The sequence below is a fragment of the Rhinichthys klamathensis genome, unplaced genomic scaffold (genome assembly GCF_029890125.1).
Source record: "Rhinichthys klamathensis goyatoka isolate OS25496 unplaced genomic scaffold, OSU_Roscu_1.1 h1tg000210l_1, whole genome shotgun sequence".
NCBI lineage: Eukaryota > Metazoa > Chordata > Actinopteri > Cypriniformes > Leuciscidae > Rhinichthys > Rhinichthys klamathensis.
The window spans coordinates 1,380,159-1,502,054 of record NW_026606735.1 but is presented as its reverse complement, the minus strand read 5'-3'; the positions used below and the strand labels follow the sequence as shown (position 1 = coordinate 1,502,054).

Below are 121,896 nucleotides of genomic sequence, written 5' to 3'. Positions count from 1 at the left end.
CGTCATAGCTGTTTTAAGACGAAACCTAACACGTTCATGTATTCAAATAGTTCTTGCAGAAATACTGACTGTATTTGAGTATTTTTAAGTTTTAGCCGTAGCCTCTAAAGCAGTAGACTGTAGAAATTACTTGTGTCTTTCAGGTTCACAGTATGTTTACTTTTGTTGTGCCCAATGTGCTAGTACCTGAGATCTGTGTGACGGGTTCGGTTACAAATCGCACGTGTTGACCTTTGATGTTGTTGTTACTATATTCATATGTTGTTTGTGAGAACTATCATTCCCTCCCCCTCATTTCTTACCATCATGGCTTGAACTTTCCCCTAGATCCCACACACACACAGTGTCCACTCTGTCAAATGGCAGTGTGCTGGCTGACTGTCTGCTGGGCAGTTGTGAAGAGAAGAGCATTGAGTACTATGTGTACGCATTCCAATACCAGAGAAGGCCCGGACACTGACTGTCTGCTTCAAAGGTTTGAGCTAGATTTTTTCTATTCCTAACAGTTTTCTAAAACGTAAATGCTTTATCTACAACTTTGATTTCTTACTTGGTAGATAATTTATTACTGAATATGTTAATTATTAAATGTAGTCTTTGCATGTGGCAACTTTTTTTTTTTTTTTGTAAAATATTTGCGAATCTGTTTACATTCCTGATTGTTGTGTAGGCATGTAGTGGAGAGTGTTTGAAACGGTTGCTGTGTGAACTTGATCACTTATTTTAATACTATTAGTATATTATTGTAGTAATTAATACTTTTTTAAATTAGCTTTTAGTTTTATATTTTCAGTTTTCATTTTGATTTCAGTTTAGTGTTTCAGTTTAGTGTGGTTAGTGTTTATGTTAGTAATTTTATATGCTTTTGTCATTTTTTATTTACCTTAAGTATTTCTATTTACCTTTATTTTTATTTCAGTTTTAGTTATTTTAGTACTTCAACTTAAATGTATTTTATTCCAGTTAGATGCCAAGGCAACATTATTTTCTTTTTTTCATGTTTATTCATGTTTTTCATATGTGTGTATAATATATAATTTCAATAAAAAAACTATTTAATTAAGCTTATTTAAGCTATATATCTTTAGAAATCCAATACAACCTATGAATGATTAGCCTTAGCTTTTAATATCATGAAAAAAGTGAAGCAGATGCACATTTCGCAGTATTTGGGTTGCATCATACTATTGCACACTGATGCCATCTAGTGTTGTGCACACTTTTAATAACCTAATGGTTGTTTTTTTTAACAGTTAAACACTTACAAAACTCAAGACAAAATTAAAAGGGACCATCATCTCACCCTACAAGTACGGTCAAAATATATTCAACCACTATAATGGGCTATCACCTCTTACTCTTATCGTCCATTTGAATGCATCATCGAAGTCCACGGGTTATGAGAGATGCCATCACAAACACCCACCACAGACTGTTCAAGGGAACAGTCTACTCCAATTGACCCTAAATCAGCAAGCGCCTCAACAGGAAATAAGGAAATTCCTGCGTCAACTACCAGTGATCACACTGACCAGTTAGAAGTCACAGAAGAAGCTGTTTCCAACACTTTAACCATGAAAAGCAGTACTGAATCCAATAGGCCCAGGTTTGGTGCCAGTGTTCAGGCTAAAGAGAGACTGAAGTTTATTCTAGGAGCTTCTGAGGATAATTCCTCTGATGATGAGCCTTTGGTTCTGGGCCAGGCCACCAAACTTCAGCCCGGAAGCACAGAGACACCTAACCCAGTACCCACCATGCCTTCAGAAGTGCCGTCACCCCCGAACCCATCAACCTGTTTGAGGTGAGCATCCTTAGAGATCTTTAATTGTTGTTTAAGTGTATACATGGCCGGTCTGATTAGGTTTCAAGCTGCAGATGTGCTGTTGACATGACATATGGGTTTTGAAGATGTGCAATGAAAGAAAAATCTGGCTTTACAGAAAAGGAAAGGTTTATGAATTCTATTGAAATCAGATCTTGAATTCAGTATGAAATGAATGCAAAAAAACTATTACAAATGTTCCCTTTGGGCCCTCAATATGACTCACAATCTTGGTTTAATAGTTAACTTTTGCTGTCTACCCCTTAGATTTGCTTTTAATATCGGTAGGGGACACTATGCACCACATGAGAGTCCAATGTCAAACAGGACAGAGTAATGGACCAGAAGTACAGCCATATGGTCATTCTCAGCACACTCTGTGATCACGTGACTTTCTCATGCTTGTCACCTGTTAAAGTGACATGCCACACATTTCAGTACTATTAATGGAAGCAATGCTCCCGATGTTGACTTACAAAGTCATTCTCATTGCGTTTCAGTGTAAAAAACATTCTTCCAGATTGTTTCCAGAGTCAAAATACCCTAGACGTATATTTAGGGTTGAGTTGGGTCGAGATGTTTTGATGTTGTCTCCGGCTATTCGTGTGTAACCCGAGGGACGTTGTTCTCCTCTTCAACAAGTCACTTACTTGACATAGGCATAGACAGAACCAATGGATAAAGGCTGATAATATAGAGTGGGACATACGCATTTTGTTTTTCTCACAATGGAAATGAAACTTCCAAGGGCAAAAGGTAAGGTTATTCTTTTGGTGACATTTGTCGAGTATGTTCCGCAATTTGGCTAAATTTATTGCAGTGTGCTGTTGCACAAATGTTTGCACAGATTGTAGGTTATATAGCTTTCAGAAACTTGTTGTTTAACTGAGATTTTGCAAGTAATTTTACTCCTTTGCAGTTAATTTTCTGGAGAGAAACTAAAAACAATGACTATCCATACTAGGTTTATAGCATGTTTTTCTTAAACAAGTGGTGGTGAATGAAGGTCTTCATTAACATGGGGGAGGGTGCATGAGAAGGAAGGAGCAAAAGAGGAAAAGGGAGGGAACATAAAAAGTGTTAGCTGTTGTTTTTCATCTCCTGCGTTATCATCTGATACTTCGCCATGGACGGAGAAGGAGGGCAAACACTCAACTGGTTTCAGTGCCTCAAGAGGTTGGTAACAGACCAAACATGCATTTTGTTCTCCCGTTTCTTAGTGGACAGTATGTTCTTGGCAAGTGTAGCATACTGGAAGAAAAAAGGGGTACGGTTTCTGTTGTTGTTCCTAGTAGTGTAGCGTAACAGTAGCGTGTGAGTTTATCTAAGTGCACAGTAGTGTTAGAATAGAGTTTTGGAATGCAGAACGTAGGTTGCATTTCAGCAAAATCTTGCACAACTCTGTTCAAACTGCATGAAGTGTTAGTACGTAATGTAACCTGATGATGTTAGCATGTCTCTCTGAGTTCATATATAAGCTTTAGGAGCAGAGAACAAATGAAAACTGGAGAGATAACAGCAATGTTTGAAAAGTTCTCCCGTTGCCACATACTGTTCTTCAGATATCAGTAAAAACAAATGCATCTGCTCATCGTTTGTGGGCAGTTTAGACGCTGGATAATTGAAAACAGACAGATTATGCGCAGTATGTACGTAGCATAATTCTCAAGAAAAGGATTTTTGGCGATACTCTACAAAATGAGGCAATTTCAATAGGTTTACTAAGCACATAGTTTTAAATAAATAAGTGTTTTGACTGCTCATGAAGACTGCATAAACCATAAACTATTTAAAATCTAAAAAGATGCTTGGGATGCCCAATATATATGTACCGTATTGATTATCTGCCAATATTAAAGACTGGTACAGTATGTGTCAGTATTGGATGTTTAATTGTGCATGCTCATATCCCTATTTTTACATTTAGATTATCTTTACCGTCATTTAACACTCAAAGTTGATCTTTAAAAACAGTAATAATTTAATAACAAATGCAACTGTAAAAATGTAATAGCAAATGAATATCCAGTTTTCATAATATACATTATATATTGTGTGATGCCTGAATCACTTGTAGAATTTAAAACGATTGATTTTAGGTTTTAGTGTTTTATTTTAATTTATTTTGACAAAATAGTATGGAATTTTTATATTTATAGGCCAACGTGAAAATAATTATCGTTTTTTTTATATTGGTCAGAATGGTAAAATTGGTGCCTCTCTAAATGCTTTATAAGGTAACATGTCTTATCTTGCTTATCTTATCTCTTATAAAGAGTGTCTTTTTTTTACAGTCAGCATAACAGAGTTTTGTTTCCACCGATGACTGCGAAAAAGAAATGGAAGTGTGATCCTGCAGGTGATCAGCAATTATTTGCTTAGTTTAATCAGTCACCTTGGCATGTGGAGAAGATAGTATTGTAAATTGCATGCGTCATTTGTTTGTCGTCTTCAGTCCACTTTTTACAGTAAATTGATTGCATTACATTCGCTTTTGTATAAAAACACAGGCTTTTGACTTGAAGTGTGAAGTTCACTGTAGTTTTACTGTTCAGGGGTCAGTTAAGGGTTAGTCAGTACTGTCTGTACCCTTTATGATAACACATTAAGCTGTGATTGGCTGATTTGCTTGTGTGAGCATTTATATTGTAGCACACTTTGACAGGTGGCGAGTACAGAGGCCAGATCACTAGAGAAAAACTGTTTACATGGGCGGATAAAGTTGACTTCGAGAAGTCCTGCTGATTTGATGGATTCTTACCTCGTATGTTTGTTTTTGTTATGTTTTATCTTTTAATATGGCTTAAATTATATTGGCTTAAATGGTGCTTGTTGATGTTTCTCGCTGAGGCTTGTGTAAAATGTTTCCGTTTCAGCAAGTTCCACTCGTTACATTCACATTCATGTAAACTTTACATTATTAGCTATTAGAGCCATAACCATGTTTCTCTCTGAGATTTGTTGTATATGTTATGATAACTATAATGATATTTTTTGTCTGTAGGCCTAGCATGTCAGGCCCCCATCTGCTGAAAAAGGGCAAAGAACACAGGAAGATGGACGTGCATAGAGATTTCACCGTTGCCTCCCCAGCTGAGTTTGTCACCCGCTTTGGAGGAAACCGCATTATAGACAAGGTCAGAGACATACGTTTGTTTTACATAACTGTAAAAAAAAAAAAAAGGATTTAATTTAATATGTATGCACATGTAATTATCTCTCTCATTAGGTGCTGATTGCTAATAATGGCATTGCTGCGGTTAAATGCATGCGTTCGATTCGACGCTGGTCCTATGAAATGTTCCGTAATGAGAGAACCATTCGCTTTGTGGTGATGGTCACACCTGAAGACTTGAAAGCCAATGCAGGTTAACAGAATATAAAATGGTTCAACCTGATTTTTTTTTTTTAAACAAAAGTTATATTATCTAACTTTTTATTATTTTATTTTATTTTAAAAATCATTAGTACTGGGCATTCATTTTCAATTTGGATTTGAAAGAATTATGTTTAAAGTTAATTGTGTTTATCTCCAGAATACATTAAAATGGCTGATCACTATGTGCCAGTCCCTGGGGGCCCAAATAACAACAACTATGCCAATGTTGAGATGATCGTGGATATTGCCAAAAGGATTCCAGTGCAGGTACGGCCTCACCAATATCAATCTTGGTATCAGATGTGAATTTTCCATTATTACTGATGTTGGTTTTTGTCTTCTTATAAGGCCGTTTGGGCTGGATGGGGCCATGCTTCTGAGAACCCCAAACTTCCAGAGCTCCTCCATAAATCAGGGATATGTTTTCTAGGTATTTTTTCCTCATAATCATCTATAACTTTTGAGCCAGCTTAGCCTTGCTAGTTGAGGACAACGCATGTTGATAGGGTTTTCTTTTTCAGGGCCTTCCAGTAAAGCCATGTGGGCATTAGGAGATAAGGTGGCATCTTCCATCGTAGCTCAGAGTGCAGACATTCCCACACTGCCCTGGAGTGGAACAGGTAAGAGATCCGGTGCACGTCATGACTTGTTGCTAAAGCTCTCATTGTGATGTCTTGATCTCTCCCTCTTTGTCTTTTATCAGGTCTGAGGGTTGGGTGGGTTGAAGAAGAACAGAGACATGGTCGTGTAATCAGTGTTCCTCATGAACTTTATGTGCAGGGTTGTGTTAAAGATGTGGACGAGGGACTAGCGGTGTGTTTTCCCTACAGAATCTGTTCCAGAATTTAGACTTTAACATTCGTGTTGCGGTTTGACTTCCTTTATCCTGATAATTGTGTGTTTTCTTGTGGCTAGAGTGCAGAAAACATTGGCTACCCTGTGGTAATCAAAGCATCAGAGGGAGGCGGAGGGAAAGGTATCCGAAAAGTGGAAAGTTCCGAAGACTTTCCCAGCTTTTTCAGACAGGTACACACTGCTGTATTATTACTTATTACTGCTAATTATTATTTATTTTGATAGGTCTTCATTATTCTGTGTAGTTACAGGTTTGGATTCATTGCATGGTGTCTTGTTGTTTTTACTTCGCTACAGGTGCAGACTGAAGTGCCAGGTTCACCCATTTTCATCATGCAACTAGCCGAGCATGCACGCCACCTGGAGGTGCAGATCCTGGCCGACCAGTATGGTAATGCCATCTCTCTGTTCGGCAGAGACTGTTCCATCCAGCGCCGCCACCAGAAGATCATAGAAGAAGCTCCTGCTACCATTGCCTCCACCACCACTTTTGAGCAAATGGAGCGGGTGAGGCAAAAATCTGCGAAAATGTTGCATTTGGGGTTGTGTGGCTAAAAGACTTAAGGGCTCGTAACTTAGAGGAGTACTTAAAGGTATATCACCCAAAATTTAAAATTCTGTCATCATTTAATCGCCCTTAAGTTGTTCCAAAACTCAAACGAGTTGACGGTAGCCATAATCAAGCCGTTTTGATTTTCTGAGCAATATGATGTCATATTGCTCATGCTCCGCCCACGACCACTGACAGGTGACTGTCCCGTATTAGCATATTTCCCGTATTAGCATATTTATGCCCTCAGCCATTTGTATACTGTCTGCCAAGCCAGCACTTTACTTGTCTTGTCAACACCCCCCATGGGGTGAGGTAATCAGTTGCTCATTATCATTTAAAGAGACATGCACCGAAACGGGTCGCCATGGACAGAACTGTTTTTGAGGAGGTAAAAGGGTGTTGTTTTACACAACCATTAAGGAATTTTAAACAAAGTATGTTACAAACTTTACATGAAGACCCTAAAGAATCATACCAACTTGTGGAAAATGGGCATCCAATGACCCTTTTAAGTTCTATTGTGTAGTCACATAATTTGACATTTTTATTTATACGTACTTACATTTGAACTAAGTTTAATGCAATGCAAAAATATTTACTAGCACACGAGTTGTAACTTTGTGCCCTTTTACGCCCCTGCCCTGATTCTTTAATAAGTGTACTGAAAGTGTTTGCTATGACTAAAATTAATTATTTATCCATATTAAAATAAAAATTTTAAATAAAAAATAAAAGTTTATTACAAAAGTTTATTCAACACATGCCAAAATGCTGACATTACTGTGTCTGATAAAGAAAATGCCAGTGGGAAATACAGAGAACAATAAACACTCAATATACAAACATCAGAACTATTTGTACTAAAATGCTTTAGTATTTTTACATTCTTGTGCACTCCAGTATTAATGACAGGTCATTATATTTTTGTGCATATGATTAATTAATTCTCATCTTTTGGGTTTGGGACCTGTGTTCATATTGACATGCATATTGACATGTATAATTTATTTTCTGCTCTGCATGTCAGTATGCAGTGCGTCTGGCTAAAATGGTGGGCTATGTGAGTGCTGGTACGGTAGAGTATCTGTTTTCCGAGGATGGAAGTTTCCACTTCCTGGAGCTGAATCCACGGCTACAGGTGGAACACCCCTGCACTGAGATGATTGCTGACGTCAACCTTCCTGCTGCACAGCTACAGGTAAAGCAAAGTACAGCTGTCAGGAGGTAACAGAACTCAGACACACTGTGTGTATGATATAGTGACCCCTCCAAAGGTGCTGTTGTTTAATGATGAGATTCTCGTTGAGGATCTCGTAGAGGTTCTCGCTCCAAAGTAGCAGGAACTAAACATATTCCTCTAATATTTTTCAGATTTAGTTTTTGTTAAAATATCTATAATTCTCAAATGCTGATCATAAACTTTTGATACCATCTCTTTGTAGATAGCGATGGGGATCCCTCTTTACAGAATTAAGGATATCCGTGTGCTGTTTGGTGAAGGTCCGTGGGGAGACACACCTATTAACTTTGAATCTCCAGAATGCACCCCCTGTCCACGGGGACATGTCATAGCTGCACGCATCACCAGTGAGAATCCAGACGAAGTGAGCAATTGGTTCATGTTTATGTTAAAAAGCTTGATTCAACAACAGTCTATACACAATAACTTGAATTTGCTCCATATTCTGGACACTATTGTTTAAAAGTTTGGGGTGAAGATTTAAAAATTTTTTTTAATTAATACTTTTATTCAGCAAGGATACATTAAATTGATCATAAGTAACGGTACAAGGATATTTATGATGTATATGAATGCTGTTCTTTCTATTCATAAAATAATCCTCAAAAAAAGTATCACTATTTCCAGTTTTCAACTGTTTTCAACATTGATAATAATAAGAGCAACAAATTAGCATATAAGAATGAAGGATCATGTGACACTGGAGTAATGGCTGCTGAAAATTCACCTTTGTCAAAAATGTAAAATTGTAATAATATTTTACAGTATTACTGTTGTTACTGTATTTTTGATCATATAAATGCTGAGCTTAAGAGCTGTGGTGAGCTTAAAACTTTTGAACAGTATTGTATATATGCATATTCATGAGTATCTTTTCTAAAATTGTCTAATAATGCAAAATTTACTAGACTTCTTGTCTGAATTAATTTATTAGTGTCATTTTAGTTATAGTTAGTTACCCCTGCTTAACTCTTTCCCCGCCAGGCTGCAGCTACAGTAGGTGCACTTGGAATTTTCCAGCTTTCCGTGTTTTCACTGTTATATGCTAGGGGGCGCTGTAACACATCTTCTGAAAGAGTACTCAATCTCCTGATCAAAACACATGCAAAGAAGATGCAGAAACAAGCGATATCATAATCATATGCATATGTAAAATTAAGCAATCATCAACATTAAATAGCATATAAATCCAAACTGCCTAATGTTACTAAATGAAATGTCGACCCAGGATGAGCTATAGGACTGTGAAGCATTAGGGGTGTTGATGGACTCAATCTGTTTTGATCATCTATCTGAATATGATCGCGATGTAGTCTTTGACAAAAACGTGATTTTCTCAGCTTTTTGCTCAAAATGTTGCTTTTTTTATGAAGCTTGCCCACATTCAAGTGTTGATTTAAAAAGAATGCATGAAGCTAGAATAAAAGAGAGGGTCTGTTCTTTCTTTTGACATATTGCATGTTCAGGAATTCATACAACAACATACTCTGGGGGCCATGACATTTTTGTGAAAATGATCAAAAAACGCTGGCGGGGGCTGGCAACTTTTTAAAAATATGCTGGCGGGGAAAGAGTTAACTATCTTCTTAGATGTTTTTAAAACCTTTTAGAGTTTTGAAGCAGTAGTCTTTGAAGGCTACTTTAGCAGTTTATTTCTTGCTATATTTATTTGTCTTCATAAGGGTTTTAAACCAAGTTCAGGCACCGTTCAGGAGCTGAACTTCCGCAGCAGTAAGAACGTGTGGGGCTACTTCAGTGTAGGAGCAACCGGAGGTTTACATGAGTTTGCAGACTCTCAGTTTGGACATTGTTTCTCCTGGGGCGAGAACCGAGAAGAGGCCATCTCGTGAGTCCATTTAGCTCAGCAGTCTTTTCTTTTTTTTGCTCTTTAAAGAAAAAAATTAGACTGAGCTCTCTTTTTATTGTGTATCAATTAAGTTTTTGTTTCTGTGGCCTGCAGGAACATGGTGGTAGCAATGAAGGAGCTCTCAATTAGAGGAGATTTCAGGACCACAGTGGAGTACCTCATTAAACTACTGGAGACGGAGAGTTTCAGGAACAATGACATTGATACTGGCTGGCTGGACCACCTAATTGCAGAAAAAGTACAGGTAGGACCTGCACACCTGGGAGGAGAAATGTCCCAAATCAAGACAAAGTGTCTCTAGGAACTCAGTTCTACTTTCCGCCCATGTAAAATGAACTTTCAAGCCATTTAAGGTAAAGTGACATTTGTTTTATGTTGTTTTATTGAATGTTTCTCTTAGGCGGAGAGGCCAGACACCATTTTAGGTGTGGTATGCGGTGCTCTACATGTTGCTGATGCAAGTTTCAGAAAGAGCATGTCTGACTTCCTGCATTCACTGGAGAGGTATCTTCACTGCTATGCCACTCCAGCATCTAAGGCATTGAAAACTTAAAGATACCACTATACTGTGTTAATTTAGTGTTGTAATTCTTTTCTGGATGTTTTAGGGGCCAGGTGTTGCCTGCTGCTAGTTTGGTCAACACATTCAATGCTGATCTGATTTATGATGGAGTCAAATACTGCCTGAAGGTAACATAAATCAAAAGATGATCAAAGGTATTTCAGTAAGTGTATTTTATGATTAACAGGTGTGAATGTGTGTGCTTGGGTCTGGGGTACAGGTGGCACGCCAGTCACCCACCACATATGTTATCATAATGAATGACTCGGATATTGAAGTTGATGTCCATAGACTCAGTGATGGTGGTCTACTACTTTCCTATGGTGGCAGCAGCTACACAACCTACATGAAGGAGGAGATTGACAGGTTAGAAAAGCAGTGGTTTTGTGCTGTAAAATACAATGTACTTACTTATTTAACCACTGACGTTTATTTGGTCTTTGTCATATGATGTATAGCTATCGCATCACAGTGGGTAACAAAACGTGTGTGTTTGAGAAGGAGCGAGACCCTACGGTACTCAGGTCGCCCTCTGCTGGAAAGCTGTTGCAGTATGTGGTCGATGATGGTTCTCATGTTTTGGCCTCCCAGCCTTATGCTGAAATTGAGGTAAAGATGAGGCAAAGTATTTTACATTTCTAGGTAGCAGTTTCTGCAGAATGCACTTTATCATATTCTGTATATGACATTATATGGGACTGACAGAGATTGATGCAGAGGACAGTTTTAACTGACTTATTAGGCCGGAGACACACTGGCTGCGTGGCGTGAGCGTCTCAGCTGCGTGGCGTGTCCGTTTTTATTTCGGCTCCCATGTTAACAGGTTAGAGCTTGCACACTGCCTGCGTGACACGCGCGTCTCAGGCGTTTGGCGTTTGCAGGCAAAATAATATAGGAAAAGATGTTTATATGTCATTTTGTACACGAATACATATTAATAAATTACATTTTGATGTTTGAAAATCTAGGTTTTGACATAAATTCAGATATAAATGTCTTTTTTTTTTAATCCCATTATTTTTGCCTATATAATTTCATGTCATTTTATTTTTTAAACAGTCGAGTCCTGGTGTCCACTACAGAGGTCATAGCATATGAATAAAATATAGCCTATATATATTTTCATTTGTTTCTAATGATCTTAACAATGTGATTACATGAAAAAAAATGAAAAAATTCTTTGAAAAAAACTTTCTGGGCCTCAGGAGGATATAAAGTTAGGATAGGCTACATTAACATCGTAGTGTGTCTTCTGAGTGACGGTCCAAAATCAGGTAGGCTAAATATAGGCTCTTTAAAGCTACACAAAATTTGTAAATGTTATTGAAATAAACAGACAGCCGCATGTTTCCCTATTTTTCGGATTTTGGAAGATGCGTGATAAAAGTTGAAATTGTTGTCGTAAAGGCAAGAGCAACAGTAATCCAAATGTAGACTGGTCTGTCGGCGCCCTCCCTCTATGTCACATATAGCGAATATGTATTCGTGTACGCCACGCAGCGCCGCGTCAGACACGCTTCTGGTGTGCAAAGACACAGAAAACGCGACGCAGCCGCCACGCAGCTGACACGCAACAGAAACGCCACGCTCACGCCACGCAGCCAGTGTGTCTCCGGCTTTATAATGGTTGTTTGCTTTTGTCTCCTTTTTTCTTTACAGGTTATGAAGATGGTGATGACCCTGCATGTTCAGCATTCAGGTTCCATTAACTTTTCAAAAAGACCAGGAACCGTATTAGAGCCCGGCTGTGTAGTGGCACGAATGGACCTGGATGACCCCAGCTGTATTCATCCGGTGATTTATCTTTAATTGCTTCTCACAAGATGAAGCACGAGATGAAATCCACTTACTGTTTTGTTAGTCTTGGGCAAATGTTGAAAATGTGATAGTTGTTCCATTTGGTTGGTTGTCCCAAAGATCTATTGGGGAGTTTGACAACCACTTAAAAATGTACGAATATGATTGCTTTATAAAAGAAAATATAAAACCAAGTGGCAATTATTGTAAAGAAAATAATAGCTCAAGCACACTTTTCAAGCAAAATACATTACAACAACCGTTAGTGGATCATATTCATACCTAATGTGATGAACTACACTACACCTGAAATCAGGTGAAGTAAAAAAGAAAAATCAGTACTGTGAAAAGATGTAGCATTAATTGTTTGCAGATACCATTGGTTTGATATCTAATGCAGTGACATTCATGCATTTTCAAATATAATTCATTCATGTTTTAGTGCCCAAATACTTTTTGTTGTCGCTGTTTTTGCTTCTTTACTGGTGTCATTTTTAGACAATGCCATCTGCAATGAGAAGTATTCATTTCTGGTTTCCTCCCTCAGGTAAAGCCGAACACAGAGGCATTACCATCCCAGGAGCCTTTACCAATTGTAGGGGAGAGGCTTCATCAGGTCTTCCACAATGTTCTGGAGAACCTGGTGAAGATTATGGATGGATACTGTCTGCCGGAGCCATACTTCAGTCATAAAGTGAGACCACCGATTCAGACTCAAAGCAGCATGAAAACAGTGTGCAGACTAGTCTGTTAACTATATCCATATGTCTTTACAGCTGAAGAAGTGGGTCAACACGCTGATGAAGACACTTCGGGATCCGTCTCTACCTCTTCTTGAACTGCAGGAGATTATGACCAGCGTGGCAGGGCGTATACCAGTTACTGTGGAAAAAGCAATTCGAAAGGTCATGGCACAGTATGCCAGTAACATTACCTCCGTGCTCTGTCAGTTCCCCAGCCAAAGGGTGAGTAATGAAGAAATAAATATGCTTATCTGAAACATAGATTGCACTCATATCTCTGGACAGTATTACATATAGTCAAGTGTAACAGTCTTTATCTTTGGTTGAAACCTTTAAATATATTCTGTGGAACCGTTGTCACTATAATTGGAATTATCATTTAGTGATAAAATGTACTAATTATATTACTTGATATATTTCCTTGGTAAAGATATTGTTATAAATTAAAGTTCTGGGGGCAACTTTCAGGTTTTATTCAGTTTTCAATTAACCCTTTTCCAGATAGCAAATATACTTGACAGTCATGCTGCTACGCTTCAGAGGAAAGCAGACAGAGAGGTTTTCTTCATGAACACTCAAAGCATTGTGCAACTAGTGCAAAGGTGAGAAATGCCCGATGACTCACTAATAGATCCTACCTTTGCTGTTGTCTTAAGATAACCAAAGACTGCTCTGTTAACAAGAAAATGCCAATATGCACCTGTTTTAAAAAAAAAAAAATTAGATACCGTAGTGGAGTTAGAGGCTATATGAAATCAGTTGTGCTGGATCTGTTGAAACGGTACCTTCAGGCGGAGATGCAATTTCAGCAAGGTAAATGTCCAACTTTAACCTTGACAATACTGTCACATCAGATCAAACAGAAAATCATTTTACAAGTTTTACCTTTCTTTTTGAAAATATATCTGGAAAAAAAAAGACAAAGGGTAAATAAAGTGCACAAACAATATGGTAAATTTTAATAAGAAATTTGTAATTCTCTCACTCTCCCCGGCAGCTCACTATGATAAATGTGTCATCAATCTCAGAGAGCAGTATAAGCCTGACATGACTCCAGTATTGGGGTGCATCTTCTCCCATGCTCAGGTCTCCAAGAAGAACATCCTAGTCACCATGCTCATAGTAAGATCCTTTCTGAACTACTTAACAGTGCTGCTTTATTTCATTAAGATGTGTCAGCTGATTCCCCCCAATCATTCTGAAAATAAGAACAGGATGTATTAGTGCCTCATCTGAGGATTAACATAACTCAATTCAGTAGTTAGGTTTAATGGACACATTACTTTTTTTCAGGACCAGCTGTGTGGCCGGGACCCAATGCTTGCGGATGAGCTTATGGTCATTCTTGATGAGCTTACACAACTCAGTAAAATGGAAAACTCTAAAGTGGCACTTCGGGCCAGACAGGTATGTACTGAATCTCAGTGGTCGTGATCTTAATGCTGGCTCTGTTCAAAATAGCATACTACCATACTAATAATACTATTTTCGCAGTATAATACTATTTAAGCAGTATGTACACTACTGTTTAAAAGTTTCAGGGTCAGTAAAGTTTGGGAAAGGAAATTAAAGGGTAACTAAAGCCCTGGTCAGAGCCTGACTCCACCCACTGGCAATATTTGAAAAATGCTGGAAAAGTGGGCAGAGCCCAGCGGAGGGGGGGCGTGCTCCTGAGTCGGGTCTCTCTGTAGGCAAGGGCGTGGTTAGCTGGTGCCTGCTTACATCACAGGGCACCACAACTTCCAATAGGAAAATTCAACTGCAGTAGCCACCGTTCAACCTGAAGAGGGCAGCACTCAGGCATTTTTACACCATATATTGTAGAATTAAAACACTTTATATCCAAATGTCAAAAAAATTACTTGAATCAATGAACAGCATTAATAAAGCCCCAGTCTTACAGATCATTAACTAAAAAAAAGTTGTTTTAGGGTTTAGTTACCCTTTAATAGTTGTATACAGCAAGCTTAAAAGTTTGGGTAATTCGATTGCATTCGATTGATCAAAAGTGACAGTAAAATAATTTATGTTACAAAGAATCCTTAAAAAATCTAATTTCCACAAAAATATCAAACTGCGTATTTACGGGACAGTATGCAGTAAGCAATACACTAGCCATAACAACTCTATATCTTTCTTCAGGTGTTGATCGCGTCTCATTTGCCCTCATATGAACTCAGACATAACCAGGTGGAATCCATCTTTTTATCAGCTATTGATATGTATGGGCATCAGTTCTGTCCAGAGAACCTCAAGGTAAGGCAGCAAAAAGATAAAAGAATTATCTTTTTGATATTCTAACAAATCTAACAAAGGCATAACAATTCAAAAATCCTGCATCTGCAGAAACTCATCCTGTCTGAGACCTCCATCTTCGACGTCTTGCCCAGTTTCTTCTACCACATCAACCGTGTGGTTTGCATGGCTGCCTTAGAGGTCAGTAAAGCTCGTCTTTTTCTCCCCAAATGTCTAGTGGTATGTGGTCAGGACTTTCTATGAACTTTTCTGAAATTTCTCAGGTATACGTACGGAGGGGATATATTGCTTACGAGCTAAACAGCCTTCAACATCATCAGCTGCTGGATGGGACATGTGCAGTAGACTTCCAGTTCATGTTACCATCATCCCACCCAAATAGGTATAGCAGATCACATGTAGATCTATATCACATGTAGATCTATATATACTAAATAGGGCTTACGATTATGTTTATCCCATGACCTCCAAATCAATGGGACTCTTGTGGCCAACTTTTTTCAAATATAGAAGCTTTTGGTATGACCTTCATGAATGGTAGTTCATTGCTGTGGTGCTTAACAGACTACACTGTTTATGTAATAGAGAACAAGATAATTTAACTTGGATATACAATCCACCTTCCTAGCATGGATATTTCTTTAAGATTCCCTGTAACTTTTATTTTATATTTTGACATTGTTTTCTTCCCTCTGAAAGAGAACCTTTCTCCCCAGTGAGCCCGTCCATGCCCAAACCCACGTAATACGCTCTATATTTATTATCTCCCTAATCAAGTAATATTTAACAGAGTGCACAAAAACAAATCCCGTCTTACAATCATAACTTTCCCCCTTTGGGCTAAAGCCTGAAATTGAGCACCATTTTCACATTGGGGTGGTTTAAGATTTATCAACTTGCTTTGAAAGAAAAAAGTACATAAGTGATTATATTGCAATTATTTTACACATTATTGAAGGCTTTGTTTAAAATAGACACTGAATTATTAACTGTTTGAAATATTTTTGTCGACATGAAGTCAAAATTGACCCCGTTTACTTTATTAATACACATTCTTGGTCTAATTGTGAATGATTGGTCAAAAGACAAGTAGTGTAGTATATTAATCAACATATAACAATCATAGGCCTAAATGTAACATTTTGGAAGTAAAATGGGTTGTTAAGACCTTCTCATGTCGTTTTTAAATATTAAGGCATCAAAATGTAAAAAACAGGTTCCAAAAAAATCTGAGATATACTTATGTAAGTCAAAGCAGATTGGTCAATCACACTGAATCACATTAACTGGGTTTTCTGTATACAAATAGTTTATTAATGATTATAGCTATAAGTGTTTTGTCATCGTATGCAAAGTGATTCCCTTACTGTTACTTTGGTTGCTAATCAGTTTTCATCGAGATTTTTTCACTCTAATGATCAATAACGGTTACTAGATCTATTTTGAATTTATAGAAAAATATTTCTACTAAGATTGTTTTTAACATAATCATGATAGAAAGAGATCCAAAGTTAGAAGATGATGATCCCATGCTAACACACCTGCTCTCATTTCAGAGGGAGCAGTCCTACTTTGAACAGGTAGAGTACAGCTCCTCCCTGCAACCAGTTAGCCTTTTGTGTGCATTACCGCATAGTATGTCTGCAGCAATGCATGCTGGATGATGCATCCACAGTATTTAATGACTTGAAGAAATTTGGCCTCAAAGGGACAGTTCTTTTTAATTGTTTTATTTGAATTTAATGGCTCATATAATTTGTCAATTTGTTGGGTAATTCTGCAAGCCTAAATTGGCCTTAAATGTGCTTCCAATCAACACAGTCTGAAAAAATGTGGACTGTGTTTACCAATTAATTCCTGAACCCTTGCCAGTTTAATTTAGATGAGCCACATAATCTAATTTCACTCAAGCTGAGAATATAGAGGAAGATTACTGAGTATTTTGCATTGAAACTTGTGCTTTTTCCTTTCAGCACAAGCAGTGCCTTTAGTTTATGCTTTTGTCCATAATTGGCACCCTTAATTCTACTCACTCTCTCACACACACACACACACACACACCATCTCCTCCCCTCTCAGATTGTCTGTTCCTGTGAATGACTCGGGAGAGTTTCAAGCAATGCGTCGTCAAGGTAGTGAGCTCTTCCTGGATGGGGCGCTGTCGCCTCCATGTCAGAGGATGGGAGCCATGGTTGCCTTCCATAGTTTTGACCACTTCAAAAGGTGCCTTCATATTTTGTGCTTGTAAATAGAGTTGGATTAAATGGTTAACAAAATGGGATATTCCGTCTGATCTGTGATTGTGTTGTAGGTGTTTTGATGAAGTGATCTTTCGCTTTGCGGACCCGCTGTGTGAGAGTTCTCTGTTCTCTGACGGCTGTTCCACCTTTTGTGATGGGGAGAGCTGCAAGGTGAGAGTTAGGAGAAACAAACGAGAAAACTGTCATCATTTACTTACCCTCATGTCGTTCCAAACCTCTATGACTTTCATTCTTTTGGGAAACAATTTTTGGTGAACTATTTATGTGTGTGTATATACTGTTTCAGAACATGAAGGAAAACCCCATACACATCATAAATGTGTCTATCAAACAAGCAGACACTGAAGATGATGATACTTTAGTCACAGCTTTCACTGGCTTTGCTCACTCTAAAGTAAGTATTTTAAAGATTGTTGACCTTTTAGCTGTGTGTGCTGGTCAGTGGCTTGACTCATTGTGTTTATTTCAGAAAGCTCTGCTCTATCAATATGGAATCAGAAGAGTGACATTTTTAGTTGCACAAAAGGTAAATGCTCATGTACAATTGCCATTGCCTAAATATATTGTCGATCAAAAGAGACTGAAATTGTATGCCTTTTTCCCCTTCAGCGGGAGTTTCCAAAGTACTTCACGTTCAGGGCCAGAGATGAAGTAAGTGATGCATCTGTTGATTTGATCATTTAAAATTTTATATTATAGAGTGACAGCTGAAGATTTTCCTCTTTCTCTCTAGTTCCATGAAGACAGAATCTACCGTAACCTGGAGCCTGCTCTGGCCTTCCAGCTTGAGCTGAATCGTATGCGTAACTTTGATCTGACGGCCGTTCCCTGTGCCCATCACAGAATGCAACTGTACTTAGGTGCCGCTCGCGTGGAAGAGGGGGCAGAAGTCACAGATTATCGCTTCTTTATCAGAGCCATCATTCGCCATTCTGACCTCATTACAAAGGTAACCAATATTCCTAAAAGACAGTATGTAATCTTTTGTCCTAAAACCTTTGAGGACTTTTGCAGGCATTTAGTGGAGTCTTGCTCAGAGAAAGGCAAGGTTTGGTTGTATTTACTTTCAATGACTGCATTTAAACCACAGAATGTGAATGTGGTCTAAAGATTTATTATGATTATTTGGCAGACACTTTATCTAAAGCGACTTACAGTACATTTAATTTATACATGTTATCAGTATGTTTATCAGTCTGTACCCTAAGTGTCAAACCCACAACCTTGAAGGTTGCTAGCACCATGGTTTTACTAGTTACACTGCAAGCTACAGACACACTGCTCCAGTCTGGGGAAATAAATTGTATAAGTAGCTTATCTGTTAGTCTAACTTAACGTCATCATAAATGCATGCTTGATTAACCTTTGCTGTCAATCATAAAATAATGTCTGAATTGATCCATATTATACAGAATTATTACACAGACTAAATATATATATATATATATATAGTAATATATAAATATATATATATATATATATATTTATTTAATTATTATTAGTATTATTTTAAATTAAAAAAAAATATGATGCATTTTATTTTTCTGGATTCTTTAATGAAAAAAAAAATCAAAAGTTTGTTACAATGTAATTGTCTGTTGTCTGATCAATTTAATGGGTAAAAGTATTAATTTCTTTAATAAAAATCGTACTGTCCTCAAATCTTTGAACAGTAGTGTATATATTGATGTACTTTGTCTAAAATTGTTTCCAACTTCAAAACTGGCAATAGAAAGTGACAATAGAAGTTAAAATGTTAGTACTACTGCATAGATCGTAAATTTAGAAATCCCAAGTTCTCATTTCATATAATAAGTAATAACAAAAAAGCCAGTGTAGGTTGTTGATTGGTATTTTGAGGGTATTTTCATAAATGGTTTTATTAAAGCTTTTTTGATTTAATTGTTCCCCTCTTTCTGTAGGAAGCCTCATTTGAGTACCTGCAGAATGAGGGAGAGCGGCTGTTGCTGGAGGCGATGGATGAGCTGGAGGTGGCCTTCAGTAACACACCCGCTCGTACTGACTGTAATCACATCTTCCTCAATTTTGTACCCACTGTTAATATGGACCCTTCAAAGGTTAGATTCAAAAACATAGCCACTGCCATTACTCCTGAGCTGTATTACTTAGCTACATTCTGTCTTTTTTTCCTACAGATAGAGGAGTCTGTCCGTTCCATGGTGATGCGGTACGGTAGTCGTCTGTGGAAGTTGCGTGTTCTCCAGGCTGAGCTGAAGATCAACATCCGCCTCACCACCACCGGAGATGTCATTCCCGTCCGCCTCTTCCTCACCAATGAGTCCGGCTACTATCTGGACATCAGCCTATACAAGGAGGTCACTGACCTCTCAACTGGACAGGTGCAACTTACATTCACTCTTGTTCCTAATTAAAGTGGTATTGTTAGGATTAGGATTACTTCAAATTACACATTTGCCATAACACAACATGATATGTTTACACTACCATCCAAATGTTGGGGGTAAGTGAGTTTTTTGTTTTTCAGCAATGATTAAATGGATCAATATTAGAATGATTTTTGAAGGATCATGTGGCACTGAAGACGAGAGTAATGGCTGCTGAAAATTCTGATTTGCTATCACAGGAATAAATTACATTTTAAAATATATTAAAATAGAAAACAGTTATTTTAAATTGTATTAGTATTTCGTAATATTATTGTTTTTGCTGTATTTTTGATCAAAAGAATGCAGAATATAAAGTAAAATATCAAAAATATTAAAGAAATCTTATCAAACTAAAGATTTATGGTAGCACTATTTTCGCTATCATCGATTTCATTGATATCTGACCCAGTTGTTTTTTGAGTGTCACTGCATAAGTACAAGATGTTCTTCCACACGAGGTCGAGTTTAGATGAAAATCAGCTCAGACGCAACAGCAGCTCCTTAATAGATATAATATTTGAACAAAATATTGAGGGATTTCAGTCTTTCCCCATTCAACTAGATAGAAGCTGAATGCATGACTGTAAAGCGAGAAATTACCAAAACTGTTCCTCTGTCATCTGAGTGAAACTTTGAGGTCGAACAATTCTAGAAGATTAGAACACATTACTACAGTTTTCAGTTTTTCACACATTACAATTTCATTATAGTAGATTGTTTTGTAAGTATTTGCTTTGCATATTGCTGTTGTAACAGTACAACAGTGGTTCTCAACCTTATTGACTAAAATAAAATGAAGTTATGTTAATACATGAAATATTTTTTATTTGTTTTTCTGTTTTTTTTTAATGCATTTAAAAAAAAAAAAAAATCATTTTAAGTCATCTTGAGGCTCCCTGGTTAAAAACCACTGCAGTACAATAACAGAAGGGTCTGTGTACCTAGTGGTCACAAGTTCGAAAAGAGGGTTTTGAGGTCAAGCAAGATGCCTAAGCTGTCTTCTTATTACTATTGATATTATTTCATGAACAAAAAATAAATACATTTTTACAGTTCTTACCTGTATTCATGTTCTGCAGATAATGTTCCAGTCGTACGGAGACAAACAAGGTCCACTGCACGGCATGCTAATCAACACCCCATATGTCACAAAAGATTTGCTGCAGGCTAAACGCTTCCAGGCTCAGACCCTTGGCACCACGTATGTCTATGACTTCCCTGAGATGTTCAGACAGGTGCGGTGATTCAGTTAAGATGAAACCAGTTCTCACTGTGATTGTTTATGGGATGTGTTAGCTCATTCTTTCTTTTTTTTGGTCAGGCTTTGTTTAAACTTTGGGGACCAGGAGACAGCTACCCTAAAGATGTGTTGATGTGTAATGAACTGGTCCTGGATTCTCAGGGGAGACTTGTGCAGATGAACAGACTACCAGGAGATAATGAGGTGCATCAATGAATTCTTACCATATTCCTTAGAGTCCCCCTGTAGTCAATAATTGCATCCCTTAAAACTCATCTTTGATTACCAAAGCTTGATTTTCACCACAGAATTTTCTATTAGACAATTCTCAAGCAGAAAGTGAAGCTAGTTTGATTTGTGATGTAGCCTGGAATCATAAATCACACTGTGTTCATTCACTTAACTAGAGGAGAACCGGCACCCCCCAACTGACCCTTGTTTCTCCTAAGGTTTTTTTTTTTCTCCACTTCTGTCACCTGATGGAATTTTGGTTCCTTGATTCCAACTTTATCATTTCTCTATGCCATTATCGTTATAGTAGTGGTGTGGACCCTGCTATTCTTTAAAATTGACAATGATTTTAGAACTATATCTGTATCTTTATAGTTATCGTCCTTGGTGTGAACGGGCCTTTACACAGTAATAATTCTCTATGGACTATTGAGGAATACTGTTCCTCAGTCATACCTAGGGAACATACTTCCATTTCCATAATTTGGCTTGTAAAGACAAAATTGTAAATTAATTCATTAAAATCAAGATCTAAGTAAATGGATCAGTCATTTGTTTGTCTTCCTTTCTAGGTTGGCATGGTGGCTTTCCGGATGAAGATGAAGACTCCAGAGTATCCAGAGGGCCGAGATATCATTGTGATCTGTAATGATATTACCTATATGATTGGCTCTTTTGGGCCCCAGGAGGATCAGCTCTTTTTACTGGCATCTGAGCTAGCCAGAGCAGAGGGGATTCCACGCATCTACATCTCAGCCAACAGTGGAGCTCGTATCGGCCTGGCAGAGGAGATCCGACACATGTTTCAGGTTGCTTGGATCGATCCTGATGACCCTTATAAGGTGACCGAAAGTGTCTAAAGAGTTACGATGTAAAATCAAACCACTGCACCTCTCAATGACGCTTTCATTTTACAAATCTTGTTTGATGTATTTCTGCTTTGTTTTTCAAGCTTTTGTTCAAGACCATTCTTCTCTTTTGCCTCTGCAGGGTTTTAAGTACCTGTATCTGACTCCTCAGGACTACACCCGCATCAGTTCCTCTAATTCTGTCCACTGTCACCATGTAGAGGAGGGAGGCGAGTCCAGGTAAGCTTACTGGTTTTAGCATGCACAGAAAGACCTATACCCAAAAACCTCTCTTTGGCTCTTATGTGTTCAAATAATGTCTTAGGTACATCATCACAGACATCATAGGCAAGGAAGAGGGTCTTGGAGTGGAGAATCTGAGGGGTTCAGGCACCATAGCTGGAGAAACGTCCCAGGCTTATAAGGAAGTCATCACCATCAGCATGGTGAGACCTTACATCTTCCCATAATATCATCAGACATTTTACAATATACCAGAAATCAAGCACCAATGTTTATTATGTATGCAATATACGATTTTGTATCAATGGTTTGGTCATCTATGACCATTTAAGAGTATTCATTGTTCCTCTAGGTCACATGCCGTGCCATAGGAATTGGTGCGTATCTGGTACGTCTAGGACAAAGAGTAATTCAAGTGGAAAACTCCCATATCATCCTGACTGGGGCTGGGGCACTAAACAAGGTGCGGAATTTCACATCTGCAGTCACACCTTACACTGTAGTGTCATATTTTTGTGGGCTATGTTTCCTTTATTCTTGAGGATTGATGAAGCCACTTCAGTGCTTTTTAATTCTTGAAATTCTTTCATTCTGAATGCATTTCTTTGTAGGTCTTGGGTCGTGAGGTCTACACCTCCAATAACCAGCTGGGAGGGGTTCAGATCATGCACAACAATGGAGTGACGCACACCACCGTGCCAGATGACTTTGAAGGGGTGCTCACTATACTACAGTGGCTATCTTACATGCCAAAGGTAGGCTGCTCTTAAACATGCCCAGTTCGAAATAAGAAAAATATAAATTATAATTCACAATTATAAGCAAATGAAGGTTAGTTGACATTTTTTTCATAACAGTCAGGCATCCCCCACGTTCTTGTTACTGTCATTTTTAAAGTTAGTTAGTTTGTGATTATTATTCTAAATAATAATTCTCAGATTCAGAAAATGTTGAATGTCATTGTGACAGTTTTTTTAATCTACCATGATATACACTACCCCTCAAACGTCAAATACTTTTATTCAGCAAGGATACATTCAATTGATCAAAAGTGACAGTAAAGGCATTTAGAATATTTGCCGTCACAAGAATAGATTACAATCTTAAAATATATTAAAATAGAAAACAGTTTTCTTTATTGTAAAAATATTGCACAATACTATTTTTTTTACTGCGTTTTTGATCATATTTAATCTTCATGGTCTTTTAATGGTACAAATGTTGCAGTGTTACAAAAATGGCTTTTTGTGAATTTTTATGCCAATAAATTAAGCATATATAATATATACACTACCGTTCAAAAGTTTGGGGTCAGTGAGAATTTTATTTTTATTTTTTGGAGGAAAGAAATCAATACTTTTATTTATCAAGAACAGTAAAGACATTTATAATGTTACAAAAGATTCTATTTCAAACACATTCTGTTCTTTTGAACTTCCTATTCATCAAAGAATCCAAAAAAAAAAAACTGTACAACTGACAGAACAACAACTGTTTCATCATTGATAATAATAATAAATGTTTCTTGAGCATCAAATCCTCATATTATACTGATTTGTGAAGGATCATTTGACACTGAAGACACTGACACTGGTGATGCTGAAAATTCAGCTTTGATCACAGGAATAAATTACACTTTACTATATATTCACACAGAAAACAGCTGATTTACACTGGAATAATATTTAATACTATAACTGATTTTTGTTGTATTTTTAATCAAATAAGCGCAGCCATGGTTAGCAGAAGAGAATTCTTTTAAAAGTATTTAAAATCGTACCGACCCCAAACTTTTGAACGGTAGTGTATATATATGTATATATATGACCCAGTCATGATCTTGACGGGCTATAAGTAGTTTGGGTTTGATTAGTCCAAATGACAAAATGGCAGAGAGTATATTTTGTATTGACTGTGTTTTGTATAGTTTTTGTATTGACTGTGACATGTTTTTGTTGGATGTATTAACAACAAGCCCTATGGTGTTTGCTGTTATAATTTAGAGCAATCAGAGTCCGGTCCCTATAATGCATCCCACTGATCCAGTGGAGAGAGAGATCGATTTTGTTCCCACAAAAGCTCCCTATGACCCTCGTTGGTTGCTTTGTGGACGACCCCATCCCAGTAAGAATCAAATTATTCACATGATCTTTTACATACATTTCAACACATACTCTGGACCTGTCTGCATGGGAGCTCATGTTGATACTTTAAACTCAGCCTTTCTTTCTTTGAATTCATGTTGATAGCTGTGAAGGGAGCATGGCAGAGTGGATTCTTTGACCATGGTACGTTTATGGAGGTGATGGCTACCTGGGCACAGACAGTGGTGGTTGGCCGAGCCAGGTAGGAACCAGAACATTAGATGAAGATGTCAAACAAACAAACATTTGATTTAACTGGGGGAATATTTTGAGCTGAGTGAGACTGTGAATGTCATACAGGCTTGGTGGGATTCCTCTTGGGGTCATTGCTGTGGAGACCCGCACAGTTGAGGTTGCCATTCCAGCAGATCCAGCCAACTTAGACTCAGAGGCCAAGGTAAGTCCTGGCTGATGGTTTAGGGCCCTGACTGTGACTCCCCTCTGGGATTTTTGATAAGCACTCTTTTTGTTTGCTGTTGGTATGTTCAATTTATTGTTTTCAGTATTGACATAAAGTGTCTTTTCTGTCCCAGATCATTCAGCAGGCCGGTCAAGTGTGGTTCCCAGATTCTGCGTATAAAACTGCACAGGCTATTGAGGATTTCAACAGGGAGAAACTTCCACTTATGGTGTTTGCCAACTGGAGAGGCTTCTCTGGAGGCATGAAAGGTATATAGCGTGGCTGGTTTTCATATTTGAGTTTGCATTTTAATTTACATGACTGTTCAAAAGTTTGAAGTCAGTAAGATTTTTTTATTTGTTTTTGAAAGAAATAATACTGCAAGGATGGCTTAATTAGATTTTTATATTGTTAAAAAAAAAATCAATTTCAGATAAATGCTGCTCTTTTTCAAATTTATATTCATCAAAGAATCCTGAAAATAAATGTATCACTGTTTTCAACATTGATAATATTAAGTGTTTCTTGAGCACCAAATCAGCATATTAGAATGATTTCTGAAGAATCGTATGAATTGTAATAATATTTCACAATATACTTTTTTTTCTTTTTTTTTTAGTCAAATGTGTCTTTCAAAAAAACTTTTGAACAGTATTTTAAGGTGTTTTCTTTGAACTTGATTGCTCTGTATGTCAGATATGTATGACCAGGTGCTCAAGTTTGGTTCTTACATCGTGGATGCCCTGCGAGAGTTCAGCCAGCCTGTACTGGTCTACATCCCTCCTCATGCTGAGCTGAGAGGAGGATCATGGGTCGTTATCGACCCCACTATAAACCTTCAACACATGGAGCTCTATGCAGATCGAGAGAGCAGGTGAGCATGTCGATACAGCTTCCCTTCACCACTCTAAATCTTCTCTAATTCGATCTTTGATCCCTGTCTTCTTTCCAGAGGGGGTGTTCTGGAGGCCGAGGGCACTGTGGAGATAAAGTTCAGAAAGAAAGAGCTGCTAAAGACCATGCAAAGGACTGATGCTGTGTATTCTCTCCTGACTGAGCAGCTAGGTACAGCCATTAATCACACTTAAACACAAATGTTCTCAATGGCTCAGGGAATATCTACTTCCTGTGACACACGGTTTACTGTTGTGCTCCACGTAGGCAAGCCGGAGTTATCAAGCCAGGAGCGTAAAGACTTGGAGGCCAAACTGAAGTCAAGAGAGGAGTTCCTTCTTCCCATCTACCACCAGGTGGCAGTGCAGTTTGTGGACCTTCATGACACTCCTGGAAGGATGCAGGAAAAGGGTGTCATCACGGTATAAACATAACAAAAATAAAAATGAGGCACTTAAGGCTCCATATGTCACTGTACACCCTTTTATGAAGATATTTTTTTCCCCCATAGCTGTGGATTATATCAGAGACACATGCAAGAAATATACTAGTGGCCTTTCTGCTTTTTCACAATAACCAAACTGTTTCAGGACATCCTGGACTGGAAAAGCGCTAGGTCTTTCTTTTACTGGCGTCTGCGGCGACTGCTGTTGGAAGAGGTGGTGAAGGGGGAGATCATGCAGGCCAACCAGGACCTGAGCAATGGACACATACAGTCCATGTTGCGCCGCTGGTTTGTGGAGACAGAGGGGGCTGTAAAAGTAAGGAAACTTAATGTATGATAGAAAAACAAAATGGAAGGTTTTTTTTCTCTCTCTCTTCAAGTCAAGTAAAAACTCAGTAACAACAGCAAATTTAGAACTTAGAAGATCTGAGAGAAGTGTATAGCAGTTATTGTTAAATAAAACTATTTTAAAAATCTGTCGATTTATTTTGGTAATTCAAATAGTGAATTAAAAAAAATATAAATATTAGATCTTGATCTTAAAAAAATTAATGAAAAAATAGTAATGTTGCCTTGAAATAAAATAAGTTGAAGTTAAAATACTAAGATTACTAAAACTGAAGTTACATAAAAATATATTTAAAAAACTGCTGAAAATTATAGAGCAACATAACAATTACAAAAAAAAAAAAACCCAAAATATAAAAATAAATAATAATTGTAATATTAATAAATACTATAATACTAAAATACCACTGGTATTTTAATACCACTGGAGAGGCTTGAAAGGTATATAGCGTGGCTGGTTTTCATATTTGAGTTTGCATTTTAATTTACATGGCCGTTCAAAAGTTTGAAGTCAGTAAGATTTTTTTATTTGTTTTTGAAAGAAATAATACTGCAAGGATGGCTTAATTAGATTTTTATATTGTTACAAAAAAAATCAATTTCAGATAAATGCTGCTCTTTTTCAAATTTATATTCATCAAAGAATCCTGAAAATAAATGTATCACTGTTTTCAACAGTGATACAATATAGTCAAGATTTGCTAACTCCCTAAAATGCATTTTCATTACCTGAACTACTAAAATTCGCTAAAAAACTTGTCCATGAAAAAAGTGATGTATTTCATGCGAGGTAATAGTTTGATAATGGGATCTTCTAGGCATATCTATGGGACAATAACAAAGTGGTGGTGGAGTGGCTGGAAAACCACCTTTCTCAGCAGGATGGAACACGTTCTACCATCAGAGAGAACATCAAATACTTAAAGAGGGACTACGCTCTCAAACACATCCGCAGGTAACTTTCTCCCACTTCGATAGACATTAAATTGCATTTTTTTTTATCTCATAGATTTATTAGCGTAAATTACCGTTCAAAAGTATAAGTCGGGAGCATAAGAGAATTTGAAAGAAGATGAACATTTTTTTCTCATGGATTTTTCCTGCACTATTTGTTTAGCTTAGTTCAAGCCAACCCAGAGGTGACTATGGACTGCATCATCCACATGGCGCAGAACATCACTCCCTCACAGCGAGCCAAAGTCTGCCACCTGCTGGCCACTGTGGACAACTCCACCACCAGCTGATCACATAGATGCCATTTCAATTCATCTACACATAGAGAGGACATGTCTTTTTAGAGTCTGTAGTATAATTGAATTATAATGCTTAAGAACTTTTCTGGATCAACAGATTGGTCAGTAGCCTTAAACGCACAATTTCAAATGTCCAGCAATCTCACAGTCCACTTACTCAGTTACTGTTTGTGTGTGACTCACAGTGATCACTTTAGGAGAAACATTTCTCACATGGACAGCAGAGAATTACCTTAAACTCACTCTCAGTATATAGTATTTACATATTCACGTTTGTGCCTTTGTGTCAATTTTCTTTGGATATAATCGTCGACATATAAATGTGCAATAAGCGGAAAGGACTAAATATTAGATTGTTTTAGGGAATCGACAATGCTTTGAGCGCACAATCACTCTGTATGGCACTTCCTCAGGAATATATTTAACAATTATTAAGCAGAACAAACTTATTAAATCTCTATTTTTAGAGTAAAGTAACAGTATTATACGTAAATACAATCACTATGTAAATACCTGGGTTATTCTTCATATTCATAATAACTTTTATTTCTGATAAGATACAGTTGGTATGAACAAACATGACAGTACAATACTGTAATGCTTAGCGAATTGTTAATGTACATTCAAATTGTTAGAAATGTCATCAAACTTCGATTCATATTGAATGTACATTAATCTTCTAAGTGTATGTGATAACATTAATGAAAGTTATTATAAAGCATTATCAATATCAGTGCCATTTATGTTTTAATGGCTTGAATTTTGGTTGTAGTTTAGTTTATTTCACTTGACTGCAGGTAATTCTTCTTTTCATATGTATGAAGTCATATGTGCTGGTTATATAAATGAATAAATATGTGTAACTACTTGTGCTGTACGGTGCTCAACTGATAATTCTGATTAAAGAAGTCGTCTTGATCAGATTTGTTGCCTTGATCTCATGTACAAGTCAGATCAAGACTAGAGCCTAAACTCTAATCTAAGTGCCTGACTGTCTCTGTTGACTGTATCAGGATGTTTTTAAATGAAATTCATAATTATGCATTAAATAATATGTTTTCATCTTGGTGTTGTGGTCATTTTTTCAACTAACATTTATTTTAATCTTATAAATATACATGGGTTGAGTCTTTTTGTTCAGTTGTGTACATACTGTATATTATTCACTTTGTTTTTGCCGAATTATTCTAGCCAGCCACACTGTATTCGCAGGGTGGCATTCAATTTATGTAATATATTAGTTAAATTAAAAGCCAATTTGCAGTATAGTTGATGCATATTGTATTCGCTTGTCACGTATGTGCAGCTGAAATCTGTCAGGTGCTAAGAACATTTTATCCAAGTTAAATGAATACATCTTTCAATCTGAATGTGAAATTTTATTGCTTGCATTCGAAATATTTAGATATGTACAATAAAAAATGATTCATGTCACCATTTCAGCTCTTTTCATAAATATAAATAAACAAACATTAAAAGAGCAGATACAGTGTCTATCACAGTACAACAAAGACACACAACTACAGTTACAAGGCTAACAATTAAATGGACAAAATGAGAAGAAAACAAGTTTCTTTTATGGTACAGAAAAAAGCTTGGCAACAAACCCACAATCATAATTCCCATTATTTTTTTCTTTGTTCCTTTAGTGTTGTGATAACTCGCAATTTGCATTAGGTTTATAATGAGAGCAGCACTGTAGTTAACTCTAAATTCTCTAAAAACATAATTGCTGATTTGGTCCTTTAAAATCCAATGTGATCAATATAGTCAATGCAAATGTCACCAGTGAACACTGTTACATCACCATCAATGCTATAGGATTAAAAAAGATTTATAGATCCTGCGGAGTAAAGCTCAGCTTGCTTAATTTCTTGTGGGTGCGATTAAAGCAAAACAATAGGCTTTGTTCCTCCTTGTGTGTTCATGTACTGGTTAGAAAGGGCATCTATGGCTGAGTATGAAGAGTAGAGGCCTGTCACCTGCAGGTCTGGGTAAGGCAGTCCTCCTGCATTGGACACAGGCGTGACATTGCCAGTGTCCAGGTCACAGTCAGACAGCCGAAGTGGGGAGTTACTGAGAGTACCTAATGCCTCCAGGTTAAAGCTGTCATCCTTCATCTCCTCCCACAGGTTTCCTGTAATTAGAAAGAAAGTCTGTTAGATATCAGATTAAAGTGGGAAACATCCTACGACTTTCAATACACTAATTAGTTGATCATTTTCTAGTTAACGTTTACCTTGCCACGTGAAGTCCATAATACTTGGGTCCAGTGCGTCCACCTCTGAATTCATGTCAGTGTGAATTGTGTAGAAGTCGCTGTGTTGCTTGGCATGATGCTGGTGGTGGGAGCTGTTTGTCAGGTCAGGGACGGTGTGGAGTGGGGGTGTCTGAGCAGGAGCAGGGGAGGCCGGAGCCAAGCGAGACTGATTCTGGAGGTGCAGTTGAAGGTGCTGGTGCATGGGGAGACACTGTAGAGACAGAGTGACCACTGGCTGGGGCTGCATCTGACCTGCTATCGGAAGGGTCTGTCCTGGTGGGCAGCTGGGCAAGCGAGTCATGCCAGTGTCAACAGACTTCTGTCTGCAACTCTCCGGTCTGTCTGTAATGAGTTTATCTAATTCATCTGGTAAAAGAAAAAGTAACAAAACAGGACAATGTTAATGACCGATTGTAGTTTAACATTTACCTTTATGCTCTAGTTTCTGTACTTGTCTAACTTAACCATGAATCTCTGCACAATGGTAGCAAAAATATTGTCGCTTCAAATAAAAAGCTTTTGATAAATAAAGACGGCAGACCTGAATTTATAAAGTTTTGCTCCGACTTACAGTCTAGAGGAGTCAACGCAAGTCGGCAGATTTTGGGCAGTCAGAGTTGACAAATTCACTGAAAATAGTGTAGTGTATGATGGGCTTAGACTTTTTTTAATTACATCCAGTCAGAGAATATCAAATATGTTTAATATTTTGAGTAGATTTTAAAACATTCTTTTCACTTTTTGTGCATCTCGTAACGAGGTGCATGCTTCTGTGTGAGTTTGTTGTGTTTGGAGAGACTTGAATGTCTGGTAGCATGCGATGCGATAGTCCTTTAGTTTGATGATGCCCAGTTTTTCTCTGTAACATATACAAAGTCAGCAAGCGATGATGCCTTGTGTTCTCAAATCTGTTCCGATTTTAAAAGCTGTGTAGTGTATTCCAGGCTTAAATGTAATAAAATTCACTGCCATGACTCAAGAGTGTTGTGGGTGGTTGTCAGAGCATTGCTATGCAGTTGCTAAGTAGTTTCTAGTAGTTCTTAGTGCATTTCTATGTTTTCAAGGGTGTTGTAGGTTATTGTAAACTGTCCAAGACAAAAGAGCCCACACTGACAAACAAAAGTGTCTAGTAGTAGAAAATATTATAAAGATGACCATTATATTAACAGCAGTCAGTACAAGATGAAATTGCCTAGCACTGATAATAGTCAAAAGATTCCAGACCTGGGTTGGCCATGCTGCGACGGATGGCTGGGAGATCTTTACGTTTCCATTTCTGCATCTCTTCCTCCATCTTGTCGATCTTTGCAGGATTGAGTGCCCAAAGACAGCCTTTTCTGGAGGAACCACTCATCTTGTTCTCCACCTTCTCAAAGCACTTGTTCAAGGACAGGTTGTGGCGTACAGAGTTCTTCCATCCATCAGGTGCTGTCTGTGAAACATAGTTATCAACAATGTACTGTAAGTAACATTTATTTGATTCCATGGCGTGTTGACCCAGTCCATCTATTTTCAAGTGTGCTTTTACATAAATTCCTCACCTTGAAATAGGGAAAGTGCTCTTTCATAAAGCTGTAGATCTCACTAACAGGAAGGCTGCCTGTTTTGCTGTTCTTCAAAGCCATGGCAATCAGACAGCTGAAAATAGATCATATCAAATGTAGTCAACTTGAAATAAATTAAATCTGGTTCCCTTCCCAGAGAATTATAATGTTTTTCAGAGGTTTTCGCAGTGAACTTTAAGTCACCTGTAAGAATAGATGGGTTTAGGGAAAGTCTTGGGCTGCAGGTCCTGGTTGTGAGCAGTAATACGGGGCTGAGGAAACAGACTCTGGCTGTTGTAGTTGCCATAAAGTCCACCGGGAGAACACTAAGGAATATAACAGAAATTTTTATATTATATGATATTAAATATTACTGTTTTGAGCAGTCTTTACAAATCATACAAAATACTGAACCAACCTGTTGGTTTGCCTGAGTGAAAGTGAGCACTTGCTGAGGGGCGGTCTGGTACACTGATGTGGCACAAGGAAACCCAGGGGAAAACTGGGGCATCTACAAAAACAACAGAATAAACATAGGGTTATTTTAGCTCAATTGCAAACTGTTGTTCAGTTCTGAATGATCTTGGTTGTACATGTAGTCTGAATTAGTCTGAAATGCTGACTCTGAATCCTCACTCACGCTGCTGATGGCCAGAGGGCTGTGCTGCATTTCACTCTGTAGATGAATCGCAGATCCTGCTCCTCCTGCTACCGTCATGCTATTCAGCTGAGCTGTAAGTTTCAGCAAAGTGTGAGTATTCAAATGTTTTTTTTTAAATTTGGATCTGGTTTATAAATGGAGATTCAATCCACAACTATTAAGGCACAGCTTTCTAAAAATCTGTTATATATATATGTATATACAGTATATATATGAAGACCTCCGATGCAAAAGCCTCTAAAAGCCACCTCTGTCAAAAATGAGATAATAATATTGAGTGAATGCTCTACGTCTACGCACATAGTATACGCTCATCAAATTCTTTCACTTCGAACTCACTAAATTCCAGTCTCAGCCCATTCAGAAATGCCGGTACTTGGGTAGAAACCTATACTGTACATAAGTCAAGAGCCTGATAAAAATGATAATATTAAACAAAAACTTTAGACGGACTTAGAGGCTTTTGCATCTGAAGTCTTCATATATATTGTATAAAAAAACTGGGTCAAAGAAACTGAGTCTAAATGTTTGGTAGACAACTGAGAAAGAATAAAGAAATAAAATCGACAACAAACAATACATGAATATGTGAATAATTAACAGCATTTAATGAAATCATTGGTAAAGGTCCTATGCTAAGATAACCAATCGGATGTTACAGATTTGGTAAGTGAATTCAGGTTGTTGTTTTTTTACTGAAATTTTTACCACCGTTCACGCTAATTGTATACACAGTGTATAAATCTCCTGACCTGTCTGCCGCTCCAGCAGGCTGTTCTGAGCAGAGCTGGCGAAGTCGGGCCGCCCACCCCCTATCTGCTGAAGCCGGGGAACATCCACAGAGGTGAGCCAGGACAGGGACTGAAGATCACCAGGCAGCTCGTCCTTCAGCTGCGAAGGGTCAGTAGTCAGGAGTCTGCAAGAACATAGTATGTACTCAGTACTGAAACACAAATATGAATAAGACAAGACAATAACTGTCGCACAAACATGCACTTAAACTATTGAATTGAATTTAGTTTTAAATTCGTCCAATGGTCATTGCTCATATTAAATTGTATTATTTTTGGCCTACATAAACTACCTCTATTCTTTTCTTGTTTTTCAGTTTTTCTTCTAAATAGATACAAAATGAGCAAGTCTTCTTGTAAATCTGTTGTTTGGGAATAGAAATAAAAATACTTTCATCCACTGATCTAATCCAGTGCAGGGAGGGTTATTTATTCAGCCATTTCTACATTTGCTCTAAGCATCAAGAGAGCAGAGAAAGCCTCTTGAATTCTCTCCAGACTTCCCTACAAACTCCCTATTCAGCCCAATAATTGGGGTCGCTATGACAACCCTCACTTTTCAGTTATTTTGTGTGTCTGGCCACTTCAGTGCCCCCCTCTCCATTAAACCAACCTCTAACCGTAGTCAGGTGACCAGTGCCTTCTTCACTGTCATTGGCTGAATCATATGTAAACAACGCATGAGATCATTTGAAACATGGGTATGTGGCACACGTTGCCTGTAACAGTTGGTCTACCCCCATTGAAAAATGATCACCTATTGTGTCCCAAACGACAAATCTGCACAGTGGCACGTGGCTCTATTGTTCCCCCCCTCCCAGACCCTTCCTTGATTGTCTTTACCGTTTTTTTTTTAACCAACCCCTTGCATTAATCTACTGGAATGACAGGCCTCACACAACAGAGAAAAATAGGATGCCATCTGTTTTCCTGTCCCTTTCCACCCAACCCCTGTCCTCTTCTGCCCCATCCCCCCCGCCTGGAGGCATCAGACAGTTCCTAAGGGGGGTAGCCGGGAGGGGGTAGTTGAAGGAGTTGGAGGTCAAGCCACACTGCACACACAGTCTGCCACCTGAATAAATTACAGCATTGAAGGAAGAAGTTGGGGACGTGGCCTTGAGCACCCTGGTTGCTCCAGTTTAGAGCTTCTGAATAATTATCCTTTATACACACACAGAGAGACACACTCGCAAATATGAAACCTTAGACACGAAAATGTCAACACTACACTGCCATGCGCTTTGAAATGCCTTCCTAATGCCTGTCCCCATACAAAGACATGAAAAAGACACCTTGCAAAGGGAATGGGACAGTTTAACACCTGGCTTTATGAGACCTGCATCTTTCTGATGAGTTTGAATCGGTCTTTTTCTGTTGAGTGCTATCATTTAATGGCCTTCCGTTTAATAGCTTAATTTGTTTCAATTATTGGTTTCCTCAGTATTAGTTTTGTAAGTCAATATTAACCTACAACATTTCAAAAGTGTTATTTGGCATTGAAACTTTTGTTTTTACAAATAAACTGTGAAATGTTACCCTAAAGTACTTTTAGTTGAATACAATAATTGTTAAACTCCCTCATGTTGTGTATTTTTGAATATATTTTATATTATATCTATATTTTAAAACTGTTGACATAATATTATATAAATATTGTAATATTTCATATTAAGTGATTAAAATCCTTCACACAAAGCATGATCTAACGGATCTAAAACAGATTTTGACCTGACTATAGCCGACAATTGAATGTTGCCAAGAGCATCCACTTGTTGTATTGCCAGACAATGGCTGCGCTGTAACTTCAGAAACATTTCATTTGAGGAAACGTCATCTTACACAGCAGGTCTGAGATTGACTTATATTTTTCTATTGATGCACAGATATAATAAAAGAAAAATAATAACAATAATGGTATTCATAGTACTGATTTAAAAACTGTACTTCGGTAATTGGGAGGGGTGGGGGCTTTATTTTGGAAAGAATTCATAACATGCCACATAAACTCAAATTTAGGATCGTCAAGAAAATAGGGCCTACATCCTTGTACTTATTAGCATTTCTGAAGTGCAATTGTAAACCCAGCTGTGTATTGTACAGTTTACGGTCATTAGGGTGCATTTATACAAATGGAAGAAAAAATGATTTTATTTGCTCATTGATGCAAACCATTACGTGTCCCAGAGAAAGGGGGAGGCGGGCACACACAGTCACGGTTTATCACAGCTCAAGTCGCCCTCGTTTACATTCTAATTGGGAGCCACTTCTCCTTGGTGACCCGTGGGGGCCCCCTCCAAGAGCCCCAATCCCTCCGTGTGCCGACAGCGGGCGTGTAAACAGAGCTGATGCTTTCTGACAGATCCATTCAGAGCAAAGATGATGTATTCTCTCGCTCCTTTCTTTTTTCACAAACCCCAATTCCCTGCCTCTCAAATCACACCTTTATTTTACAGAATAGGGAAGGTGGAGATTGTATTAAGATTATCAGCGCTCTTCTTCTTCCCGAAATTATCTTTTTATTCTCTAATCTGTTCAAGGTTCAAAAGCAATGAGTCCAGCCATCAAAGGAAATCACCCCCTACCTGTAGTCTTGTGCGGAGGTGAGGTGACTTTGTCCAGGGTTTTCATGAATTCCCGACATCCTGCTTGTAATTCCACTTTCAATCATCTTCTGGCAGATAAAATGCAAGTAAATGAATGAAATTAATGAATGCAAAGCAGATAATAAAAGTTATTTTACAAATGTGCATTTGGTACAAAGAAAACACAAATACAGATAGTACAAATATGTGACATTTCAAAATCTGAGGTAAGTTAAATGTAAAAAAACAAAAAAACAAAACTCTGACTCGAGTTTATAACATGGCCACATAAGAACACAGCGAATATTAATAAAATATGCGATGCCCACAAAAAACTTTGTTTATTGACACTATAGCTGAGCAAGAAAAGATTACATTTTAAAAATTAATAAAAGAAAATATACTATTTTACTTCAAATGAATTTAAATTTGATATTTTACAATTCAGTGTTTGTTTTGTTGACTACACAGGGGTCATCAGATTCAGACGTCATCAGTCATCGTGAGGCTAGTAAGTTAACTTACCTGTCAGTCTGCTCGCGCGTCTCAATAGCCTAATTTATTTAATCTAATCAGTGTTGTATTCAACAGAAAACGCTAAATATTTCTTAGAAATAACCGAGAAACGTTTTTCAAAACACCGGGTAATAATTAAAGTTAATTAACATCAATGTTCAGGCTGTAACGTTATAATATGTCTGTCCGTAACAGGTGCGCAGCCTCTTGACTTATTTAAAATTAACTAATAAAAACACGAAATAAACGGCATCTTACCTGTTTCTGCTGAAATTGTTCTGTGGTATAGAAAATCTTGGGTAACGAGACGGAGGAAAGCTCTACTGTTGGTCGGGGCACTTGTTGTCCCGCAAGAAAAAAACCGTTTTTTAAATTTCCCTCGTCCGTGCGGTTCGCTCTTGACGGTCATGCGCACTGTGTGCACACGCAGCGCGAGCCGTGACGAAGGGAGGGGGTCTCGTGCTCTGACTGACAGCTGTTGCCTTGCCTCCACAATCACGCAGATTATCTGTCAGAGCATCTCACCTACTGGTTTCCAGTGTTTTTAATTTAATCAATACTTTTCTTCTTCAGAGACACTTGTTTTTCCTCCGTGTTTTCTTTGTGCAGTAGTCCACAGGCGCGTCTTTTCAAGTCCGGTACAACTTCTCTTACACAAAAATAGAAACATAAAGTTGAGAGTTTAGACAAAATCCTCTGTTTCTATTGGAGGCATCGTTTTATAGACTATAGAGTCCTTTAAACTCAGAGAAAACGAATATAAACTCCTATAATCCAGAGACCTCTAACAAATTCAGCAGTGATTTCCATGTTCCCCTGTAGCCATAGGCAACGTAAAATAACACAAATAACAGTTCCTGATATTATTGTTCACCTATCTAGCCTATATAGGACCCTTTTTTTTCTTTTAAAAACCTAAATAAAGACACATCCTCTCCGTGCGGTTCTGTGAGATGTTCTGTCCTAATAAGAGCTTTAGTTGGGTCTACTGCTCGTGATTTAACCGCCTTTAAAGCCGCGTCGTTTGGTTACACTGCGGCGGGAAAAACGCACAGAGTGGCGCGCGCTGGACATGACAGATATCACACAGATATGACAGGCTCGCCTCCTGGTAGAAAATGTAACAGCATGCAGTGAGTTAATAGCTCTCATGTGAAATAAATATGAAAGACAGCAAATAATGATATTGAAGGAACATGGAAGTGTTTAAAAACCGTTTACAGTATTTTATTTGTAACCAAAGGCTGAGTAAAACAAATTAACTCCATGCACATAGGCCTATCTAATTATCATGGTGCTGCTTATAATTACAGGTATTATTGTATTTAATAAGATTGCCGTTTAATATGCTATTTGTATTAGTGGAGAAAGGAATCCAGAATAAACTCAAGGCAACAACCAGGAAAAAAAATCCACAGCTCTTCCTATTTGTCTTTAAACAAAACTTGAGGAAACTTTTTGAATTTTGAAATATAGGTTTCAATTCCTGTGGGAAGTGATCCGGCCGGTGTCGTTAATTGACTTGAACCACATGGGACACTACAGATGGTAAATCGCGAAGTCACAATGGTTACAATCAATGCGCACTTGCAACGGACAAAAAGACGCTCCCAGAGAAGAGCGCGGGGTCCTAAAGCCCGTGTGTGTCTCTCAGACTCAGCAACTACACTGCATGTAGGCTAATATTTACAAAGTTTGTAATGTTAATGGAATGTTATAGCATAGCCTATATAATAACCTATCAATTTTAATCATTTTAGATTAAACAAGACGTCCAGAAGCATCACATTTGATTTTAATCTATTGTAATTAAAATAATTATTTTTGTAAGTTATGTAGGCTACATTTTTTAGTTTTATTTTTCATCCTATGTTAATTAATATTTATTACATTATTTTAGTGTCATGTGTGTATGGTGGTGTTTTATAGGCCTGTTTGTTTGCGTGACACTGCACCTTTTAGCTATAGATTAGCAGAGGTGTAACGAGGCCTACCTGAAAAAGGGATGAACAGATTGAATTTAGGCTTTTAATCACGTATAAACATTCATCAACTCACACATTATGGTAAACGTAAGCTCAAGCATTTTCACTTGATGTGCGAGAACCAATGAGGTTCATTCTCGTGTGTTACGGAGCACGTCTGAGCTTCTGCAAGAACCAATGAGGTTTATTCTAATGTTATGCAGCGTTTGAGCTTCCACAAGAGGTTTGAACCTGCTTGTTTGTCAAGCAGGTTCGGTTGAGCTTCTGTTTATGTTCGCTGATCAATGTTTACATTATATGTGAATAAAAGCCTAAATGAAATCTGTTCAACGTATAAAGTGATCGTGTCTCTTCAGAAAATTTGGACTAAACTGCTCAATTCATATGGATTCGTTTTATGATCTCTTTATGAACTTTTTGAAGCATCAAAGTGGTAGTTGCGTAAATGTCAACGGAGGGACATAAAGCTCTAAGATTTCATCAAACAGATCTTCATTTGTGTTCTGAAGACAAATGAAAGTCTTATAATATAAATAGTAATGACATGAGGGTGAGTAATTAATGACAGAAAATACGTTTTTTGGATGAACTTCAACTAACCCTTAAAAGTACAGATACTAGTGTAAATTACTCGATTACAAGTTACAAGTCACCAATTTACTTGAGTAAAAGTCTTAGGGTAGAGTACTGATTTTAACAGTATACCTAAGTATTTTACTCGTCCTGAATAGGGCGAGTAAAGTGAATAAGTAAACTATCCTTCAAAAAGATATCTTCATTTAATGGATAAATATGGTGTTAACCACCATTGAAGCCTAAAAATGTCAAAGCCTATAGTGCAGTGGACGTGCTGATTTCAGCCTCATCAGTGGCTGCAGCCATATCCTCATCTCATATATGAAACACACGTGATTCAGCAACTACCTGCTAATGCATTCAAATACTGTAGGTGAGTAAAGGCAAAACACACAAGATATAGTACCTTCAATGCTGTAGATGGCGATAGTGTTTCTTTTGTAGCAGAAATAAACTGCTGCAGAAAAAGTTATGTGTGTAATTGCATTACTCATTACAAATGTATTGGAGTAAAGAGAACATAGGCTATTATTCAATCGTATAGTCAAGCAAAGACTAAAAGTTGCCAATATCTTAAAGTACAAAGCAGCAAAAAAGATAGGCCTATAAGTACAGTAACTAAATCTATTTACTCAAATACTGTACAGTATACTCTATATTAGTATTACTTCAGATTGTGGAAATGTAACTTGTGGTGAACTTTGATTCGTCTAGTGGCTTCTCTGTACCAACATGGTAGTTGTCAGTATGTTAAAGGTAAAACAGATTTTAGATGCTCCCTTTTCATATTGTTAACTAAAACTGTCAGCCTGCATTTAACTGAAGCTTACCAGCAGTTTTAGGAGTGTCTTTTGACAAACAGGTTCATACATTTGCCATAAAGAAGTCACAACACTGTTTCACACTTAACTAACTTCAAGTTGTTTTGATTTTAACCCAATCACTTGTAGAGTGAGGTCATTCTTCTCCTGTTCAAACCTCCATTGGTTCTTTCTGTTTCCCAGACTAATGAGAGACCATGAGTTACCCTTTGGACGGCTGTCTCCCAGACTGAACCCAGGATGACACTGGACCACAGCAGAGGAAGAGCCTAAAGCATTGTCTAAAGAAGATCTGTCTCTGAAGGGTCAGTGGGTTCATTAGGAAACCTTAAAGAATCTTTAGTACAGTGTGCATTGAGAAATGATTAGCAACAACACTGTTGGCTCTGCTGAGATGTGTATGAAGAAAGCATCTGAAACATGTTAGCAACAGGTTTTGAGCTGGGCTGGGCATTTTCGCACTCTCGTGTCATTTCAAACGTGTGAGACTGTTTATTTTTCTGTGAAACACAAAAATGGGGTAAAAACAATATTAATATACTGATATTTATATGGCTTAAAATGCACATAATATATCAATTGCAGCTCATCTTCCAATAATGTCTTGTTAAGATTACTATATTTAAAAGCGTAGTTTTATGATCAAAACTAGTTTTTAATTGCGCTGGGGCAAAACATAAATTATAATGCAATGCGATGAAAGGATGATTGAGAAACATTCCTCAAAAGCCTGATGTATCATATTTGATACTCACATTTTAACATGATTTTTCTGAAAATGATGTGGATAATCAACTATACCAAAGTTGCTTTGGTCCAGTAGTTCATTTAAAAATATAAATAATAATATTATTTATACCTGTTATCTCTACAGTTATAAATCAGTAAAGACTTTACAGCAAAATACACATGTACCATGATCTGAGGGTGGGTGGACATTTTTATAATTATACTAAAAGGCCTTTTACTTGCTAAAAAAGTATAAACTGTCGATCATAATTTAGAGGCCTTAAACATTTGGGAATCAAATACTATACAGTAGTCTTTATTAAACTACCTGAATAAGGGGAGGTGGGGAAAGAACTTACAACACTGCAGGTAACCAAATTCTGTGCGATGATTTATCTTGAAACAAGATTCAATATGTTTGTTAAACATCATCACAATTTACACCGTGATTACTAATACATCACTGAATGCAATAGTGTGCCTTGCCATACATAGAAAACATTTGTAACTCTCAAATTAATTGAATGGGCCCCCTTGTGTTAGTGGTCACCTCCTATTCTTCTGTTTCTGTTCTGACCTTCAAAGTTCCAGTTCAAACACCACGTCTTGGGGGTCGCCAATCAGGTCACCTCTTGACACTCTTGACCTTTGGCCATATTAGCAGGTCATGGCTGATCTAAACTCTGACAGGGAGAGTAAATGAAAGCTTTCTTCTCTCTGCTATTCATTAAACACCTTTAAAAACGACTTGTCGTCCCAATTGGCTTATGTCAAAACGGTTGTCTTTTGGTTGATTTGTTTGAAGATGCCTCGGGCGACCTGTAAAAGTGTAGGAACACTCACAATGGCACGTGGAGAGTATCTATAATTGAAAAGCCACTTCAGATACTTCTATGGTAAGTCTAGAAGCTTTTATTGAATATTCATTAATTAAAATTAAACCAATAAGAATATGATGATTACTGTTAGAACGCTAATCTTTTCTAGTTATTGTCATTTCTAGCTCGTACTGCTCACCAAGTAGCGAACAGCAAAAAAAAAAAAAAAAACTGATGAAACACAGCTAATACTGAGAAAAGAGAACATGAAAACGAGAGAGTGAGGTGGGACTTTCGGTGGGAACGCGGCAAAGCCGGTGTTATAATACACCCTTATTCTCCGCTTGGAATCTCTAATGGGAAAATCAAGTGCTGTGACTCCTGTATAATAGGATTTGCCGGGTCTCGTGCTGCATCAGGGCCCAGTGGGCAGCACAAAGCCTGTTAAGGCTGGACAAGCATTACTAGAAAGGGGGGTGTGGAGCAGAACGGGCCTGTTGTGTAAGGGGGCGAAGGTAGCCTTGACAACAGATGTTGTGAATGGGACAACTGTGAATATGACTGTGGATAGAAGGGTGTGTGTAGTCTTACCTTTACAGTGCAATGGCCTTGCTGTTTGCAATACATGCAGAACTATAAGGCCATTTGATGAAAGCAAACAATTATTTTGAACAGAGTTTAAAGGAATATTCCAGGTTCATAACAAGTTAAAGGTGCACCTTGTGCGGAACACAAAAGAAGATATTTTGAAACATGTTGGTCATCAAACAGTTTTGGTGACCACTGACTTTCATTTTATGAACAAAAAAACATTTCTTAATATATCTTCTTTTAATGTTCCACAGAAGAAAGTCTTAAAAAAACTGCAGAAATCTTGGTTACAGTGAGGTGCTTACATTCATTAGTTAATACTCACTTTTTAAATTTTAGCCACAAGCCATAAACAATATGGGCCGTATTTTAACGATCTAAGCTCATGGTCTAAAGCGCACGGCGCAAGTGCACTTAGAATCCACTTTTGCTAGTTTGACGACGGGAAAAATGGTCGGCGTGCCCAGCGCATGCTCTAAAAGAGTTGTCCCTATTCTCTTAATGAGTAATGGATGTGATTTGGGCGTAACGTGCAAAAAAAAACAATCAGAGTCTCATTTCCTATTCCCTTTAAAAGCCAGTTGCGCCCGCGCCATGGCAGATTCGCTATTTACATGACAGAATTTGCAAGCGGAAAGACTGAACGCGTCTCCAGAGAGGAAACGGATCTGCTCGTGCGTGAGGTTAAAGTGCGCAAGCAGACCATCTACGAGACAAGCCGGATTCCACCATATCTTTATGTACACAATAATAATCTTTTACATTGTAATCCTTTTATTTTTAATATTTGGCATGTTTGTGTGCTGCTGCGCGTCACAGTAGAGTACACGTGCATTGTGGACCCCCCTATAGGTGCATATTACTAATGAGCCCTTTAAATAACAAAAAAAATACTGCGCCATTGACTTTAGACCAGGTTTTTGTTGGTCAATGGTGCAGTCTATTTCAGTTGCCTCAAAATAGCAACGCGCCAACAATGCTCCTGAACACACCTCGTTTTCAGACCAGCACAGCCATGGGCGCACAAATGGGCCCAAATGCATTTTCTATTTAAACAACGTGGGGCAGGACGTGAAAATGATAACTGCGTCGGGCTTAAACTAGCAAAAAACACATGCGCAGGGTGTATGATAGGGCCCTATGTGTTAAAATGATTTTACAGAACAAAAAAAATACTGACCATTTCTGTGTAAAGTTATATCCAATTTCACAATTTTGTCACCACGACAAAGCAATGCCATAAACCATAAAACAAATGTAAAAACAATGATTTAAAAAGCTTTAAAAATCAAATAATGATCAAGTTTTGACAGAAGAATTATTGTAACACCATTAGTGTAGAGACACGGGCTGTGTCAAAAATCGCATACTATCTTGAGTAGGTACTTCTTTTGAATAAGTAATTACTTCACAAGCGCTAAAAAAGGATGCTCTGTTTGAATGTGTGTAGAATGTAATCTGGATGTACTACATTCGCCATTTTGTTATTTTCATGTGACCTACCAGCGTCAGTTACGTCGCTTCACTGCCATTCACAAATTGTCTCCTGTGGCCTCATGGGATAGTAAAGTGCCCAATCGCACACACACTGCAGAATCTCGCCGGAAGAAGTAGGTCATCCAGGTACTTTTTGCCTACTCTTTTATGAAGACTGTCAATTCGGACATACTTCTTTTGTCAAATAACCTACTGTTTTTCACCTACTATAGCATATAGTAGGGAAGTATTTCGGATGCAGCCACGGTGTTACACGTTTTTATAAAAAAAACACATTTCTGCTGTTAAATTCTCAAAAAAATAGCCCTATTCCCTTCCGTTGTTAGTGCAACACTGTTACTTCGATTTATTTTTTTATTTTTTACATGAGGGATGAGTTGTAATGACTGAGCTTAACTTGTATTGAACCCTGAACATTCGTTTAGTCAGGGTTAAGTTGATATAAATAAAGTTCAAGTGCACTTCAAAGGAAACGGTCTTCACTTGTCACCTTGTTGAAAATTATCAAGAGTGACACTGAATATCACATGCATGTCAAGCTTGATACAGTATATCTCTCACACTTGAGATTCAAGGCAAGTGCTATAGGAAATTCAATCTTTTCTACTGGATTATTTGGGTCATTAGTGGAGCGAAAAGAGACACCAGTCAGTCGTCTCAAGCATGAGTCAGATAACAAGGCAAAGGGAAAATGAAGTTGGGCTTAGTAATAGTCGCTGTCTAAAACCTCATAAAATCTAGTCCATCCAAGAACAACATGAAGTAATTGTTCGTTGGCTCTGTTAAATTACAGGACAAGCTGTGATTGAATGACTAACATATGCTGGTTGAGTCTTGAGCCAGCTGGCTTCAAGTGGCCAAGAGCATGGAGGAGTGCTGTCAGCCCAAATGACAACTTTATTGTGTGTCTCTTTCAAACTCACAGATTGAATGTACAGTGGTTAATTAACCATTAATTTATTTCCCTAATCAAAGATCAGAAACAGGAGCCGCTCTGTTGTAATGTTTGGTTTTACCGTAGCAGCGGTAGAGGACTGGGGGAAGGGTTGGACTTCTCCCTATACCGGCTTTTAGGAACTGCTATGGACAGAGATCTTTCTTTAATTTGCTCACTAGAGCCTGGAATGAGACTCCACAGCACATCAGATCTATAACATCAATAAGACTATTTAAACAAACTTGTGCTCGCCATCTGATGGACAGGTATATCTGTGACCACTGAGATGTCTTTATGGCCTCCTGCTGATGCTTGTTTACTGTCGTGGTTTGTGTGCTTGTTGTGTGTTTGTTATTGTATGGTCTTGGAGTTCTGTTGTGTTTGAGGTATTCATGTTCTGCAGAACAGGAACCTGCTGAAAATCAGTTTTATGCTGAGTCAGGCCCGATTGCTCTTAATCTTTTCCTGTTTAAATAAAGAAAGAAAGAAAGAAAGGGTTGATATCCACGTTTAGCCGGATCGTGTTTCTGTATCTTTGTGTTACACCCAGTGCAGTGGTAGACACCTAGGTAAGCACTGAATAAGATCTCTGGTTCTCTGAACCCCCTCCTGACTGGTCCATGAATCATTAAATACCCAGGCCTTGCAACCAGAAGATGGGTCATTACTGTGAAGAGCACAGCAATAATAGAGGGACATCCTCTCCGCGTTTGAGCCACCTTAGTTTTCAGAGAAGTTTCACTGAAGATTCATTTCTAGATTCACAGTGGAATTTTGGGGTGTTCCATGGCATGAGTTTGGGATGGAAGGATTTGCTTGGCTCTAGCACGAGGTGAAAGGATTGTTTAGGACAAAGTTGGTCTGGATGCGACTAGTTCCCATATTTTGATCGGTGGCTGAACCAATCAGCTTACAAGATGCAGGTAGGATCTGTTTGCATACATCTAGAGATATTTGCTCAGCATGTTTTCACTGTTATTATCTGTACATCAGCCAGCAAAGAAAGCATAGAAATAAAAGCAACGATGAAAAGAAAATATCAAAAGAAAGATCAAAAGAAAGCAATGCATTTCAGCATTCAAAGTGTCCATTAACATGCTCTCATACTCTCTTCAGTTTCTACTTCCTGTTTGCTTTTATTTTGTACACAGTTGACAATGAAAGCATTAGTGTATCCAATATGTCACCCATTGATTGATGATCACAAGCTGTAAATCTGTCAAAACTTCAGGGTTTTTTTACTCTTAGAAAGAGAGATGTAACTAGACCTCACTGCTCACTTTAGGAGAGTGCTACGATTGCCCATTATGTCTAGTCTTTCCTTTTCTTGGCCAGGCCTGCTGAGGAGTAGGATGTCTTAACCATATCTTTCTCTCTCTTCCTCTCTCCTTCCCTCTCTCTTTGATTTGGTTGAGGTCATCTCAACTCAGCCGCGACTGACATTTTAGACCAGGCTGAAGGACCATCTCTTAATTATAAGGCAATAGCTTTTATACCAAAAAGCACCCAATGTGACAAATGGATGACCAGTCTTGTGATTTAAATACTTTGTGTCTTCATAACTATTTTATTTTCTTTAAAAGGGAAAAACTAAAGCTTCTAACTAAAGAAAATAACTTGATCTCTTGGCTTTGGCTCTTGGATTTCGTACAGGCTAATGAATAAAATATGTTTGATCTTAATAGTTTTGACTAAAGTGTAATTGTTTGTTGCTTACGGTAATTAATTGTTTGGGAATTATCTATTGTAGAAACATGCCCATTATTATTATGTGATGTGAATATCTGGACATACTTGACTGTATGTTTCATATGATCTGAAAGCTTACACTAAAATGTTTGAAAGTATTTTCATTATTCAGAAAAACAATTTATATATATAATAATAAGGAAAGAGTGGGTGTGTCCAAACTTTTGACTGTATATGTGAACCATACAGGTTCATATGAGAGTAACTGCTTTCAGTTGTGTCTCTCATTTGAGAAGAGGAACAGTCTTTTCCTGTGCTGATGTCCATGAGTCTTATCACACTGAAAGTGTCACACTATAAACATTAGCATCCCCTCTGTCCATTGTTCCTCATGTGACATTGAGTTCAGCTTGTTCCCATGTGGGGACAGAAACTAGAGAGGGGGAGTCTCCACAATAATGCTGAGATTGAGATTGGTTCTGACATCTCAAATAGGGGATCTTCAATGATATTGTTCACCTGCCCCTTTGGCTTAAAGCAGGGGGAGAGGGGGAGGGGCATGTTTTGGGGTTGTCGGTGAGGACATGAAATGGTGGGGAGCGTGAAGTGATGTGAGGTGGTGGGTGGTGATTCACCACTTAGGGGTGCATGCGGTGGGATGAAAATTTTATTGGCGGACAGGTGGACGAAAATCTCCCATCTGAGAATTACGTCCCCCTCCCAAACACACACACAGTACCCTTGATTACGGTGTTCGTATAACTGTGGCGTTCAGAACAAGCCTCCATTGTGTGCCCCGAGGGCATGCTAAATGAGTGTCTCAGAGAGCAGCGGGACACAGACCGTTACAGCACAATTTAGTCTGTCCTGTTGTCTCAAGAAGGCCTCATTTCAGAAGCTCTCAGATCAGACAAATATAAGCAACCCCCTCCCTCCCTTCCTCTGTCCCTCCTTCCCTCCATATCTCCCTCTTTCTCTCTCCCTCTTCTGCTCCTTTGCCCTCTCCCCCTCTACATCCAACCAGCCCGCACCAGCCCAAATAGGCCAAATCTCATCTATTGTCCTGGGACTGCCCAGTGTGAAATTCAGTGTGACATTAAATGTTTTCTAATGAATAAATTTTGAAAGGATATGCAGAGAGAATATGTGTAATGGAATGTAGACTGCATTTTAAAAGCTTCTTTATTGTCCATCGTCTTTGGAATTTACAGGACAAAAAAACTGGCCCCTTTCAGAGCTAATGAGGTTTATGGGGGTGAAAAGGGGGCGGAGGAGATTTTGGGGGCTTCTAGTCGTTAGATTAGACTTGGTTTTTTTTTCCCCTTTTCAGTTTCTTCTTCTAATTTGCTATATGAAAGTAATATCCAGGGTTCTAAAAAAATGGGAAGAGGACAAATCTGAAGAAAAGTAAGGACCACTGGAAATCCTAAAATATCTTGCTTCTAAAAATGCACAATTTTTATGTATGCCTTAAAAGTTTCTTTCTTATATTGAGAAATACACTTCTCTATTTGACAGACACTGAATTGAGGAAGTAACTAGTAATTTCTGATCATTAGGGTTGATTTTTTTTTTGCGGACAAATTACTCCATTTTTGACCAAACCTCTTCCTGAGTTCCTTAAAAGCATAAATAAGTCAAATATTTATATGTATATGTATTAATAGATGATTTTGGACAATGTAGTCAATTAATTTACATTTATTCTGTTCATTTGGTCACACTTTCAGATTTCCAATGGAAACTAGATATTGCCATTGATCAAACCTACTTTATTGTTGATATTGGCATTGGCTTTGATTATACCCATATCTCAGGGAATATTTCAGTGGCGTGAAAACATGCACTCTTGGCTTTCATAAGTATCTCTCAGAGCCAAGTTGGAAGATATGGCTGCCTGAAGTACTGAATGCTGATGCAGTCTGTGGAAAAAATCCAATCACAACATGCTATTTAAACAGGGTTTCTTGTAGCTAAAGCAAAGCTGTCATATAGGGACAGGAACATGGTCTACTCATTGCAGATGATATCTCTACAAAAGCCTGTACAATAGAGAACAGCATTATAAAGTACTTAGTTAAACATCAGCAGGGGATTATGCGGTTGGTTGATCGTGACTTAATCAGAGACCTTAGACCCCGATTCTTGGTCTCAGTCTCAACATGACAGCAAGTCTATTAATGAAAGGGTGAAGAGTCGCTAGACTCTGCAGCTGAAGAAATGCATTATAATAGCCAATTTCATTTTAGTCCTGCCATTTCTTTATCCATAACCAATATTTTACAGGAAAGGAGTCACTGATTATTTGACTGAAATTGATCTTTAGGCCTGTTTTGCTGCTTTAAATACTAAGCTTCTGAACCTTACGGATCTAGAATGACACAATCCTATAGACTTGGTCAGTGTAAACAAATTGCATTGGGTCATGGTCAGTGTTGTGCTTGTCTGATTGGCAGAAAGGAAAGGTTAAACTGGGTCAGTTGGACTTGGAGGGAGCCCTGATTGCCAGAGACCGAGTTGGCATCCAGGACTTTGTGCTTCTTGACGCCCACAACAGTGAAACAGCCTTCCTGGACAATCTGAAAAAACGTTTCACAGAGGATTTGATATACGTGAGTGAAAAAAACATTGGTTAATTAGCGTTTTTAGTAATTGTGATTGTATCTTTTATAAATCAAAAGACATCTCCATGCTCACAGACTTACATAGGTACTCTGCTGATATCTGTAAACCCATACAAAGAGTTGGACATCTATACCAAGAAACAAATGGACCTCTACATGGGAGTGAACTTTTTTGAGCTTCCCCCTCATATGTAAGTGTTTAGCTTTATTGCCAAACCAGTCAATAAAACATTTTAAAATAAAATAGACAATTTTGTAAATCTTTTGTCCTTTTCAGTTATGCATTAGCGGATAATGCCTACCACACCATGCTATCAGAAGCCAACAACCACTTTATTTTGATATCTGGGGAGAGCGGAGCAGGCAAAACTGAGGCCTCCAAGAAGATATTGCAGTATTATGCAGTCAGCTGCCCTAGTTCCACCTTACTCGACACTGTGAGAGACCGCATGCTTATGTCCAACCCTGTACTAGAGGTCAGTCCAACAACAATATTCATAATAGGCCTGGCATTCACGATGTATGCCATGCATTCATCAAATCTGTTTTTAGGCCTTTGGAAATGCAAAGACAATGAAAAATGACAACTCCAGCCGTTTTGGGAAGTATATGGACATCCAGTTTGATAGCCAGGTATAGATACCTTCTAACTTCATCCTATTAATAATATTGCATGTTAAAGGAGGTTCACACTTGATTTTAATATGTAGGGAGATGCTGTTGGTGGCCACATACTCAGCTACCTGCTGGAAAAGTCTAGAGTGGTTCACCAAAACCATGGTGAGAGAAACTTTCATATCTTTTACCAGCTGGTGGAGGGAGGAGAGGAAGACCTACTGAGGCATCTGGGCTTAGAGAAGGACACTAAACGTTATAGTTATTTAGTGCAGGTATGGTTTCTCATTTTAAATCTGGTGTGCAACATAACTACAAAATGGTTTCTAAGTAGAATCAGACTCTCCAGTGTTTTTATAAATACATTTGTTGTCTTAATAGGGAGAATGTTCCAATGTGAGCTCTATTAATGACAAGAACGACTGGAAAACTGTCAAAAATGCATTATCGGTCATTGACTTTGATGCTAATGACATTGAGGTAAGGAGAGGTGCATTTTTTAAAATGCAATATTTTTTGTCGATTTAAATGATCTGGTGGGCAACTATGATGGACGCTGCCTTTGATAATAAGCAGATACTTTTTCTTTAATATACTAGCACCTCTTTGGAATCATAGCTAGTGTGCTCCATCTGGGGAATGTGCACTTTGATGGAGACACCAAAGGCTATGCTATTCTAAACTCTAATGCAGCTCTGCGCTGGGTATCCAAGGTCAGTTTTTGGTAACTCTTTATTCTGATAGTCCACTTTAGACATTCTACAAACTATAACTTTGCAACTACATGTCAACTACCAGTCATTAGACTATTAGTAGACTATCTGCTTATACTTTATTTTGATGGTCCTCCAACATACATTCTACTGACTATAAATAACTTTGCAAGAACCTATTTAACTTATTCTACTAACCCTGACACTAACCTAACAGTAGTAATACTCTAAAGAGAGTTAGTTGACATGTGCTTGCATATTATTGAGTTAATTGACATGTAGTTATGTAGCAAAGTTAGTAGAATGTCTAAAGTGGACTATATCGAAATAAACTGGGACCCAGTTTTTATTATATATTGCCCTTAATTGTGTTAAACATTGACAAACTCTAAGTTCACATCTGTGTAACATTCCTTTTTTTGTTTTTATGTTCAGCTGTTAGGGGTCCATGTTCAGATACTTCATGAAGCTCTTACATTCAGAAAGATTGAAGCCAAATCAGATGAGGTAAAATAAGGACAATTGTGAAATGTACTAATGAAATGTACTGTCTTTAACCAAAATCCTTGTCGAATCTTGTCTTTCTGATCTCCAGGTTTTGAGTCCGTTCACTGTTGATCACGCTATCTATGCCAGAGATGCCCTGGCCAAAGCCATCTATGGCCGTGCCTTCACATGGCTGGTCAACCGGATCAATGAGTCTCTGGAGAATAAAGTAAGAGGACAACAGTAAAAAAGTCCATATAATTACCCTTTGAAGCCAATTTAGTTATACTGTAAATCTACTGGTAGAATTTAGCTGAAATCCACTGGATGTGGTTTGCTCAGTTTTAAAAAACACTTCTAAAAAAAACTAAATTCTAACGGTCAGCTTTAAAGAAACTATCAAATAAACCTAAACAACCTGCGTCATTCTTTTCAAAATTAAAAATGAAAGAATTTTCACTTTCATGAACTAAAAACTGTGAGTATTTGATTAGTAAACTATCAATATACATATAAGTTCACTTGTAGTTGCAGTACAAACGAAAAACTTAGTTGTAAACTCGTGTATTCAAAGTTTACTACTGTTACACTTAAAATACAAAAAATTGGGCCAATTTAGTCCAAAAGTAGTATTGAAGCAGTACACTTACAAGTATAATTCTAAAACTGTATATAGAGATATTACAGTTTTTCTCAGTCGCTTTGGTGCATTTCTCACATCACTATTTACATTTGCACAACAGTTAGTTCAACCTCCATAACATTTAGTCATTTGTGCACATCATAGTAGCAGTTCCCTTTTGTTGTCACTTCGAGTTACGTCGAATGATGACGAAATGGGGTTCGCTTAGAAGCCTCTCATCTTCGAAAGAAATAAAATGAGCCAATGGCAAGGAAATGTCATGGGTCTGTGGAATTTGCATGGCGTAACTCCGCCCCACCGCGTGGGTATAAAAGGAAGGACGCCGCAATATGTAGATATGTTTTCGCTTCGGAGCCAAGAAGTTCTCTTCACTCCTGCAGCCTATTCTCTGACTATCTTCGAGAATCTTCTAGACGAGCAGCTTCCAGTCGGTGTTGGTGTGATGGCGAGTTCCAAAGTGTTTCACATTCCTGCCTGCTGAACTGAACAGCGTGTGTGTTTCTCCCTGGGCGCTTCAGCACTGCTGCAAGCTTTTCTCTCACAAAAAGAGCGTGCCGCGGCACGTCTTTCTAAAGACGATCTGTCCGTGTATTTCTGAGTGCGGTATTCTGATAGATTCAGCTGATGGGCTCAAGCACTGTTTTGACGTGTTTGGGCTTCGATCACGCTCAGACAGCATTCGTGGATACGTCACGTCGTTCTCCCAGCAGGAACATGACCATCGCAATGTAACGGTCGAGACTCGTTGAGCTCAATAGAGCGAGAGTACCCTCATTCACACCCCTATCTATTTTCTCCATGCGAGATAATACTTCGGCTGGTGGCCAGGGTGACCTAAGACGGCTGGTTCTGGAACTAAACCGACGAAATATCCTCGGTCCACACCCCGTCTTTCACATTGCAACCCGCGCGGTTCCGAATGAGTTCGCTGACCAGAGCCGCGTCAGAGGACACCGGCGGGCCCGGCATCTCATTCGGTTCCCCGGCTGATGAAATCATGTATATTGCCACATCACAATGGTGAGCTGGAGTCCTCTGGAGATGAGGGCTTGTCTGTGCTGCCATCCTCGGGTGTGCTATCATAACGAGTCTGATCCAGAGTTGACAGCTATGCTTTCCCGGGCCGCCGCGAGTATCGGGCTTGTGTGGAACCATCCACCATGTCCCGAGCACTTAAGGCTGATGATTGGTTTTTGGGGGAGGTGAACCCAAATTCTTTCTACCCAGATGTGCATGAAGAGGTCATGAGATCGTGGGAGTCTCCTTTGACTTTTCGCGACAGCTCAGCGGCCTTTTCCACCTTCTCTGCCCTTGCAGAGGCCCCGGCCAAGGGTACACTGGGGTTCCCCCCGTGGAGTGTTCTGTGGCAACACATCTGTGTCCCCACAGCGCCTCCACCTGGCGTGGCGACAAGTACCCCTCCAATGCCTGTAGGTTTTTTGTCTACTCCGGTGGCAAAGACCTATAAAGCTGCCGCCTCACTGCATGTTATTGCCATCCTTCAGGGTGCTCAATGACATGCACGAGGGTAGGGCTGATTCAGGGCTCATCCAAGAGCTGCCTGCCGTCACCGACCTCGCTCTACGAGCGACGAAGGTGACCACACGCTCCCTGGGTAAGGTGATGTCCACATGCGTGGTCAGACATCTCTGGCTTAACCTGGTTGATATGCGCGAGGCTGAGCGAACCCACTTCCTCAACTCCCCCATATCCCAGGCTGGCCTCTTTGGCGGCGCGGTCGAGGACTCTGCCCAACAGTTCTCGGCCGCCCAGAAGCAGACTGAGGCTACCAAACATGTTCTGACCCCGCAGCCAGCTGCTGCCACCCAGCCGCCGGCTCAGACGCCTCAGTCCGCTTGCCGCCGAACGCACCCTCCTGCGACTTCCGCCCCCTCCCGCCGGCCCCAGCAGCACCGGGCCAAGCCGTGGAGGTGGTCTCAGGAAGGCGCCCCTGCCCGTACCAGTCCTGCAGCCTGCTGAACACCAGGCGATGCGGCGCTCCCATTAGGGGCAGCTCAGACGTGGGTTACAGTTCTTTCAGGAAGTGGTTGCAGGGCCACTCCTTCCCCCGGTGGAGGGCCGGGGGAAAACCTCTTCTCCAAAGAACTGACATCCCATCTCTGAGCCCCCAGAGGGCGCGGATGGCAGTGCATGCCGCTTACGAGTCTCGCCACTCTTGGCCCCTCTGTCGCCAGACCCCTGACAGACCAGGCCCCTGTGGAACGCTGGTCCTTCCCTGGCCTTCCTCTGTCAGGATGCGGCATATGACGGTGCCCCCACATCGGGACGCACCACCTCCCACGTCTGGGCCGATCATTCTGCCTCGCTGCCCCATCATGGGTACGTCTGTGATTCACATGACCCCGCTGGTTCAGCTTTGGAGCTTCCAATCTGTCCCACTGACTCACGAGAATCATCAGGCTCGACTTTGCGATTCAGTTCGCACGGCCTCCTCCCCGCTCCGGGGAATCCGCTATACAGTGGTGGGTGGCAATGCCCCTGTAATGCGTACGGAGGTCGTCACCCTACTGGCGAAGGGTACGATCGAGACCCCCTCTTCAGCCCCGACCTCATTGTACCCAAGAAAACCGGTAGGTTTGACCAATCCTGGACCTGCGCGTTTTGAACCGTTCCCTTCTAAAAAGGCTTCCGTTCAAGATGCTCACGGCCAAACGCATTTTCGAATGTGTGCGTCCACAGGATTGGTTTGCAGCAATCAACCTGAAGGACGCCTACTTCCATGTCTCCTTTCTTCCTCGACTTCACGAAGGTTGTTGAGGCAGCCCTTGTGCCGTTCGGCAAACACGGGGTTCGCATCCTGAACTATCTCGACGACTGGCTGTTCCTAGCTCACTCTTGAGACCAGATTTGTGAACACAGGGACCTAGTGCTCCGCCAAATAGCTCGTCTGGGCCTTCGGGTCAACTGGGAAAAGAGCAAACGCTGCCCCGTGGAGAGGATCTCTTTTCTCGGTATGGAAATCGACTCGGTCGCCATGTGCGCACAGCTTACGAGCAAGAGCGTGCGTGCAGTCACTGCTGACTTGCCATAGATAGTTCGAGGGCAAGAGTGCGGTTCCACTGAAGTTATTTCAGAGGCTCCTGGGGCATATGGCATCCGCAGCCACAGCAACGCCGGTCGGATTGCTTCATATGAGACCGCTTCAGCTCTGGCATGGCAACAAGGCACGCTCCGAGTACCAGTAACTCCGACCTGCTGTCAGACCTTCACCCCGTGGACGAACCTCAGCTTTCTACGGGCCGGAGTGCCCTTAGAACGAGTTTCCAGGCATGTTGTTGTCTCAGCAGATGCCTTCTCCACGGGCTGGGGTGCCATGTGCAATGGACATGCTGCCGCGGGCTCCTGGACAGGACCCCAGCGCCTTTTTTGCATGTCGATTGCCTCGAGTTGCTGGCAGTACGTCTCGCTCTCCACCGCTTCCATGCGTTGCTCAAGAACCAGCACGTACTAGTCCGACAATACCGCGACAGTAGCGTACATCTACTGACAAGGTGGTCTACGCTCCCACCGCATGTCGAAACTCGCCCGCCACCTCCTCTTATGGAGTCAGAAACATCTGAGGTCGCTTCGAGCCATTATATTCCGGGAACCCTGAATTGTGCAGCCGTCGAGCTTTCACGTCTCAGCCTCTTCCTGGAGAATGGTTACTCTATCCCCAGTCGGTTCAGCTGATTTGGGATCAGTTTGGGGACGCACAGGTAGACCTGTTTGCCTCCCACGACTCGTCCCATTGCAGACCTGTTTTACTCCCTGACCGAGGGCACGCTCTACACAGACTCAGTGGCACACAGCTAGCCGCGGGGCCTCCGCAAGTATGCGTTTCCCCCAGTGAGCCTTCTTGCACAGACCCTGTGAAAGATCAGGGAAGACGAGGAGCAGGTCATGTTGGTTGCGCCTCTTTGGCCCAGCCGGACCTGGTTCTCCGAACTTGTACTCCTCGCGACAGCACCTCCCTGGCCAATCCCTCTGAGGAAGGACCCTTTCTCAGAGACGGGGCACCCTGTGGCACCCTCGTCCCGAACTTGGAACCTCCACGTGTGGCTCCTGGACAGGACAAGGCAGGTTTGAGTACCCTACCACCAGCGGTGGTGGCTACCATCACTTCCGCTAGAGCATCGTCCATGTGACATGCCTACGCGTTGGAGTGGAACCTCTTCCTCTACTGGTGCTCTTCTCACCGAGAAGACCCCAGAAAATGCCCGATCAGTGTCGTGCTTTCCTTCCTGCAAAATGGGTTGGAGCGAAGGCTGTCTCCCTCCATCCTGAAAGTCTATATTGCCGCTATCACCGCATATCACGACGCAGTTGAGGTTAAGTCCGTGGGAAAGCACGACTTGATCATCAGGTTCCTGAGAGGAGCGAGGAGACTGAATCGTCCTCGCCCTCCTCTCGTTCCCTCTTGGGACCTCTCAGTGGTTCTAACTGCCCGGCAGAGTGCTCCCTTGAGCCTCTGCAATCAGTGGAGCTTAAGTTCCTTTCAGTTAAGACAGTGCTCCTGGTTGCATTGGTCTCCATTAAGAGGTTAGGGGACCTGCACGCATTTTCCGTTGACGAAGCGTGCCTGGAATTCGGGCCGGCCTATTCTCACGTGATTCTGAGACCCCGGCCTGGATATGTGCCCAAGGTTCCCACCACTCCCTTTCGAGATCAGGTGGTGAACCTGCAAGCGCTGCCCCTGGAGGAGGCAGACCCAGCCTTGGCACTGCTCTGTCCAGTACGCACCCTCCATGCTTACGGTGGGAAGCTGAAGGGAAAGACTCTCTCCAAGCAGAGGCTGTCTCACTGGATAGTGGACGCCATTGCTTTGGCATACCAGCAGCAAGGTCGACTGTGCCCCCTTGGTGCGAAAGGCCACTCCACCCGGAGTGTGGCTTCCTCTTGGGCTCTAGCGCATGGCGCCTCGCTAACAGACATCTGCAGAGCTGCAGGCTGGGCGACACCCAACACTTTCGCCAGATTCTACAATCTCCAAGTGGAGCCAGTGTCCTTCCGTGTACTCGCTTCAACCAGCCGGTACTAAGACCCGCTCAGGTGTCTTCGCTTGCTCGCCAATCCACTCCACGGACTGGATACTTGCAATATTCTCCTCAGGTGAGCCTCACAAGCCCTGAGTTCCTCCAGCGCTGTTGACGTCAACGCCAGAGTTATGCCAGCTTTCGCGATTGGCTAGGTGCCGCTAGCCCTCTGGGTGACCCCCACATGTGTATTTCCACTGTAAGCCTCTCTGAGCATGTGTCTTTCCCTTGGCAAGCCACTCTGCCACTCCTGGGGTTGAAATATTCCACCCTACGGGCTGGACACCCCAGTGTTCTCCGTATGCACCCCCCTCCGGGTCATATGTGTATTCTGTAAGTCCCCCCCCCCCCCCCTTCGGGCAGGCACTGATTGCATATTTCCCTTGAGATATGCTTCCCAGTGTACCTTGGTATTCCTGTGTTAAGTAGGAGTCCTTCGTCTGTGCTAGTCTCACGACAGGGAGCTCAGACTTACGCAAGGCACTGGAAGACAGCCAAGGTGGCGTGATTGGACTGGGAACCCCATTTCGTCGTCATTCGACGTCTAACCCTCGTTCCCTGAGTAGGGAGTGGAGACATTACGTCTCCCTGCCACTTCCGCTGTACCACTGAAACAGCCGAGTTCAGTCTTGGATTCTCAGCGAAGAAAAATATCTGCATATTGCGGCGTCCTTCCTTTTATACCCACGCGGTGGGGCGGAGTTACGCCATGCAAATTCCACAGACCCATGGCATTTCCTTGCCATTGGCTCGTTTTATTTCTTTCGAAGATGAGAGGCTTCTAAGCGAGCCCCATTCGTCGTCATTCGACGTAACGTCTACTCAGGGATCGAGGGTTACATCAGTAACCGAGACGTTTCTCATTCCTTCCAACAAATTGCAAATGCTTTTTGACGTGCATCAATTGCTTTCATACAACTCTCTACTGTTTTATAACATTATCATTTGCTTATGTCATGTCAGTCAAAATTAACTATACTTGTGAATGCTGAATAGTCAATCCATATAAAACTAATAGTCCTCATTTCATCGCTTGAGTCATCACATACAAAAATGTTGAACTAGTTGTCAAAATCTGTCAAGCAAATTTGACATTTTTCAAAAATCTTTTTTTATCTTTTTTTTTTAAATCTTTTTTTATCCTAAATTGAACAATTTCTCTCAGGTGAACCTCAGCTTTCACTGATGAGAAGGGATGTGCATGAATGATTTACAGTACTATGCATGTTGTCTGTTCAGTTCCAATATGTCCTGCAATATTGTTTACACTGTTGTGCACAGCTCTACCCAAAGGGAATTTATGTTGTAAATAAGGGTGTATTTTTTCTTTTGCACAATGCTGTGAACAAATTAGAATGGCAAAGAGCATATGCAGTAAAAAATGTGAAACATACATATTCAGTGTCTTGTACTCAGTTACCTCACTAAATACAGTAATGTGTAACTTTACTGTAGTTTTCAAATGGCTGTGCAAATAGTATAGTGCTGTCTTGACCATTTTCTGGTTGTGTCACCAAGATCTGACTTTTTTGCATTGGAAAGCATTTACAGAGTAAACTGTCATAATGAAAACATGACAAAGCCATTTGACTATCTTGTTCATAAACAATGGTGTCAGGACTTTTCATCTTGATGACACTGACACTTTCATTGACAATTGCTTTTGAGGAATGAGCTATCAATTTTGAGCAAGTGGCATGCTTTTGGAGGTTATCAACTAGGTTTTGCAGTTTGTACTAATTGTTTTGAGAACTCCATTAATTGTTGTGCAAATGTAAATAGTGATGTGAGAAATGCACCAAAGCGACTGAGAAAAACTGTAGTATGGTTACACAAAGTATACTTAAAATGTACCTGAAATTTACTTAAGTATACTTAATCAAATGAACTTGAAGCATACTTGTTTTTCCGTATGGGTTGCCTTTTTTTAGGATTCTAACAGGAAGACAGTCATTGGATTGTTAGACATCTATGGATTTGAGGTATTCACTGTTAACAGGTATGTGTTTGGAATTAGATAGATAGATAGATAGATAGATAGATAGATAGATAGATAGATAGATAGACGGATGGATGGATGGATGGATGGATGGATGGATGGATGGATGGATGGATGGATGGATGGATGGATGGATGGATGGATGGATGGATAGATAGATAGATAGATAGATAGATAGATAGATAGATAGATAGATAGATAGATAGATAGATAGATAGATAGATAGATAGATAGAATTAAAAATAAAATATTTTGTGTGCATGATGTTATGGATTTTTGTTCATTTTATGTCTATGCTTAGTTTTGAGCAGTTTTGCATAAACTACTGCAATGAGAAGTTACAGCAGCTCTTCATTCAATTGACGCTGAAGTCTGAACAGGAGGAATATGAAGCAGAAGGAATAGGGGTGAGTTAGAGCACATCATTCATTCATCATTCAAACACCACTTATAGAATAATAATAAGGGTCATTTTCTTTCACCGTGTTTTAGTGGGAGCCGGTGCAGTTCTTCAACAATAAAATTATCTGTGACCTGGTGGAGGAGAAGCACAGAGGAATCATCTCTGTGCTGGTATAAAATAATGAGAACACTGAAGAGGCATAAATAGATATAATTCACTTCTTGAAATGAAGCATTACTGTTTGTTGCAAACTGAAGCATTTGCTTGGGAGAACTTGTGTCTTTTTGTATTTCAGGATGATGAGTGTGTGAGGCCAGGTGATGCCTCGGATCTCACTTTTCTTGAGAAACTTGAAGAGAAAATGGGCAATCATCCTCACTTTGTTACGTGAGTTTGTTAAATAAATCAGTATTATATGTGACACTAAACAAGTGTTCCTCTGCTATGTATCTTTTAATTAATTCAGTACTGCTAGAAACTATCAGCAGTGTGATTCTTCACTACAAGCCTCTGATGTTGAAGAATCAGCCAAGTCTTGTTATATTTGAAACTGAAGCATTCACCCCCTGGTTTGGCTACATTGTCTCTCTTAAGCCTTGTATTGACTGACACCCTGATGAACAGCAGTCTGGGAGATAGAGAGATTACGATGTTGTGTTACTCGCTTTGTATCAAGGTCAAATACAAATTAAGTTCTAGAATTACTAACTGAGTGCCAAGAACCTCCAGAAAAAAAAGAAAGAAAGAAAAGAAAGTTATTGTACTTCACTAGACCATAGCACTAGCAATGTCAATGTTGTATGATTCCCAGGAAACACACATCCAAATAACCTGCAATAAAAGTTAAAAATAACTTAAAGATAATCATAAATGTATTTCTAAGCAGACCAAGAGCGAATGGATCTTCAAAAGGGGGTTTGTGACCCTAAGGTGTCTGCACATTTTAATTGAACAATTACAATCAAAATATTGAAAAATATAAAACATTGATGATATTTAATTAAATATATATTTTTTTTACAAATAATGTAAATATTAAAGATATGTGGTAAAAATATATAACGGTTAACTTCAAACTAAGCAAATGTTCAGCTATATGTCCCTCTAATAAAGCAAATGAAATAAAAAAAGAGAACATTTGTACATTTCTATTATCAGTAAAAATAATAAAATCAATATACAAATACAAATTATTATTTTAATGCATGTGCAATTTAAGCATCATAAATAGTTCCCGCCTGAAAAATATGAAGACTTCTGCTCTTAATTTAAGTATTTTTAGTGATTTGATTTGATTTTGGTCTTATGAGAGAAATTTCCTTTGCTATTCTGTGAACTGAAGGCATAAACTGGCTGATAAGAAGACCCGTAAGTCTCTGGAGAGAGGAGATTTTCGTCTTCTTCATTATGCAGGAGAGGTGACATACTGCGTTGTGGGTAAGAGAAGAAAAACACCTTTTTTTGGCTTTCACAACCTGTTGTTTTTATGATCCATTCTTTTTGTCTCATTTCAACAGGGTTCATTGACAAAAACAATGATCTTTTGTACAAGAACATCAAAGATGTAAGTGCACAGGGTGTACAATAAAGGATAACGTTCGTGAGGGTGGATGAAAGGAAAATGGCTCAAAAAGCCGCATAATTGTTTGCTTTCTATTACTTTTGGTCCTACAAGAGTTAATGGCAGCAATCGTGTGTGCACATGTGTATTTCTTATGTGTCTGCATTTGTGTATGTGTAACCAACAGGTGATGCGCCTGTCAAAGAACCCAATAATACAGCAGTGCTTTCCAGCCACTGAGGGAGACAGCAGGAGAAGACCTGAGACAGTGAGTCCACTCACTGTGTTAAAAATATACATATTTTTTAAGATGATATGAAATTGTACAAATTAAATTTGGGGTATACCACAGTAAGCTTTGAAATATCCAGATGTCTTGTTTGCCAAAATGAGCTATAGTAAAGCATTATAATTTGAGCACTGTATTTGCAATGCTCTTGACTTTCCATTGCTATTATATATGAAACCAAATGTAATTTCAAGATTTTACATTATCATTTGATTGGACTTGAATTCGACACAAACCCTGGAATAAAAGCACAAAAGAAAAGTTTTTATTTATAGTTGTTTTTAAAATAGTTATTTCCAAAATAATAAGAATTACACATGCAACATAGTAAGTTTGCAATCAATCAATCAATCAATCAATCAATCAATCAATCAATCAATCAATCAATCAATCAATCAATCAATCAATCAATCAATCAATCAATCAATCAATCAATCAATCAATCAACCAATCAAACAAACCCAGATCACAGACACTATATTGCAAATTTTGTATGTGATCCAGGAATTATTTCCATACTGAAAATACACACAAGCCTTTAAGGCCCGTTCACACCAAGGACGATAACTATAACGATATAGATAAAGTTTTAAAAATCGTTCTAAATTTAAAAGAATTGCCGATTTCATACCACAACTATAACTATGGTGGCACAGAGAAACGATATAGTAAAAAAAAATGTCCAACTCATGAACAATAAAAACATTGACATCCAATCAAAATCCATCCTGGTTTGAGACCTCGAGCATTTAAAGCGGCAGACGACAGAACTGCAGTGCACACTTATTAGAATAAACAGAATGATATTGTCTGCTGGTGTAGATGATAATATAGATATTGTTATCTTTGTAATTATCGTTCTTGTTGTGAATGGGCCTTTAGCATTTCTATAAATTGCTGCATGAATAGTGTTGCCTATGCTATTTTAAACCAAGAAAACTGAAAAAAAAAAAGAATAAAAAAAAAAAAATGCTGCTGTGACAGCTCATATGATTTGGAACTAAATGTGACATCTCATTTAATCTGTTTTGTGGTATGAAATCTGTAGGTGGCCACTCAGTTTAAGAACAGTCTTCTGCAGCTGACGGAGATTCTGACAGCCAAGGATGCGTGGTACGTGCGCTGCCTCAAGTCCAATGACAATAAACAGCCAGGTGAGAAACTTGTGCAAAAATGTTTAAGACAAAGTTACCAGTATTATTATAACAAGAAAAAGCACACGTTTGTTTACTTTTTGTGTGTCAAATGCATTTTTGTTGTATCACAGGCAAGTTTGATGAAGTTCTGGTCAGACACCAGGTGAAATATCTGGGGTTAATGGAGCACCTGAGGGTCAGACGAGCTGGATTTGCATATCGCCGTAGATATGAGGTTTTTCTACAGAGGTATACTGGCAGCATCCAATGCGCTCACACACTCAGATATGACAGCCGTTAGCTTTTCAACATTAGTGGAATTGAAATACTTAACATATGCAATGTTCCTAAGGTATAAAGCACTTTGTCCTGCCACTTGGCCCCACTGGCGAGGTTTACCTGCAGATGGGGTCGAAACCCTGGTGCAACATCTAGGCTACCAGCCTGATGAGTATAAAATGGGGAGGTGAGCTGTTCAGACTTCCAACTTTACAATTTAAAACTAAACATTTCGCATCTGTTTTCGACCATGCAAACCTGAACTACACTTTGGGTGCGTCTCAATCAGCTCTCTAGTTCAGTAGTCAGGGCACTGATCAGGGAGTCGGCCATTTTAAGGGCTGTCTCAATTGCAAAATCCTACCAGTGCACTGAAACATTCAATCCCTAAAAAGTCCCACAATGCACTTTTGAAAACCAGGGACCATCGATGCTCACTTTGTTCCCTTGACTAAAGTTCTGGAGCGCGAAACATAAATCGCGTAAGCCAACTCACTATGCAAAGTTTTTAAAAAAAATACAAATTATTTAATTATATTTCAGCATCGCTAGACAGGTAATTAACATATTCTAGCTAACATAATTTATTTACAGCTGAAATGTTGCACGCATATGTAACAAGCGAAGTATTTATCATAATGTACTTTAAATAACATTAAAAAGAAATGTCCGAAAGATATCCGTTCTGCTGTTCATAAATACCAGTAGTGATGTTGTACAGTGAGGACATTGTCATGTCTGCGGAAATAGAGTCAACAGAGTCCCAGAATTGAGTAGTGAGCCAGGGTCCTTACCAGTGCCCGAATTTGTGTACGCGATATTCTTATTCATGACCTGGAAAGCTAGGGAGCTGATTGAGACACATTTTCAATATCACCCTCCTTCTACAGAACAAAGATATTTATACGATATGCCAGGACACTTTTTGCCATAGAAGATGCCTTTGAAATCTGCAAAAATGAACTGGGTAAGCAACAGAGAACTCAAGAGAAACATTTTCATTTAAATACACAGTATATATATATATATATATATATATATTATAAACATTTTAATGTTGCTTTTACAGCTACAAGAATACAGGCCAAATACAAAGGCTACAGAGCAAAAGGAGAGTTTCGAAAACAGAAAGAGGCTGGTAAGTAACAGTATTTATTGATTTAATACAGCTTTTCTATAATTACTATTATTTGAAGTATATTACAGAATCTTATGACAGTCCATTGCAATATGAAGTCTACTAAAAAAAATGCTGGGTTGTTTTAACCCAAATTTGGGTCAAATATGGACAAACCCAAATGTTGGGTTAAAAATGTAATTTACAATTTTACCCGAACTTCAACTTTCACTTTCAACTGTAAATGTTTTAATTACATTTTTAACCCAACATTTGGGTTTGTCCATATTTGACCCAAATTTGGGTTGAAAAAACCCAGCATTTTTTAGAGTGCATGCATACATGCGCTATTTGCATTTTTATTATGTGATTCATCTTTTAGTTTTTTTTTGCCATCATTTAGCTACAAAAATTGAGTCATGTTGGAGAGGAGCGCAGGCACGCAAAGAGAAAGATCGCAGAGCCTGGGCTGTGAAAGTCATTAAAAAGTTAGTAATATAAGTTTCTAATATTAATACACCTTATTTACCAGGTGTATAACCTTTCACTTAAGGGATGAGATGGCATTCCCGTTATGACATGATGTTTCCATGCAGGTTTATTAAGGGCTATATGACAAGACGTGAAGCAAAAACAACTGACAACTCTGAATACCTGGCCTTCGTCCGACAGAGCTACCTGAATAGACTCAAAGGCAACTTACCAAAAACCGTCCTGGACAAGACCACATGGCTGACACCTCCCCCAGTCATGACAGAGGTATTCACAAATTCTCTGTTACTAAGATCTGAGGAACCCAACAGTGGCTCCAAAAAGTGTTTGAACACTTAAAGACAAGGCAAGTTTATGTATATAGCACTAATAGCACATTTCATACACTATAAACATACAAATAAAAATACAACAACAAAAAACAATAAAAGGGGATAAATTAAAACAAAATAAGGTATACATTAAAAGGAAGATAAGAGGTATACTTAAAAGCATATAAGAAGACTGAGATAAAAAGTGCAGATCAGTACAATATAGAAACTGCTCAATCAGGGAATGAACAGATATTGTAAAATGTATATTTCATTGCCTTAAAAGTGCCATCAAAATAATTGCCACTTGATTTGATATGTTATGTAATCTTCATTTGTAAGTGCTTAAGGCAAAAACGTTGTTTTTTAATGCACTGGTCAATTTTGAGATTTTGGGGGCTATTTGACTTTTATTCCTTTCTATATTCTGAAGGCTTTTACAGAGGGGTTTTGCTCATTTAACGTTTCCCATATCAAAATGTCTTTTGTTATAACCTTTGACTAAAGTGAAACATGAACTTGAACCTGGATTTATCCAATGTTCTGTTCTTGAAATGTATGCAAATCCATGCATATTTAATTACATAACACCTAATTTGCATATTTACACACAATTTCTGAAAACTTCCAAAGCAAAATGATGTTTGAAATTCTTTATGTAATCAATCAACTGGGGGAGAATAGTGATATCTATTACATTTGTGTAGCCTGTCTTGCTGTCCAAATGCTTTTGGGGCCACTGTATGCATACTTTCATGAGCAGGATTTTCTATTTCAATTTGGAAAAGTCTCTGACGCTGTTGTTTGTAGACCTCAGAGATTCTGCGACAGCTGCACACACGAATGATGGTGAGGAAGTATGTGCGGGGAATTACGCCACAGAAAAAAGCACAGGTCACTATCACTGTTGTCATAGGCTTTTGTGTCTTTTAAAGTACACTTTCAGCCAGTTTATTAACTGGTTAATGATGACGACGAAGACTGAATGCTATATCTTTTCACAGCTGCAACAAAAAGTAGTAACCAGTGCCATGTTTAAGGGAAAGAAGGATAGCTATCCTCCAAGCATCGCTGTTCCTTTTATGGACTCTAGAATCAGTCAGTACAGTTTATTCTACATAAAAAAAAACACTAACAGTTTTGCACAGATCTTTTTGCATATCTTACACATTTTGTTCCATGTACCAGATGAACAGGAAATCAATATGAGGGTTCTTCAGACTATACGACATGAACGCATCAAGGTAAATCAGAATCTTTTTGTCATTCATGCAGAATAGAATAAGAACCTGTTCTCCATTCACCACCTAAACACAACACCTCTCTCTGCAGTACAGCGTTCCTGTGGTCAAGTATGACAGGAATGGATTTAAGCCCAGACAAAGGCAACTTATTCTCACTCAGGTAGCTGTATACCTGGTAGAAGAGGCTAAGATCAAACAGAAAGTGGACTATGTTTCTCTAAAAGGTAGGTTCAGATGGGAACATGACATGCGTAGTAGTAACTCAGTGAAATAAAACAACATTACAGAACTTTTAAAGTGGTCTCCTTTTAATTATTTCCGTGTAGCATTCCTCAAGCTTCTTACCCGGGCAGTCTCTTCGCAGGTACAACTTTGTACCTTATCTACCCCTAAAGGGTGCATCATGTTAGTACCGACATTACTAAGGGACAATAATGTACTTCTAAGGTACCAGTATACATCCTTTAGAGGTAAATAAGATATAAAGTGTACCCTTTATGGGCATATTGTACCCCTAATGGTATATTTTTGCATTGATTTTGTTGTTGTTGACAGAGACAATGTATATTTTGTGTATTTAGAAAGTTACATTAGCCTACTGTTTAAAGATTTGAGTCAGTATGATTTTTTTTACGTTTTTGAAAGAACTCTCTTAGGCTTATAAAGGCTGCATTTATTTGATCAAAAATACAGTAAAACAGTAATATTGTGAAAGATTATTACTAGGGGTTCACAATATATCGGGCACCATATCGGTATCATTTTTAATGTTATAGTTATTGGCCCGATAATAAAATTTGGACGATATATTAAAGCCGATAAATAACGGATTATTTCCTTTAGCCGGGACACTTCAGATGTGCACTGTTCGTCATGATGGTTTTGAATTGTTTGAAATATGATTGAAATCACTTCAAAAAGGTGCAGCGCAAGTCTGTCATATAGGCTACATAAAATTATAATGAGAACATATCCGTTCATGGCTTTTTTTTTTTTAGCAAGCTCGCAAAAAAAAAAATGGATTTAGATTTATCGGTCAATATATCGGTCATCGGCTTTCAAATACAAAGGGTTATCGGTATCGGCCAAAATTTTCATATAGATGATTCCCTAATTATTTTTATTTAAAATAACTGTTTTGTATTATATATTATATATATAAACAATACTTTGTATTATACATTTATTTGCAAAGTTGGTGAGAATAGAGTCCAGAGTGAATTTCTTGTGCACACAGGTGCTTCAGTCAGTAATCTGGGTGACTCCGTTATGATCCTTCATGTTGCTTTTAATGATCCAAAACAGAAGGTGAGCAAACCAGGCTTCACAGGATGTATGTAAACTCTAAATTGTTTCACGGTAGAACGTTACAGAAGTTCATGCTTAATTTGCATGTACTAATGTAGTTTCTTTTCTCCAAGGGGGACCTGGTACTTCAGTGTGACCACCTGTTTGAAGCTTTGACCAAACTGGCTATGATTGCAAACAAGCAGAATAACATCAAGGTTGTTCAGGGAAGGTAAAAACATTAACATCACCTTTTTTCCAACCTGCAATCTTCATTTGGGAACAATGTGTTAACATCTGATCTTCTCGCAGCATAAAGTTTGAGATCCAGGCAGGAAAGGAGAGCGGTGTGGACTTCAGCACTGGCCAAGATCCTATGATTTATAAAGGCAAAAATGGTCATCTGATGGTGGTAAGTTTTTTTCTTCTGTATTTCTGCTTAATTTTACATGATTGTTCATGTGTTTAGACTCTTTCATTATCAAAGGTGGCTCCACGGATCAAGTCTCGATGATCTGAAGGAGGTCACCAAGTCTCTGTATATTTCATGAGGGAAATCCTAATGGAAGAAGATATCTTTCTCCACCTCCCAAAATGTGATACACACACACACACACAACAGACCACTAAGAGAGCAGTATATGCAGATTCAAAGCAGCATTGATCACTGGAAGTACAAATGGAAAATGACAGCTGTAGGAAAAAGCAAGCCATTTGTGTCCAAGTTGTTTAGATTTCAGTTCTTGCGATGACATTTCTTGTAAATTAAATTTTATTTTATTTGGTCATTTTCATGCTTTGTTGTTGAGCCATGTTTATAATATTGTTTTATACCAATACATACAAATCACAGAAATAAAAGATGAACAGGAAAAAAAAGCAGTTTGGTCTACAAAATTTGTAGAAATCTTTATTTCTGATAACGTGTATAAATAATTTGTATGTAAAACTTTTTTTTTTCATGTGCACGTCTGTACAAACTTCTCTACAGTATTACAGATTTCATAGTTTGCTTTTTTTAAATACACATTTGATAAAACTAATGAGCACAAACAATCTGTGATGCTACACGCTGCAGCGAAAGAGCTCCTCTACTTCCTGAAGCTTCTTTGACATGGCCGAGTCTCTGATTACACTCTCATACTTGGTGTCCATTACTCAATTACAGATATACATCCGAACGCTTCTGACTACATCTCAGTTTCTTGTATGCGATTACTTACAAAACCCAAACGCGTAATTAACTTGATGGAATTTAATACAGTGCAGCAGAAAAGTATTTAAAAGCATAATCTGAGTTCACTCTAGTAGTTTACTGATTGTAGCTCAAAGGGCATAGAAAACTTGCTGACTTCTGGGTTTGATCATCTAAAAGTGCCTCATGTACACGAGTTAAAGAACCATAACACTACACTGCCCTCTATTGACCAAACTCATATAGACCTCTCAAAAATCCAGCACAGATAATCCGCTGAGATTAAGCACAAGTGACAGTTTGCACAAATATTTTTGCACAAGCATAATAATTTTTTTTTTTTACAGATTAAGAATTTTTATGCCACTCTCCTCTGAGTGTAATATAGGGGAGCTCTGGTCTGGATTGAAAATCCATAATATCTCAGTAAGACACTATCAGCACTGTCAAATGCTTGCTCCAACACTTCCATTCAAAGCGCCAAAGCAAACAAAAACAATTATTTGGGGATAAACTAAACTCAAAAAACAAAAATCCAACATCTATGACAACACGCAAAACAAAAACACTCAAAAGCACAGTATTAATCTATAAGGCACCAGGAACCCTACAGTCTTCAATCAAACAGAAAAAAACAAACAATAAATGACAAAAATGGACAAGAATACTATGGCTAACAACTCAATTCTGATAATATTCATTAGCTGCAAATCTACAAATTAAATGACAGTTTAGCTGATCAACTTGATATATTCATTGTAACTTGCTTTATAAATAGCAAATAGGGCAAAACGTTAAAGGAATGTCATGAATGCAGTAAAACTACCCTTCTGTTCACACTAACACCATCCCATAACTTTTTAGTAAGGTCCTCAAATGCACAACTGCCGTTTGAGGAGGTGTCAATGCTGCACTGCCCTATATGCCAAATTTATATAACATTATCAATGCTAACTAGTATTCCTTTGTCTCTCTAAGAAAGCAGACTCAGTATAAACTTAACTGACGTGTCCGTGTGCAAATACAGGAGCGTATCTGAAGCGCTGGTAGTTGTTAAGGCACTGAAATGTGGTGAAACTGCAGGGTCACTGGTGGTGGTGAGTGCGGTCATCGGGACGCTTGATATGGATCCTCCGCACTCTTTCAATGCGCTCCCTCTCTTCGTCCTCGTCGATGTGGTGGGAACGACCTGCAGCGCCCCCTGTGGCCTCCAGCAGTGCATTGTCTGGTCCTCGGCCATCTTGAGACTCATACAGCAAGATGTTGAGGGTCTCTTCATAGATGCGAGCCTCTGGAAACTCAACCTGTGATCGAGGGAAGCATTAAAAAATGTGAGGGACATAAACCTACAATATTTTAGATGCCAGTTCTGTTTCTGATTTTAAATAAAAACAGGTTTCTGCAGGTAAAACCTATTAAAGAAACCAAGTTAAGAAAATTTACTGAATAAATTAAAGGGAACAATACGTCACTATGTTATATAAATGTCTAGGAAGCACACAATGAGTAGTATTAGCAACACTTCTAAGTTTAAAAATACAACTTCTAACAGATCTCCATTACTTTTTAAATTAATTTTACAAAAAAATAGCTAAAGGCTTGAATACCTCTACTCCCAACCACTAGAATATGGAAATTACTTACTGTATCACACTGCAAAAAAGTAATGTTCTTCCTCAGTATTTTTATCTTGTTTTCCAGAACAAATGTCTAAAGATTCTTAAATGAAGATACATTTATTTAAGAAGCAAATAAATTAAGTGTTAATGATTAAAATGAGCAAATAGCTGCCAATGGGTTCAGAAAAATCTAAAGTTTTCATACTCCACTGACAGATATCTGTATTAGAAAACAAGACAAAAATACTAAGGAAGCTATACATTTTTGCAGTGCATGCAGCATTTAATGCCATGACATCATTCATTTAAGAATTTCTGCTCTAATTTAAGCCCTTAATTTGTGGAAGGGCAAATTGAGACTTTTTACAACCCGCAAATTTTTTTTTTTTTTTTATGTGGAAGACTGATCACTCTTTACCTTTGTCTGCTTCTTCTCAGTAGCGTAGACTATTGAGGTGCAGCACACCTCTGCAATCTTCCTGCCCTGGCCGTAAAAAGACCAGCAACAAATCTCATCACCAATCACATCCTTGATGAAGAGCACTCGGCCGTTGAACCTCAGAGACAGCTTGTCAAACAGCTCGATGTTCTTCAACATGTTGTCATCAGAGTTGCTACAAAGAGAAAGGGCAAATCGATCAGGTGAAAGCTCAACAGTATGTGTCCCAGCAACCTAAACCTTGTAAGAAATTCAGCTAATTTTACCTTGTATATGAATATTTATTGTTACTCCTGTTGTACAGCAGTTTGACTGTAGGCTGCAAACACACAGAAAGACAAGTCAAGGTTCTGTTGTGGGCATAAGCAAATACAATTTCTTTAAGATCGACATTGTGAAGCATTTGTACCTTATTAGCAGTGGCAATAAGCCTCTGTTCTTCCTTAGATGATGTCACCAGTGGAACTTTACAGAATGGTTCATACGCATCTTTGTTCTGAAAATGTTTTTAAATCCAAAATGTTATTAATATGTTATGGAATTATGGAATATGTTAGTTCACCCAAAAATAAAAATTCTGTCATCATTTACTCATGTCATTTCAAACCCATTAAACTTTCATTCATATTCAAAACAAAAATTAAGATATTTTTAATGAAACCTGAAAGATGTGTTTTGGTCAATTACACCAAAAATTTGTCACTTCAAAAAAAAAATTAGTGGTTTAATCTGTCTTTTTAAGAGACGTGATCGATTTATATGATACACAGATATAATTTAGGCTTTTATTCACATATAAACATCGACACACAGAGCACACCAAATATAGTAAATGGCCGCTAAAACGTGCTTGCTTGATATGCAAGAAACCAATGAAGTTCGTTCTCGCATGTCACGCAAGCATGTTTGAGCTTTTATTTATTTTAATAAAAATATATATTTATTTTATTCAAGGCTGCAATTATTTAATCAAAAAATAGAATAAAAACAAAAATATTGTGAAATATTCATTTCAAATGTAATATTATTAAGTTAAAATGTTAATTTAAAATAACTTTTCTATTTGAATATATATTTAAATGTAATTTATTTTTGTGATGGCAAAGATGAATTTTTTAGAAACCATTACTTCAGTGTCACATAATCCTTCAGAATGTTTTTAATATGCTGATTTGGTGCTCAAGAAACATTTCTTATTATTATCATCAATGTAGAAAATGTAGATTTTGCTGCTTAATATTTTTGTGGAAACCGTGATAGACTACCACTCAAAAGTTTGAGGCAAGTATGATTTAAAAAAAAAAAAAATAATAATAATAATAATACTTTTATTAAGCAAGGATACATAAATGAATCAAAAGATACAGTAAAAGATTTCTATGTCAAATAAATGCTGTTCTTTTGAACTTTCTATTCATCAAAGAAGCCAAAAAAAAAAGAAGATTATGCAGCAAGAACTGTTTTCGGCATTAATGATATTATTATGTGGGTAAAACAGAAATCAGTTTTTTAAAATTGTAATAATATTTCACAAAGTTATTTTACTGTATTTTTGAATAGAAAAAAAAAAATGCATTTGAAAAAAATGCAGCCTTGCTGAGCATAAGATACTTTTTTTTAATGAAAGTTAAAAATCGTAACTGTTCCAAAATTTTTGCCTGTTGGTGTATATGTGAATAAATGGAGGAACACAAATCTCTCAGGTTTCTCTTGCCTTAATGCAGTCTCTCTATAGCATGTATACTCTACCTGTAATGCTGCCTGACACTCATCAACCAGACCCTGCACCAGGTAATACTTTGCCTCTGCCAGTAACTCCTCCGTCTCCCTCCGGCTCTCAGGTAACGGGACAACTCCATCCCTGAGGTAGTTCAGGATGGTCCCAAAGTGCTTCCCACACCTGTCAATCAGAATCCAGCCTGGAGAAAGATCAGAGGTTAAAAAAAGTGAGACCTGGACGCTGCAGAACCCCACATTTGCATCCATATGCTTCATCATTCTACTTGAATACTTCTTCAGGCAGCTATAACAGTACAGCTACCTTCACTATCTGTGAGGACCTCCATACGGCCACTGAACATGGCCTTCAGCATGGTGTCCTGCTTGGTCAGGGTCTGCATGGTGGTATAGTACAGCGCTCCCCCAACATTCAGCTTTACGTATTTGGAACTGGGACTAGACCCCTTGAAGGAGGTGGTCCGTGTTGTAGCTGCCGGCACAGCCGAGCTCACCACACTTTCTCCTGACATCTCTTCCTGAAAATCAGACAGGGATGGGAATGAATGGTGATGAAGGACACACAAACTAATATTCAGTTTCTTTCAGGGGATTAATGACATAGGAATCTAATGCAAACCCACACACACACACACCACTATCATTCTTTAGAGTGTTTATGAAATGTGTATGAACACAGTGACAATGTGACATTTCTTTAGAAGATGAATTAAACCGTCAAATATATATATATATATATATATATATATAAAATGTATGGACGTTTTCAACGTGGGGCAGTGCATATCACCTCAAATATTCCATTAACCTTAAATGTAACGCATGGACAAATTGATTAATTGTAAAACATTAAAGCATGTTAACTTCTCTATCATGGTTCATCGCACAACGGGACAGGATTTAATGACGTCACACCCAAACCTGCTGGGATTTTTCACTTAAACCAAGTAGATTTGAGTCATGTCAATTCCTGTATATATTTGTTTGTGTATAAACATGATTCGTAACTGAATGCGAAGAAAATAAATTGTTTCATTTAAAGTTACTCATAGAAAACAGATAGCTACAGGAGCTAAAGAGCTAAACTAGCACACTAGCTTGTTATCTCCATTTCTTTAAAGAAAACACGAAGTTACTGGTAAAAAGCTAATAACTACACGCAAAAACAAAAAGTTATTAAAATATAATCTAAAAGTACCGGATAAATTAGATGAAATATCAGACAAACATCATTACTTACCATAGAAATCCCCCCCGAATCTTTCGGGCCGCTTGGAACGGGTCAGGAATTAGATCACTTCCGGTTGCAGCCCAGACTCGTTCACGAGGCTGCAGGTCACGCGCTTACAGGCATTCGGGGGCTCGGGGCAAATAAACGATCGCCCTTTTCCTACAGTAGATGGGAAGTAACCATAGACATAATATATGGAACTGGAAGTAACTCCACCTGTCCAGTGTCCTGTGATTGTACCTACACTTATTTGTGAGTGTTGGGGTTTGAATATCTAACAAAACAGATTCATACAAATAACTGTCTCTTATACAAAAAATAAAACAAAAAACTAAAACAAAGAACATTTAAAGCAACAGATTTGATAAAGTTCACTTCACAGTAAAGAGCACATTTTAGATGCCATAGTACTACATTGTTTTTGGACATGTAGCTTAAGGCTGAAAAAGAAAAAAATATTTATTTCTGAAGGATCATGTGACAAAGACTGAATTAATGATGCTGAAAATTCAACTTTGCATCACAGAAATAAATTATATTTTAAAGTATATTAAATTAGAAACTATTTAGAAACTAGAAACTAGTTATTTTAAATTGTATTAATATTTCCCAATGTTACTGTTTTTTCTGTATTTTTGATCAAATAAATGCAGGCTTGATGAGCATGAGACTTTAAAAATAGTAATGTTTCCAAACTTTTGACAATCTTGTATATATATATATATATATATATATATATGTGTGTGTGTGTGTGTGTGTGTGTGTGTATGTATGTAGCCTATGTATGTATGTATGTAGATATGTATTTATATATATCCTATTTTTTTACAGTCTATGATATATATACACACACATGCGATTTTTTACAATAACTGATACAATTATCTTGTTTATGGAATGTGATACTGGTTGGAGATGGACAATATAATTCAAATTCTTATTTTATTTGGGAAATATCGTATACACAAAGCAAAATACAAGACAACTGTACCAAATGTACCAAACTGTTTTCCAGAGACTTTTTTTCCACCAATTTTTTAAAATCTTTAATCTCGATGAAGAACAACAATAAAGTTGTTCATCTCTGTTATTGAAAGTGACGTATTAAATTTTTAATATAAAAAAGATTCGATTTTTCTGTTTCGGTTTATATGGATTTATCTTTTATGACTGTCTGCCTCTGCTGTTATTTCAATATAAACAAACTAACTAACAAAACAATACATCAACATTTTTCAGCACGCAGTTTCACAAAGGGTTCCGCCAAATGTTTCACAAAGCGTTAGTACAAAAATAGCCTACTGTTCTAATCCTCAGATTACTCGTTAAAACGTTTAAAATAGTAAATAGTAATATCGCTTTAATAACGAATCGATATCAATGCACTACGACAAATAACAAGTATGATCCATATTTATTGCGAAAGTGGATTGTCATGACAAAAATGTTCATCCGGAAGTATTACGATGTTACACCGTTAATGGATTAGAGCTGCGGTGTCTGGGTCGCTCTTTTGTTTACATCACTTTTCCATTTATTCTCAAACGCTCAGGTAAATGAAACCTCTGTGCATAATTTAAAGACTTTCTTTACATTTTGTTTGAAACACGTTTATCAAGTGACAACATTTCCCAAGCGTTGCCAGCTCGCTGAATGTTGCAACTGTGTTGCTAGCTGGATAGCTAATTTAGTGTGAATGTTATTGTCTCTGTGGGTTCGTTACATTCACTTGAACTCCGTTGTCTTTTTTGTTTAATCTTCTACTAATTTAAACCTTTAGTGCTAATATTGTTTCCGTTGAGTGCTTATCCTGTCGTGTAAGCAAACTGTCACCACTGTTTCGAGTAAATGATAAGGACTCACTCTCCTCATTTTTGGTCTGATAATTCTGTCAGATACTCTTTGATTTTACTTTTTGCTTTGTGATCTGTTGATGTGTCTAGTAAAATCTCCCATATGTTTATATATAACATATCATCTCCGGAGTAATTTTATTAATCAAAATCATGTTATTTTAATACCTCAACTCATGACTTACAACTCAATAGATCTTTTGTACTTTAAACTACTATTCATTTTCTTAAATAAAAGTTATCAAAGCGAATTACTCTTCTGTTCTGTAGAGTCCAATGGATATGCAGAACAACACGCATGGATATGTGATAGTATTCATGTGACCAGTGGAAGCAGAAGCATTACTAGTCACTGCATTAGGGCAAGGTAATTGTATGTGTGTGTTTATGTAAGATAGAGGTCTTACATTTTTTTAAATTGTAAATTAAACATAGTTTTCTTTATTAATTGATCATGCTTTGAGTATAAATGAATCTAATAATTATACACTTCTGTACTTGCATACATAGCCTCTGACTTTGTTTTTGCTCTCAGCTGTGATGTAGATTTTTGTTCCTGGCCATGACATTTTTAAATTTAACCCACAGTTAAGAGTGAGAACATGTTCACCGCTACCCAAACGTCCAAAACCCAGTTCCTGGATAAAGCCAGGATAGCACGGGAGGAACGGAAAGGTTATAAGGAGAAAGAGAGAGCTGCTACACAAATCCAGGCTCTGGTCAGAAGATTCCTCTGCCGTTGCAGGTTGCAAAGGGAAATCAGGTTAGGGCTGACATGAACCGTTCTTTACAATAGTCAAACATTCTAGACAGTCATATGTCTTTGCTGACTTTGTTGGCCTAAGATAAAAAAGTAAAAAATGAGGAGTTAAACCTCACAGAGGAAAATCAAAGGGGAAGAATTCAGTAGGCCTATTAATACTTTCTCTTATGCTTATAAGTAAGTCGTTTAAATGCTAATGTCTTGAATAATGTAAATACTATTTAAAAAAATAGCTTGTTTTGTTTGAGACAGTGTTATTTGGGATTGTTAATATCCTATTATAGTTTTTATTAATTTCATTAATATTTTTATTTAATATTTATTTTTTGTTTAATTTTGTGTTTTTATCATATTTATATTTTTTTCTTTTTTAATCTTTCTAAATATTTTTTATTTATTTTTATTTCAGTTTTACACAGTTGCTGTTTGAGAATTTATACATATTATTTACATTACTTTCTGTTTCAGGAAAGAGGTTGATGATTTCATTGCAGTCAGTGATGCAGGTTCAACAAAAAGAAATGCATTATCCATCTTCAAAATTGCAAGAAAATTGTTATTTATATTGAGCAAGGATGACAAGTTGGTAAGCATCACATAATGTAACTTTTTTAAATTAATTTAGATTAAGTTTTGTTAAGATTTGTTTATTTAGGTGAACAATATATATATGTATTTTATTTATTTATTTACACATTGTGTGAATATAATTAGTGATGGCATTGTGTTTTCCTCTAAAACAGAGATTTGAGAAGTTGTGTAGAATCATACTAAGTAGCATGGATGTTGAGAATGAACCTAAAGTAAGTCTTTAACCAAGCAATGCATAAAACATTTTTTTTATCCTAAAGTAAATTATTTCCACATTTCTGCATTGTGGTGACAAGCTATTGTTTTTCTAGGTATGGTATGTATCTCTGGCCCTTTCAAAAGATCTCACCATCCCCTGGCTAAAACAGATCAAAGATGTTCTTTGGGTCTCCTGTGAATTTCTGAAAAAACTGAAGGTAATATATTAGTGCTTTATGATCAGTGCTTTATCTTTTTGAATCATTAAGTCATTAAGTACTTTCAACAGTCAATTCTGAGTCTGTCAGTTATCTGTGCTTCTTGATGAATGCTTATTTCCTGTTTTCCGTTTCTCTCTGCAGCCTGACATACTGCAAGATAATAAATTGGTGACGCTGTACCTGACAATGCTGATAACATTCACTGACACATCAACGTGGAAAATCATCAGAGGAAAGGGTCAGTGTCACATAATCAGAGCTCGTGAGATGATTTGGAGGCTAAAATACGTAAAACCCTACTAGAATGTCCTGTCTTTTTTTTAGGGGAGGCCCTCAAGCCTGCTTTAAACAGGATTTGTGAGAACATCATGGGACATCTCAATCAGAAGGGCTTCTACTCTGTTCTTCAGGTACTGCTCATCCAAACAGCCAATCAGAATCTTGTCACAGGCTGTCAGTAGTTTATTTCAATGAAATTGAATGTGTGGTTTGCACTATTAACTAAGGCTGTAAATTTGTTAATTTAGTGCAGTTTATGTCTTTGGATTATCTTCATCTGGAAACGTTTCCCAGCAAATAACGATATAGACTTGTATTCAAAGATTTAGGGTCGCTAAATCTGTATTTTCTTCATCAGCCATTACTCTATTCCTCAGTGTTACATAATCCTCCAGAAATCATTCTAATATGCTGATTTTGTCTGTAAGAAACATTTCTTATTATCAATGTTGAAATCAGTTGTGCTGCTTAATATTTTTGTGGAAACGGTGTGTTTAAGATAAGGAAGAAAGAGGCGGCAACCAGCGAACGTTCAAACACACTTTAATAAATAAACACAAAACGAAAGTAAAAGCGGCAGCTCCTCACAGACGACTGCTGCACACACACATAAAAAAACATAACATAAATGTCCAGGTCCTTCACTGTCGTCGCTCCTCCGTGAGAAACTCGAGACCGGTGCGGTTCATTATCAATCATGTCACCGGCCTCGCCCCGTTCTCACGGCCCTCGGCCTCATCCTGCTTGCCACACGGTTATACATTTTTTCCAGGATTCTTTAATGCATAGAAAGTAAAAAAAAAAACGGCTTTTATTTCAAATAGAAATATTTTATTAAAATTTAAAGGTTTTTACTGTCATTTTTAATCAATTTAATGCATTCTTGCTGACTGAAAGTATTAATTTCATTACTGACCCCAAAATTTGAACAGGAGTGTATATGCAATTAATTCAAACAATTATTCATCAAATCAAATCAGGTTATCTGATTCAAATCTTTTAACTGATTGAAGCTCTAGGTTGAACCTAGAGTTTGAGCTTCAAACATTTTTCAACATAATAAGCATCTTTGCTGTTTGCAGATTCTACTTACAAATGGATTGGCAAGATCCAGACCTTCCCTTTCCAAAGGAACCCTCACGGCCATTTTTACGCTGTCACTCAGGTCGGTTGCCATGAGAACTGGGTTGGCTCTCCGAGACATCTCTCGGTCTGATTGCATCAGTAGCTCTATTTCTGTGAAGTTGCCCATAATGTGATGAGCTTTTTGTCCTGGTGTATTTTAGGCCAGTTGTCGCTGCACATTTCTCAGACAACCTGCTGAGGTCTTTCCTCCTCCACATCATGTCTGTTCCAGCGTTCATCTCGCACCTCAACACTCTCACTCCTGATGTAAGAAACCCATACGGAAGGATAATAAAACCTCATTTGCACACACATCTTAAAGATCTCAAAATAAAAATTGTGAGAATATGATTTCACCTGTCTGAATTTGTGCTCCTTGCAGTGTATGGTCACCATCCAGACCCATGACCTCTTTCGCAAGTTTGTCTTGTTTTTAAGCCGAGAAGAGCAGTGTTTGGATATCTGTGTGTGTCTGGAGGGAAGCCACACTCTGTGCTTACTGGGTAAGCATGTGTGCTTTATAAACACACTTTTTGGAGCGTGTATTAGATTTGGAGAACAAAAGTGGGCTGGTGAATGGAGAGCTGAAAATGTTTTGTTTTGTTTCCAGGTAACCTCATTCAGCTGGGATACTTTAATGTAAAAGTTTTAGAGCAGGAAGCGGGTCACTTTGTCAAGGATCTGACAGATATGTTGTCATACTGTCAGAGATATGTGTCTCAGAAGAAATCCAATCTCACACACTGGCACCCAGTGTTGGGCTGGTTCTCCCAGACTGTTGACTATGGGTATGTCATTGTTTTATTGACAAAATAAAGCACATAGTTTCTGGATTTCTCTGTTGTGCTATCCTATTAAGCAGTCTTTCATTTTCTCTCTCTTGTTTTTTTCTCTCTCCAGGCTTAATGAGTCTATGCCGTTGGTAACAAAGCAGTTACAGTGTTTGTGGGGAGTTCCAGTGATCTGCACACTCTTCTGTGACGTTCTCAGCAAAAAGCTAGAAACTCAAGATCCCACCCCACCACCCTCTCTTCAGCCAAGCTCATTACAGAATAACTTACCCGTCAAAAGTGAGCAACATAATTTTAAACTAAAAGTTTTTTTTTTTTTTTTTTTTAACCAGACCCATAGAACAGAAGTGATTTAGTAGATGATTACACATGGACTATTGGACTACACATAGAGTTTCTAATGATTATCATTAAAGTACACTCAAGGATGTTGACTAAGTATCAGAAGACTACTTATGCAAAATTTTCTGCCATATTTCTGACCACTTTTTTTGTACTAACCCTAAAGACGTTCTCATCCACTGGGGTCAGCACACTTCCAAGGGGGTCACAAGATGGCCTGCTAAAATGATTTAAGATTTGACAAAAAAGGAGGTTTAAAATCAGCTAAAACAACTTAAAAATCCAAGTGTAACCTGAAATCCTATTTCTTATTTTTAGTCATTCCCTTAAAAACTTAATTTCCTTAAAACATTTCAAGAACCAGGGTTCTCATGATCTTAGACAACCTGGATATACTGTATGAGGTTATTTTAAATGGACAAATTTATATAAATTGTCAAGCTCTATAATATGTTTGATGGGTACAAAAACGGCTTTGTGATTTAAAAAAAAAAAAGGAATAAAAATAATTACAAACTAAAAAAGTACTGTAAATTAACTGGTAATAAAAAATGTAAAGCATGAAGAACATTCAGTTATTTTGATTATGGAAATTAATTTAATTATTTAATCGATTTATTTTGATATATTGCCACTCCTAGTTTTTGCAAATAAAAAGTTGAGCATCATAGTAGAAGTATTGGAAATATCTTAGGGGGCCTTCACATATTGTCTTTGAAAATAGGGGGTCTTGGAGGTATAGGTTGGCCTAAAGGAAGCCACACTGTCTCTTAATCTGTTTTAAATGCTGTTTAAACAAAGGATAAAAAGTACACAGTGTGATGCTAGTGTCATCAAGTCTGTATTCATCCTGTTTTCACTTGGTAAACTCTCTGCACGGTTAGATCTGTTCAAGAGAGCGTTCCAAAAGTCTGCGTCTGTGCGGAACATCCTGAAACCGGTCGGGGGGAAGCGTGTGGATTCAGCTGAGGTCCAGAAGGTGTGCAGTATTTGTGTGTTGTATCAGACGGCCCTCACCACGCTCACACAAATCCGCCTGCAGATTCTCACAGGTATGTGCTTTTCAAACCATTTAGGAAGTCATTTCTGTTTACACACCTATGAATGTACATTCACTCACGCAAACACTTCAGTAATGTTTTATCTCATAGTGAAGTATTGTATTTTGTCAGAGCCAGAGGTTAATGCACATGTTACAGCTCACCTTGTTTCCAGATCCTGGAAAAACAGTTTATGCTTTTATCAGACACTTTTGCAGAATAATAGTTGTCTCTAGGGTAGGGTAGGTCCAAGACCACTGTAGTATTGGCCAGTGAAACAAAAAATTCTTGGTCCTTTCAATATTTTATATCATAATAAATGAGGTTAATATTCTTGTTAATCTTTATTCTATGGATTCTAATTAAACTGTTTCCAGGACTGACGTACCTGGATGAACTGCTGCCTAAGCTGTGGGCATTTATCTGTGAGCTTGGCCCTCAGGGGGGGCTACGACTCTTCATGGAGTGTCTCAATAATGACACAGAAGAGTCCAAACAGCTCCTGGCCATGCTGATGCTCTTCTGTGATTGTTCTAGACATCTCATCACGTAAGAGTTGTATAGTTCATTGGTGACGGTGCTTCTATTTTGCATTAATTCAATTGATTTAAAAATGTATTCATTTACAATTATTTTTACTACAAAAATAATATATATATATATACTACTACTATGGCCGTTCATGTCGAGTACGACAAACTGCTTCCCGTTTTGAGCGTCTCTCTTCCAGAAATGACTTGTAGGCCTCCTGAGAGTCCCTGCGGCCGTTGTTAATTGCTGTGCGCCATTTGGTTCTGTCATTTGCAATTGCCTCCCAGTTGTCCAGGTTGATGGAGAAAGCCTGAAGATCCCTCTTAATGACGTCTTTAAAACGTAGATGGGGGCGACCATGTTTGCGGGGGGCATTTGCCAGCTCGCCATAAAGAAAGATTTTTGGAAGGCGAGTGTCATTCATTCGATATATATGCCCAGTCCAACGGAGGTGGCGTTCACGAAGGATGGTGTACAGGTCACTGGAACCAGTTCTCTCAAGTATGACAGAGTTTGGCACATGATCCTTCCAGCATACACCCAGTATGGAACGAAGGCAGCGAAAATGGAAGGCGTTGAGGCGATGTTCGTGCCTCCTGTATGTTGTCCATGTCTCACTTGCATATAGTAAGGTGCTCAATACACATGCATGGTACACACGGACTTTGAGGAGCATTGAGAGGTTCTTGTTGTGCCAGACACGCTTGCTCAATTTTCCAAACATTGATGATGCCTTCCCAATGCGCATGTCAAGCTCTGCGTCAAGGTTATTGTTGTTTGATACGGTGGAACCCAGGTAGGTGAATTTGTCTACCACAGATAGACATGTGTTGTTAATGTATACTGTAGGGTTTAGGGTTGCAGGTTGGGCAAGAATAACTGTCTTTTTAAGACTAATCTGCAAACCAAACTCTAGACATGCAGCAGCAAAAGATGAGCAGAGTAGTTGTAGATCTGCCTCTGAGTGGGCAACAAAGGCAGCATCATCAGCATAAAGCAGCTCACGTACCAGAATATGGCGCACTTTAGTCTTCGCCCGCAGTCTGGCCAGATTGAACAGTTTTCCTGAGCTGCGGGTATGTAGAAGGATACCCGAGTCATCAGGGAAGGCACGGCGTAGTAGGGCAGAGAAGAATATTCCGAAGAGGGTAGGAGCAAGGACACATCCCTGCTTTACCCCACACCTTATCTGGAACTCGTCAGAGCGAGTGCCTTCAGACTGTACAGTTGCCTTCATGCCCTCATGAAACTCAGTGATCACCTTCAGTAACTTTGGAGGGCAGCCAAGTCTTTGTAAAATGAGGAAAAGTCCAGATCGACTAACGTAGTCAAAGGCCTTGGTCAAGTCTACAAACACCAAGAACAGAGGTTTATGCTGTTCTATACACTTTTCCTGTAGATGACGGACACAGAAAACCATGTCTGCTATGGAGCGGCCAGCACGAAACCCACACTGGGTTTCAGGGAGGATACGGTCAGCAAGGATTTGTAGACGTGGTAGAATAGTGCGAGCAAATATCTTGCCAGCAAGACTGAGCAGAGATATTCCTCTGAAGTTGTTACAGTCTGTACGGCCCCCCTTGTTTTTATAGATAGTGATGATGTTGGCATCTCTAAGGACATCTGGGAGATATCCACTGTTCCAGCACATCACAACCAGATGATGTAGGACAGAGGCAAGGACATCACCGCCTGCCTTATAAGCCTCAGGGGGGAGGCCATCAGCTCCAGGAGACTTGTTATTTTTCAGTGCCTTAATTGCAGATTTGACTTCCTCAATGGTAATGTCTGCATCCAGATCAGACATAGGGGGGAGCTCAGGAATAGCAGCAGTTATTGCCAGTGTGTTGGCTGTGACAGGCTGAGCATAGAGAAGGCTGTAGTGCTCTGCCCATCTCGCCAATTGAGATTCCATATCGGTCAGAAGTTCGCCTGATAGGGAACGGAGTGGAGAGGATTTTTTAGGGACTGGGCCCAAGGATTCTTTCAGACCTTCAAAGACACCTCAGATGTTTCCAGTGGACGCACTTAACTCAATACGGTCACACAGTGTGCTCCAGTAAGCCTGCATGGCTGTGCGAGTGACCCGTTGGACATTGCGGCATGCCTGCTTCAATGCTGCCCTATTTGAGCGAGTGTTATGCTGCAAATAGGACAGTCTGGCTGAACGCTTAGAGTCAATTGCAGGTAGGAGCAGGCTGGCATGGGTTTTGAACCAGTCAGGCTGTGATCTGGATCGCTTTCCAAAGATGGAAAATGCAGCCTTTGTGGTAACAGAGTGGAAGTGCTGCCAGGCAGCCGTGATATCCGCATGAGGAGGTGAAGAGTCAAAGCTGGAAGCAAGTAGTTCCTGGAACGCATGCTGCGACGCAGGAGCATAGGTTGCAGAAATATCCAGACGAGGAGTAGGCTTGGGCCTTGCGTAATGAAACTTGCTTGGGACCATCCTTAATTTACAACGTAGAAGGGCATGATCAGTGTCACAATCTGCTGAGTGCAGTGATCGGCAGTGTGTTACTTCTTTCAAGTGCTCACGCTTCACCAGTACATGGTCAAGTTGGTGCCAGCGCTTAGAACGTGGATGACGCCAGGTGACTTTAGAGGAACTTGAGCCCTGAAAGAATGAAGAGGGGACACAGAGTTTGTGGGTGCTGCAAAGTTCCAGTAAGCGCTGACCGTTGTCATTCATGTTGCCATATCCATGGCTTCCCAGAATATCAGGCCATGCACTAGAGTTAGCACCCACTCTGGCATTAAAGTCACCAAGGATAATCAAACGTTCGGTTGAGGAGGTCTTCTGAATAATGGAGCTCAGTTGATTGTAGAATGATTCCTTTACATCTAGTTCGGAAGTCAGCGTAGGGGCGTAAGTGGCTACGATTGTAACTGGGCCACAGTTTGTGTGCAGGCGCAGTGAGGAGAGACGTGAGGAGATGGGCACAGGTTTTTCCACTGAGGACAGTAGCTTGTTTTGGATTGCAAAGCCAACCCCGTGCATTGGTCTGTCACCATCTGGGTATCCGTTCCAGAATAATGTGTAGTTTTTTTCCTGGACAGAGCCAACACCGGTCAGCCAAGTTTCACTCAGGGCAGCGATGGAGATGTTAAGTCGGAGTAGTTCTGCATCAATCAGGGCTGATTTACGAGGTGAGACGCAGTCCATGTCAGAACTAACGCCAAGAGATCGCACATTCCAGCATGCGATGGAGGTATATGCGACACTTGCAGGATGACGACCAGGTCGCGCCTGCCGTACACGCGAACCTTGCCGAGCAACGACAGCACTCTTAAGGACAGAGTGCTCCCGAGTTGCCAGTCGTGGAGGCTGAATATTAGACGTCATAATAGAGAGATGAGATGCTCATAGTAGAGAGCGCCCGGGCAAAAAATTTAAGTGAAAGGATGCTCGCCCAGGTCAACCTTCCACCTCTGGACTCAATGCTACAAATTCCAACGGAACACAGATGTGTGACTATATATATATATACACGTGTATATATATGTATGTATGTATATATGTATGTATACATTCCAACGGAACACAGATGTGTGTATATATATATATACACGTGTATATATATGTATGTATGTATATATGTATGTATACATTCCAACGGAACACAGATGTGTGTATATATATATATATACACGTGTATATATATGTATGTGTTTGCATGTTGTTCTTTGATTTATATTACAGAATCCTGGATGACATAGAGGTGTATGAGGAGCAGATTTCTTTTAAAATGGAAGAGCTTGTCACCATCTCCTCGTTCCTCAACACATTTGTGTTCAAGATGATCTGGGATGGTATTTTAGGTGAGCAGGTATTATTTAGCCCATATGTTTTTTTGCAACTAGTGACTTTGTTTATGCATTTTTTGTCCAATCTTTTTCTCCAGTCATTTCTTGCGGTTTAGATAAACTACAGTTTTTTTTTAGCCATCTCCATATTGAGCCAGCGATAATGTGCTTTCTGTGTGTGGTGACTATGGTAATTAATTTGTTTCAGAGAATACCAAAGGGGAGAAGCTGGACCTATTCCACAGTGTTCACGGCTGGCTGATGGTTCTGTATGAGCGGGATTGTCGCAGGAGATTCACGCCTGAAGATCACTGGCTCCGCAAGTGTGTCACTCTTACATATCACTGAGCCAAATTACTCTCTGGTTTTACTTTAGAGTTGGGATTAGGGTCCATTCAAAAACAAATTACTCAGATTATTATTCTCATATAAGGGAAAGATAAATGCACCGGCTGACAAAATAGGTCTTATTTGTTTTCTTTTTTTTCTCCATGTTTAATACAGAGACCTGAAGCCTAGCCTGTTGTTCCAGGAGCTGGAGAAAGGCAAAAAAAGGGCACAGCTGCTACTTCAGTACATTCCTCATGTCATCCCACACAAAAATGTGAGAATCAAACAGGGAAATTATTATTGCTCACGAGGTGCCACATGAATGCTTCAGTTGATTGGATCATACAAAGATTCAATTTTAGATTGACCAAATAAAAAATGGTCTTCATTTTATTTTTAAACACAAAATGTGAAATTTACACATGTGTTTTTGTCGCAGAGGGTGCTGCTGTTCCGGAACATTGTGACAAAAGAGAAAGAGAGTCTTGGATTGGTGGAAACAAGCTCCGCCTCTCCACATGTGACTCATATAACCATTCGACGCTCACGCATGTTGGAGGTAATGAATGCTTTGTCATTCATTTGATTGATAAAAACATACACAATGATTATTATGCCTATTAGCTTTCCTGTAGCTCAAACAGTAGAGCATGACACCAAGGTCATGGGTTTGTTTCCCAGTGAACGGATGAACTTATAAAATGTATACCTTGAATGCAATGTGAGTCGCTTTGGATGAAAGTGTCTGCCAAATGTAAAAAGTTGAATGTAGGATAATAATGATATTAATAGTAATATTTTTTTTCTTTACCTTATTCTTCATAGGATGGTTATGATCAGCTGCGGCGTCTACCTGTCAATTCCATTAAGGGGGTGATCCGCGTGAAGTTTGTGAATGATTTAGGAGTGGATGAGGCTGGAATTGACCAGGATGGTGTGTTTAAGGAGTTTTTAGAAGAGATCATCAAGAAGGTTTTCAACCCAGCGCTCAATCTATTTAAGGTACACACTGCTCTCTTTTAGCTCAAATGGCTGGGATCAGTTCACCCAAACAATCCTCAATAGACCTTCCTTACTTCACCAATAAACCTAATTTTTCATTTTTTTTTCTCTGTTTCAGACCACCAGTGGGAATGAGAGATTATACCCCTCCCCAACCTCCAGCATCCATGAGAACCACCTTCAGCTGTATGAATTTGTTGGAAAGATGCTGGGAAAGGCCATGTATGAAGGCATCGTGGTGGATGTGCCTTTTGCCTCTTTTTTCCTCAGTCAGGTTCTAGGTCACCATCACAGCACCTTCTATAGCTCCATAGACGAGCTGCCCTCCCTCGACTCAGAGTTCTACAAAAACCTCACCTCTATCAAGGTCAGTGTCATTGTGACTATTATAGCATTTGTACAGTTTGGAAAATGCTTGATTTGAACCATTATGTTTTCAAGGTTTGAAATGTGCTTGGATTTTGAATATAGTCCTTGAAAATGCTTGATGTCCAGACAGTGTGATTTAAAAGAAAAGAAAAACCTTAAATATCAAATAGTGGATCCCTTGCGCATCATGAGTCTCATTGATTTAATGTTGTGCAAGCACGTGGAAGTGCATGTGATAGGTGTTCAAAAATCACATTGACACAATCACTTTAATGTTACCCAAATCTACTATGGTGAACAGCTGCAGATAAACAACAGGGTCACTAAATCCTACAAGGCAGCAGTAGCGGCTACCAAAATCTGTTACCCTTAAAAACCGCTAATCTACCTTTAATAATATTGTATCTATTATATAACTACTTACTAATGAAAATAATGTGAAGATTTCAAGGTGAAACTGATACATTTCACACTTTCAGCCCGACTTATTCAGATTACAATTTGTTTCATATTTGTTTTGCTCTTGGTGTAAAAGGAGCACTTGATGGAGATTCGTTTAGCTTTTTCGCATCGCCTTTGGTGTGAAAGGGCCTTTTGTAACATTTAATATTCTTAAAATTTTACAATACATTGTTAATTTGATACATATTTCTTCTGTAACTTCATAAATGAATGTATTAAAAGTTTTTTACATTTTCATTAAAAAAATTAAAGTACATTTATATCACTATTCTTTTGTGTTTGACTTTAAATTAGAGAACACTAGCCTTTTCTTACTGTAAGTGTAATAATATCCATGACTGTTTATTGATTTGATTTTCAGCGTTACGATGGGGACGTCAGTGATCTGGGCCTGACTTTATCCTACGATGAAGAGGTTATGGGGCAGGTAAGCAACTTTTGTGTTTCCTCAACCTACTTTGTTGGTTCTTGTGACACTATTGGCTTTCCTTGTTCTCTATAATACCCATTCCTTTCTTTGTCTCGTCACAGTTAGTCTGTCATGAGCTAATTCCTGGTGGAAAGACTATGTCTGTCACTAATGAAAACAAGTGAGTCAATTTTGTGTCTTCAGTCAAGTGTACATAAAATTTCTGTGGCAGAGCTGCCTCCTATTCACATTCAATACAATAAGGAGAAATGACCCGATGAAAAAACAAATTAGTATTGGAAGCAGAGCGGTTCAAAAAGCAAATAGGGATTTGCTACCACAGACAAATACTGAATTTTTCTGCAAGCTTAAAATAGGACAGAATTATTCTTTATTTTCAAGGATAGCCCCTTGAGATGAACCATCTCATTTTCGAGGGGGTCCTTAAAAGAATGAGGGGAGTAAAATAATGGTTTCCAGTTCATGTTTTGTCATGAACCCTCCTTTCGACCCTGCAGGATCAGCTACATCCACCTGATGGCCCACTTCCGCATGCACACCCAGATCAAGGAGCAGACGGCAGCATTCATCAGGGGCTTCCGTAGCATCATCAACCCAGAGTGGCTGCACATGTTCTCCACCCCTGAGGTCCAGAGGCTCATCTCTGGAGACAACGCTGAGATAGACCTGGATGATCTCAAGTAAACCTGCAGTTCTTAACTCTGGCCTTGAAGGGTTTTGCTTATCAGTTTGAAGATTTGTAATACAAACTATGAATTAAATCCAAATTGCTCTCTATAATCAACAAGGCTGGAAGCATCTAATGCATAAATGCCTTCAGTGCACAGGCAATGAAATTAGGCTGAAATTGGGCTGTCACAATATCAGATTTTCACCACACAATTATTGTGGGCAAAATCATTTTGTCTTTTTTTTTTTTTATTCAAGTGCAAGAAGGCATGGAAGAGAGCTTGATTCAGTATTCATACACTGTCTGAGAAGTGGATTTCTGGGTGAAAGTAACAAATAGAGTTCCCTTTTGCGTCTTTTTGAGCTTGAATATTTATATTGGCAAGGCTTAATCCTTAGCAACACTGGCCCGTCAACTGTCCCGAGGATTATTCACGTTTGTTCACGTTCAGGTTCTCACAATTTACCATTATTAGAATTCATAAAAATATTACCGGCCAACTGGCGATTTAAATTGTTTCATATAATCGCCAGCACCGATTTTTACTCGCATTTGGCGCTTGGCGAGTGTTCATTTTAGGACCTGTTATATCCATTGTGCAGAACAATCAGTGCAGAAGTTGCAAAGATGTCCACATGCTGTGAAGAACAGTCATTAAAAGGTTATTCATAGCGATGCATGTCATTTTCTCTGTCTCCCAGGAAGCACACTGTGTACTATGGAGGTTTCCATAGCAGCCACAGAGTCATTCTTTGGCTGTGGGACATTCTCTCCAGTGACTTCTCCCCTGAGGAGAGAGCCATGTTCCTGAAGGTAATACTTATCAAATCTTAAAGGAGTTATTTCAATGTTTATTGCCGCCTGCGCCTACTAAGTGGCTGTTTCATCACAGTTTGTTACCAGCTGCTCAAGACCTCCTCTGCTCGGTTTTGCCTACCTCAAACCCCCTTTCTCAATCCGCTGTGTGGAAGTATCTGACGATCAGGTTAGATCACTTCATCATCTTAATCCATACACTGTTCTGCAAAGATTTTGTTGTTTCATCTTTCTTTTTTGTTTGATTGTGCATGCAGGACACAGGTGACACTTTAGGAAGTGTTCTCCGTGGATTTTTCACCATCCGTAAGAAGGAGCCAGGCGGTCGCCTCCCTACATCCTCCACTTGTTTCAACCTACTCAAGCTGCCCAACTACAGCAAGAAGAGCATCCTCAGAGACAAACTCCGCTACGCAATCAGCATGAACACTGGCTTTGAGCTTTCATAACCCATGCTGGTTTATTCTACATGTACAAACACAAACATCTACAAACATGAACATCAGCAAGACTGGCGGTGGCACACAGAGGTTGAAGTAGGAGACGTTACAAAATTACAATCTTGCTTTATTGGCATTGTGGCCTTCAATTAAGGCTCTTGACCTTGAGTTCCTCAATTTTTCCATCAATGGCTACTCTGTCTTGTTCACCAAATGGAAAGTGAATAAAGAAATGAACTAACTTCATAAAATAGTAGAACTGAGCTAAACGTATCAAGTCAAACTTAGAGACTCTTTGAGGAGCTCAACCATAGAAGTATATTAGTGTGTACAAACATTACCTTCAGAAAAGTTTTTGAACCACTTGAAGATCCATATTTAGTGTTACGTTCTTCTTTTTTTAGCATTTGAAGCCAAAAGAGCTCCAAACGCCTTATACAATCAGTTTAAAACCAGCTCAATTTAATGTCTTCAAGTCAGGATTCTTCTGACTCTTTCTTCAGTGAAACCTGTCAATCGGAGACCGAGAAACTGAACTCAGTGTCTGCATGCAAAGTAACTCCAAAACTAAATCTGGTTTTGTCTTTATTGGCTTATAAGCACTGTGGCCATTTGTTGATGAACACTCCTAAACCTCCTTTTAAAGTTACAGCAGATACAATGATGGATGTAAAGATCTACAGAAAACAGTTCAGCTTTGTCTCTCAGGTCTCCGTGTCTCACTCCCCCAGGAAGGGAACAGGAAAGCAATACTAACGCAATGCAAGCCATGCAACTCAAGACACAAAGGAGGCTTTTGCCTGTTTGTACGGCAAATGCTTTCAAACCCACAGCGCACTACACTTCTGCTGGACTTGAGGACAGAGCGTTGAGAGGAAACCCAGCCCTGTTGATTGACTTCAGTGAGACCGAGCCAGCAGTATGTCAGATAAGAGATGTCCCTGCAGAGATGCACCTTTTCCTTTCCTGCTTTCTCATGATATACACTACAGGGCCCTGACCCAGAATGCATCATGGTGACATTTCGTTTCGCTCATTATATTATACTCATTATTCTGCTCATGCTTTTCATCTCTAACACTGTCTTAATGTCAAACTAATACAGGCAAGAATGAAACCACTAAAAGGAATTTTACTCCAGCTTGGAAGTAACCAATCATCACATGACAAATTGCTCTCCCTGTCATCTACTAACTCTCTGGCCATCTTTGCGGTGTATACTGGAATTAAGCCATACGGTGAAGACGACTAGCTATCAAACCAGCTCTTGTAGGGAGGTTTTTTTTTCTTTCTTAAAGGGAGAGTGTTACAGTGACTTCCCTGAAAGGTCAATGGGCTCAATGGAATATCACGAATTGTTATTCCAAGTGGACAAAAAAAAAATCTCCCTTTGCATGATTTCACTGGACGATTCAAACGATTCCATGTCTGTGTCAAACAGGTCAGAGTCTGCTGTTGACATTGTTGTGTTGTTTCTTTTCTTTTTCTTTTTCTTTGTCATAAAGAAGGTTAGGGTCTATCTGTTAAGAACCCCCCCCCCCCCCCCCCCCCACACACACACACACACACAAAATCTAAAGGACAAACATTCAGAAAATATGTTTTGCAAAAAGAAAGTGAAGCCTATTTTTTAGGTACATCAAGATTTAAATTGACCATCAAGAAAACAAATTTACATCCATTAAATATATATTATTAAAACAAATTATTTAAGTATATTATTTATATTAAATTGAAATTACAGTTTTAAGCATACATCATGGTAGTATTTGTTGTACTACATTAAATACATTTTTATTAAGTCATTGTATCCAGATAATATTTTGGGATATAGTGCTTGTATTTAGTGAGGCTTTATTTTGTTAATGCAAAATATATTTTTTTATTTGGTTTTCTTTTGATTTTGGTGTGAATTATGACCTGGACATTTCTTCATGTGATTTGCCCTTGGTTTCAGGTCTCTAAAAAGCTGTAAACGGCTGTAGTTATTCCAGAATATATATGCAAACCCCTCTTCCCTTGTATGCAGTATATGCAAAATGATACAGTTAACCTACCATTATCTGTCTGCCCCCCTCTCCCAGCTCTTCGTAAATCAAGGCATGAAAGTATCTTCTGATGTATAGAGACATTTGTAGTTGTGAAAAATGGCTTTAAGCTCATGTAACTTCCTTTTGTATGCATTTACTGTTAATGTTAAGTTATAAATGTATTGTCCTAATGCACAAGGGCTTAGGTTGTGTCCCATAGCAAAGTTTGGTATTTAACTTAACTGACATTAACATGCTATTCCCTTTGAAAGATGTTCAAGTTGGTGTTGTGGATGAGGAATGTGTTTGGCATAATGCTGTAAATGCAAAAATATTCAGATTAATGAAGAGTTTTTATGGACTGTGCTATGTATGGTGAAATGGCTCACCTGAATTTCATGATGTCACAGAATCTTGCTCTCTCTCTCTCTCTCTCTCTCTAAGATAGGGATGCAACAACCTTTAAAGTGTCTAATCTCTTTTCATTTGCCTGATGAAGAAGTGTCTTTTGAATTTGGTTGCACTACATGAACTGCAGGTTGTTATATACACAGTATATTACAAAAGCAATGGCATTGTAAAGTTATCCATGTGTACAGTAAAATTTCCTCTGTAAAATGTAGACTTATTTGTCGATCAACCATGTAAACATTTGGATATCCAAATCTTAAAACTTTACTAAACAACAAAAAATGTCTTCTGTCATTTTGTATTAGATTATCTGGTGAGATGCTTGACTGGAATACACTATATGACTTTTTCACAGATTTTTGTCCTGATTTACAGTCAAAGCCAGTTGCCAAAAGTCAGAGACAGTCTGCAGATTTTTGGACTATTGAAGTTTGCAGATCTAACAGAAAATAGCACTGAGTATGATTGCCACAGGTTTTTTTTTTTGGCTTCAGACTATGATTCCATCCATTCTGAGGATATCAAACATGTTTGATATTTTGAGCCGATTTTAGAACACATTGTTTCCATTTGTCATGCATCTTCTAGCAACAAGGTGATTGTTTCTACATAAGTTTGTGTTTGGACAATGTAAAAGTCTGGTAGTGTGTGATCCTCAGTCGTTTAGTGTATGATATGCCCAGTTGTTTTTTATAACCCTTTACAACCTTTAATCTAAAAGTCATGTAGTGTGTTCCTGGCTTAAGAACATCGTCATATTGCAGCTATAAGATCTCATCCAGATCAGAGTTGGTGTTTTGGTCTTCAACTTGAAACCTCTCAAAATTGTATAAATATGCTGTTGGTCTGGATCTTATTTCTCAGAGGTCTGAGTCTCAGCTTAGGTAAAGACTACAGTCAGTTTCCAACGTACTAAATGTGGAGATTTCCTTGGGAGAATTTGATGGCTTTGTAAAGCCACTTGGTGATGGTGAAAGTACCTCAATAAATCCAGCCTTTTTTATTTCTGGTTCTTCAACCATTGTGATCTGGATCTTGAGGAGTCAGCTCTTTGTCCGTGTCTTGGAGGGTCTTTTCTTGACTCTTAACTCTGCTCCATATGAAATAAGTAAAGGAAACGTATGATGTATGCTCTATGTTGTAACAACAGAGCATGATACTGCATAATGCAATGTATGAAACTGAGTCCTTGAAGTAAACGTGACAGTCACATGCTTGCAGTGAGTGTTGAAGGTAAATCTGTTTATATAACACCCCCAGTTCTAAGCTCTTTTGCATTAACTTGGTGCCTTTCAGATAGTTTTCTCTCAGTCTGTGTGTTGAGCACTGCCAGAGCCTGAAGTTCTTGGTGCACTGCTGGATGTGATGTGCTGATATTTGAGCTGTTTTTAAAACTGAAGAACCATGAGCTCCCCACCAAGTCCTTCTCCGACCAGGTGGTTCAAAGCCCTGCGGAGGTTAGTATGACCACAAAAAATGTTTTTTTTTTGTTTTTTTTTTAATTGATTCGGTTAAAATAAAAGGAATGCTGGCGTCATAGCTTTTTAAACATATTGATTAGCTTGTTCAGGTGTGTTTGATAGGGTTGGAACTGAACTCTGCAGGACAGTGACTCTTTAAGACCCAAGTTGCCCATTCCTGATTTAGATGATAGTGTAATTCCAGTTGTATTCCAGGACAAGGATAGAAGACGTGTGTCTGAAGAGTGGAGCAGCAGCATGTGCAGAGGTCCTGAAGAGAGCCAGAGCAGCTTTCAGGGCCGGACGAACAGCCCAGGACAGCTTCAGACTGGCCCAGCTAGAGGCTTTGGTGCGCATGTTGATGGATCACGAGTGTGACTTTGTAGATGCTCTTGGAAGGGATGTGCATAAGGTAATAAGAGTTAAATAAGTCTGATGAGCTAATTATTAAATGTTTTATATGACTATAGTTTTTGTATTGTAGCCTGGTTCAACTAGTGTGGTGGAGATAGTAGTAACCACAGGTAAAACCATGATGGATCCTCATTACTTTGGTTTTTTTGAAACTACTACTAATACAAGTCGTGCTCACTAAAGCTTTTCAATTTTATTTTTTCAGGATTCTTAAAGTTCAAAAGAACAGCATTTATTTGAAATAGAACTTTTTTTGTAACAACGTAAATGTCATTACTGTCACTTTTGATCAATTTAATCCATATATATATATATATATATCCTGTGCTAAGGCAAATTTTGGTGGAATAAAACGTTCTTTGTGATCTTTCTCATATAGCCTCGCTTTGAAACGGTGATGTCCGAGCTGATGATAGTCAAAAGTGAGGCTCTTCACACCATCAGCAACTTGAAAAAATGGATGGAGGTGCAACGTATAGAACGCAACTGGGTATAAACTGAGAAAAGTGACTGAAGCAGCAGAGAAATAGTTGTTTTTTGTTATGGCTCATGTTTTTGCATGGATTGTGTACAAAGCAGACACTTGCCAAAGAAACGTGTTCATTCCCTGAGACACAAAGCCTCACATTGTGTTTTCTCTCAGCTTGCCAAAGTAGCTTATGACGAAGACCATAGCCGGTGTTCTCTGTCACAAGATTAGCAAGCTATTAGTATTTGCCTTTACAAACATGCCAAGCAGTCAAATGATGATGACTGTAAAACCTGGTGATGCTTTTTTATGCTGTATGATGTCAACCATTTCACTCCTCTGAACCAAAAACGGTCATGGACGCAACAAGGTGACACTGCAAAATGCACTCTTAAAAATTAAATTTCCAAAAATGTTACTCGATCCTTTCATTGATCAGTTCTTAAAAGAATTTTTTTTAAATCTTTGTTCATTTTTTTCACCCTAACTGAACCCTAAATTCAAATTGTTTGATAGAAATGTTGTTTCAAGGTCAACAAGGATGTTGATCCAGATTTGTTTGCCTTGTGGTAAAATGGCACAATTTCTTTTATAGTGTTTTAAAGTGAATTTAATACTATTATTTCTACAAGACTTTAGTTTTTTTTATGATATTATAGCAGTGTTTCTCAAACAGGGGGCTTCAAGGGTTAAAAAAGTTTAAAAACAAGTAGCTTTATCATAATTACAGCATAACATACCGGAAGAATATTACAGCATATGACGACATTTAGATATTGCATTGGACAATATTGTGAAAGCCCAAAAGTTTGAGAACCATTGTATTAATGTTTTTCTGAAGACTACAGATATATATTTTTTGCATTTTCTACTTAGAGGTCAAATCTGTCTGTTTTATTCCTAGGCGACAGCATTTGATGAATGCCTGGTGGTAACTGAGCCGCTGGGTGTGGTATTGATCATTGGGAACTGGACCAGTCCTCTCCAGCTCTGTCTGGTACCTTTAGTAGGTGCCATTGCAGCTGGTAAGTTTTGTTAGTGCGGTCAAATCGATTAATCGCGATTAATCGCATAACCTAAAAGTTTTTGTTTATGTAATATTCGTATATGTGATTTTGAATAATATGAATGAATAATATGTCAACCAATCAGGTTGATTGGCAACATTTACAGACTTTCAGTTGTTTGCAATGAACAAATTAAACAAAAGTAATTGAAATAGCTCAACACAACAAATGTTTCAAGTGATTTTCCCAAATTCAACTGAAAATGCAACTTTTCATGACTTCCGCAGTCTCAAAATTATTCAACTGCCTGAATAGAATCCCTCACAACAGCACAAATCTACAAAACAGGTGCTGTCTCAAGCACAAGCATTAGTTGCACTAGGTGTGCTTGAGCTAGAACACATGAAATATCTGAACTGGTTAGGTTTACTTTGTCGAGTGTCACGTTTGACTGCATGAAATATGGCTAAGTCAAAAGAATGGTCCAAAAAGTTAAGAGAAAATTTCATCGCTTTTCACAAACAAGGAACAGGATACAAAAAGATAGTGAAGGCACTAAATGTTCCTTGAGACACAGTTGGAAGCATAGTTCGCAAGTTCAAAGTTAAAGGAACAGTTGTTACACTACCTGGACGGGGCAGAAAAAGGAAGCTATCAATGGCTGAAGCCAGATTTCTGAGAAGGCAGGTTCAGAAAAACCCTGGAACTTTTCGGCCCTATGGATCAGCGGTATGTCTGGAAGAAGAAGAATGAAGCATATGCTGAAAAGAGCCTCTGTCTTCAGTTCAGCGTGGCGGGGCTCGGTGATGCTCTGCGGCTGCTTTGCATCTTCTGGCACTGGAAACCTGCAGCGTGTGGAAGGAAAGATGGATTCATTGAAGTATCAGGAAAACCTATGAGAAAATCCTATGTGGGCGTCATTGGACCTTCCAACAGGACGATGATCCCAAGCATACCTCAAATTCCACCAAGGCTTGGTTTCAGAAGAAGTCCTGGAAGATTCTACAGAGGCCATCACAGTCACCTGACTTGAACCCCATAGAAAATCTCTGGTGGTGTTTGAAGGCGGTGGTTGCAGCAGCAAACCTAAGAAAATTATTGAACGCATAAACGCATCGTTAGTACTAAGTAGAACACCCATTTGCTGTTATGACCTGCTGCAAACAAGATGTATAACCAGACACCAGCTTTTGGCAGTGTTTCTGAGGAATCTTAGTCCAGTCCTCATGAGCAATGGCCTCCAGTTCAATAATTTTCTTAGGTTTGCTGCTGCAACCACCGCCTTCAAACACCACCAGAGATTTTCTATGGGGTTCAAGTCAGGTGACTGTGATGGCCACTGTAGAATCTTCCAGGACTTCTTCTGAAACCAAGCCTTGGTGGAATTTGAGGTATGCTTGGGATCATCGTAGTGCCATGAAGGGGTTGAACAATTTTGAGACTGCAGAAGTCATTGAAAGTTGAATTTGGGGAAACCACTTGAAACATTTGTTGTGTTGAGCTATTTCAATTACTTTTGTGTGATTTGTTCATTGCAAACAGCTGAAAGTCAATTTGCCAATAAACCTGTTTGCAATAGGGGGTTGAATAATTTCGATTATAACTGCATGTCACACACATTAATCGATTTGACAGCACTTATTTATTTTATATATATATATATATATATATATATATATATTCATAAGTTATTTATTTATTTTAATTTTGTTTAAGGTAACTGTGTGATTATAAGCCCGTCAGAAACCTGCACTCATACTGCTGAGCTTCTGCACAGACTCATACCAGCTTACCTTGACAATGTGAGTAAAACAGCATTATTACTTTGAATCCGTCAGCACAGCAGATTATTAGTTCCTGGTTCTTTCTAATTGTTTCATGTGGTTCATTTTTCAGGAATGCTTTCACTCTGTTGTTGCAGCAGCACACGAAATTCCAGAAATGATAGACCTTAAATTTGATAATGTATTCTTCTCCGGTAAGGCCTAGTTGATCCCAGAGTATTTGAAGATGCTATGATGTCACATGGGCTATCAGATAATAGTAACAGTGAGGACTCTACTAAAGTCTGCTTTTAGGACACATTTTCAGCATCAAGTTTATACGGTAGTGTATGTATACAGTATAAAATATGTGCATGCATTTTATGTATATCTGTTAAAATATTAAGCAAATTTTAGGATCACAGTATTATTAATGTCCTCAAAACAGACTAAAAGCCACAAAACATTAACTGTGATGATCTTTAAAGCCTTTAACAGTCTTTAATTTCATACCTCAAACACTTCTCAGGGCTCAAAGTGTTGCAGCTTTATGGATTTATGTATTTGTGAGATTTCCGTGTACTACTAACAGCTTTAATTCTGTTTTCTTTCAGGCGATAAAGAAAATGGGATTAAAGTAGCTCAAGCTGCTGCTCGGACACTGGCTCGTGTGACTCTGGTACTGAGTGGTAAAAACCCTTGTTATGTTGACAGTCAATGTGACATCAACACTGCGGCTCGTCGCATTACCTGGGCACGATTCCATAATGCTGGCCAAAGTGCTGTGGCACCCGACTACATCCTGTGCCATGTAGATGCCAAAGATAACCTCCTACAGGCCCTCCGATGCGCACTCCTGCAGTTTTACGGGACCGACCCACGCGAGTCCAGGAGCTTCGGTAGGATGGTGAATGAGGAGATCTTCAACAAGGCCAAAGACCAGCTGTGGCGATCTGGAAAGGTGTTTATAGGAGGTCAGGTGAATGATATGGAGAGGTACATTGGTGAGTGGAAGCAGTGTGGCATTGCCAGATATTTTTTTATTATTAAAATGTTAATTAAATCCTGTGTTTTAATGGTAATGAGTTATATATGTGTTTTTCTTTAACTACAGGCACTTGTATGTCCCAGGGTTTGTTGATAGATTTTAGACTCTCTTTTTTTGTTATATAAAGGTCACATTAAAATGTTTTTTTTTTGTCAAATTATGCCTTTATTTATTTATTTATTTATTTATTTATTTCAAAGTCGATGTAGATGTTTACCTAGAAGATAACAATGTCAGTAAGAGCATGCTTGCGATTAAATATAAGACTTAATATATACTGTGTGAAGAAAACAAGTTAGATTTCAAATATTGCATTTTATTTTTGCGTAATTTCCAATTTAGCTGTACTTAATTATGCAAAAAACCCTCCATACATAACCAAATTTAGAAAAAAATTCTATTGCCTAAAAGGCATTGAAATGATTGTATTTTCTGATATTTCAAACTGAAGCACCAACTGTTCTTACGGAGGTCGTGGAGTCTGATCCAATCATGCAGCAGGATGTTTTTGGACCCATCCTTCCCATACTGACGGTCCAGGATGCAGATGAGGCTGTGGCTTTCATTAATTCCAGAGAGAAACCACTATGTGTGTATGCTTACTCCAGTAACAACAAGGTAAATTCTTCCCCTGCTATAAGCTGTGGGCATAGCTACATTTAAAATGATGTATCACTCATAAACGCATGCATTTACTCTTATTCTAAGGTGATTTCCAAGATAATGAATGAAACATCCAGTGGTAGTTTCTGTTTGAATGACAGCGTCTTACAGAGTGTGATGGTGGGAATGCCATTCGGAGGAGTTGGTGAGGCACTCTTGTTTTGTTATTATCATCTCATTACAGCATGTAAAGAAATCAGGCAGTGCAAACACTATTTGCTTAAGAGTTTAATCATCAAAAGAGTTTAATCCAGTGGATTTCATTGACAGGTGCCAGTGGAATGGGATCCTATCATGGTCGCTACAGTTTTGATGCATTCTCTCATAAGAAGTCCTGCCTTCTGCGAAGCACCCGGATTGAGTGCATGACATACTTGCGTTATCCACCTTATGAAGACCGCAACCTGTCCTTGGTCAGCCTGGCCAGCTCTCTGAATCTGAGGAGTCAGGGTTGGTGCACTATTCTGTGAGAGCCACTGCTGCACAAATCAAATGTCTTTTCACCCTCACTGTGCACGGGAAAGTCTCTTTAATCCTTTGATGTAAAACCATGATACATAAACCAAACGTATGTATTAAATCATGGGAATTTTCTTTGATTCTGTACTGTAGAACTTTTCTGTACAACTATACAGAATGTTCCAACTCTACATTATCTGCAGGGACAGTCCTCTTGGAGTAAACAGCACATTTATGTTTCCATTTATTAATTTAGCAGATACTTTTCAGATACACATTCAAGGGAGAAAACCACACTAGCGCTTGTAATGGAAATGTGAAATTACAAACATGCACTACCGTTCAAAAGTTTGGGGTCAGTAATATATATATATATATATATTTTTAAAGAAATTAAGTTTTATTAATCAAGGATGCATTAAATTGATCAAAAGTGGAAGTAGTCATTTACAATGTTAGAAATGATTTCTTTCTCAAATAAATGCTGTTATTTTGAACATTCTATTCATCGAAATGTATTACAGTTTCCAAAAAAATATTAAGCAACTCAACGGTTTTTAACATTGATGTTAATAAGAAATTATTCTTGAGCATCAAATCAGCATATTAGAATGATTTCTGAAGGGTCTTGTGACACTGAAGACTGAAGTAATGATGCTGAAAATTTATAATTACCTTCACATGAATAAATTAAATTTAAAAATATATTAAAATAAAATTGTAATAGTTCACAATATTGCTGTTTTACTGTATTGTTAATCAAACAAAGGCATTCTTGGTGAGCTTAAGAGACTCTCCTTTCAAAAACATTATAAAAATCTTACTGACCTTAAACTTTTGAAAGCTACTGTATATGTGTGAAAAATTTAGTAAAAGGTAAATGTGTTTATATCATAAAATCAACATTTTCAGGGTACAAAAGGTAATATTAAAACAATTTTACCTCAGTAGTTTAAGTAATCCATACAGTATATATATATATATATATATATATATATATATATATATATATATAAAATGACCATTTTAATTTTACATGAAGGTGAACTATGGGATCATGACTATAGTACAAACTACATCAGAACATGATTGTTTATTGTTGATATATGAGTTTATTGTTAGGCTTCTAAAAAACTTTATACAGTAAACTCTGGGACAAAATGCCAGATCAATGTTTTTGGAGACAAGAGGAACATGGTTGAAATTTTAGATCATGAGACATTGAGATTTTTTTCTTCCTCCCCTATTCAGGTCTTTTGTAGATTGTTTCTGCATTGCCCTCTTTCATTGCAGCATATCTAGCCACCGTGAACAAGTAGTCACTCAATCTGCGGAAGCAAAAGGGTCTTCACTGATATGACTTAAATCACAATAAAATGAATAGATTCTAATAGAATAAGTTCATACCTGTTCAGATATCTGGCAACTTCAGGATCTGTCTCACCCGAACGGACAACAGGGGCAACACTGTAATACATAACATTTGATACGGTAAGGTAACACAAGTGGAACTGAGAATATTGTTTGTGTGCACGGTTATGTCAGACTGACCAGCGTTCAGCCCGTCGACACACTCCTCTGGCCACATGTAAAGCTGCGCTGCTTTTCCCTCCTGACTGCAAATCAAGTATGAGATTAAATGGCTTTCCTTCAGTTACTATCACCTTACTTACAATATTAATTGTCATCAACATGTCATTAAAGTCGGCATGAAACAGAGGCTGCGATAGTCTTTTCTTCCCTATTGTGACGTATATCTGAGTGAAACGACTTCTTGAACACTTGATTTTGTCCATCGGGAATTGATTGGATCATTATAGTTTGCTACTGCTGTGATCTCTTGTGATTGACAGGTTGTCCTGGCCTCACATCAGTAAACATGTCATCAGAGAAGAGAAGAGATGTTGTTGCATGAGGGATGGGAAGTCATTTTGATTATAGATTAGGAGGGCTCTTGAATTACATACAAATATAAGTTGTCAATTTTGATTTCATGGTGACTTTAACAACCCAAATCATAAAACAATTGCAATTTCCCATCTAGGGTCTAATTGCCATTCAACTCAAGATTATGAAGGATACATATTTCTGGAACATACATACAGGAAGTATGAAGTTGGTGAGTGGAGGCAGCTCCTCTGTCAACGAATCAATCCACCTCTCCAGCTCAATCACAGCTTGAGAGCTGAACTTCGTCTTCTCTGTTTGGAACAGGAACATCAGAATGAGGCTCATATTTTACTGCTAATCTATGCAGTTAAATATTTGAATGCATTTGTATATTGAAAACGAAAAAGAGCTTACGGATGTGACTGTCTCTAGCTGATGACCGTGGAGTGGCAATATTTGACCCTACGTCCTGTAGTACACACTGGATCTGTACAGACAAGAGAAGTATGTGGACACTTATGGCACGCAAAAATATAAACCATGAGCCATTTATTTGAAAACATTTCAAATCTGAGGTCAACTGACTGAAATCAACTTGATGCCAGGTGCAAAAATGACTCAGAGAAGAAGTAGAATTAATTCTGTAGAAAGGCCTACCAAAATCTATTTGCAGATGGCTTTTTGTATATAAAGCAATACAACTCATGCATTTAAAGAATGGCTTAAGTGTCCAAATAATTTCAGATCCACTGTAGATTAAATCATTCATTGCTTCTCATCAAACATCAGAGAGAAACATACCTTGTCCAGCTGATCTGTGAATGAATGGCCACTGTCAATGCAAAATTCTCTTGCTAACCTGAAAAGGGGAATCAGACGTTTTATTGCTTTATTGAAAGCATTTTAAAGTCATTTGACCCACACATTATGCTACATTACCCAATAGCTGATGATAATTCATCTGTTGTTCCCAAAGCATCAAATATATGATCCTCCTTTGGTCTCCTCTCACCTGTGAAGGTACTGGAAAAACCTAATGAGGTGAGACATTGAAAACAAGACAATGTTGTTTACACAAACCTAACACTTTCAGTTTGACATGCAACTCTATTACCCAGTAACATAACTTCCAATTTTTTTTGTAAATATATACTGTTGATCATTTCAAAATCCCAATATATAGGCTGCTAGCACAAATAAGCATATATATAGTATAAAATTAAATAACCTTTATCTCCAGTTTTTGTGTATATCTTGGGATTTTTTCTGTTTTCTTCAGATGTGCTGGCATACCTTGGAAAAGTAAAAAAAAACTTTAGTAACATTCAAAGTATCTAAGCTGATGCACTTGTAGTTCATTGGCTACATTAGCCTGAAACACATGGGATATGGGCTTCAAAGCTACAAGAGTCCTTTTACCTTTTTTTATCCCCACACACAGCCTGCATCTGCTTTATGCTTATACATGTCCCTAAACGAAGAGCACGGTGAAGACCCGTGGACCTGATCACGATAGATAACATCGTAAACGCTAAAACATTTCCAAACGCGCTTCTGTGTTTACTGTTGACGTTTTGACAGCTTCCGCTGCCCGTAGACGGGCGTTCTATCACGCAACCTATGACACGAGGTGCTGCGAATTGCGATTGGTGTTTTGAGAGTTGGTGACTATGAGAGCTTCATCCTGATAGGCGGGTTTAGAGTCAGCGATGTGAGAGCTCAATCCTGATTGGGTCAGAAGGTTCACGTGTATGGCAATGGACAAGCCGAAGCGATGTGTTACTGTGTATGAAGCGATGCGTTACTGTGTATGAAGCGATGCGTTACTGTGTGTGACGCTTTACTTAAGGATTTCTCGATTATTTATATTAGCTAAACTGTTATTTTTATCTGCTACAAGAATAGTGCGCTGAATTAAGCTCGGTGGATGACCACAAATATGAGATTTTAGCAAGGCATTATTGCTTTGGTCAGCATATACTGACACATTTTCTGGGACATATCTTGCAAATTCAGAAGTTTGACCAAGCTCTAATATTCAGGATGCAAACAAGAGAGTTCTTGGTTTCAGCACCAGGGAAAGTGATTCTCCACGGTGAGCATTCTGTCGTGCACGGAAAGGTGGGTGTTTAAATCATCAGAGACCCCAACATTGACGTCTTTTAATTGATGAGTTTGCACTTTTCCTTCATTAAAGTGTTTTTTAGAAAAATCATAGTTTTGAAGGATATTTCGTTTAGAAAAAAAAAGAAAAGAAAAAAAGCTGATGTGTTTAAGGGCCTGCAAATCATTTTTACTAGTCTCTTGGTGATTTGTTGTGTTTGGGTTCCATTTGTGTGAATAATTTTAAAATGTTTATGTGTTTGTTAATATGTAATTTTTATGTACATACAATGTTGGTATTACAGATCAAATGCTAACTTAAAGTTTGACATTTTCCTTTAACACAAAGTGCTAAGGTGTCAGTTGGCTGTAACTGTGATTTTTTTAGCAAGCTGTAACGTTTAATGTTATGTAGAGAGTATCAGCTACTGCCATGTTTTTATTTTATTTTTTACCAATATTTATTTAGAAGGTATTATTGAATTGCTTATTATGTAATAACAACTGTTTCAGTGTTGATTTTAGGGTTAATAATGTTCATAGTCAAAGTAGATGAGATGATTGAGATCATTCAGTTTAATTATGTCCAATGTACTTTTGGAAAACTGAAATTAAAGGGATAGTTCACATAAAAATGTACAAAAATTTGTCATCACTTACTCACCTTCAAGTTGTTCCAAACATGTATGAGTTTCTTTCTTCTGTTGAACACAAAAGAAGATATTTTGAAGAATGTTGAGAACCAGACAGTTGACGGTAGCCATTGACTTCCATAGTATTTTTTTTCCTACTATGGAAGTCAATGGCTACCATCAACTGTCTGGTTACCAAAATTCTTTTATGTTTTTATATGTTATATAAATTTATTTATGTTTAACAGAAGAAAGAAACTCATACAGGTTTGGAACAACATGAGGGTGAGTCAGTGACGACAAAATTTTCCCTTTAAAGTCCCTCTTCTGTTCTTTATTGATCTTAAACAGGTTGCTTTGGCTGTGAGTTTGAATTTGCGCACATACCTGCGGCTGCAGTCCACAACATCCGGTGAAGTGCGCATTAACCTCCCCAACATTGATACTTTTTTGGCCTGGGAAATAACAGCACTGCAGCCTCTTCTGGCTGGGTGTAAAGGTGAGAGAAGATAGATATTTGTTTTTTAAAATAAAAGAATAGTTCACCCAAAAATGAAAACTCTGTCATTATTTACCCCTGTATATTCATTGAAGTTGTAATAATGCAGTGTCGGAAAGCAATCATCTCTGGCCTGTGTTTCTTTGACTGTTCATTGTATCAGCAGAGCAGGGTGACCTGAAGGAACTTGACGCAGATCTTTTGAAGAGACTACGTGAATTCACAGGCATTTTAGATGATTCCACAGACACAAGAAGCATGGCAGTGTTGGCTTTCCTCTACATGTACCTGACTGTTTTTGCAGAGTAAGAACACCGTTCAACTCTCTGCATCATTTATTAAAGTGATCTATTTTTCAGATATTACCTTTCATGTAACGTGTAATATAGCTGTTTGTGGATGTAAAGGTCTACAAAGTTTCAAAGATCAAAGTGCACGACAAATGTAGTTACTGTCTCTCGAAAGAAAGAACAGATTCTGAACTGCCTATATATAGGTTTGTAAAAAATTTGCATGAACCTTGTGTGTTTGCGCACACATGGCATATAAATCTGATTCTGATTCTAATACTCAACTATGGTCTTCATTGGCTGCCTGCGAACAATATCAACTTTAACCCGCCTTCAAACACTGTAGTTGTAGCTGAGGCCTGGAAGAGTTTGGTTCGTGTTATCGACATGATGAGAAAACACTCTTCTCTGCTGCGAAAGCACATCCAGAATGGTAAAACCGACGCCATCGCTGCTGTGTGTACAAGTGCTAAGGAAGCCTCCAAAACTGAAATTCAGTTATGGTAATGGTCATTTCGTTTCTGACACGCACTGTAAGCGGTAGACCAATCACAACAGACTAGGCCATCTGACCAATCAGAGCAGAGTAAGCTCAGAGAGACTGAATCCTTGATCAAACCATTTCAGACACTGAAAAAACAGATGAAGCTATATTTGTATATTATGATGAAATTAAAGTGTTTTTTGACCTTGGATGCATGTAAACCTATTGTGGGAGACCTCCAAAACAAAATTAGGAAACTTTAAAATAGCAAAATAGGGGCACTTTAAATCTGCATGTATTTGAAAGCTTCATATGGACATGGTTAAATTGGGCTTTTGATATTTGCTGCTGTTTTTTTTCAGAGCTCTGGCCAGTATCACAGTGTCTGTGTGGTCAGAGTTGCCCACAGGAGCTGGTTTAGGCTCCAGTGCCGCCTATAATGTTTGTCTGTCTGCCGCTCTGCTGTCTGCCAGAGGCACCATATCGTCTCCTCTTACGCCACAGCAGGAGTCAGCCAGGTAACACTTCATTACAATGCATTATGGGGCTTTTATATGTAGATAATGTAGGTAAGGATTGTTTTATTTACTTTTTTACAGGGAGAGTCCCCCTTAAACAACATGCAACCTTTTGGTTACCAGACCAGATTGTTAGTGATAAGGCTACACCACTCTTTGAATAGGTACATCTGATCATCTAAAATTAAAAGATGAATTAAGCAACCGAGGAGCAGAGATATTAACTTAGAATTCCAAAGACATTGTCCTTCCTCTGTCCTCTCAAAACCATCCAGGTTTTTGAAAATGTGTGGTTTGAAATACAGGATAAAAGTATAAAAAGGGGTCAAATTTAGAATGGCTCTTCTGGTCATGCTCATTCACATTTAGCTGCCATTATTCCTGTCCTCTTCCTATTTTTAATATTAATTTTTAATATATTTTTTAAAATGCAATTTATTCTTGTGATGGCAAAGCTGAATTTTCAGCAGCCATTAGTTGTGAAAATGTTCTGTTTGTGTTGTAGATGGTGTAAAGATGAGATGGAGCTGATTAACAGGTGGGCGTTCATGGGCGAGAAGATCATCCATGGTAACCCTTCAGGGGTGGATAATGCTGTGGGGACATGGGGTATGACTGCCGTCTTATACATTCATGATGCTTCTTCATTTGATGTATTTTTTTTTTGTAATACATCACTTTATGCTTTCTATAACAGGTGGCTTTTTAAGATACCATGCTGGGAATATAACTCCACTAAGCTGGTAAAATTTGATACTGCAAAAACTATTTTCACAATATATTTTTTTAAGTTACTGTTCCAATTTATCAGTAAAGTACACTGCCAGCCAAAAAAAAAAAAAGTCGCTGTTTGGATTTAAATAGGCAAATACTTAAGAGTCTATGACTGGATCATTATTGCAGTTATTATTGTGATTCTAGCATGTTATATGTTTGGCAACAATTTGTTAACCCTGATTGATGAAGCGTGTAGTTTTCATTCCTTAAATAACCATGTAGGAAGATGCATCATGGCCATATTCCAGGATGACAATGTCAAAATTCATTAGGATCAAATTGTGACATGGTTGGGAGGGAGCGTGAAGAATCATTTTCACATATGAATTGGCGAATTAATTCATGCGAATTCGTTGAAAGTCTTTGGGATGTGCTGGAGGAGGCTTTACAGAGTGCTGGACTCTGTCAATATACAAGATCTTGACCAAAAATGTATGCACCACTTGATGGAAATAAATGTTGTGGTGATGTTTCCATCAAGAGGTGCATCATTTTTTGGTCAAGATCTTGTATTGACAATGAAATATTCGAGCACTCTGTAAAGTCTCCTTCAGCATATCACAAAAACTTTTGTATGTATACATATAGAAGTATTAGCCTATTCAACTCCAAACAGCGACTTTTTTTGTCTAGGCAGTGTATATAAAAAGTTATTTCAGTGAAATTACAAAACCAATATAATTTTCTAAGTGTGTTATTGGGTTCATTTTATCCCCAGGGTCCCCATTCTGAGGATCCTTCTCACTAACACCAAAGTACCACGTAGCACCAAAGTGCTTGTTTCTGGAGTGAAGGACAAAATTAACAAGGTAGTAAATGGCTCCCCACCCTCTTCCATATTTTTATTCCTGTGCCCTTCAATTAGCATAATGGCTGGTGTTGTGTGAGGGAGGAACACTCCAGGGGCCCAGTGCTGAGTGCCTTTTAGAAGAGCTCCAAATGAAGCACTCTGCCAACGCTCCTGTGCTCTGTTACCCTGACAACGGCAGCAGGTAGCCTCACTGCTGGCACATCCCGATTGGCCAAGTGGAATTCCGGTATTATTGGGGTGGAAAAGAGTAAAGAGTCAGGACAGACTTGAAAGGGGTCATATTCTACACTTTTGTGGCATTATTAGTCAAAGGAATAAGCTGTGAACAAGCGCAATTTAGTTTTACTCAGCCATTTCCACCCTCTTTTAGAATTTGTTTTAAAGGTATGGTTGACCCAAAAATGATTCATCTTGACCCACCCTCATGTTATTCCAAACCGCATGACTTACTTTCTTCTGCAGAACACGCAAGGAGATAGTTTATAGAATATCTGGTTGTTGGGCCAAGATGGCAGCATGAGAGGTGAAGGCTTTTGCTAATGCTCCTGCCTTACTTAATATGGAATTCCTCATTCGATCAGTTGAATATCTGATTTATTGAATTGAGCACAATGGCAGTACATCATGCTTCAACTTCACACTTAGTAGAGCACCTAAGAGCAGATGCCATTGATTTTTTTGTGTGTGCGCCAGCCAGTACTTCACACTCCAGCCTACTAGGTAGCAAACACTATTATTCATCTTCGTCTGCCAATTTAATGGCAGCTGGCAAAAGTGCATGATATTTTTAACCCCAAACCAGTTAAGTGCAAACCCTAACCTGCAGCCGATTTCATTGGTAAACTAATCGCGAATTCATCAGTTATCAGAGAATGTCAACGACATAGTACAGTCAAACCAAAAATTATTCAGACACCAGATATAATTTTTTATATATTTTTTTACTAGTGGGTGCAAGACGCAAGTTCATTTATGTAAGTGAGGATAGCAAAATAAAGTAACATGTGACATATTATACCAAAAAATTCTTTATACCCAAAAATTCTTCATCACCAGTAAAATTTATAAACATTTTGGGACCAAACACTATTCAGACACTTTGACCTGACCGTGTTTTGCTTGTATTTTTTGCTTTAGTTGCTAATGCGACCTTTTTACACCACCGACTGAACAAAATTAAGCATTGCTTGGTAGTTGGTTGACCTAAATTAGTATTATCTAATTTTGTACTTTAATTTAACAGCTAACAGTTATTCAACCTAATTCATTTGTGAGACAGTCTAACAGAAGGATGGCCAAAACCAGTGAAATATCAACTGATTTGATAACTCTGAGTTCTTGTCATATTTTATTACCATTTTCTAAACTATAGCGAATAAACTGTGATAATGTGAGAAATGTTGAAGGTGTCTAATTTTTTTTTTTTTTTGACTGTAGTACATTGGACTGTTATTTCCAAATGGCAAGAGTTTGATTTGCAGTTGTATGGTGATATTCTGTTATCACCATACAATTATAATGATCTTTTACTGTGACAAGCTTAAGCTGATTTTTCTTGATGAATAATGTTGTTCCCTCAGTTGTGTTTGTACAGCACTTATCTGTCCTTTTGGTCCTCTGCACTGTTGTCTTGCAGTTTTCCTCCGTAATGAAGCCAGTTCTGGAGTCCGTCAGCGCCGTGTCCTGCACCTGTGAACAGACTCTCACAGAGATGGCCACACACGGACCTTCAGCTGAGCACTACAACATACTGGAGGTACAATCACACAGCTTTTTATTCATAAACAAGATGTATATTATTATTTGTGCCAGACACTTTTTTTCAGTTTTTGCCACATTTTTTCTGTCTGAGACAAATTTGGGAAATCGTAAAGATTTCTTTCATGGAATCAGCAGTTACTTTTGCTATTTAATACAGTTAAAACTTTTGGGATTGGTAATTAAAAAAAAAAAAAATTTATGATTTGGTACTCAAAAACATTTCACATTATTAGTGCTGAAATCAATTGTGGTGTGTAATATTTTTTGTGGAAAACCGGATTTTATTTAGGATTCTTTGATGAATAGAAAGGTCAAAAGAACAGCATTTATTTGAAATATATATATTTTTTTTGTAGCAATTTGAATGTCTTTGTCACTTTTGTTCAATTTAATGCATCCTTGCTAAATAAACGTATTTCTTTATTTAAAAAACTTTTGAATGGTGCAGTATTTTAGATTTATTTTTGGGGTTTGTTATTTTCCAGGCAAAACATTACTAACATTAAAAAAATTAGTTGCTTGGGTTTGTGTGTCATCATTCAATTTTTGCATGTAAAAGAGAAAGAGTAGGTCCGAATAGACATGGGCTGGTGACTTAAAATTCCCAGTCAGCGGTATCAATTGTGACCAAATATTAGCTGAGACATATATCATATAGTCTGACATAAATGAAAGTGGATCTCTGCCCTTTTTTTAACCCAAGATGTCTCTAGGGTCATATATCAATATCTATCACATTTGCAACAAACAGAAAATGTTGTGTAGTGAACAACCAGTATAACGTTATACAAGAGCTGTTGTTGGACACATGGCCCAGGAGTTTGCGCATTACACATTGATTTGTGTTGGGCAGAAGAGCGATGCAAGTTTGAATCATCCTGTTTCTCTGTTTTCTGCCCAGAATTTCTTGTCCTCCCTCAAATTTCCTTTAAATAAAAAGTGGCAAAAGATCGATATTTCTATTCGAAGAAAGCCCTGATGGCTGAATGGATGGGTTTTATTGATCCTTTTTAGACTTTTCTCTGTGTGTCATTTGTCATCAGGAGCTGATTGATATAAACCAGCACCATCTGAATGTGATGGGTGTGGGTCACTCATCTTTGGACACACTGTGTAGGGTCACTCTGGCCAGGGGGCTGCACAGCAAACTGACGGGGGCAGGAGGAGGAGGCTGTGGAATCACTCTCCTACGACCAGGTACCAATATACACACCAGAATACCAGAACAAAGATTTTGGTTCTTGATCATTCAAAAATCAATGCCTTTATGCTAGAATGTTCTAAGTGGTTGCTAGGGCTCAGTGTTGGGGAAAGTTACTTTTAAAAGTAATGCATTACAATATTGCGTTACTCCCTAAAAAGGTAACTAATTGTGTTACTTACAATAATTAGGTAACTAATTAGTGTTACTCAAACAAACCTTTCAGCTGTGCTGCCATTCTGGATTGCAGAAGAATATAATGCAGGAGAAGAAAGTTCAACACTCTTACTTAAAGGGATAGTTCACTTTGAAGTACATTTTTTATATGTTTTAGCTTACCTCAAGGGCATCCAAGATGTAGGTGTCTTTGTTTCCGCAGAAGTTTCAATTTTGATATTTTTAGGTCAAACCGTTCTTGTCTGTCAGTCATATAATGCAGGTCTATGGTCACCACCTCAAAGAGCATGCACAGAGAAGTCCAAATTAAACAGGATTTAATGACTCGTAAATGTAAGTACACATTGATGGCCTAAGACACGAAACGAGCGGTTTGTGTGAGAAAACGAACAGTATTTATATCGTTTTTACCTCTTGTAACGCACAGACCGAAGCGCCCGCGCCCTCAGATCACTTGGACGTGGCTGTGTTTACAAGAGGTCAAAACGATATAAATACTGTTCGTTTTCTCACACAAACCGCTCGTTTCTTGTCTTAGGCCATCAATGTGTACTTACATTTACGAGTCATTAAATCATGTTTAATTTGGACTTCTCTGTCCATGCTCTTTGAGGTGGTGACCATAGACCTGCATTATATGACTGACAGACAAGAACGGTTTGACCTAAAAATATCAAAATTGAAACTACTGCGGAAACAATGACACCTACATCTTGGATGCCCTTGAGGTAAGCTAAAACATATCAAAAATTAATTTCAAAGTGAACTATCTCTTTAAAGACCCCCTGAAATCAATTTTATTTTTTAGCTTTTAGTATGAATATGTTAGCCTTAAGGTTATGGACAAGCTGGTGTGTTCCAAAAAAATGAACAAATTCGCATTTAGGAGATATAAGCATTCAAAACTTACAGTGTCTCACTTCCGCTAAAATGGATCACGGATTTTTATGACATCACCGCGGACTTCAGCTTCTCGTCACATTTTCTGTCCAATCAAATGCTCTCTTGAATCTAAAGCGTCCCGCCCCGTAACGTTACTTAGCTCAAACTGATATGGTCTGACTCCAAAGACGGTTGGTTCATTTTCGTCCTCGTCATCGGTAGACGATTCTGCTAAGTCTGTTGGTGCAGGAGAAGTGGCGGAGAAAAATCCTTTACTATTGAATCCAACGTTTAATTAGCGCTCAGATTTGCTTCCATGTGCTGTCAAGTACGACTTGCAATCTGTGAGGTAAACTAAACTATTGGCTATTTGAAAAAGGGGGAGGAGCCATTCAATATGTCCAGCCTTAGCTTCCTCATTCAGTGGAAATTACGTCAACGCATCATACAAAGCTGCTCGTTCCAAGGCACTGCATGGTTTGTAGGGAAATTACAAACCTGCGCACACATATTCAAACGAATATAACTATAGAATCAATTTTTAATGCGCATGTGAACGCCATCAGGTCACAGGTTCGCGTTTAAAGTCTGTTTAGAGAGAACGCCGTCGTCTTAGTGGCCCCTAATGTAATAACAAATGATAATTTTGCTGGAAGTGAATCAATCAAAACCAACTTTAGCCGGAAATAACATTATTCAAAAATCGCTATAAAGCCAAAACAATCTCTGTTACCGTAAATTGTATGTTTATCTCTGTAAAGCTGCTTTGAAACAATCTCCATTGTTAAAAGCGCTATATAAATGAAGATGACTTGACTTGACTTGACTTCAGTGGGCCTTTTAAATAAAATAAAAAAAATTAGCCAAAAACGTGATCTTTGTGTAACTAATTCGTTTTTTTTTTTTAGCTTGTTTGTATGGTTGGACCATCAAAAGTCAGCAGCAAAGACATTGGTTAATAAAGTGAGTGGTTAATAAAGTGAGATTAAATACATAAAGTATATTTGTGTTAACTAACATATTTAGATATTGCAGGTTTTGTGTAATATTCTTAGTTTGCATTTCATTGTTTTTATTCATGTTGAGGAATACTGAATCTGTTTTTGTTCAAGTGAGATGAGTAAATGCCTGCTCACATTTAGACTAGAACTACAATAACCATCATGTTTACACAGCGCACACACCGCCTCTGCACTTACAGTACTTCTGATTTCTGAAGAGAAGAGAGGTGTCAGTCGATAAATGGAAAACAAAGTAATTTGAAAAGTGACTCAGATATTTTGCTGTAAATTGAAGAGTAATGCGTTACTTTACTAGTTACTCGCGTTACTTGTAATTCGCTACCCCCAATATTGCTAGGGCTTTGTAATGCATTTGTGTAGACAATTAGACAATCTTCTGTCAATTCTGACACCTGATTTATTATAATTGTACCAATCATTATTGTTTTCGTATGAAATGTCTTCATGGAACCCTATGGAGTATATTTTTTATATGCTTCCTGTGGTTAATCAGTCTGATTGCTGCGTATTGTTTGAAAAGTCTCCATGAGGGTGGCACCCTGCAGACTGCGTGACTGTTTAATGCGATTTGTGAGGTAAATCTTGCTTGTCACTCTTGTCTGACAAAGCTAACAACTTGACGCAGAAGCTGTCAGAATGGGCCACACTCTTTGTTTATGCCTGAAGCCACTAACGCATTGAATTTTAATCAGGATCTTAGAACCCTCAAAAACAGCCTCCAATAAAGAGGAGACACAATGCAGGAAGAAGCCGGGCAACATTTATGCTGTGATGTTGTTAGCCTAGCAGCTCGAGTATGTGACATTGTCATTTCTAGGCATGCCTTGTTAAGGCTGAATTGAGACTTCTGAGGTAAAGTCCTTTTCTGTATTTGATTTGCAGACAGGATTGGTCTTTCTCAGCTGTTTTGTGTCTTGTTGCTCCTTTTAATCAGGTTGTTTGCCATCTCAGCGTTATTTAAAGGTCCCCATAATGCTTTTCGGGTATTACCTTTCATGTAGTGTGTTATATAGCTGTTCATTGTCTCCCAAAAGAAACAACCGATTCTGAACTGCCTTGAAACAGGTTGTCAGTAATTCCATTGTTACTTCCTGCACAAACCTACGTAGGTTTGGAACAAGTGATAAATGTGTATCCAATCCTCCCTCTATAATATAATATAATATAATATAATATAATATAATATAATATAATATAATATAATATAATATAATATAATTGTACACACTGTACACAAAGGTTACATTTATTTGATCAAATACAATTAAAAACAAAATACATAAATTACAATTTAAAATAACTGTTTTCTTTTTTAATATATTTAAATGTAATTTAAGCTGAATTTTCAGCATTATTATTCCAATCTTCAGTGTCACATGATCCTTTAGAAATCATTCTAATAGGATGATTTGGTGCTCAAGAAACATTTTTTTTTTTAAATTATTATTATCAATGCTGAAAACAGTTGTAATTGAGTAATTTGTCTAGGTCTTTGTGTTAATGGGTATGTTTTCATCCTTTTTGTTTGCAGAGACAGATGCATCAGTGATTCAGAGCACCTTTGAGGAGTTAAAGTCTTGTGGCTTTGACTGCTGGGAGACCAGTATTGGAGCTCCTGGGGTACAGCAGCACTCATCTGCTGCGCTCAGTCAGGACATACTGAAGATCCTCAACAGCTACTGAGACTCAAAGCAAACAATGTACTTTATGCTTCGTTGTTATCATTAGCACGGATGCTTGTTGCTGCTGTTACTCTGGATCTTGGTTCGACAAATGTAGTTCATAATCATTCTTGGAAAATTATATAAAACATAAGCTAATCATCTGTTGTATTGAAACTTATTTGACATATATTTGTATTACATTCAGGTTTTTTTTTCTCCACACATCAATGCCACTAGATGGCAGCAGAATGTAACACATATTTAATACTGTCAATTTTAGACAGTGTGTGAATGCAAATAATAGATATTTTAAATACATATGAATGAAATGAATTTAAAATAATATTTTCATTAAAAGCTATGTTGCACAAGATTATTATTTCCTGTCCTGTCTGTGTATTCCTAGCAAATGTAGGACGATTGTCTCATTTGCCAACATGTTTCTCAACACGGATCACATTCCCGACCAGAACTAGCACAGCTTGGAGCATTTTGGATTGAGTACAGCCGTTGTATTACTGTCACTAAACCCAAAGTAATTACCTTTCAGTTCTTTGCTCTTTGTCAGAATATTTTGCACCGTAACGGGTTTGAAGCCAAGTAGTGGATGCAAGGATGCATTTGGCTGTCGACCAGACGCAGGCAGACCAAGCTGATCTGTGAAGCGCAGTGATGAAATAAACGCTTTGCACTTTGAGCGGAACACATTTCCCCACAGTCCCAGGAGAGGGGTGTAATTTTAGTGGTGTTTTGTAAGGAACAGATAAAGAGTGGTATCTTCAGCACGCAAGACCTGAAGCTAGAGAAAAGGAAATGGATTTGCACTGAGATTAATGTGTTCCTGTAAACCGAAGGCCGGCAGAAGGACAGAGCCTCTTATGCTTGAACAAGTCAATTTGAGAAGACCTAGGGAGGCCAGAGACGACTTTGAAAGTTGAGTTCTGCCAGTTTTGTAAATGTGAAGCCGTCAGCAAGCTTAATCCAGGTGAGTTTCGGAAGTGATGGGACAACGTGCAGCCTAAGACAAGGCCGGTTGCAAAAACAGCTTAGGCTGGTTTTACAAGTTATTCATCTGATTTTTTTTTCTTCAAGAGTCGGACTGGTCATAACTTTTCAGTCAGTTACATAAAAAAGTAGATTGGTCTAATTTGATTACGAAAAGTAAGGCGCCCTAACGAATTGACGAGACAGTCTTAGCGGCTATGTTTATGCAACAGGTTTTCCTGGCAAGAGTTATTTTTGTCTAAATTCTGTTTTTGTCCATATAATGCACATCAGTGGAGATCAAAAACAACATTGGACCCCATTGTTCAACATTTTTGGTTGAACTATCCCTTTAAGAGCTCGAACAGTGACTTTTAATGACAACATACACACATTTGCCTGTTGAAAAGTGTTATTATTTTGATGTGTTTTGCTTATAGGCTACTCTATTCATTTCTTAAAAAAATAAAATAAAATTTACTGACCCCAAAACTTTTGAATGGTAGTTTATTCAGCAAGGATGCATTAAATTGATCATTAAGTGACAGTAAAGACATTTATAATGTTACAAAAATTATATTTTTAACAAATCCAGTTTTTGAAAACGTTCTATTCATCAAAGAATCCTGAAAAAAATCTGTATCTCAAAAACATTACACAGCACAACCGTTTTCAACATTGATAAGAATTGACCTGAGCTTCAAATCAGCATATTAAAATGATTTCTGAAGGATCCTGCAACACTGAAGTTTTGTTTTGCCGCCACAAGAATAAATAAAATTTTAAAATCTATCAATCTATCAGTATAGAACAGTTATTTTAAATTGTAACAATACTATTACTGTTATAATATTATTGTGTTTCCTGTATTCGTGAGCAAATGAATCCAGCCTTGGTGAGACAATCTTAACAACCCTAAACTTTTCAGGCGAAGTGCACTTTTTTTTACTTGCATAAATCAGATTTACACCTCTGGAGTACATTGATGTTTAAGAATGTGACTCAACGGAAAAACCGCAGTGCTCCGAGGAAGTGACCTCAGACCCCAGAAGTGAGCCGTTGTCCTCTTGTCAATCATGGCGTGTGGCATTTACCCAAAAACTGGCCACCAACCTATTCATACACACTCTGAATATTGCTTTATCTGATGCCATCAGCTTTAAAGGGTAAAAATGAGTCTCATCATCTTCCTTTCCCATTTTCTCCCTGCTGCCACATCCACTTTAGCCCGATCCAATTTGGATCTCATCCTCAGACAGATTGAGGAATCGCTTTTCAATCTTTGATCTGCTGTAATGAAAAGAGAGAGGGTACTGCCTGTGAATGCAGTAACCGGATTAGCGGAGGGAGGAGAAGGCGACATCGGCCGTTTCGAGGGGGAACAGATGAATGAGTAAAGCTGGCTTTAACCAGAAGAGGGGGGCCCAGGACCGGCCCACGCCACCCAAATCCCCCTGACCTGCTGCTAGTCATGTGCCTCGTGTTTGTGCTGACAAACAATTTCACAAAATTGGATCCCCCAAATCGTTATCGACTTTTCCTCTTCCCTTCCCTCCTGCTCTCGGACATGAGAGCCCTTGATAGGGCCGGCTATGAGTTAAACACTATTGGCAGTTTTGAAGTCTGTCCAACAAACAACTGGCTGAGGATGTTGGATAGAAAAGGTCAGTTTGTGGAGAAAAAAAAATAAAATCTGGAATAATTGATTTTTTTTTTCTTTCTTTCGCTCTCCCTGTTGTTTTTATTCATTTCTTTAAATGTCAGAAGGCTTTTGTGTGGCATAGGCAGACAGGTTGTATGAATGAATGAATGGGAACTGGCTGGCTGAGGCTGCCTTTCGTGAACCCTGACCCTCTGTGTGGCGTCCTCTCTGCGCATTCTCTCTTGTGTCAAATCCGTGTCTTCGGCCCCCGCCGTAACCCCAGCTTGAATTTAATTACCACTGAGCTCTTCAATTTAAATTGCATTGATGAAGAGCAATGAGGAGGAGGAGGGGTGAGCCGTACCTCTCTGTCTCTTCTCCCTGCGAGGCACAGATGGTATTTTTTATCAATGTCAGCGGCAGCTTCTTTCTGCACTGATGAATAGATTGTAAGGATGGCCTGACATTATTTCAGATAACAGAGGCGGCTAAGAAAAGGGGTCAAGGATGGAGAGGAACGACAGAGCCATTGAAATATAATAAAACCAAGTATTCAGGACTCAACCCAGACCCGCTTTATTCTGTTTGTCTCTTGCATGTTGCGCTGCATAAAGAAATGTCAGCTGAAATGATTTCCCTTTCATGTGTTCGTTTAACCAAAGTTCAAGAGTGACGGGAGTAAATGTGAAGACATGATGTGTTTTTATTCCTCTTTTCTCTGGGCATGTGAGCACTGTGCGCCGCGGTGGTGTTTGACTCGGGCTCTGCAGGGATGGGACACTGTGTGTGATGGATATGAAGTTTGTCTGTGTGACGCTCTTGTAAACAGATCATAGCAGAAGAGCACGCTGGCAGAATGTCCTTTTTGTCAGAGTCGCACGGATAAAAATCAGCGTCTGACCAACTCTGTGAGTGTCGGTACTTTTTAATCTTCTCCACAGGCTGTGCCTTTGATACCATTTTTACTGGGAAAGTAACATTTATCACCCTTCTTTCCTTTACTGTCCTTTCCTCCACTGTTATCTATCCTGTCGTTGTCATCTTGCCTTTTCTTTTTTTTCCTGTGCTGTCATTTACATCCTTGCTTCGCACTTCCTTTTCCTGATTTATGTCTTTCCCTTTCCTGTTATCTGTCCTTTTCCTCTTTCCTTTTTATCCTTCTAATATTTTTGCCTTCCCTTTTCGTGTTCCTTTTTCCTGTCGTGTTATTTTCTCCTTTCCTTTTCTGGTTTTGCCATGACTTTTTCCTCTCCCTTTTCCTGTCCTGTTATTTTACTCTTTCCTTTTCCTTTATCTGACCTTTTCCTCTTTACTTTCCCTTTCCTCTCCTCCTGTTTCCTGTCATGTTGTTTCCCCTTTCCTTTTCATGTTTTATCATTTTCTTTTTTCTCACTCATATCCTTTCCCTCTCATTTCCTCTCTTTCTCTTTCTACTCTGATTCTTTCCTTTTTATTTCCATTGTCTTGTCCTTTTCATCTTTTCTTGTTCTGTCATTTTCTTTTTCTATTTCCTATTCCCCTTTTCATGTTTTGTAACTTCCCTTTCCTCCTCCTTTTCTTTCTATTATATTTCTATTATCCTTCCCATTTCCTTTTTTCTGTCCTTTTCATCTTTCCTTTTTCCTGTTCTGTAATTCCCCTTCCTTACCATTTCCTCTTGCCTGCCATTTTTCTCATTCCTTTCCTTTTCCTCTCTAGTTCATTAGACTTATTGATTTTTAACCCTAGCAACTTTAACAAAATCGAGACTCTAGTGATATTTCACGGGTAAAGCATGGTTCAATTCCAATTCGTGAGAAGGCTTTCGTCTTGCCCACCTGTGACCTCTCACCTTCTTCAAGAGCTTGTGGCTCTGTGGCTGAGCTGGGCTCTTTTCTCGGCTCGTCTTGAGAAGATGCTGCAAGGGTCAGGGTCAAGGTGGTGTAAAATGAGAGTATGTATGGGAGTTTGTGTGTCTTTCAGAGTGGAGAAAGGCATTCCCCTTCTGCCTGGCCCTGGTGAGAAGTGAGAGCAGAGGTCAGCTGACCCCATTAAGGCTGTCGGCTGCAGAAGAATCTGGCACAGACCTGCACATGTCGAAAGGCTGAAGCATTTGTGTGCGTAGGAGAGAGAAAAGAAGTCCTTGTGTGAGCACTTGAATAGATGGGATGAATCCGTGAGAACTGAAGACTGCAACGTCTTATAGACACTTCAGGTTGATGAATTCGCTTAAGGTCTTGTCTTGATTAATGATCACTTTTGATCCAATATCATTGTTATTCACGGTCTCAGTGAAAGCATATCAGGTCAGTGATAAATGATTCTGTGTAGTATGTTAATAGCTCTTGAAGTTCTTATTTCACAAAAAATAATGTACCATGTTATTAAATCATAATAATTCCATGGTATTCCTTGTAGTACCATGGAAATACCATAGCATATCATATAGTATGAAACAGTAATCAAACAGCCTCATATTAATTATAGACTGGAGAACCTTTTTACAACCCTTTAACAAATTTAGATTTTTCATTAAAAAGTCTATGAAGTTATGATGTGTCATCATAACCTATTACATGTACCATTAAATGGTACTTTGAGAATACCATGATACTACCCATATATCAGAGTACCATGATATTTCCATCTGACTCTCCCACACCATGGTCCTTTTTTTTTCTAAGGATTTATAGCAGAGAAATATCATAACATTCTTTATTATGCCAGTGTTACTGTATATATACCATATTGATTTTACAATATTAAATATCTGAACTGTACTAAGTGTAGTGTTTAGGTGCTCAAGTCTACAGATCTAATTGCAGAGTAATGCTTTTGTTGTGCTGTAGGTTTTGAAGAGCTTCATTGATTTTTGTAGCAGTGCTCATCTCTGCTTGGCTAACGCTCAGAGCATGAAGCCTGTCAGACTCTCCTCAGAAAATCTCTCAGAGCAAATCTAAGCAGTTCAGAGTGGAGGGTGTCGGGGAAGGGCACCTTTACCTGCTCTAAACACACACACACACACACACACACCCGCACCTGTTGTGTTTTCATGTTTTATGGGGACTTTCCATAGACATAATGATTTTTATACTGTACAAATATTATGTCCCCTTACACTAACCCTACCACCCAAACCTACCCATCACAGAAAATGTCTGCGTTATCTGTTTTTTTCATGGGGACCACAAAATGTCCCCACAGGGACAAGGATTTTGGATATTGCCATCTTTGGGGGAGCATTTGTCCCCATAATGTAGGGTTTACTAGGACACACACACACACACACACACACACACACGTTTACTTTGCTATCTAAATAGGGACATTCCATAGACATAATGGTTTTTATACTGTACAAACTGTATATTCTATCCCCTTACCCTACACCTAAACCTACCCATCACACAAAACATTCTGCATTTTTACATTAAAAAACAAACAAACCTTTAAATACTTTATTTTTATACCAGATTTAGAAATGAGGACGTCCCTAAAAGGAGGTTTTGGGAGATTTTGTCAAACTTGTCGCCAAAATATAGTTAAGTAGGCACACACACACACACACACACACACACACACACACACACACACACACACACACACACACACACACACACACACACACACACACACACACACACACACACACACACACACACACACACACACACACACACACACACACACACACACACACACACACACACACACACACACACACACACACACACACACACACACACACACACACACACACACACACACACACAGACAGACAGACAGACAGACAGAGTAAAGAACGTTCACAAAACATGAAGCTCTGTTCCAAAAACTAGTGAGCTGTCCTGCACAACAGCATACTAGGTGGAATGAAACTTTATATCTGACTGATCTGGACACTTTACAAAGGCATCAATACAAGAACTCAGTTTCTGGAAATAAATTTACCGTTCATTTTCTCCGTAGGGGGAATTGATTTTTAACAATAGCTTATAAACCTTTAAGGCAGAGCTATTGTAAGCCACAAGGTTTTCGTTGAAGCCGTGTGAAAACATTTCCTCTGATTCTGCAAAGAAATATGTACCAGTCAGACAATCGAAACAAGCAAATTGCGCCAAAAGAACTCTTGCACCGCCCACTACCATGAATCATTGAATTCTTGTGTATATAGTTAGTATACATATGTGTATATATACCCAGTCAACATCTTTAAATCCATAGTATTGTATTTCTGTCATTTTTAACTCAACTATGTCACTTTCAATACTTCTAAACGGGTCTTTTTTCAGGCCTTCCCGCTTGGGTCTCTTAAGAAGTGGAAAGCTTTTCAACGTGGCTCCTAAAGCTCATGCCTGATCATAACCCTTTTTTTTTTTAAGTGATATTCCTCTGACCTTTTCTCATTTGTAATGTCTCTCTCAGCCATCTCTCTTTCTACAGTCTTTTTTCAAATCCCCCCTTTTTTGCTCACTCTCTCTCCACCCCCATCATGACTGTGTATACACCCCTTTCTGCTGATTGGCGTGTTATGATACTCAGTCCGGTCCACTTTCAACAGTGTTTCACAGAAATCTTTCACAATGCACCTTAAAGTACACAGTCTTGTTCTTTTGTCAGATTTTCAACTACCTTTTTGCATCAAATCAAAGTTTGTAATGTTGTGATTTCATGCCTTGTAACTCTTTTACGAAGGCATTTTAAAAATCCGTATATGGGAAACATGAATGGGAAAAACACTTTCGGAACCAGGAAAAGGTGGACGGGCACTGTTGCATTCTATAGCGCTCCTCACAATTGATTGCTATACTGTAGAGTTTGTTGCAATGCCAGGGCTGCTGTGATACTATGTGAATAAAAATACATAGCACACTCAAATATTTCATAAAGTAATACATTTTTACTGACACCAAACTATTTTTTAAAAATAATTTTATTTGTTAAATTTTTTATTTAATCCGAGTATTGAATGAAAGTTTATTTATAATGAACATTACTCAGGTCTTATCCGGAATTATGGGGTGGCTTTCTTTATACATCGACACATGCATTAATTCCTTAAAGGTGCAGTGTGTGATTTTTAGCGACATCTAGCGGTTCGGTTGCGAGTTTGCACTAGGGGCTCAGCCCACTGCTCACCCCTCCCTTTCGAAGAAGCTACGGTGGCTAAAACGGGACAAACATCGTCGTCTGAGACAGCAGAGAATAGCCAGAGTAAACCAAGTTTCTGTACCACAGTCCATTATAACCCACATCATGGATAAAGTTTACAAAGCCATAGTCAGGTGAGGATGAAGGGTCTTAATACATAATATTTTAATAGTAATCAGCTGATTGTCTCACGAACGTAACCAGCACATTTCTCCCCACATAACAAACCCATAATACAGCGAGGGAGAAGAACCACATGAAACTATGCAACTATATATTTTTTCTAACAGGGTAGTAAAAGTTTAGCTGGCTAATATGAGCTGTTACTGTGGCTGAGCTGGTTAAAGCGTTAAGCCTTGTTTATACTGGACGTGTCCGCAGGAGCCGCATCCCCTAGACACCATTTACTACACACAATAGGCTTTTTTTCTCTGATTTTGGAAACTCGATCGACTTAAAATGCTTCCAAGATCGACGGGTTGGTGATTCCTGTTACTGTTTTACGGTCAATGACAAGAGTAGCCTACTAATCAGCTGTCCAACGAATGTAACCAGCACAATTATCCCCACATAGCAAAGCCATAACACAGCGAGGGAGAAGAACTAAGTTACATGAAACAATCCAACTACATATTTTAGTTGGATTACACCACTGACAAGGGAAAAGTCACTACTCACTGTGTCTATGGCTAGCTTTAGCTTTCTGCGGCTTCTCTTTCAATGTAGTGACCAAACGCGCTCTGTAACGCTGTTTGTTCGCTATCGGCTACGGTAGAAACATGACGTCACAATATGTCGACCTTTATAGAAGGGGGTCCCGCGGTTATGGAGATATAAATGCCTCATTCTAAGGTAATAAAAACATTACGGTTTATTAAGGAAGTTCTTTATACACCACTGAACACATAGTTATGGATGTCATATTGCATTTCTGTTAATAGATACTCAAAATTTTTACACATTGCACCTTTAAACCTTTATTATTCCTTATACCTTTGCGTTGATAAAAGGAACAGCGTTTGAGGGTCCTGCTTTTATCCACGTTGGCCTAATATGCAATAACTCATACTCATTGCAATGTCAAACCGAATTTCCTGAGCTTTCATATCTTCACTGTGAATGACAGCTGATTGCACGGTGGATTTTCAGGTGTCTAAATGCGGCCTTTGTGGATGGACCGGACACGGCCGCATGTCGGAAATTAATTAGAGTTTAGTTAATTCCGTCATCCCACATTGCGCTCAATTCTCTCCCTCCTTTTAAAATGCAGATGTTCATTTGATAAGACAGCATCCTCTGTCTGCAGAGATAAGCGTAATTTAATCCAATGCAAATGCAATTGCTTTGGCGCTTAATGGAGAATATAACATCCCGCTCTGATTTCTGGGGCGCATTTAAATAAAAAT

General features: G+C 38.5%; 8 protein-coding genes across 17 annotated transcripts; 5 read left to right on the top strand and 3 right to left on the bottom strand.

Annotated features, from left to right (window-relative positions):
• Positions 1-326: 326 nt before the first annotated feature.
• acacb (acetyl-CoA carboxylase beta) lies at positions 327-28,851 on the top strand. 6 transcript variants are annotated; one of them, XM_056263859.1, is made up of 55 exons: positions 327-475; positions 1,254-1,801; positions 4,827-4,959; positions 5,052-5,190; positions 5,359-5,468; positions 5,550-5,631; positions 5,723-5,821; positions 5,905-6,014; positions 6,117-6,227; positions 6,354-6,563; positions 7,637-7,807; positions 8,052-8,213; positions 9,532-9,695; positions 9,810-9,960; positions 10,117-10,220; positions 10,325-10,406; positions 10,499-10,644; positions 10,737-10,887; positions 11,938-12,072; positions 12,623-12,769; positions 12,852-13,040; positions 13,320-13,420; positions 13,543-13,631; positions 13,816-13,940; positions 14,112-14,225; positions 14,961-15,074; positions 15,165-15,254; positions 15,338-15,456; positions 15,774-15,815; positions 16,631-16,654; positions 17,154-17,297; positions 17,386-17,485; positions 17,622-17,729; positions 17,805-17,861; positions 17,945-17,986; positions 18,069-18,284; positions 19,258-19,413; positions 19,492-19,695; positions 20,823-20,978; positions 21,065-21,187; positions 21,787-22,056; positions 22,205-22,302; positions 22,388-22,508; positions 22,658-22,768; positions 22,917-23,060; positions 24,309-24,429; positions 24,555-24,651; positions 24,750-24,846; positions 24,983-25,118; positions 25,546-25,723; positions 25,802-25,914; positions 26,011-26,165; positions 26,334-26,504; positions 27,355-27,491; positions 27,654-28,851. In XM_056263859.1, exons 2-55 carry the CDS (start codon positions 1,407-1,409, stop codon positions 27,778-27,780), a joined length of 7,191 nt encoding a protein of 2,396 aa, XP_056119834.1. In that variant the 5' UTR covers positions 327-475; positions 1,254-1,406; the 3' UTR covers positions 27,781-28,851. The 6 variants fall into 6 exon arrangements, with proteins under 6 accessions (XP_056119834.1, XP_056119836.1, XP_056119835.1 ...); XM_056263861.1 differs by lacking the exon at positions 15,774-15,815; XM_056263860.1 differs by lacking the exon at positions 16,631-16,654.
• foxn4 (forkhead box N4) lies at positions 28,611-36,738 on the bottom strand. Of its 2 annotated transcripts, none has more exons than XM_056263865.1 (10): positions 36,402-36,738; positions 35,628-35,716; positions 33,007-33,170; positions 32,234-32,325; positions 32,012-32,104; positions 31,798-31,919; positions 31,591-31,687; positions 31,274-31,481; positions 30,029-30,415; positions 28,611-29,926 (listed from the first exon to the last, which is right to left on the bottom strand). In XM_056263865.1, exons 2-10 carry the CDS (start codon positions 35,711-35,713, stop codon positions 29,676-29,678), a joined length of 1,500 nt encoding a protein of 499 aa, XP_056119840.1. In that variant the 5' UTR covers positions 35,714-35,716; positions 36,402-36,738; the 3' UTR covers positions 28,611-29,675. The 2 variants fall into 2 exon arrangements, with proteins under 2 accessions (XP_056119840.1, XP_056119841.1); XM_056263866.1 differs by having other exon boundaries at positions 35,628-35,713.
• A 2,980-nt stretch (positions 36,739-39,718) lies between these two features.
• Positions 39,719-67,297, top strand: myo1ha (myosin IHa). Of its 3 annotated transcripts, XM_056263856.1 has the most exons (33): positions 39,719-39,867; positions 41,060-41,150; positions 48,243-48,398; positions 48,486-48,601; positions 48,688-48,886; positions 48,963-49,043; positions 49,121-49,300; positions 49,407-49,505; positions 49,625-49,738; positions 50,174-50,245; positions 50,334-50,453; positions 57,835-57,902; positions 58,204-58,309; positions 58,395-58,475; positions 58,601-58,692; positions 59,648-59,742; positions 59,823-59,869; positions 60,054-60,134; positions 61,204-61,309; positions 61,423-61,540; positions 61,644-61,757; positions 62,461-62,537; positions 62,640-62,708; positions 63,091-63,175; positions 63,284-63,446; positions 64,301-64,384; positions 64,495-64,588; positions 64,679-64,734; positions 64,823-64,958; positions 65,972-66,042; positions 66,156-66,253; positions 66,334-66,433; positions 66,509-67,297. In XM_056263856.1, the coding sequence occupies exons 2-33, from the start codon at positions 41,148-41,150 to the stop codon at positions 66,533-66,535; spliced, it is 3,108 nt and encodes a 1,035-aa protein (XP_056119831.1). In that variant the 5' UTR covers positions 39,719-39,867; positions 41,060-41,147; the 3' UTR covers positions 66,536-67,297. The 3 variants fall into 3 exon arrangements, with proteins under 3 accessions (XP_056119831.1, XP_056119830.1, XP_056119832.1); XM_056263855.1 differs by lacking the exons at positions 39,719-39,867; positions 41,060-41,150 and adding an exon at positions 44,596-45,020; XM_056263857.1 differs by lacking the exons at positions 39,719-39,867; positions 41,060-41,150; positions 64,301-64,384 and adding an exon at positions 44,596-45,020.
• Positions 67,298-67,335: 38 nt separating this feature from the next.
• On the bottom strand, positions 67,336-72,375 carry kctd10 (potassium channel tetramerization domain containing 10). Its single transcript, XM_056263858.1, has 7 exons — positions 72,252-72,375; positions 71,316-71,529; positions 71,024-71,193; positions 69,684-69,770; positions 69,541-69,593; positions 69,254-69,449; positions 67,336-68,520 (listed from the first exon to the last, which is right to left on the bottom strand). The coding sequence occupies exons 1-7, from the start codon at positions 72,252-72,254 to the stop codon at positions 68,302-68,304; spliced, it is 942 nt and encodes a 313-aa protein (XP_056119833.1). The 5' UTR covers positions 72,255-72,375; the 3' UTR covers positions 67,336-68,301.
• Positions 72,376-73,684: 1,309 nt separating this feature from the next.
• Positions 73,685-91,050, top strand: ube3b (ubiquitin protein ligase E3B). Its single transcript, XM_056263854.1, has 27 exons — positions 73,685-73,794; positions 74,366-74,462; positions 74,684-74,858; positions 75,327-75,444; positions 75,602-75,661; positions 75,761-75,865; positions 76,010-76,106; positions 76,193-76,278; positions 77,230-77,312; positions 77,434-77,539; positions 77,655-77,775; positions 77,883-78,060; positions 78,173-78,342; positions 79,290-79,457; positions 79,823-79,994; positions 83,677-83,795; positions 83,989-84,103; positions 84,285-84,384; positions 84,550-84,669; positions 84,936-85,112; positions 85,231-85,479; positions 86,305-86,370; positions 86,475-86,533; positions 86,871-87,053; positions 87,745-87,856; positions 87,936-88,028; positions 88,117-91,050. The coding sequence occupies exons 3-27, from the start codon at positions 74,698-74,700 to the stop codon at positions 88,306-88,308; spliced, it is 3,210 nt and encodes a 1,069-aa protein (XP_056119829.1). The 5' UTR covers positions 73,685-73,794; positions 74,366-74,462; positions 74,684-74,697; the 3' UTR covers positions 88,309-91,050.
• A 933-nt stretch (positions 91,051-91,983) lies between these two features.
• Positions 91,984-98,163, top strand: aldh3b2 (aldehyde dehydrogenase 3 family, member B2). The gene is made up of 10 exons (XM_056263943.1): positions 91,984-92,197; positions 92,417-92,612; positions 92,994-93,104; positions 93,988-94,108; positions 95,807-95,892; positions 95,987-96,068; positions 96,468-96,857; positions 97,353-97,519; positions 97,610-97,709; positions 97,835-98,163. The coding sequence occupies exons 1-10, from the start codon at positions 92,145-92,147 to the stop codon at positions 98,032-98,034; spliced, it is 1,506 nt and encodes a 501-aa protein (XP_056119918.1). The 5' UTR covers positions 91,984-92,144; the 3' UTR covers positions 98,035-98,163.
• A 1,084-nt stretch (positions 98,164-99,247) lies between these two features.
• mmab (metabolism of cobalamin associated B) lies at positions 99,248-101,514 on the bottom strand. Its single transcript, XM_056263852.1, has 9 exons — positions 101,333-101,514; positions 101,142-101,206; positions 100,853-100,946; positions 100,715-100,772; positions 100,328-100,400; positions 100,127-100,224; positions 99,575-99,639; positions 99,431-99,490; positions 99,248-99,351 (listed from the first exon to the last, which is right to left on the bottom strand). Exons 1-9 carry the CDS (start codon positions 101,434-101,436, stop codon positions 99,267-99,269), a joined length of 702 nt encoding a protein of 233 aa, XP_056119827.1. The 5' UTR covers positions 101,437-101,514; the 3' UTR covers positions 99,248-99,266.
• Positions 101,515-101,731: 217 nt separating this feature from the next.
• mvk (mevalonate kinase) lies at positions 101,732-113,058 on the top strand. Of its 2 annotated transcripts, none has more exons than XM_056263850.1 (11): positions 101,732-102,034; positions 103,000-103,147; positions 103,311-103,452; positions 104,284-104,439; positions 104,945-105,048; positions 105,137-105,182; positions 105,935-106,025; positions 107,664-107,783; positions 108,832-108,985; positions 112,602-112,758; positions 112,951-113,058. In XM_056263850.1, exons 1-10 carry the CDS (start codon positions 101,957-101,959, stop codon positions 112,751-112,753), a joined length of 1,191 nt encoding a protein of 396 aa, XP_056119825.1. In that variant the 5' UTR covers positions 101,732-101,956; the 3' UTR covers positions 112,754-112,758; positions 112,951-113,058. The 2 variants fall into 2 exon arrangements, with proteins under 2 accessions (XP_056119825.1, XP_056119826.1); XM_056263851.1 differs by having other exon boundaries at positions 103,314-103,452; positions 112,951-113,057.
• Positions 113,059-121,896: the final 8,838 nt, after the last annotated feature.

Excerpts from the sequence above, each read along its gene's own strand:
- acacb (XM_056263859.1), top strand. The coding sequence starts at position 1,407 with ATGCCATCACAAACACCCACCACAGACTGTTCAAGGGAACAGTCTACT. Across the intron at positions 16,655-17,153 it reads AGCAGTCCTACTTTGAACAG|ATTGTCTGTTCCTGTGAATG; the intron begins GTAGAGTACAGC and ends CTCCCCTCTCAG. Across the intron at positions 21,188-21,786 it reads GACTACCAGGAGATAATGAG|GTTGGCATGGTGGCTTTCCG; the intron begins GTGCATCAATGA and ends CTTCCTTTCTAG.
- foxn4 (XM_056263865.1), bottom strand. The coding sequence starts at position 35,713 with ATGATTGAAAGTGGAATTACAAGCAGGATGTCGGGAATTCATGAAAAC. Across the intron at positions 32,326-33,006 it reads CCTGCTGGAGCGGCAGACAG|CTCAGCTGAATAGCATGACG; the intron begins GTCAGGAGATTT and ends TGAAACTTACAG. Across the intron at positions 31,688-31,797 it reads AAACCCATCTATTCTTACAG|CTGTCTGATTGCCATGGCTT; the intron begins GTGACTTAAAGT and ends ATCTATTTTCAG.
- myo1ha (XM_056263855.1), top strand. Across the intron at positions 49,506-49,624 it reads TTGATGCTAATGACATTGAG|CACCTCTTTGGAATCATAGC; the intron begins GTAAGGAGAGGT and ends TTAATATACTAG. Across the intron at positions 64,959-65,971 it reads GGACTATGTTTCTCTAAAAG|GTGCTTCAGTCAGTAATCTG; the intron begins GTAGGTTCAGAT and ends TTGTGCACACAG.
- kctd10 (XM_056263858.1), bottom strand. Across the intron at positions 71,194-71,315 it reads GGTCCTCACAGATAGTGAAG|GCTGGATTCTGATTGACAGG; the intron begins GTAGCTGTACTG and ends ATCTTTCTCCAG. Across the intron at positions 68,521-69,253 it reads CTGAGAAGAAGCAGACAAAG|GTTGAGTTTCCAGAGGCTCG; the intron begins GTAAAGAGTGAT and ends CCTCGATCACAG.
- ube3b (XM_056263854.1), top strand. The coding sequence starts at position 74,698 with ATGTTCACCGCTACCCAAACGTCCAAAACCCAGTTCCTGGATAAAGCC. Across the intron at positions 75,662-75,760 it reads ATGTTGAGAATGAACCTAAA|GTATGGTATGTATCTCTGGC; the intron begins GTAAGTCTTTAA and ends TTGTTTTTCTAG. Across the intron at positions 78,343-79,289 it reads GAATAACTTACCCGTCAAAA|ATCTGTTCAAGAGAGCGTTC; the intron begins GTGAGCAACATA and ends CTGCACGGTTAG.
- aldh3b2 (XM_056263943.1), top strand. The coding sequence starts at position 92,145 with ATGAGCTCCCCACCAAGTCCTTCTCCGACCAGGTGGTTCAAAGCCCTG. Across the intron at positions 94,109-95,806 it reads AGTAGGTGCCATTGCAGCTG|GTAACTGTGTGATTATAAGC; the intron begins GTAAGTTTTGTT and ends ATTTTGTTTAAG. Across the intron at positions 96,858-97,352 it reads TGATATGGAGAGGTACATTG|CACCAACTGTTCTTACGGAG; the intron begins GTGAGTGGAAGC and ends TTCAAACTGAAG.
- mmab (XM_056263852.1), bottom strand. The coding sequence starts at position 101,436 with ATGTTATCTATCGTGATCAGGTCCACGGGTCTTCACCGTGCTCTTCGT. Across the intron at positions 99,491-99,574 it reads TGTCGACGGGCTGAACGCTG|TGTTGCCCCTGTTGTCCGTT; the intron begins GTCAGTCTGACA and ends TATGTATTACAG. Across the intron at positions 99,352-99,430 it reads GTTGCCAGATATCTGAACAG|ATTGAGTGACTACTTGTTCA; the intron begins GTATGAACTTAT and ends TTGCTTCCGCAG.
- mvk (XM_056263850.1), top strand. The coding sequence starts at position 101,957 with ATGCAAACAAGAGAGTTCTTGGTTTCAGCACCAGGGAAAGTGATTCTC. Across the intron at positions 104,440-104,944 it reads CCACAGCAGGAGTCAGCCAG|ATGGTGTAAAGATGAGATGG; the intron begins GTAACACTTCAT and ends TTTGTGTTGTAG. Across the intron at positions 106,026-107,663 it reads TGAAGGACAAAATTAACAAG|TTTTCCTCCGTAATGAAGCC; the intron begins GTAGTAAATGGC and ends GTTGTCTTGCAG.